Here is a 144,179-nt window from a genome sequence, read left to right as displayed (position 1 = left end):
ACTCATTGATAAGTGGCTATTAGCCCAAATGCTTGAATTACCCTAGATCCCTAGAACAAACGAAACTCAAGACGGATGATCAAAATGTGAATGCTTCACTCCTTCTTTAAATGAGGAAAAAGAATACCCTTGGCAGGGAAGGGAGAGGCAAAGATTAAAACAGAGACTGAAGGAACACCCATTCAGAGCCTGCCCCACATGTGGCCCATACATATACAGCCACCCAATTAGACAGGATGGATGAAGCAAAGAAGTGCAGACTGACAGGAGCCGGATGTAGATCGCTCCTGAGAGACACAGCCAGAATACAGCAAATACAGAGGCGAATGCCAGCAGCAAACCACTGAACTGAGAATAGGTCCCCCGTTGAAGGAATCAGAGAAAGAACTGGAAGAGCTTGAAGGGGCTCGAGACCCCAAAAGTACAACAATGTCAAGCAACCAGAGCTTCCAGGGACTAAGCCACTACCTAAAGACTATACATGGACTGACCCTGGACTCTGACCCCATAGGTAGCAATGAATATCCTAGTAAGAGCAGCAGTGGAAGGGGAAGCCCTGGGTCCTGCTAAGACTGAACCCCCAGTGAACTAGACTATGGGGGGAGGGCGGCAATGGGGGGAGTGTTGGGAGGGGAACACCCATAAGGAAGGGGAGGGGGGAGGGGGATGTTTGCCCGGAAACCGGGAAAGGGAATAACACTTGAAATGTATATAAGAAATACTCAAGTTAATAAAAAAAAATTTTTAAAAAAAAAGAGAGACAATGCCAAGGAAGCAATTATTCGCATTAATAAATAAACCTAGAATACCCAAAATGTATTTTCTGTCATGTACTGAACACAGAAAGTAAAAAGGGACTTGTGGAGGGAATATACTCCACCTATGATGAGTGGAGCAACATGCATGTACATACAAGATAGGAACTGAAGATTGATCATTTTTGGATACTACCAATCCTGCTTCCTCACATGGATTATATTTCACTTTACCAAAGTTAGTTAAATTATATCACTAATAACAATTTAAATGCTGTGTGACATGTTATATCAAGTATATAAAAATGTGGCCATGGTATTAATGAGGGGTTCATATAAGGAACCACCTCTAAGGAGTTATTGGTAGTTGATAGCTGAAGGAAGAGGGAGAGCATCATCCTTATGCATGAGTGTGGCCTCTGGTCCATCGTTTATGTTCCACTGACAGGTCTTGTACCCTTGTACATACAGAAATCACAAATTGGGGTTATAAAAATGTAAAAGACATGAAGTTGGGAAGGGTTGCTTGAGAGGAGTTGAAAACAGAGTACGGAGTGGGTTTGACCAAAATGCAATATATTCTTAAGGAACGAATGAAATATTTTTTGAAGTTTGTTGTCATGCTGTCAGTAATGAGGCAATATAACACTTCTTTGGGAAGGGAACAACTAGAAATTCTTCACAAAGCCAACAACCTGTACTAGTAATCAAACCCTTGAGCTGCTTTAACGGAGGTGCTTATGGCATCTGGGGAACTTTTTCCTACCATGTACAATTCCAAAAGAACTGCCTGCTGCTATTTAAAACATCTATATTAGGCAGAGTCTGTTGATGACCTACAGTAAATAATTCCCAAATGTCAATGTGTTTGTATATTTCTCATTGTATTAGTCACACAGGTTAACAGGTATACTCTGCTCCATACAGTCATTTAGGCACCCAGGATTCTTCTAAAACCCTGGCAGCTGCTTCCACTGGAAGCTCTGCAATAGGTCATTCATCAAGGAAGGGAAAAGAAAACAAAGCAAAATACATATTGAATAGAGACTGTAGAAGAGCCATGCCTATAGATGCTGCATAATCCATTCCCTACCCAACTATAAAGAACCCTGGGAAATGTGGTCAAACTGTTATGACCTTAGAATGAAAGAAAATGGTTAAGTTATCAGTCAGACTTTACCTACTCCTACCATATATAAATATGAAGACATTCTCTTATTAAACAGTTGTTCAGTTGTATTTATTAATTCCTGATGTCAGAAATGGGAGAACAGGATCCATGACACAGTTTTGAAGAAATCACTGAGCAGAAGCTTATGAAGAAAATTAAAGGTCTTAGCATCAGAAAGGTTTGTTATAAACTGAATCTAAATCCTGTTTCCTTTCCCATTGTCAATGAAAATTTAAAATATAATGAGCTAAAAATAGTAAAAAGTCATATTTCTGGTTTCTCCCTTGATTATTGATTTGTTATTTTTTTCAAAATAGCTCCCTCTCCTGGATGATTTGTCTGTGTGTGTGTGTGTGTGTGTGTGTGTGTGTGTGTGTGTGTGTGTGTGTGTAGTTTGCCTGTTTGATAATCAAATGTTGACTAGTAACTTAGAATACATGTCAGAAGATGAAAGAAATAGCCGAATGGAAAATTACACATCTATAATACAAGCACTCTAGAAACTGAAGCAGGAAAGTCACAAATTTAAGGCCAGCCAAGTCTACACATTGAGAACCTGTTGAAGATGAAGAGCAATAAAAGCAAAGAAGAAAGGGGAAAGGATGAGAAAGAAGATAATGTGGTGAATGAAAATGTACATAAGAAAAAAAACAGTATAGAAAACTTATTGAAATGTAAGTTTCCATAGAACCTTCTACTTCCTCCCCACTGGATACACTTCTCAATATTATTCATTACTACTAATTCACAGGCATATTTTAAACATTTCTAAAGATATCATATTCAATAATTCTGCATGACAAATTTCTTCATTTCTGGAATCATGAGTAGTTTAGAAGTGTAGATGTTTTAAGGAGAAAATTTGGGAGTATATTTGTTTACCTGTTTTTTGTTTGTGTCTGAATTAAAGGAGGATAATTAGAATCTTTCTATACCTCACTTACTCTACCAGAACAGATGTTTGGAGATGGGATATTCATATCTTCAATATATTTGTAATTAGTTCATAGAGAAGGTTATATATTTTTACAAGAACATGTAAATAACATTTAGACCACTTGAGATAAGGTATGTTGCTGTAATAAAAAGTTTCAAAGGCTTGAACATTAGTTTACTTCTTAGTTGCATGAAGTCTGATAAAAGTTGGCCAGAGCTCATCTCCATCTGGTGACTTTTGGAATCCAAGTTTCTTCCATCTGGTGCTGCTGCCCTCTCAAGATGTAAATTCCCAGATTGTGATGGTTGGAAAAGAGAGTACTGGAAGAGACACAATAGTTCTTTACTTAGTTGGCCCATAAGTAATTCATGCCATTTTCATGCACAATTGATTTAACGGAACTTACTAGATAGCCTATAGACCACTCTAAAAGCATCTGGGAAGTATAGAGGAACACATTGTAAGTTTGATGAAAACAACCATCTTTGCCTTATAAGGGAAATAAGATTACTTGCAGAAAGGTTCACAAACAATGTTCATATATCATGGATGAATTTAGTAAGTCAGGAAGAGTGTATGCATAAATGAGTGGTGAAAGAATATTGTATATATCCCAAACTATGAGCACAATATTGCTCTGGAAAACCATTGACTAGTAGAGATTATCAGGCACATGAGCACACCATTGATGTGTCTACCCATCTGGCAATGAAACAAATACCTAAATTGATAATGTTATCAGTATTGCAAGGTGCTACACTATTTTTATTTTAAGCCAAAGTATAATTTAGACATGCTACAGAAGGAAAAATGGAGGTGAAATGTAAAATTACTGAAACAAAGATTCCTGTTTTCCAAAATTTTGAGTTGCTATGGCATTATGAAAGAGAAGAATGGAAACTTGGCCTTTTGTACTTCCAGTAAGTATAGTAAGTAATAAACTTATATTACCATTTTAATCATGTATGCTCCTATTGAAACACTAGTCATTGTTTTCAAGCTTGATGACCATCCTACTTACTGTTCTATTGGTCTGAAGAGACACCAAGACTGATGCAACTCTTATAAAAGAAGGAATTTAATTGGGGCTTACTTATAGTTTCAGAGGTTTAGTCTATTATCATCATTGCAGGGATCATGATAGTACTCAGGCGTATAGGATGCTGGGCAGTATCTGAGGGTTATAACCTGATCCACAGGAAAAGAATGAGAACTGGGCCTGGCAAATCCTACCCACAGTGAAATATTTCTTCAAACAAAGCCACATCTTTTGATCTTTTTTAAACAGTGCTACTCTGTAATGACTAAGCATTCAAAATAAGCCTATGGAAGCCATTCTTATTCAAATTACCACAATGACAGATATGCTTCCATTTTTCTAGCATCTATCTCAGAACAGCCATACCCAGTTCAAACTTTTGAAAGACAGAAAAAATATTCTCATCAGTAGATGACCAAAATGGAAATTCAATGTGGTTAATATGTGATTAAAATTTGATGGTATCATAGGAAAAAGGCTTTTAAAATGTACATATGTACACCACATATAATAGGTCTGATACCTACAAAGACCAGAAAAGGGTATCATATCTCCTGGAAATGGAGTTAGGGATGATTGTAAGCATCATGTGCGTGTTGGGAGCCACTGAAACTCTTTTCCATTCTCTATAAAAGGCTATTTCTTAATAAATAGGATGATACTAATTTACCTGAAGATTAGCAAAACATGTATAATAAGAGAAAACATGTTACTGTTTAACCGAGAGAGTAAGAACTGACTCTGGCAAATATGAGCACCATGCTCATTGATATGAGATGAGTCTTATCAAGTTGTATTATCTACTCAAAGTCATCATGAACTTGAGTAACATTTAGGATCATCTATCAGCTGAAATTCTAATTTTCTATCACCTAACCTTCACATTTCTAAGCCAACCTCTCATGTAACTAAAGATCAGGATAAGGGAAGGCTTTTGGGTGAGTGGCACAAGGTCAAAGCTCACACATGTGTTCTGTGTTATTCAGGGATAGAATACAATGAGATGGTTGACTAACACTTTCTGATTTTTCATACCAGATAACTTAAAATTTATGTATTTTATTTGGCTGGATCATAACAGCTGTCTATAGACTATAACTTTATGTGGCATCTTTTCATAAAATTCATTCCCAGTTTGTAAAGATAAACCCAATGATACAGAAACCAGGTGATTTGGAGACACATGAAACAGAATGGTCTCAGAAATATCACCACTCAACTCAAAGTTAAGAATGCTTCCTTACTCTTCTATTTCTCAAATTCTGTATTGTGCCCATTAACAGAAGACAATTAGAAGTTCATCTAGAGAATCTATACATTTTATGTTAAAGTTCTGTACAAGGCCCAACCCTCTAGGATGAGAAGAAGCCACTGTAGGTGTGTATGGGCCTTCCTAGAAAATGGGGGAAATTTCCCCCTCCTTTATCTTGCAGATTTATCCTCAGGATCAAGGAGAAAACCAAAAATCTTTGATTCTTTCACAACTTCTTATGTGATAGTAAGCTCAATATAAATTATGCATTGCTGTGGAATGTTTCAGGTATAAATAACAGAGAGAGAGAGAGAGAGAGAGAGAGAGAGAGAGAGAGAGAGAGAGATCATCAGGATTGCCAGAATATATCAGAGCAAAGACTGACCTTAGAGCAGATCAGTGTTGGAGATAAATATCCAGGGCCTTTAATCGTTCCTTGATCAGGAAACACCTTCAAAAGAGAATGACCTTATATCAAAAGGTGAGACTATTATAGATAAAGAGATGGCTCAGTGATTATGATCAACACTGAATGCTCGCTGAGGATATAGGTTCAGTTTCCAAAATCCATGTGACAATTCATCACTGTCTGTAACTCCATTTCCAGGAGATCTTCTTGCCTCCTCAGGCACCAATCACATGTGTTTTGTACAGACACACATGCAAACCAATATTTATACAAAAAATAATAAAATAAAACTTTCCCCACTGCTCTGAGGCTTCCCATTTGAGTGAAACGTGAGGAACTTTCTCAGTACCCAAGTGCACAGCCCACAGATGTGAGCATGTCAAGCAAATAGGAACATATTTGATGAATACAAGACAGAACCAGAAAAATCAATGCTTCCTCTTATTTGTATCCTGGAACAGAGAAAAATATGCCTAGAAAGCATAAATTCTATAAAATTATCTCAGCGCCAAGCTGCAGTTACCCATGGTGCCAGACAAGTCATCAAGTCACAGATCATTTAGTTCTCTTCAAAGTGTTGCTCCGAAATACACTATCTAGAAATACACCTTTGTCACAGTCTCCAGAATGGGTGAAACTTAACTCTATATCTGATAGCATCATTGCAATTCTTAGATCCAAATATTCCAGTAACAACCTTCCCAGATTACTATTTCCTTGGGATAATAATGTCATATTTTTTTCTGTCTTCTGTATTTTGTGTGTTAAGGCTAGCTTAAGTTGGATGTTTGAGATATGAAACCAAAAAAAAAAAAAAGATTCACTGATGCAACCTCATTTTCATCCCTCCTCCCCTCACATTATTTCTATCTTCCATATGTTTCTGCACTCTCATAGTCATTCCCAATAAAATGAAATGACTTCATTCACTCCTCTTCATCTGTCTCCTTCAAAAGTATGAGGATGCCACGTATCTCCACTTGGCAGTATCTTCTTATCTAAAGTGTATCTCTTGTAGGCAGCACATTGAGTTTTCAATAGTTGCACGACCTTCAACTACATTTAAATAAGAAGTTAATCAAGAAATCTAGGCTAATTTTTCTAGACCAGTATAATCCATTACTACCTACCAACTGAATCTTTAGCTTATGTCCACAAACAAATGTAGCTACTACCCCTGATCATTTTTTTATGGAAAATGGAGACCATCACAAACAAAGAAGCAAAAAAAAAACACACAACAGGAAATAATACAGACATCAAGAGACTTTGAGGAGGCCAGCCACAATATATATACCTACATCATAGTGCTTGCATCTTGGAGTCAAGGGACATGAAGAGAGAGCTGAAGGATTATAAGAGCCAGAATACAGGAAGTCTGCTCATGAAACAGTCTTTCCTAAATCAGACCAACAGTGTTATCCATGGACATGTTAATATAGAAGTGGGAAATTTTCATAAGATCCCACACTAGACAAAGAACTATAGAAATGTGATGGACAGACACTCCTGGGAAACCAGAGGAGACTGCTCTCTGCCCACATTCCTGACTCAAGAGGAAAACACCTTGTGCCATCTGTGTCCCCTGTGCACAGGAACCTAGGAGCAGTAGGGGCAGGGTCCTTCTGATTGTTGCCCTCATGGAGAGCTGAAAGCCAGCTCCAAGGAGCAGCTACAGGTCTGAGACCAGAGGTAAGACCAACTTTTCCGCTCCAAGTGATCTGCCTGGTGGACTAAGGACACAAAGGCAGAATTCCTCTGGGACCAGGCACTTCCAGTTTCTGGCTAGAGCCCAAACCTCAATGATCCCTGCCCACAGCTCCCTGCTCCCAAACCTTGTGGGAGAGAGAGCTGAAAACCCAGAAGTGCAGCCAATCCTAAGACTGCAGGACAGGAGAGACCACCACTTCTGCCCACCTTTTCCCACATACCTGGCCCAAGAGGAAACTGCATAGTGCCTCTGGACAGAGGAATTATAGGAGCAGTCAAGCTGCAGGAGCCCTACATTCCAAACTGCACCCAGATCTGAACTAAAGTGGTCAGACAGCTCTCTCTACTCAAATCCCGTGGGGGGTGGGAAGGCACAGCTAGACCTTCAGAGGGACAGACACTTCTGGGAAACCAGAGGAAGACTACTCTCTGCCCATGCTCCCAACTGAAGAGGAAAACACCTTGTGCTACCTGTGACCCCTGCTCACAGGGACCTAGACGAAGCAGGGGCAGGATCCTTCTTGTTCCTACCCACATGGAGAGCTGAAAGCCAGCAGACAGGAATGACTACATGCCTGAGAGCAGAACACTCTGTTCCCATAACTGGCTGAAAGAAAACAGGAAAACAGGTCTACAGCACTCCTGACACACAGGCATACAGGACAGTCAAGCCACTGTCAGAAACAGCAAGAAAAGCTAACACCAGACACAACCAGATGGCAAGAGGCAAGCAGAGGAACCTAAGCAACAGAAAAAAAGAAAACTTGGCATCATCAGAGCCCAATTCTCCCACCAATGCAAACACTGGATATCCAAACACACCAGAAAAGCAAGATCTAGATTTAAAATAACATTTTATCATGATGATGGAGGACTTTAAGAAGGACTTAAATAATTCGCTTAAAGAAATACAGGACAACACAAGTAAACAACTAGAAGCCCGTAAAGAGGAAACACAAAAATCCCTTAAAGAAATACTGGAAATGAACAACAAAACAGGAGAAGGAAATGAACAAAACAATCCAGGAATTGAAAATGGAAATAGAAACAATAAAGAAAGCACAAAGGGAGACAACCCTGGAGATAGAAAACTTAGGGAAGAGATCGGAGTCATAGATGTGAGCAACACCAACAGAATACAAGAGATAGAAGAGAAAATCTCAGGAGCAGAAGATACCATAGAAAACAGTGAAACAACTGTCAAAGATAACATAAAATAGAAAAAGATCCTAGAGCAAAACATACAGGAAATCTAAAACAGAATAAGAAGATCAAACATGGGGATAATATGTTTAGAAGAGAGTGAAGACTCCCAACTTAAAGGGCCAGTAAATATTTTCAACAAAATCTCAGAAGAAAACTTCCCTAACCTAACAAGAGTGATACCCATAAACATACAAGAAGCCTACAGAACACCAAAGACATTGGACCAGAAAAGAAACTCTTCCTGTCACATAATCGTCAAAATACCAAATGCACAAAGCAAAGAAATATATTAAAAGGAAAAGTAAGGGAAAAAGGAAAAGTAACATAGAAAGGCAGACCTATCAGAATTACACCAGACTTCTCACCAGAGATTAGGAAATCCAGAAGATCCTGGAATGATGTCATACAGACCCTAAGAGAACACAAATGTCAGCCCAGGTTAATGTATCCAGCAAAACTCTCAATTGACATAGATGGAGAAACCAAGATATTCCATGACAAAACCAAATTTACACAATATCTTTCCACAAATCCAGCCCTACAAAGGATAATAAATGGCAAAACCCAACACAAGGAGGAAAGCTATACCCTAGAAGAAGGAAGAAACTAATCTTTTTGCAACAAAAACAAAAGACGAGAAGCACACAAACATAATCTCACCTCCAAATACTAAAATAACAGGACGCAATAATCACCTTTCCTTAATTCTCTCAACATCAATGGAACCAAATGCCCAATAAAAAGATACAAATTAACTAAAGACAGGATGCATAATGAGGATCCAGCATTTTGCTGTCCATAGGAAACACACCTCCGAGACAAACACAGATACTACCTCAGAATAAAAGGCTGGAAAACAACTTTCCAAGCAAATTGTCTGAAGAAGCAAGCTGGTGTAGCAATTCTAATATCGAATAAAATCAACATTCAACCAAAAGTCATCAGTAAGGATAAGGAAGGACACTTCATGTTCATCAAAGGAAAAATCCACCAAGATGAACTCTCAATCCTAAATATCAACGCTTCAAATACAAGGGCACCTACATAAATAAAACAAACCTTACTAAAGCTCAAAGCACACATTGCTCCTCACACAATAATAGTAGGAGATTTCAACACCCCACTCTCATCAATGGACAGATCATGGAAACAGAAAGCAAACAGAGACAGAGACAGACTAAGAAAAGTCATGAATCAAATGGATTTAACAGATATTTATACAACATTCTATCCTAAAACAAAAGGATATACCTTCTTCTAACCACCTCATGGTACTTTCTCCAAAATTGACCATATAATTGGTCATAAAACAGGCCTCAACAGATACAGAAGATAGAAATAATCCATGGGTCCCATCAGACCACCAGGCACTAAAGCTGGTCTTCAATGACAATAAGGGAAGAACGCCCACATATACGTGGAAGGTGAACAATGCTCTACTCAATGATAACCCGGTCAAGGAAGAAATAAAGAAATTAAAGACTTCTTAGAATTTAATGAAAATGAAGGTACAACATACCCAAACTTATGGGACACAATGAAAGCTGTGCTAAGAGGAAAACTCATAGCACTGAGTGCCTGCAGAAAGAAACAGGAGAGAGCATATATCAGCAGCTTGACAGCACACCAAAAATCTCTAGAACAAAAAGAAGCAAATACACGCAGGAGGAGTAGAAGGCAGGAAATAAGCAAACTCAGGGCTGAAATCAACCAAGTAGAAACAAAAAGGACATAGAAAGAATCAACAGAACCAAAAGTTGTTTTTTTGAGAAAGTCAACAAGATAGATAACCCCTTAGCCAGACTAACGAAAGGACACAGAGACTCTCTCCAAATTAACAAAATCAGAATTGAAAAGGGAGACATAACTACAGAATCAGAGGAGATTCAAAAAATCATCAGATTCTACTACAAAAGCCTATATTCAACAAAACTTGAAAATCCTATTTCCTAAACAGATACCAGGTACCGAAGTTAAATCAGGAACATATAAACCATTTAAACAACCCCATAACTCCTAACAAAATAGAAGCAGTCATTAAAGGTCTCCCAACCAAAAAGAGGTCAGGTCCAGACGAGTTCAGTGCAGAATTCTATCAGACCTTCATAGAAGACCTCATACCAATACTATCCAAACTATTCCACAAAAATAAAACAGATGGAGCACTACAGAATTCCTTCTATGAAGCCACAATTACTCTTATACCTAAACCACACAAACACCCAACAAATAAACAGAACTTGAGGCCACATTCCTTTATGAATATCGACGCAAAAATACTCAATAAAATTCTGGCAAACCAAATCCAAGAGCACTTCAAAACAATCATCCACCATGATCAAGTAGGCTTCACCCAGGCATACAGGGATGGTTTAATATACGGAAAACCATGAACGTAATCCATTATATGAACAAACTGAAAGAACAAAACCACGTGATCATTTCATTAGATGCTGAGAAAGCATTTGACAAAATTCAACACCCCTTCATGATAAAAGTCCTGGAAAGAATAGGAATTCAAGGCCCATACCTAAACATAGTAAAAGCTATATACAGCAAACCAGTTGCTAACATTACACTAAATGGAGAGAAACTTGAAGCAATCCCACTAAAATCAGGGACTAAACAAGGATGCCCACTCTCTCCCTACTTATTCAATATAGTTCTTGAAATTCTAGCCAGAGCAATCAGACAACAAAAGCAGATCAAGGGGATACAGATTGGAAAAGAAGAAGGCAAAATATCACTATTTGCAGATGATGTGATAGTATATTTAAGTGATCCCAAAAATTCCACCAGAGAACTACTAAAGGTGATAAACAACTTCAGCAAAGTGGCTGGGTATAAAATTAACTCAAATAAAGCCTTCCTCTACACAAAAAAGAAACAAGCCGAGAAATAAATTAGGAAAACGACCCCCTTCATAATAGTCCCAAATAATATAAAATACCTCAGTGTGATTTAACCAAGCAAGTAAAAGAACTGTATGATAAGCACTTCAAGCCTCTGAAGATAGAAATTGAAGACCACCTCAGAAGATGGAAAGATCTCCCATGCTCATGGATTGGCAGGACTAACATAGTAAAAATGACCATTTTACCAAAAGCGATCTACAGATTCAGTGCAATCCCCATCAAAATACCAATCCAATTCTTCAGAGAGTTAAACAGAACAATTTGCAAATTCATCTGGAATAACAAAAAACCCAGGATAGCTAAAACTATCCTCAACAATGATAGGACTTCTGGGGGAATCACTATCCCTGAACTCAAGCAGTATTACAGAGCAATAGTGATAAAAACTGCATGGATTTGGTACAGAAACAGACAGATAGACCAATGGAATAGAATTGAAGACCCAGAAATGAACCCACACACCTAAGGGCACTTGATTTTTGACAAAAGAGCCAAAACCATCCAATGGAAAAAAGATAGCATTTTCAGCAAATGGTGCTGGTTCAACTGGAGGTCAGCATGTAGAAGAATGCAGATTGATCCATGCTTATCACCCTGTACAAAGCTTAAGTCCAAGTGGATCAAGGACCTCCACATCAAACCAGATACACTCAAACTAATAGAAGAAAAAGTGGGGAAGCATCTCGAACACATGAGCACTTGAGAAAATTTCCTGAACAAAACACCAATGGCTTATGCGCTAAGATCAAGAATCAACAAATGGGATCTCATAAAACTGCAAAGCTTCTGTAAGGCAAAGGACATTGTTTTTGGCACAAAATAGCAACCAACAGATTGGGAAAAGATCTTTACCAATCCTACAACAGATAGAGGGCTTATCTCCAAAATATACAAAGAACTCAAGAAGTTAGTCTGCAAGGGAGACAAATAACCCTATTAAAAAATGAGGTTCACATGGACTGACCCTGGACTCTGACCTCATAGGTAGCAATGAATACCCTAGTAAGAGCACCAGTGGAAGGGGAAGCCCTTGGTCCTGCCAAGACTGAAACGCCAGTGAACATGATTGTTGGGAGGAGGGCGGCAATGGGGGGAGGATGGGGAGGGGAACACCCATAAAGAAGGGGAGGTGGAAGGGTTAGGGGGATGTTGGCCCGGAAACCGGGAAAGGGAATAACACTCGATATGTAAATAAGAAATACTCAAGTTAATAAAAAAAATTAATAAAAAAGAAAACTTTGCCAACCAAGTAGTGCTTTCAGGGACTAAACAACCCCCGAAAGACTGTACATGACTGACTCAGGCCTCCAACTGCAAATGTAGCAGAGAAGAGCCTTATTGGGTCACCAGTGAAAAGGAAGCACTTGGTGCTGCCACGTTAGGACCCACAGTGCAGGGGAATATGGGGTTGACAGGAAGGGGGATGTATAGGGGGAATAACTTTATGGGGGAGAGGGAAGGGGAGAGGAGGCCTGGAGGATTATGGACAGGAAATAGGGAAGGGGAATAACATTTGAAATGTAAGTAAAGAAATATATCTAATAAAAAATTTTTAAAAAATGGGGTTCAGAGCTAAACAAAGAATTCACTGCTGAGGAATGTTGAATGGCTGAGAAACACCTAAAGAAATGTTCAACATCTTTAGTCATAAGGGAAATGCAAGTCAAAACAACCCTGAGAATTCACCTCACACCAGTGAGAATGGCTATGATCAAAAACTCAGGTGACAGCAAATGCTGGCAAGGATGTGGAGAAAGAGGAACACTCCTCCATTGTTGGTGGGATTGCAGACTGGTACAACCATTCTGGAAATCAGTCTGGAGGTTCCTCAGAAAATTGGACATTGAACTACCTGAGGACCCAGCTATACCTCTCTTGGGCATAGACCCAAAAGATGCCCCGACCTATAACAAAGACACATGCTCCACTATGTTCATAGCAGCCTTATGTATAATTGCCAGAAGCTGGAATAACCCAGATGCCCTTCAACGGAAGAATGGATACAGAAAATGTGGTATGTCTACACAATGGAATACTACTCAGCTATCAAAAACAATGACTTTATGAAATTCATAGGCAAATAAATGGAACTGGAAAATATCATCCTGAGTGAGGTAAACCAATCACAGAAAAACACACATGATATGCACTCACTGATAAATGGATATTAGCCCTAATGCTCGAATTACCCTAGATGCACAGAACAACATGAAACTCAAGAAGGATGACCAAAATGCGAATGCTTCACTCCTTCTTTAAAAGGGGAAGAAGACTATCCTTGGGAGGGAATAGGGAGGCAAAGTTTAGAACAGAGGCAGAAGGAACACCCATTCAGAGCCTGCCCCACATGTGGCCCATACATTTACAGCCACCAAACTTGGTAAGATGCATGAAGCAAAGAAGTGAAGACTGACAGGAACCGGATGTAGATCTCTCCTGAGAGACACATCCAGAATACAGCAAATAAATAGGTGAATGCCAGCAGCAAACCACTGAACTGAGAACAGGACCCCCGCTGAAGGAATCAGAGAAAGGCCTGAAAAAGCTGAAGGGGCTTGAGACCCCATATGAACAGCAATGCCAACTAACCAGAGCTTCCAGGGACTAAGCCACTACCCAAGGACTATGGACTCACCCTGGGCTCCAACCTCATAGGTAGCAATGGATAGCCTAGTAAGGGCACCAATGGAAGGGGAAGCCCTTGGTCCTGCGAAGACTGAACCACCAGTGAACGTGATTGTTGGTGGGAGGGTGGTGATGGGGGGATAATGGGGAGGGGAAGCCCATATAGAAGGGGAGGTGGAGAGGTTAGTAGGATGTTGGCCCAGAAACCGGAAGGGGAACAATAGAAATGCAAATAAGAAATACTCAAGTTAGTAAAGATAAAAAATACCCAATTTAATAAAAATGGAAGAAAAAAAAAGAACTATAATCAACTAAAGACTGCTGAGCAAAGTATATTAGCATCTCCCATAGATAAACCCTTTACTAGTTGTCCAGTGCAGAGTAGTCAGCCTGGATATATACACATCAAAAATGAATTCAGCCTGTTGTAAATATATATTTGTCCATGAACATACATACACATATGCATATTTGTGTAACAGCAGTAAAGCAAAAGAAAAGCTATTGATTTGAGGGTGGCGTGCAGGGTAGCTAGGAAAGGCTCAAATGAGAAAAGTGATGGAAGAAGTAATGTAGTTATATTTCAATTAAAAATACTTTTAAAAAAGTTTTAGGGCAAGGCCCAGATAGAGGTTAGGAGAAGATAGTCAATATCAAAACCTGGATTAAGTTACTAAACACTTGTAAAACCAAAGCCACGGCTAGAGCTCAGTAGGTATTTGTGTGGGAGGCAGACAACGATCATTGGTAATTTGCCCAGAGTTTTGTTGCCAAGGCCCACAAAAATATTTAGCCGCCAAATAACAAGGGCCACTCTAATTGAAAAAGTACCCAGGAAGTGAGTAAGTCTGTCCTATGCCCTATAACTTGACCTGCTAACTTCATCAATCTGGGCATTGACAAGAATGTAAGCCTCAGATGCAAGTATGCCACTCTAGCATGGCTAGCCCTATCTCTGAGCATGGAAAGTCTCCTTTGAGAAATTTCTCATCATTGACAATCAGATTCTAAAGGCTGTTGCTGAAAAGGGTAAGAATGTGGCTGTGGAAATTTGAGAACAAAAACAACTTCTGTCCTCTTTCCAGACTTAGATCTCTCTCTTACTATCTTAAGCTTACTAAGTTTCAGTTAAAACCCACCTGTTTTCAGTTGCTTAAAGACTCCATTGCAGAGCAGAAGTCAGGAAAAGTTATTCAGTCCTAAGTTAGTACACAGTTCAGTAACCCAAGGTAATGGCAGGGGTGAGTATGAGCAAAGTACACTGATGAATATGCATGTACAAACATACAAAAGAACAAATAAACAAAAGATAATAAGAAAAATGTCAAAGGATTCTGGAAAGATCCCCTTGGCTTCCCAATCATGCCCAAAAGGAAAAGGGACAAAGGCACACACTTCAAAACCTGCCTCAGAGTGAACAGGCAAGCTGGTATCTGAAGGAGTAGATAGGTAATATCTGGTCATCAAAATAAAACAGGAGGTGACATCTCCTTTTTCAGGAGGTTTTCAATGGCATTTCTAAATTAGAGAGGAGCACTTGCTGGCAGACAGGGGTTCCTACTGTGAGAAAAGACAGTTTTTTGGAGTTTCACTAGGATGACATTTTGTCGTACCCAACATGTGTGGATTGTAAACACCAAATGGCTGTCTTATGCAGTATCCAGTTCTTGACACTAAAAACTTCAAATGTTAGAGTTCACCGTACTGCTTCTAATATTTGTCTCTGAGGATTATAGAGTAAAAGGCAAACTAACTCATTTTTCTTCATTGCCAAAGTACAAGTTTTCCCAAATGAAAAAAAAGTGTGTGTGTGTGTGTGTGTGTGTGTGTGTGTGTGTGTGTGTATCCAAAATAAATAGAATCTGTTCCTTTATACAGTAGTTTTACAGGATTTTGTACTCTGGCAAGATTCTTGACAGTGTACATGAAGGACAGGAATGAAAATTCAACAGAAAATGGGCTAAAGCATTCACTTCACTCCCTGCTTTGAGGTATCTTCTTGGCCTCCCTATGAATTTTCAGAGAAATGATGAGAAATACCTATTTCTGAACCTTGATGTATTAGTTTGAAAAATATCATAGACAGGGGACTGGAGGTATGGCTCAATAGAGGTTGACAGACTATGATCTGTAGGCAAAATAGAACCCACAGCTTGTGGTTTTATAACTTAAAGACACTACTGGAACAGGCTGGCACTGGAGTCTAGATGAAAAATCAGGCCATTGCCCTCCATTCTTTCTTTTTCCTCTACTCCAAGACCCTGCTTCACAGACTAGTGAGTGTTGTTCAACCATGCATACATTGAGGCCATTGATATTGACAACTTTTGGACACCAAGCCATCTAGGATCCTTCTGACTAACTGCCCAAGTTTAATGATAGTGGGTGCTAACAAGGAAGAGTACAACTCATCTAGGTTAGGTCCTCCTAACCCTATTCACCACCTGTCATTCCTTCTTGAGCCAGTGCCCAGCCATATGAGCACATTTCTTTCTGAGTAAGTCTTTATAACTCTATATATAGTGGCAACTGCTCTTATGACCAGCCACCCTAGGGAAATGATGCAGAATGCAGCAAGATTTCTCCCACTCAGTAAATGACACAACCTCCTCTGTGTTGACTTTGGGCAAGAAAAATGCCAAATAATTGTTGTCTGTCATTTCACATTAAAAATTGGGACTAAAATGTCTAAAATACACTATCTAAATAGATTAACCATCATGACTGTGGAACCTGGGGAAAGGGAAATGAGAGTCTGTGCCAAGAAATCAGAGAAGGCTCTGATTTAATCTGCATTCAAAAAAGCGTAGCAAGTCTTAGATCTGTGGACCAGAACACATACACTTCTGAGACACTGTGTCATCTGCACATCAAGATCAGTTGATGGTGGATATTAATGCCACTTAACAGTCTCAGTTATATGGGGAATGTGAATGCCACCTACTGGGCACAAACAGCCTCAACACATTGGACACATTGCAAAACACACTCCAGAACCTGGAAGTAGCAACTACCACCCAGCAGGATTGCTTGCAGTTAGGTCACACTGTTGCCACAGCTGGCTGAAGTCTTACTGATAGGCTTTCTTGAGTGCAATCAAACTTCTCAGGGCAGAACAGTTTTCCAATGTCTTTGCTATGTAGTTGCACTGGGTACAGAAGAATGTTTCTTGTATCTCTGCCCTCTTCTTGAATAGCAATTTGGGAATGATCTCTCAAAAGATCAGTCCAAGTCCCAGTCCCAAAGACCTGTGAGTGTGAGCTTATTAGGAAATAGCATTTGTCAGCAGATGTAATCAAATTAAAGGATCTTGGAATGTGCTTATTCTGTACTGTGTGAGGGTCTTAGGTTCAGTTACAGATGACTTTCTAGAGAGATCATGAGGACATTTGAGATACAAGACAGGAGAAGATATGAGAATTCAGAGTGAGGATTTCCCATGCCACAGAATAAATACCAAAGATTTCTGACAGCTGCCAGAGTTTAAGAGAGGGCTACAAAAAGGATTTGTCTTTAACTCCCTTACAAATTCAGCAATATCAAGAGACCAATGTATCACACATTAAAATGCCAATAGCATCCTCCTCCAGAGTGACAATTGAAACTGTTCCCTGGTACTTACAAATGCCCCTTAAGAATCAAGATGGCCTCGTCTTTTTTTTGTTTGTTTGTTTATGCTGTGTTGCCATTATGTCCTCTAACTGAAAAAGAAGGCACTTCTGATGTCTGTGAAAATTCTCCAGTCATCAGATCACCTAAGCAGCAATGTAAGACCACATCATGGAGGCAAATTCAAAGTAGAACTAAAGTGGGGAAACAGGAACACAGAAAAAAATTACCGTCTTCATCATTGATGAGGTCATTCCTCTGAGTCACTCAATGTAAACAGGAACTTCTTTTAATCCATTTGGATCACTAGAAATTAAATAAGATTTGTTATCTTTGCTTCTTTACAAGGTAACGGTAAATTTCAGGGTCCTGGGACAAGAAAGGAACCTATGGCCATCAGAGAGAGGAGAAGATACATACACACACACACACACACACACACACACACACACACACACACAAAATAAAACACAGAGAGAGAGAGAGAGAGAGAGAGAGAGAGAGAGAGAGAGAAACAGAAGGAGACACCGAGCACAGAGGAACAGAGACAGATAGACTTACAGAGACAAAGACAAACTTACAGAGACAAACAGACTTACATACAGAGAAGCAGACAGACCAACAAACAGACTTGCAGAGAGGCAGACAGAGACAAACTGACTTGCAGTCAGAGGGGCAGATAGTGACCAGAAGACAGACAGACAGACTGTTACATACAGACTTACACAGAAGGACAAACAGTTACAGACAAACTTACAGAGTCAGACAGGCTTACATGCAGAGAAGTAGACAGACAGGCTGGCTGACAAACAGACTTGCAGAGAGGCAGATAGAGTTAGACAAACAGACTTACAGCGAGGGGCAGCTAGTAATCAACAGACATGTAGACAGACAGACACTTACAGAGACAGACAGACGATACAGAAAGATTTACAGAAAAAGACAGTTACAGACAGATTTACAGAGAAAGACAATTAACAGAGACAGACAAACTTACAGAGAAACAGACTTACATAGAAAAAGAGATAAATAGACTTACAGATAGAAAGACAGACAAAACAGATTTGCAGAGAGGCAAACAGCAACAGACAGACAAACAGACTTTTAGCCAGAGGGACAGATAGTGACCAGCAGACAGACAGATATATAGACAGATGGTTAGAGACAGAGTTACAGACAAGACTTACAGAGACAGACAGAGTTACAGACAAGACTTACAGAGATAGACAGTTACAGACAAACTTTAAGAGACAAAGTTATAGGGAGACAGACTAACAGACAGGAAAAGAAATAAAAAGACAGACTTACAGATAGAGAGGCAAACAGAAACAGACAGACTTGCAGCCAGAGGGGCAGATCGTGACCAACAGACAGACATATAGACCAATAGACAGTTACAGACAGACTTACAGAGACAGACAAACTTAGAGATACAAATAAACTTACAGAGAGACAACAGAAAAATACAGAGAGGCAGACAGAAACAAATAGACTTTAAGACAGATGGAAAGACAGAGAATGACAGGCTTGTAGACAGACTTACAGACTGAGACAGACTTACAGACAGAAAGGCAGACAGTGACAGACAGATAAACACGGTGACAGAGACTGAGACAGACACAAAGAAACAGAGACAGAGACAGACAGACTTACTGACAGAGAGATAAACACAGAGAGAAAAGACAGTTACAGATAGAAATAGACTTACAGAGAGAGACACAGATAGTCCTACTTGCAGACAGATAAAGACACAAATATAGAGAGACAGACTTACAGAGAGACAAAGACAGAAATACAGAGATATACAGAGATAGACAGATGTGCAGAGAGATAGACAGACTTACAGACAGGCAGACAGAGGCATAAACAAAGATATATAGAGGCTTACTGACCAAGAGACAAATATTTACAGACAGACAGACAGACAAAGATATATAGAGGTTTACTGACTGAGAGACAAATATTTAAAGACAGACAGACAGACAAAGATATATAGAGGTTTACTGACTGAGAGACAAAGATTTACAAACAAACTTACAAACAGACAGAGTAACTGACTGACTGACTGACTGACTGACTGACTGACTGACTGACTGAATTGCAGAGAAGTAGACTGATGCAGACAGACATACAAACAGGACAGACAGAGGCACGGACAAAGACAGACAGACTGACTTACAGGGAGACAAACAGATGTGCAGACAGATCTAGAGAGAGACAGAGATCAACAGACTTGTAGACAGGCAGACAGAGACAGATAGAGCCAAATACATGAGGTAGACAAAACAGCAGACTTAAAGACAGATACAGACAGACAGATTTACAGCATTACAAAGACAGACAAGACACAGACACAATAAGGGAGAAATGGAGAAACAGAGGTAAAGACAGACAGACTTATAGATAGACACAGTGAAACAGATATAGACACAGACAGACAGACAGACAGACAGACAGACAGACAGACAAACCCTCCTCATCAAAAGCTTGCATCCAAGAGGAAATGCAACAGTTAACACAGGGGTTGATCTTCACTTTATCTCCTGACTCTTGGTGTCCTCAACTGCCAAGTAAAGTCAGATTCTAACTTTAACACTATTTCTGAGAATAAACTTGAGTCATTTTCAAAAAGACCATAGCAATATCATCACTGGTTAGAAGTGTGGCTTGGGAATAATGATTTCTGTTTTGTGCTTTCACAGTAGAGCTCTGAAATGTGACCTTCCATATAATCTCTCCAATTCTCAGATCTTCATCTATAAGAAGTGGGAACTGTGGTGCAATCACCTCCGAGTGATGATTCCCGTTAATGAATTTTAAAAGTGCTTGGTCTAGAGCTTTATTGGCATAGGAAACTAGCCAAGAAATATTTTTCAGAGATAAGGATTCCTGAGTTAGATAGTCAATTTAGTGGGTACATGGATGTTACTGATGGTTAGAAAGCACTTACCAGAGGAGAACAAAAAGTCTTAATATTTACAGTACTACAAAATAAAGTGTCCAAAGAAAGAATTTGAAGGAGAGAGCTGGACCCTCAGAAGTGTGGACAATTCTGAGATCTCAGGGGAGACCATCACTTCTGCTCACATTCCTGAACCAAGAGGAACCTGCCGAGTGCTCTCTGTGCCCTCTAGGCAGAGGAACATAGGAGCAGTCAGGGGCAGGACCCTTCAGGTTTGTGCTTGCACCGAAAGCTGAAAGCCAGTTGCCAGGAAGACCTACAAACCTGAGAGCAGGGGTAAGACCAAATCTTCTATGGCAAGCAACCCTCTTGGAGGCTACAGGTCACACAAACCAAGGGGACACTCTCTGTTCCTAGATCTAGTTGAAAGAAAACAGGTCAAGAGGAGAGCTAACACACAGGCCTACAAGGAAGGTCAAGCAACTCTCAGAGACAGCAAGACAAGCTAACACCAGAGACAACCTGACTGTGAAAGGCAAGCAAAGGAACCTAAGCAACAGAAACAAGACTACTTGGCATCATCAGAGGCCAGTTCCCCCACCAAAACAAATAAAGGATATCCAAACACACCAGAAAAGCAAGATTTGGATTTAAAATCCAAATTATCATGATGATAATAGAGGACTTTAAGAAGGATATAAATAACTCCCTTAAAGAAATACAGGACAGGGTTGGGGATTTAGCTCAGTGGTAGAGCGCTTTCCTAGCAAGCACAAGGCCCTGGGTTCGGTCCCCAGCTCCGGAAAAAAAAAAGAAAAAAAAAAAAAAGAAAAGAAAAGAAATACAGGACAATACAGGTAAACAAGTAGAAGTCCTTAAAGAGGAAAAACAAAAAAAATCCCTCAAAGAATTACAGGAAAACAAAATCGAATAGGTAAAGAAATTGAACAAAATCATCCAGGATTTAAAAATGAAAATAGAAACAAAAAAGAAATTGCAAAGGGTGACAACCCTGGAGATAGAAAGCCTATGAAAGAGGTCAAAAGTCATAGAGACAAGGATAAATAAAAGAAACAAGAGATAGAAGAGAGAATCTCAGGGAAAGAAGATACCAAAGAAAACATCGACACAACTGTCAAGGATAATGTAAAATGCAAAAAGTTCCTAATCCAAAACATCCAGGAAATCCAGGACACACGAAGAACATCAAACATAAAGATAATGGTTATAGAAGAGAGTGAAGATTCCCAACTTAGAGGGCCAGTAAATATCTTCAACAAAATTATAGAAGAAAACTTCCCTACTTAAAGAAATGACCATAAGCATACAAGAGGCCTAAAGAACTCCAAAAAGATTGCACCAGAAAAGAAATTCCTCCCATGACATAATAGTCAAAACACCAAACACACAAAACAAAGAAAGAATATTAAAAGCAGCAAGGGAAAACGGTCAAGTAACATAGAAAGGCAGACCTATCAGAATCACACCAGACTTCTCACCAGAGACTATGAAAGCCAGAAGATTCTGGGTAGATGTCATACAGACACCAGCCCAGGCTACTATATCCAGCAAAACTCTCAAATAACATAGGTGGAGAAACCAAGATACTCCATGACAAAACCAAATTTGCACAATATCTTTCCACAAATCTAGCCCTACAAAGGATAATAGATGGAGAACTCCAACATAAGGAGGGAAACTACAAACTAGAAAAAGCAAGAAATTAATATTCTTTCAACAAAAGCAACAGAAGATAGCCACACAAACATAATCCCACCTCTAACAGCAAAAATAGTAGGAAACAACTATCATTATTCCTTAATATCTATTAACATCAATGGAATCAATTCCCCAATAAAAAGAAGCAGATTAACAGACTGGTTAGGTAAAGAGGACCTAGCATTTTACTGCCTACAGGAAACACACCTCAGAGACAAAGACAGACACTAATTCAGAGTAAAAGCCTGGAAAACAACTGTCCAAGCAAATGGCCTGAAGAAACAAACTGTAGTAGCCATTCTAATATCGAATAAAATTGACTTTCAACCAAAAGATATCAAAAAGATAAGGAAGGACACTTCATATTCATCAAAGGAAAAATCCACCAAGATGAACTCTCAATCTCAAATAATTATGCTCCAAATGCAAAGGCACCTACATTCATAAAAGAAACCTTATTGAACTTCAAATCACACATTGCAAGTCACACAATAATATTAGGAGATTTCAACACTACACTCTCATCAATGGACAGATCATGGAAACAGAAAATAAACACAGACATAGAGAAACGAAAATAAGTTATGAAACAATTAGATTTAACAGATGTTTATAGAACATTTCATCCTAAAACCAAAGAATATACCTTCTTTTCAGTACCTCATGGTACCTTCTCCAAAAATTGATCTGGCACAAAACAGGCCTCAACAGATACAAGGAGATTGAAATAATCCCATGCATCCTGTCAGTCCAACACGGACTAAGGCTGTCCATCAATAACAAAAATAACGACTGAAAGCCCACATGAACATGGAACTTGGATTCAATGATAACTTGGTCAAGGAAGAAATAAAGAAAGAAATTACAGACTTTTTTTTAGAATTTAATGAAAATGAAGGCACAACATATCCAAACTTATGGGATATAATGAAATCAGTGGTAAGAGGAAAACTCATAGCTATGAGTGCCTCCAAAAAGAAACTGGAGAGAGAATATATTAGCAGCTTAACAGCACACCTGAAACCTCTAGAACAAAAGAAAAGCAAACACACCCAAGAAAAGTAGATGGCAAGAAATAATCAACCAAGAAACTTTCTAAACAATACCATACAACCCAAAGTAATAGAAACAGTTATCAAAAATCTCCCAAATAGAAAAGGGCCAGGACCAGATGGGTTTAGTGCAGAATTCTATCAGACCTTCATAGGAGACCTAATACCAATTCTTTCCAAACTATTTCGCAAGATAGAAACAGACAGAGCACTAAGTAATTTCTGCTATGGAGTCACAATTATGTTTGTAACTAAACCACACAAAGACACAACGAAGAAAGAGAACTTGAGACCAATTTCTCTTATGAATACAGATGCAAAAATACTCAGTAAAATTCTCGCAAACCGAATACAAGAACACATAAAAATCATCATCCATCATGATCAAGTAGGCTTCATTCCAGGGATGCAGGGATGGTTCTATACACAAAAATCCATCAACATAAAGCACTATATAAACAAAATCAAAGAAAAAACCCATATGATCATTTCATTAGATGATGAGAAAGCTTTTGACAAAATTCAACACCTCTTCATGATAAAAGTCTTAGAAAGATCAGGAATTCAACGCCCATACATAAACATAATAAATGCAATATATAGCAAACCAGTAGCCAACTTTAAACTAAATGGAGAGAAAATTTAAGCAATCCCACTAAAATCAGGAAAATAGACAAGGCTGCCCATTCTCTCACTACTTATATAATATTGAACTCCAAGTATTAGCCAGAGGAATCAGAAAACAAAAGGGAGGTCAAATGGATACAAATTGGAAAGAAAGAAGTCAAAATATCACTATTTGCAGACGATAGGATAGTATACATAAGTGACCCAAAAAGTTCCACCAAAGAACTGCTAAGCCTAATAAATAACTTCAGCAAAGTGGCTGGGTATAAAATTAACTCAGATGAGTCAGTAGCCTTCCTCTACACAAAAGGGAAACAAGCTGAGAAAAAAATAGGGAATTGACACCCTTCATAATAGTCCCAAAAAATATAAAATATCTCGGTGTGACTTTAACCAAGCAAGTGAAAGATATGTATGACAAGAACTTCAAGTCTCTGAAGAAAGAAATTTAAGAAAATCTCAGAAGATGTAAAGACCTCCCACACTCATGAATTGGCAGAATTAATATAGTAAAACTGGCCATTTTTTCAAAAGCAATGCACAGATTCAATGCAATCCCCATCAAAATTAGTACTCAATTCTTCATAGATTTAGAAAGAATAATTTGCAAATTCATTTGGAATAACAAAACACCCTGGATAGTGAAAACTATACTCAATAATGAAAGAACTTCTGTGGACCCCCAATGTAGGGGATTGTGGTGGGAAGTAAGAGGGAGGGGATGGGGAGGGGAACACTGTTATAGAAGGGGAGAGGGAAGGGATAAGAAACTTATGGACAGGAAACCAGGAAAGGGAATAACACTTTAAATGTAAATAATAAAATACCTGACACTTCCGGTTTTTAGCCAGAGTCCCAATCTCACACTCCCTGCCTCCAGCTCACTGCTCTCAAACCCTGTGGGAGAGAGAGCTCATGCCGAGACAGGTGGGCACTCCTGAGACTGCAGAGCGGAAGAGACCACCAACACTGCCCACTCCTGCCCACATCCCTGGCCCAAGAGGAAACTGTATATGGCCTCTGGGTTCCCTTGGATAAGGGCACAGGAGCAGCAAATCCTCTGCATCTGAGACACCATCGGAAACTGAAGGGACAGACCTGATAAACAGTTCTCTGCACCCAAATCCTGTGGGAGGGAGAGGTAAACCTTCAGAGAGGTAGACACGCCTGGGAAACCAGAAGAAACTACACTCTGCCCACATCTCTAGCGCCAGAGGAAAACACCAAACGCCATCTGGAACCCTGGTGCACGGAAGCTCCCGGAAAGGGCAGCACAGATCTTCCTGGTTGCTGCCCCAGCGGAGAGCTCATAAGCAACACCCCTCGAGCAAACATGAGCCTCAGAACCACAGGTAAGACAAACCATCCTGCTCTAAGCGACCTGCCTGGTGAACTCAAGACACAGGGCCATAGGAACAGCTGAAGACCTGTAGATAGGAAAAACTACATGCCCAAAAGCAGAACAATCTGTCCACATAACTGGCTGAAAGAAAACAGAAAAACACGTCTACAGCACTCCTGACACACAGGCTTAAAGGACAGTCTAGCCACTGTCAGAAATAGCAGAACAAAGTAACACTAGAGATAATTCGATGGCGAGAGGCAAGCTCAGGAACCCAAGCAACAGAAACCAAGACTACATGGCATCATCGGAGCCCAATTCTTCCACCAAAGCAAACACGGAATATCCAAACACACCAGAAAAGCAAGATCTAGTTTCAAAATAATATTTGATCATGAGCTGGAGGACTTCAAGAAAGACATGAAGAACTCCCTTAGAGAATAAATAAACAATAGAAGCCTACAGAGAGGAACCACAAAAATCCCTGAAAGAATTCCAGGAAAACATAAATAAACAAGTAGAAGCCAATAGAGAGGAATCACAAAAATCCCTAAAAGATTTCCAGGAAAACACATTCAAACAATTGAAAAAATTAAAAATGGAAATAGAAGTAATCAAGAAAGAACACATGGAAACAACCCTGGATATAGAAAACCAAAGGAAGCGACAAGGAGCCCTAGATACAAGCATCACCAACAGAATAAAAGAGATAGAAGAGAGAATCGCAGGAGCAAAAGATTCCATAGACATCATCGACTCAACAGTCAAAGATAATGTAAAGCAGGAAAAACTACTGGTCCAAAACATACAGTAAATCCAGGACTCAATGAGAAGATCAAACCTAAGGATAATAGGTATAGAAGAGAGTGAAGACTCCCAGCTCAAAGGACCAGTAAATATCTTCAACAAAATCATAGAAGAAAACTTCCCTAACCTAAAAAAAGAGCATACAGGAAGCCTACAGAACTCCAAATAGATTAGACCAGAAAAGAAACACCTCCTGTCACATAATAGTCAAAACACCAAAGCACAAAATAAAAAAAGAATACTAAAAGCAGTAAGGGAAAAAGGTCAAGTAACATATAAAGGCAGATCTATCAGAATCACACCAGACTTTTCGCCAGAGACTATGAAAGCCAAAAGATCCTGGACAGATGTCATACAGACCCTAAGAGAACACAAATGCCAGCCCAGGTTACTGTATCCTGCAAAACTCTCAATTAACATAGATGGAGAAACCAAGATATTCCATGACAAAACCAAATTTACACAATATCTTTCTACAAATCCAGCACTACAAAGGATAATAAATGGTAAAGCCAAACATATGGAGGCAAGCTACACCCTAGAAAAAGCAAGAAACTAATCATCATGGCAAAAAAACAAAGAGAAGAAAAGCACACAAACATAACCTCACATCCAAATATGAATATAACAGGAAGCAATAATCACTATTCCTTCATATCTCTCAACATCAATGGTCTCAACTCCCCAATAAAAAGACATAGATTAACAAACTGGACATGCAATGAGGACCCTGCATTCTGCTGCCTACAGGAAACACACCTCAGAGACAAAGACAGACACTACCTCAGAGTGAAAGGCTGGAAATCAACTTTCCAAGCAAACGGTCGAAAGAAGCAAGCTGGAGTAGCCATTCTAATATCAAATAAAATCAATTTTCAACTAAAAGTCATCAAAAAAGATAAGGAAGGACACTTCATATTCATCAAAGGAACAATCAACCAAGATGAACTCTCAATCCTAAATATCTATGCCCCAAATACAAAGGCACCTACATGCATAAAAGAAACCTTACTAAAGATCAAAACACACATTGCACCTCACAAAATAATAGTAGAAGATTTCAACGCCCCACTCTCATCAATGGACAGATCATGGAAACAGAAATTAAACAGAGATGTAGACAGACTAAGAGAAGTCATGAATTAAATGGACTTAACAGATATTTATAGAATATTCTATCGTAAAACAAAAGGATATACGAGACAAGCCTGGGAAACCAGAAGAGACTGCTCTCTGCACACACATCTCGGACGCCAGAGGAAAACACCAAAGGCCATCTGGAACCCTGGTGCACTGAAGCTCCCAAAAGGGAAGGCACAGGTCTTCCTGGTTGCTGCCGCAGCAGAGAGCCCGTGGGCAACACCCCGCTAGCAAACTTGAGCCTCGGGACCACAGGTAAGACCAACTTGTATGCTGCAAGTGACCTGCCTGATGAACTCAAGACACAGGCCCACAGACACAGCTGAAGACCTGTACAGAGGAAAAACTACACGCACGAAAGCAGAACACTCTGTCCCCATAACTGGCTGAAAGAAAACAGTAAAACAGGTCTACAACACTCCTGACACACAGGCTTATAGGACAGTCTAGCCACTGTCAGAAATAGCAGAACAAAGTAACACTAGAGATAATCTGATGGCGAGAGGCAAGCACAGGAACCCAAGCAACAGAAACCAAGACTACATGGCATCATCGGAGCCCAATTCTCCCACCAAAACAAACATGGAATGTCCAAACACACCAGAAAAGCAAGATCTAGTTTCAAAATCATATTTGATCATGATGCTGGAGGACTTCAAGAAAGACGTGAAGAACTCCCTTAGAGAAACATAAGAAAACATTAATAAACAAGTAGAAGCCTACAGAGAGGAATCGCAAAAATGCCTGAAAGAATTCCAGGAAAACATAAATAAACAAGTAGAAGCCCATAGAGAGGAGACACAAAAATCCCTGAAAGAATATCAGGAAATCATAAATAAACAAGTAGAAGCCCATAGAGAGGAGTCACAAAAATCCCTGAAAGAATTCCAGGAAAACACAATCAAACAGTTGAAGGAATTAAAAATGGAAATAGAAGCAATCAAGAAAGAACACATGGAAACAACCGTGGATATAGAAAAACAAAAGAAGAGACAAGGAGCTGTAGATACAAGCTTCACCAACAGAATAAAAGAGATAGAAGAGAGAATCTCAGGAGCAGAAGATTCCATAGAAATCATTGACTCAACTGTCAAAGATAATGTAAAGCAGAAAAAGCTACTGGTCCAAAACATACAGGAAATCCAGGACTCAATGAGAAGATCAAACCTAAGGATAATAGGTATAGAAGAGAGTGAAGGCTCCCAGCTCAAAGGACCAGTCAATATCTTCAACAAAATCATAGAAGAAAACTTCCCTAACCTAAAAAAAGAGATACTCATAGGCATACAAGAAGCCTACAGAACTCCAAATAGATTGGACCAGAAAAGAAACACCTCACGTCACATAATAGTCAAAGCACCAAACGCACAAAATAAAGAAGGAATATTAAAAGCAGTAAGGGAAAAAGGTCAAGCAACATATAAAGGCAGACCTATCAGAATCACACCAGACTTCTCGCCAGAAACTATGAAGGCCAGAAGATCCTGGACTGATGTCATACAGACCCTAAGAGAACACAAATGCCAGCCCAGGTTACTGTATCCTGCAAAACTCTCAATTAACATTGATGGAGAGACCAAGATATTCCATGACAAAACCAAATTTACACAATATCTTTCTACAAATCCAGCACTACAAAGGATAATAAATGGTAAAGCCCAACATAAGGAGGCAAGCTATACCCTAGAAGAAGCAAGAAACTAATCGTCTTGGCAACAAAACAAAGAGAATGAAAGCACACAAACATAACCTCACATCCAAATATGAATATAACGGGAAGCAATAATCACTATTTCTTAATATCTCTCAATATCAATGGGCTCAACTCCCCAATAAAAAGACATAGATTAACAAACTGGATACGCAACGAGGACCCTGCATTCTGCTGCCTACAGGAAAAACACCTCAGAGACAAAGACAGACACTACCTCAGAGTGAAAGGCTGGAAAACAACTTTCCAAGCAAATGGTCAGAAGAAGCAAGCTGGAGTAGCCATTCTAATATCAAATAAAATCAATTTTCAATTAAAAGTCATCAAAAAAGATAAGGAAGGACACTTCATATTCATCAAAGGAAAAATCAACCAAGATGAACTCTCAATCCTAAATATCTATGCCCCAAATACAAGGGCACCTACATATGTAAAAAAAACCTTACTAAAGCTCAAAACACACATTGCACCTCACACAATAATAGTGGGAGATTTCAACACCCCACTCTCATCAATGGACAGATCATGAAAACAGAAATTAAACAGTGATGTCGACAGACTAAGAGAAGTCATGAGCCAAATGGACTTAACGGATATTTATAGAACATTCTATCCTAAAGCAAAAGGATATACCTTCTTCTCAGCTCCTCATGGTACTTTCTCCAAAATTGACCATATAATTGGTCAAACAACGGGCCTCAACAGGTACAGAAAGATAGAAATAATCCCATGCGTGCTATCGGACCACCACGGCCTAAAACTGGTCTTCAATAACAATAAGGGAAGAATGCCCACATATACGTGGAAATTGAACAATGCTCTACTCAATGATAACCTGGTCAAGGGAGAAATAAAGAAAGAAATTAAAAACATTTTAGAATTTAATGAAAATGAAGATACAACATACTCAAACTTATGGGACACAATGAAAGCTGTGCTAAGAGGAAAACTCATAGCGCTGAGTGCCTGCAGAAAGAAACAGGAAAGAGCATATGTCAGCAGCTTGACAGCACACCTAAAAGCTCTAGAACAAAAAGAAGCAAATACACCCAGGAGGAGTAGAAGGCAGGAAATAATCAAACTCAGAGCTGAAATCAACCAAGTAGAAACAAAAAGGACCATAGAAAGAATCAACAGAACCAAAAGTTGGTTCGTTGAGAAAATCAACAAGATAGATAAACCCTTAGCCAGACTAACGAGAGGACACGGAGAGTGCGTCCAAATTAACAAAATCAGAAATGAAAAGGGAGACATAACTACAGATTCGGAGGAAATTCAAAAAATCATCAGATCTTACTATAAAAACCTATATTCAACAAAATTTGAAAATCTTCAGGAAATGGACAATTTCCTAGACAGATACCAGGTATCGAAGTTAAATCAGGAACAGATAAACCAGTTAAACAACCCCATAACTCCTAAGGAAATAGAAGCAGTCATTAAAGGTCTCCCAACCAAAAAGAGCCCAGGTCCAGACGGGTTTAGTGCAGAATTATATCAAACCTTCATAGAAGACCTCATACCAATATTATCCAAACTATTCCACAAAATTGAAACAGATGGAGCCCTACCAAATTCCTTCTACGAAGCCACAATTACTCTTATACCTAAACCACACAAAGACACAACAAAGAAAGAGAACTTCAGACCAATTTCCCTTATGAATGTCGACGCAAAAATACTCAATAAAATTCTGGCAAACCGAATTCAAGAGCACATCAAAACAATCATCCACCATGATCAAGTAGGCTTCATCCCAGGCATGCAGGGATGGTTTAATATACGGAAAACCATCAACGTGATCCATTATATAAACAAACTGAAAGAACAGAACCACATGATCATTTCATTAGATGCTGAGAAAGCATTTGACAAAATTCAACACCCCTTCATGATAAAAGTCCTGGAAAGAATAGGAATTCAAGGCCCATACCTAAACATAGTAAAAGCCATATACAGCAAACCAGTTGCTAACATTAAACTAAATGGAGAGAAACTTGAAGCAATCCCACTAAAATCAGGGACTAGACAAGGCTGCCCACTCTCTCCCTACTTATTCAATATAGTTCTTGAAGTTCTAGCCAGAGCAATCAGACAGCAAAAGGAGACCAAAGGGATACAGATCGGAAAAAAAGAGGTCAAAATATCACTATTTGCAGATGACATGATAGTATATTTAAGTCATCCCAAAAGTTCCACCAGAGAACTACTAAAGCTGATAAACAACTTCAGCAAAGTGGCTGGGTATAAAATTAACTCAAATAAATCAGTTGCCTTCCTCTATACAAAAGAGAAACAAGCCAAGAAAGAAATTAGGGAAACGACACCCTTCATAATAGACCCAAATAATATAAAGTACCTCGGTGTGACTTTAACCAAGCAAGTAAAAGATCTGTACAATAAGAACTTCAAGACACTGAGGAAAGAAATTGAAGAAGACCTCAGAAGATGGAAAGATCTCCCATGCTCATGGATTAGCAGGATTAATATAGTAAAAATGGCCATTTTACCAAAAGCAATCTACAAATTCAATGCAATCCCCATCAAAATACCAATCCAATTCTTCAAAGAGTTAGACAGAACAATTTGCAAATTCATCTGGAATAACAAAAAACCCAGGATAGCTAAAACTATCCTCAACAATAAAAGGACGTCAGGGGGAATAACTATCCCTGAACTCAAGCACTATTACCGAGCAATAGTGATAAAAACTGCATGGTATTGGTACAGAGACAGACAGATAGACCAATGGAATAGAATTGAAGACCCAGAAATGAACCCACACACCTATGGTCACTTGATTTTTGACAAAGGAGCCAAAACCATCCAATGGAAAAAAGATAGCATTTTCAGCAAATGGTGCTGGTTCAACTGGAGGCCAACATGTAGAAGAATGCAGATCGATCCATGCTTATCACCCTGTACAAAGCTTAAGTCCAAGTGGATCAAGGACCTCCACATCAAACCAGACACACTCAAACTAATAGAAGAAAAACTAGGGAAGCATCTGTAACACATGGGCACTGGAAAAAATTTCCTGAACAAAACACCAATGGCTTATGCTCTAAGATCAAGAATCGACAAATGGGATCTCATAAAACTGCAAAGCTTCTGTAAGGCAAAGGACACTGTGGTTAGGACAAAACGGCAACCAACAGATTGGGAAACGATCTTTACCAATCCTACAACAGATAGAGGCCTTATATCCAAAATATACAAAGAACTCAAGAAGTTAGACCGCAGGGAAACAAATAACCCTATTAAAAAATGGGGTTCAGAGCTAAACAAAGAATTCACAGCTGAGGAATGCCGAATGGCTGAGAAACACCTAAAGAAATGTTCAACATCTTTAGTCATAAGGGAAATGCAAATCAAAACAACCCTGAGATTTCACCTCAAACCAGTGCGATTGGCTAAGATCAAAAACTCAGGTGACAGCAGATGCTGGCGAGGATGTGGAGAAAGAGGAACACTCCTCCATTGTTGGTGGGATTGCAGACTGGTAAAACCATTCTGGAAATCAGTCTGGAGGTTCCTCAGAAAATTGGACATTGAACTGCCTGAGGATCCAGCTATACCTCTCTTGGGCATATACCCAAAAGATGCCCCAACATATAAAAAAGACACGTGCTCCACTATGTTCATCGCAGCCTTATTCATAATAGCCAGAAGCTGGAAAGAACCCAGATGACCTTCAACAGAGGAATGGATACAGAAAATGTGGTACATCTACACAATGGAATATTACTCAGTTATCAAAAACAATGTCTTTATGAAACTCATAGACAAATGTTTGGAACTGGAAAATATCATCCTGGGTGAGGTAACCCAATCACAGAAAAACACACATTGTATGCACTCATTGATAAGAGGATATTAGCCCAAATGCTCGAATTACCCTAGATGCACAGAACACATGAGACTCAAGAAGGATGACCAAAATGCGAATGCTTCACTCCTTCTTTAAAAGGGACAAGAATACCCTTGGGAGGGAATAAGGAGGCAAAGTTTAGAACAGAGGCAGAAGGAACACCCATTCAGAGCCTGCCCCACATGTGGCCCATACATATACAGTTATCCAATTAGACAAGATGGATGAAGCAAAGAAGTGCAGGCCGACAGGAGCCGGATGTAGATCTCTCCTGAGAGACACAGCCAGAATACAGCAAATACAGAGGCGAATGCCAGCAACAAACCACTGAACTGAGAATAGGTCCCCCGTTGAAGGAATCAGAGAAAGGACTGGAAGAGCTTGAAGGGGCTTGAGACCCCATATGTACAACAATGCCAAGCAACCAGAGCTTCCACGACTAAGCCACTACCTAAAGACTATACATGGACTGACCCTGGACTCTGACCTCATAGGTAGCATTGTATATCCTAGTAAGAGCACCAGTGGAAGGGGAAGCCCTGGGTCCTGCTAAGACTGAACCCCCAGTGAATGTGATTGTTGGGGGGAGGGCGGCAATTGGGGGAGGATGGGGAGGGGAACACCAATTAAGAAGGGTAGGGGGAGGGATTAGGGTGATTTTGGCCCAGAAACCGGGAAAGGGAATGACATTCAAAATGTAAATAAGAAATACTCAAGTTAATAAAAAAAAGAAGGAAAATACCCAATGTTTAAAAATGGGAAAAATAAATAAATAATAAATAAAAAATAAAAAATAAAAAAGAACTTCTGGGGAAATCATCATACCTGACCTTAAACATGTTGTAGCACAATAGTCATAAAAACTGTATGGTATTGGTACAGAGAGAGGCAGATAGATCAGTGGAACAGAACTGAAGACTCAGAAATGAACCCACACACCTATGGTCACTTGATCTTTGACAAAGGTGCTAAAACAATCCAATGGAAGAAATATAGCATTTTCCACATTTACTTTCTTCTCAACTCTCCCTACTCAACTGAGTTACCTTTTAAAATTTGCACACATTGAGATTAAAATTGGGCCTGTACTGTGATGGTTTCTATTTCCTCTTGCATCTTAAGTGCACACTAACCTTTGAGTAATGTTAGCATCGAGTAGTGCAGACCCTGCATCTGCTTGATCCGGTTTGCTGTGACCTTACCGGTTTGAATTGGAATCGCACCACTTCATAGATAAAGGAAACTGAGTGTATTGCTGCACTTTTAAATTTTCAAAACAGTGTTTTAAAATTGCATTGTTTCTATTTTTTTTAAACTCAGTTTAAAAAAAAGACTAAAATGTTCTTTCAAAAGAGGCATCTAAACATGTTCCTAATTTTGTATATGGGCTTAGGTTTTGTAACCAATAAAAAAGCTGCTATCAAATATGATTTTTAAAAAAGGAAGGGGAAGAGGATGGGATATGGGGCTTATGGCTTGAAAACCAGGAAAGGGAATAATATTTGAAATGTAAATAAAAATACCCAATAAAAAAAGAAGAAGAAAGAATTTTAAGCCATCTGGACAAATGATTATCCACAAAAAAAGAGTACAGGGTATCAAAAGCAGCACTTAATCCTGAGACAACGGGACCACAATCAGCAGGTGCCACCAACACTCAATTTCCCTCAAGCAATACGCTACCATGGACCTGGCTACCTGTAAAGTCAGAGTCTGCCCTAAGAAGCCACCAACTGATTAATGAGACCAAGCCTCAGAGAGCAGTCAACCCAGAAGTGACTTTCTTATACATAATCCACAATGATCACTCCTGAAATCAACTGAACAAAGACAAATAAACATTGCAATTACACTGGATCCTCAAAAGGCTGTGTAAGAATGCATAATTTTAAAATACTGGACATGAATGTATTCCATAATGCTGCTGTGACAAATTACTAGAAGTAGAATAGCTTAAAACAACACAAATTTAATTGTTATCATACAGTTTTAGATGTCAGAAGTCAGAATGGGCACAGTAGCATTACACTATAGACAAAAATTCAAACAAAAGCTACATTTAATCTAAGATAGCAATAGTTATATTGCATAAATGATTACCTCTACCAGTTTTATAAACCTCAACACTGTGATTTAATTGTTGTGTATGCATATAGAGAACTACATGTAGGTAATGGTTGGGATGAAATGTAATGAGTCACAATGAAGGGCTTTTATGGGAGCACATGAAAAGTCTTGATCAAGAGGTCAGAATAAAGGAGTCAGCTCACCTTTGACAAAGCTAGAGTCCTGCCAGATCAGAGACTCTCAGTGGCTAGATAATGAAAGCAAAAATACAATTTGGTTGTCTCAGCAGAATATGGAATTTGAGGCTTCTGATGCTATACTAAACAGTGTCTGAAGAGAGCTAATAGGCTAATATGAGTTCTACATTTTTTCTGGTCCCTCTAACTGCCCATAGCAGCAATGTTCTGGGTCTCACTCCACTTCATGGGCTGTTTTCCTCTCCCTGTCTCATTTCTCCCCCACTTTCTCATATTCTGGCATCGCATTACACATGAATCACTTTTACTTGAATGCTTGTCTCAGAGTTTACTGCTGAGAAAGTCTGGATGGGGACATTGCCTTCTAAGTACTAGCTCCAGCCTCTAGCACAGGAGCATAGAAAAATAAGACATTTCCTTGGTGTCTGTCACCAGGTAGTATAATAACTACTTGAAGATGGACAAGTGACAACCAGTAAAAGAGATAAAGAAAATTAGAAAATTGAAATTCTCAAAAAATTTAAGATACAAAAAATAAATCCCCAAAAATGGCAGAAATAAAACGGTTCTCATTTCCTCCTTATCTTATGGTCCATCCAACCTTTGATATAAGCCACCACACATTAACATCTCTTATCTTAGTTCCTTCAACATTTGAACTTGGTTCATAATCCCAAATACTTTTTGGATCACACAAATACATAATGTTCTGTTACAACATTTTCATCTGAGGCAAAGAGGAAAACCATACATACCCTGACAGTGGTATGAATAAACATTTCAATGGGGCAATCCCAAAACCAACAAAGACAAAAAATCCTGATATAGTGTCTACCAATTTTTATGGTATAAATATTCCTGTTGTGGCTCAATGCAACCTAAATTTATGACGTAAGACGGCTCACAGAACTCTTGTATATTTAACTAGCATTTCTGAGCTTGTGGTACAGCTGGTTCCACACTACTGTCCAGCCTTACAAGACTTTGCACTGGCAAGAGCTCCTCATTCTGGGTAGACAATTTTCTCTATTAAACTGACTCCCAAGGAAGAACTGATGCACTACCACAGATTCACATCTCAAAACTGATCAGGCAAACATACACTGGGACATATTTCTATTTAGAGGCCTAAGCTTACAACAAATCTTCTGCCTTCAACACATAGTTTCCAAGATTATCCTAGGTCATCTCCACTGCTGCCCACTGTAAGGGATTGCAACAGTGTGTGAACATCAATTTTTGTTCATGTACCATTGATTAAAATTAGCGTGTATGGAACCTACCTGCAAAAAAGCTAGTAAATGTAGGGAATCTGTGAGCCCAGGAAGATAAGAACATGAATTCAGTATGTACTTTCTGTGCTGCAGTTACATCTGTATAGTACAGTATTCCTGCTGGATTCATTCTAGTATTTTATAGATAAGCAAGCCACAGCTTACAGTATATATATATATATATGATTTGCGCAAGATTGCACATCTAGCAAGTAGGATATGGACTCAAAATGATATTTCTTTTTTTAAAAAAACTTCTTTTTGTTCTTTCTATGTTTAATTTTATTTTTCTTGGTTATTATATGAATTTATATGTCAAATGTTATCCCCTCTCCCCTTCTCCGATACCCCTACCCCCTACCCCTGCTTCTATGAGGATGTTTCCACTGCCACCTAACCACTTCAACCTCAAAGTCCTCACAATCCCCTATACTGGGGAAACGGGTTTCTCAGGACCAAGGGCTTTTCCTCCTATTGATTCCTCTTATTGACCTCCTCTGCTACATATGCAGCTGGGGCCATGGGTCCTTCTATGTGTACCCTTTGGTTGGTTGTTTAGTCCCTGAGAGCTCTGGTGGTATCTGGCTGATGTTGTTCTTCCTATGTGGTTGCAAAAATAAGCTGTAGATATCTCTACCTGCTTTGTAAGCAGTACTGGTTGGCAAGCCTCTACTTACTGTCCTACTCCTCCCACAATTTCCAAAGAGTTAGGCTAAATCCATGCTGCATTTGCAGCCTCCAGTCAAGATTAGTGCCCTTTCATATATACTGTGCATTTTGATGGGATGAAGTCCCTTCTGTGTGTCTTCGTACATGAGATAATGAGAACTTTAAAAAACACCACAAGGAGGTTAAGGGTCCTAAAGTTGAGGTGCCTCCTAAGTTAGGACTGGAACTGCCACTCACACCTCAGTTTCACATCAATGTAATAGCTTGAAACAATGCAGCAGCCCTAGCCAGTGACATTTAGGAATACCTTGGGTTTTCCCTGATGCCTTGTGAAATAATGTTTCAGGAGGACATTTGTGCTAACTCAATTTAGACCATTCATTGTCTACCTATCAGGGGGTTGTTCATGCTGCTCCCAACCTTCTAGAAACTGGTGTTCCTTCTCATCATCTTCCCAGTATTCCCTCCCTCCATCCCTCTCATTCTACACCATCAGAGACTGAGAGTGACATATATATTTTCACATCTGATTGATTTTATTGTCACCATCATACAATCTAGTACGTGGTGAGACGTGGACTTGACACCCTGACTGTGTCTCAGCTTCCAGACCCAGTCACTGATGTTACTTAGGACTTTGGACCCACTTGGGGTGTAGGAATGTCCACAGCTTCAATAGGAACAGAGGCAATATTGGGGCACGGTGGAACTGCCTCCGCTGCAGCCGGGGCTGAGGGGTTGTCATTTTTATTCATTTGCTCACGAACAAGATGTGCCCCAGATGGTCGGCTCTGTTGGCTCGTGCTCGGCTCTTCCTGAATCCTAGTATGGACAGGTCTCTGGGACTTTGTCCTCCTTGATGGATGAAGAGATCGCTCCACCTTCATTGTGATCTGAAAGAACTACATACTAAAGTCACAAGGGCACTGGTTTGGGGGAAAGATAGATTGTGGGTAGGGATTCATGAGAAGGGGCAGAGGTAGATGAGAAGTTTATAGCAGACCTGAGAAAGTCTTAGGGGAAGGGATGGCTGCAGTAGGGAGGGAATGAGCTTAGCTTGGAACTTCTCACCTTGATATTTCCACAAGAAGGGCAAGAGGAATGATATCTCTTGTGAAGCTTCGACCTACGTTTGACCTTCTTTTTAAGCTTTGATCTCTTGGTTGATCCTGCGGCTGCTTCAGCTCTAGGCCGGGTGGCTTTCTTAGCTGCCCCTGCCATACTGGTGGTATTCCAGGGACTGGCCCCAGACCTCTGAGCACCCTGCTTATCTACCTGCTGAACAATGGGTGCCACACCCCTTAGCTTTGATTGGTCAACAAAGTCTGCCCTAGCCAATGGCAGCTAAGGAGTGGCTGGCACCTCACAATGCCCTACCTCTGACCACTTTGAGGTTAAAGGGAGTACAGAACAGGCTGCCTAAGAGTCTCAGATATGCCTTACTCATTGAAAAATATCGCCTTCATACCCTGTCGAAGGGGTCAATATACTAGAACTACAAAAACTGGTTGAAAATAGAAGGCTTTACTTAAACCTCTGCAAGATTAATTTCTTAAGCTTACCCTCTTCTTATACTGAGACTGTGACAAACTTCTGTATAAGTTTGCTACTTCACACTCCTTCACTTAATCCCTACTTTGTTGTGCTTTTTGCTCACACTGACTTTACCTTAGTGTTCTGATAGTATTTTAGATATTATACCTAAACACTTCTCAAAGTAATAGGACCCTATTATGAGTAAATTGATATGAGGATCACCTACACCCAGTAACAGCAAAAGAAAAAAAAAACATGTGTCCTATAAAGACATATCTTGACCCCCCCAAAAAACAGCAAAAAAAGAATATATGTATCCCATATTGACATCACCTTACCTATTACAATTTGGTATCTAAGAATGGCTTATTTTTTAAATTCCTAGTTTAAAATAGAATTTTTTTCTACCAGCATTCTCACTTATTGATAGAAAGTAGAGTGAACTGCCCACTGTTGAAAGTTAAATGCTCATTTGATTGCATTATTGAAATCTGTCACACTACTTTTTATTTTATGAGATTCTGTTCTTCACATTTTATTCTATTTTTTCTTTTCACTAACACTATTTGTCTTCCCATCAGGTGGACTTGGAAATATACCTTGAATTATATCCTTATATTTTTGTTTTTGTATAATATGTGTTCAATTGTAGCACAACCTACTGTGACAGGCTGTGCTCTGCTCTCTCTAGTTTATTGCTTCTAAAGTGCAAGATGTTTCATGGAAACACACACCACCTTTAGCATTCTCTTTTCCTCTACATTTAAGGGAAACCTATGTTTGTTCAATATCCCGTGCCACAAATATCAATTTCTATTCATTGTTATTTATGTCCCATTTGAATTTCTAAATATACACATGTGGCCGGTAGAGGTTGTCTTGATCTCAGATTATTGATAATTATCTCATTCCAGCTGGGTTCCTATAACAGTTCTGTTTTATACATTGCGTTGTTTCTACCATTTTTTAAGGATACAGCTTAGAGTGCCAGCAAGGACCAGTTATGATGAACACCTTCTTCCTAGTTATGCCTTAATCTAGTCTTCTTGGTTGAGCTATTCAAACAGAGACTTCCTGTGAGCTGAACTTCCGCATCCTTCTGCTTCAAGAAGGCATCATGGATTGGAGACAAAATTAGTTTGTAGCTTCACTTTCTTCCTTCATTCTTTGATGCCAGCTCTACTGAACTGGGAGCTGAGCTAACATTCCTACAAAGCAAAATAATCCAGGTGAATCTGCTCTCCACTAACCCCTACCTGGGTTCCTCAAGACGCAGAAGGAAGCTCTTCTACTACAAACAAGGTGGCCCTGTTGGTTTTTGTATCCTCTCATCAAAGAAGCTGAATAGTGCAGCCAGGGCAGTACTGGAGCACACCTTTATTCCCAGCACAAAAGAGGCAGAAGCAAATAGATCTATGCAAGTTCCAGGACAGTCTTCTCTACAAAGCAAGTTCCAAGATAGCCAGGTCTACAAGAGAAGCCTTGTTGCAAAAAATAGAAATCCAAAAAGAAGAAGCTTAGTAGTGACTTAATTTTGCACTCCCTTATTTTAGAGGGTCATTGGATACATACAGAATTATTAGAAGCCAACATGAGATTATTCATAGGCTGATGATAACTGCAAACAGTTTACATCTTATTACACAAGTATTTTCACAGGTAATTAAAAATTTGTCATAAAATTGAAAACAAATACTATTAGTTAGAAATTATAGAACTGCAGAAAGTATAGGTAAAATAGCTTGAGTGGCTTTACACAGGGTAAAAGAAACAAATGATCAATGTATTTGAGGGACGTGGGGTATAATTTATCTAAAGTGAACAGAGAGACTAATTAGAGCAACTTGTGTGTTGATTAAAAAAAGGCTTGACTTTCTAGTTACGAGTGTTAGAATGAAATAAGAATCAGAGTGAGACTAATTTTTTAGTTTGTTGTTGTTGTTGTTGTTGTTGTTGTTGTTGTTACTGTTTCTGTTGCTACAGCCGCTATGGTAAAACTCTGTGGCCAATGAAGCTTATAAAAAAAGACTTTATTTAAAAGAGTTTATTTAAAGTGTAGTGACCTCCAACTCATCATACACCTCTCAATCCTTCTCAAATTCATGGCCTCTTTTTCTTATGATTCCTGCTATATATATTATGTGTATGTTTAAATGTGTATGTATATATGACTATGATCTGATGAATCTATGTGGTGTTGTTTTTTTCTTTTTATATTTTATATGTTTATGCTATTTAATGTCTACAACTTCATATACAATTAATGTCGTTTTATTGATTCATTTGCTATTAACCACAGCAGATCCATATGTTCCATGAGTTTCTAAATGTATACTCTTTTCTACAAAACATCTTTGCTCATCCTGAACATTTTATTCTCAGAGAAAAGCTATTTGAAATTGTTCCAGGTAGAAGCATGAATGAGAAAATAGCAGATTTCTATGTATTTAATAAGTTAAACAACCCTAAAGTATGGAGAATGACATATGATAATGAGACTATTATAAGACAAAATCAGAGCATATACATTTTGCAACCAATTCACATAACAATAAGACGCCATCATATTTAAGAATATTATGCTGCTCAAGAGAATGACTGCATTCAATTTTTTTCTTTTTTTATTAGATATAATTGTTTACTTACATTTCGAATGTAAATTCCTTTCCAGTTTTCCTGTCCATAAGCCCCCATTCCCTCCCTATCCCCCATACAGGTATTCCCCCCATCCATCCCCCTTACTGCCCCCCCCATATTCCCCTGCACTGGGGGGTCCAACCTTGGCAGAACCAAGGGCTTCTCCTTCCACTGATGCCCCAACATGGCTATCCTCTGCTACATATGCAGTTGGAGCCCTGGGTCAATCCATGTATAGTCTTTCAGTGATGGTTTAGTCCTTGGAAGCTCTAGTTGGTTGCCATTGTTGTCCTTATGGGGTTGCAATCTCCTTCAACTCTTTCAATACTTCCTCTAATTCCCCCCAAGAAGGACCTGTTCTCAGTTCAGTGGTTTGCTACTAGCATTGACCTCTGTTCTCTGGATGTGTCTCTCAGGAGAGATCTATATCCGGTCCCTTTCAGCATGCATTGTTTAGCTTCATCAATCTAACCTGGTTTTGGTGGCTGTATATATATATATATATATATATATATATATATATATATATATATATATATATATATATATATATATGCGCCACACGAGGGGCAGGCTCTGAATGTCCATTCCTTCAGTTGCTGCTCTAAACATTGCTTCCACATCCCCTCCTATGGATATTTTCCCCTTTTAAGAAGGAGTGGGAGACCTCACACCAGTGAGAATGGCTAAGATAAAAAACTCAGGTGACAGAAGATGCTAGCAAGGATGTGGGGAAAGAGGAATACTCCTCCATTGTTGGTGGGATTGCAGACTGGTAAAACCATTCTGGAATTCAGTCTGGAGGTTACTCAGAAAATTGGACATTGAACTACCTGAGGACCCACAGCTATACCTCTCTTGGGCATATACCCAAAAGATGCCCCAACATATAAAAAAGACACATGCTCCACTATGTTCATAGCAGCCTTATTTATAATAGCCAGAAGCTGGAAAGAACTCAGATGCCCTTCAACAGAGGAATGGATACAGAAAATGTGGTACATCTACAAAATGGAATATTACTCAGCTATCAAAAACAACGAGTTTATGAAATTCATACGCAAATGGATGGAACTGGAAAATATCATCCTGAGTGAGGTAACCCAATCACAGGAAAACACACCTGGTATGCACTCACTGATAAGTGGATATTAGCCAAAAAGCTCAGGTAGTTCAATGTCCAATTTTCTGAGGAACCTCCAGACTGATCTCCATAGTTGTTGTACCAGTTTTCAATCCCATCAACAACGGAAGATTGTTCCTCTTTCCCCACATCCTCGCCAGCATCACCTGAGTTTTTTATCTTAGCCATTCTGACTTGTGAGTGGTGGAATCTCAGGGTTGTTTCGATTTGCATTTCTCTGATGACTAAGGATGTTGAACATTTCTTTGGGTTCTTTTCGTGCATTTGATATTCCTCAACTGAGAATGTTTTGTTTAGCACTGTACCCCATTTTTAATGGGGTTACTTGGTTCTCTGGAGTCTAACTTTTTTAATTCTTTGTATACGTTGGATATTAGTCTGGTATAATTCTTATAGGTCTGCATTTATATGTTACTTGACCTTTTTCCCTTACTGCTTTTAATATTCTTTCTTGTTTTGTGCATTTGGTGTTTTAACTATTATGTGATGGGAGGAATTTCTCTTCTGGTTCAATCTATTTTGAGTTCTGTAGGCTTCTTGCATGTTTACGGGCATCTCTTTCTTCAGGTTAGGGAAGTTTTCTTCTATAATTTTGTTGAATATATTTACTGGCCTTTTAAGTTGGGAGTCTTCACTTTCTTCTATACCTATTATCCTTAGGTTTGATCTTCTCATTTGTCCTGGATTTCCTGTATGTTTTGGGTAGGGGCATTTTGTGTTTATATTATCTTTGACAATTGTGTCGATGTTTTCTATGGTGACCTCTGCCCCTGAGATTCTCTCTTCTATCTCTTGCATTCTGTTGGTGATGCTTGTATCTACAGCTCCTTATCTCTTCCTTAGGTTTTCTTTTTTTTTCTTTTTTTTTCTGGTTCTTTTTTTCCGAGCTGGGGACTGAACCCAGGGCCTTGTGCTTCCTAGGTAAGCGCTCTACCACCGAGCTAAATCCCCAGCCCCTTCCTTAGGTTTTCTATATCCAGGGTTGTCTCCCTTTGTGTTTTCTTTATTGCTTCTATTTCCATTTTCAATTCCTTCACCTGTTTGGTTGTGATTTCCTGTAATTCTTTCAGGGATTTTTGTGTTTCCTCTCTAACGGCTTCTACTTGTTTATTTGTGTTTTCCTGCATTTCTTTAAGGGAGCTCTTTATGTCTTTCTTAAAGTCCTCCATCATTATCATAAAATGTGATTTCAAATCTAAATATTGCTTTTCCAGTGAGTTTGGATATCCAATATTTTCTTTGTTGGGAGAACTGGGCTGTGATGATGCCAAGTAGTCTTGGTTTCTGTTGCTTAAGTTTCTGCGCTTGCCTCTAGCCATTGGATTGTCTCTGGTGCTTGCTTATCTTGCTGTTTCTGAGAGTGACTTGACCCTGCTATAGGCCTCCGTGTCAGCACTCCTGTAGAACTGTTTTCCTGGGTTTTTTTTTCAGTCTTTTCTAAGAACAGGTGCACTGATTTCAAGTGTGTCAGCGCTCCTGGAGACTATCTTTCAGCTCTAGGCATGGGCAGGTGTCAAATGGTCCTGCCCCTGATTGCTCCTAGGTCCTTGCACCCAGGGGGGAACAGTTGGCACTAGGTGATTTCCTCTTGGGTCTGGACTGTGGGCAGAGGGCAGTCTCCTCTGACTTCTCAGGAGTGTCCACACTTCTGAGGGTCCAGCTCTCTCCCCCACAGGATTTGGGTGCAGGGAGCTGATTGGCCAGTTCAGTTCAGTCCTGGGGATACACCAGAACTGCGGGTACCAGTGGCTGACTGTTCCTATATTTCTGTGTTCAGAGGCACTGTGCAGTTTCCCCTTGGACCAGGGATGTGGGCAGAGGTGTGCAGAGGTGGCAGTCTGTCCTGTGGTCTCAGAATGTCTGCACTCCTGTGTGTTCAGCTCTCTTCCCCATGGTATTTGGGTGCAGGAAACGTATATTAGCATGTATTTAGGAGATTTGACGACGTATCCAGGGATAATCTTGAGGAAGACAAATTTTGCCTTTCTTTGCAGTCATTCATTGCCTGTAGCTCTTCATCTCTGTTTGGGACCTTGTGAGATTTCCTCCATTGATACTGGCATGTCACCTGGTGTTTTCATTATGTGAGTCTCATTTAAGTGACCATATTTTTGAGATTTTTTTTTATTTTTTTGAGATTTTTTTTTGAGTGCTACTTCTTTTTCATGGAAAGAAGACACTTTTTGGAACAGGCATCCTTGTTCTCTTACTCTGAAAATCTTTCTGCCCCCCCGCCTTTGCAATCTTCCCAGAATTTTAGAGGTAAGGGTTGTTTTGTAGGTGTATTATCTGAGTCTAGGCACCCCACAGCCAACTTGTCCTCTGTATTTTATTCAGTCGTAGCTTTCTGTAACTATCTCTGTCTGCTATGAAGAGAAGCTTCTTTAATGAGGAGTAAGGACTATACTTATCTGTGAATGTAACAATAAATATTTAGAATGTAGCTTGGAATTATACTGGCATAGGAAATTGCCAGTAGTAGATTCTATTCTGGGGTCCAAGATCTTACCAAACCCTGGTAATTAGCTAGTGTACAGTATCAATCATGAAGCCCCCTTTACTGCTGGTTTCCTCCAAGATATAGAGTGTCACTATTGAATCTTTGGGTATATTTTGCTATGCTTGCTATTGCTTCCTAGATTTCACAGCTTGCTTTGACTGTTGATTGATTTTCTTTCTTGACAACTTTCCAAGATCCTCCCACCTTAGTATCTTGACAGGAATTTCAGGGGCTGTGACAGCCAGTGCTCAGGGAGGAATGATAGCAGGTCATTTATTATTCATTTTCTGTAACTCCTGTGTTGTATATTCAGCAATCCAATCTTATGTTCACATTCTGGGAGGCAGCCAAGGACAATAACAATAGCTTATATTTATATTATTTTAGGAGACCATTCAACAACCTTGACCTTGAGGGGATGACTTTTTATATACTGGAGAACTTAGTCTATAACTTTCCAAAGGAGCATTATAACCCAAAATGGATTCACCCAAATGGCTTCACCCTGTATGTGTATATCAATGTGTACACACACACACACACACACACACACATATATATATATATATATATGTTTAGTTATATATGTTTAGTTACATATATACATATATGTGTGTGTTTAGTTTTATATATATGTGTAAATAAAATTAAACATAATTAATTTCTCTATGGCTTTTATCAACATAGTTAACATTGTTTAATCTATCTTCCATTCCTTTCTCTCCATATTGCCCTCTTCATTTGCCAGTTAAATTTCACTGCTTTGTTTTTCCATTTTCACATACTATAGCACCTGTATCCTCTCTCTAGAGCTCAGTATTTCTGCACAAGTAAGTCTGTTTTTGTTGCTTGTTACATAGTTTGAAATATAGAATGGTAATCATACCATCAGTGGTCTTTTCTTTCAGGAATGCCTGGTTATCAGTGTCTATTTTTTCTACTTTTGTGAAAGTCTTGGGAATTTTTATGGATGTTGGGTAGATTCTAGTGATTAGTTTGGATATAATGTTCATTATCACAATTTTCTATTGATCCATATGCATGGCATGTCTTTTAATTTTTTATGTCTATCCCAATCTCTTTCTTCAGAGATTAAAATTTTTCATTATAAAGATCACACAAGCTTCAAGTTTCCACTTGAGCCTGGAGCTGACCTGGTCCCACACTTCTCTGTACCCAAATCTCGTGCGGAAGAAAGCTGGACTCTCAGAAGTGCAGACAATTCTGAGAGCTCAGGGGAAACTGCTCACCTTCCTGACCCAAGAGGAACCAACCTAGAGCCCTCTGGATACAGGAACCTAGGAGCAGTCAGGGGCAGGATCCTTCTGGTTTTTGCCTGTGCCCAGAGCTGACCCTGTGACACAGCTCTGTGTACCCAGTTCCTGCTGGGAAAAAGCCGGTCTTCAGGAGTGCTGACACACAGGCTTACAGGAGGGTCAAGATGGATAGACAGATGAACAGACAAATGGACAATCAGAGAGACAAGATTGACAATGACAGAAAGACGGGACAGTCAGATGTACAGATAGATGGACTGATGGACAGGTGGACAGACAGATGAAGAAACAAATAGATAAACAGACAGACAGATGGACAGTCAGAGACAGATAGGATAGTCCAATGGACAGGTAAATGGACTGGGGGACAAGTGGACAGACAAATGGACAGATAGATAGATGAACAGATAGATGAAGAGACAAATGAAAAGAGACAGACAGAAAGACAGGACAGACAGATGGACAGATAGAGTGATGGACAGGTGGACAGAGATAGAGATGGGTGGACAGCCATGCACAAAGACAGATGGACAGACAGATGGACAGAGACAGACAGATGGATGGATAGAAAGGACAGACAGGGACTGACAGATGAACAGGCAGATGGACAGGACAGACAGGCAAACAGAGACCAACAGACATGAGCAAAGACAGATGTACAGTACAGATGGACAGACAGATGGACAGTAGACATATGGAAAGATGCAGACAGAACATTCAGATGGACAGATAGATGTACTGATGGACAGGTGTACAGACAGATGGAGAGGCAGACATATAGGTAGACAGAGAGACAAAAGGACAGACAGATGGAGAGTCAGAGACAGATTGACAGAGACAGACAGACAGATGGAGAGAAAGACATAGGCAGACAGACAGAGATTGACAGAAATATAGGACAGAAGGTGGACAGATAGATGGACTGATAGGTGGACAGACAAAGGGGGAGACAGATAAAGACAGACAAATGGGCATAGACAGACAGATGGACACACAGATGGACTGATGGACAGGACAGATGGAAAGACTGATGAACAGATGGACAAATGAGCAGAAACAGACAGAAAGACAGGACAGACAGATGGACTGATGGACATGTGAACAGACACATGGACAGATTGACAGACAGAAAGATGGGACAGACAAGTGGACAGACAGATGGACAGGAGGGCAGACATATGACAGATAGATGGAGATGAACAGACAGACAGATGGAGAGAGACAGATAGAAAGACAGGACAGACAGATGGACAGATAGATATACTGATGGACAGGTATACAGATAAAGAAACAGATAAAGAGAGAGAAAAATGAACAGACAGATGGACAGTCAGAAACAGGGAGATTGACAGAGATAGACAGACAGACAGATAGATGCAGAGAGACTGATGGAATGACAGGACAGACAGATGGAGAAATAGACAGGTGGACAGACAAGAGACAGACAAACAGAGGAACAGCTGGACAGGCAAATGGACAGAGACAGACAGAAATACAGGACAGAGAGATGGACAGACAGATGGACTGATTGACAGGCGGACACACAAATGGACAGGCAGGTGGGCAGACATATGGACAGACAGACAGATGGACAGATGGACAGATGGAGAGAGACAGATGGAGAGAGACAGATGGACAGGCAGATGGACGGAGACAGGAAAGACAGATGGACAGATTGATGGACTGATGGACAGGTAGAAAGATGGACTTAGGGGCAGACAGATGGACTTATAGACAGACAGATGGATAAAGACAGACAAATAGGTACAGATGGACAGACAAAAATGAACAAAGACAGATGGACATGACAAATGGACAGACAGATGGGCAGATGGACAGAGACAGAAAGACAGGACAGACAAGTGGACAGATGGACAGAAGCAGACAGATATACAGACAGGACTGACAGATGGACAGACAAACAGGTGGACAGATGTAGAGAGACAGAAGGATAGACAGATGTACAGAAACAAAGACAGACAGACTGATATAAACAGGCACACATGCAACACACAAAGCAAAAACAAAAACATAAACAAACAAAAAGCCACTAAAAGTTAAAGTTATGAATTCAACTTTGAAAGAAGAAAAATAAAGTAATAAGAAAGTCAGGTGGGAAGGAATGGGAGGATTGGTAAGGTGGTAAGGAAAGGAGTTGAGAAAAGGTGTCTAAGTGAAAAAAACATTGCATAAATTCTAAAGAAATTAATAAAACGTTTTATTTATTTTAGTTTAGCTTATTGAATTTTATATTTACATTTCAAATGTTATCCCCTTTCCTGTTTTCCTGTCCATAAACCTCATATTCCATCCTTCATCCCCCTTCTTCTATGAGGGTGTTCCCCCACCCAACCACCCAACCCTTCATGCCTCCCCGCCCTGACATTAATTAAATAAATTATTTAATAAATAATATAAAAACAAAGCTGTGCTGACTATAGAAGTGTGGTCTGGCTTCTACAGCCCCTTTGAGTCTGTAGCACATCTCTCCAGGCTCTTGTGGCTTTTAGAGTCTCCACTGAGAATTCGGGTGTAGTTCTAGTAGGTCTGCCTTTATATGCTACTTGATTTTTTTCCTATTGCAACATTTAAGGTTCTTTCTTTTCTACATGGTTAGTGTTTACTATGTGGCAGAAGAACATACTATTTGGGGTTCTGTATGGTTCCTGTACCTTCATATGCATCTCCTTTATTTTATATATTTTAATTTTATTTTTCTTGGATACTTTATGGATTTACATTTCAAATGTTATCCCCTTTCTCCTCTCTCCCATACCACCTCCACCTCCTCTGCTACTATGAGGATGCTCGCATTCCTACCCACCGACTCCAACCTCAACTCCCTGGAATTACCCTGCATTAGGGAGACAAGCCTACACAGGACCAAGGGCTTTTCTTCCTATTGATGCTGGAAAATACCATCCTCTGCTACATACGTGACTGGAGTCATGGGTCCCTCCATGTGTACTCATTGGTTGGTGGTTTAGTCCCTGGGAGCTGTGGTAGGATCTGGTGGGTTGATATTGTTGTTCTTCCTATGGGTTGCAAACCCCTTCAGCTCCTTCAATCTTTACTATAACTCATCCATTGGAGTCCCCCTATATAGTCCAATGGTTAGCTGTGCCATCATCATCTGTATCAGTAGGAATCTGGCAGAGCTTCTTAGGAGACTCGGACTCCTCTCAGCAAGCACTTCTTGGCATCAACAATAGTGACTGTATTGGGTGGTGCATATGAGATGAATCCTCAGGTGGGGAACTCTCTGGATTAACTTTTCTTCACATCCTGCTTCATTCTTTGTTTCTGTATTTCCTCCTGTGAGTACTTTGTTTTCCGTTCTAAGAAGCAATGAAGCTTCCACATTTTGGTCTTCCTTTTTCTTGGGCTTCATGTGGCCTGTGAATTGTAGCTTGAGTATTCTGAGATTTTGGGCTAATATTCAGTTATCAGTGAGTGCATACCATGTGTGTTTTTGTGATTAGGTTACCTCACTCAGGATATTTTCTAGTTCCATCCATTTGCCTATGAATTTCATGAAGTCATTGTCTTTAATAGCTGAGTAGTACTCCTTTTTTTTAAATGTACCACATTTTCTGTATCCATTCCTCTGTTGAAGGACATCTGGGTTCTTTCCAGCTTATGGCTATTATAAATAAAGCTGCTATGAACATAGTGGAGCATGTGTCTTTTTATATGTTGGGGCATCTTTTGGGTATGTGCCTAGGAGTGATATAGCTTGGTCCTCAGGTAGTATAATGTCACAAAATAACACACACATTATGCACTAACTGATAAGTGGAGATTAGCTTAAAAGCTCGAATTACCCAAGATACAATCCACAGACTACATGAAGCTCAGCAAGAAGCACTACCAAAGTGTGGATGCTTCAGTCCACACTTAAAAGGGGGAACAGAAATATTCATAGGAGGAGATATGGAGACAACATGTGGAGCAGAGACTGAAAGAATGGCCATTCGGAGCCTTCCTCACCTGGGGATCCACCCCATATACATACAACCAACAAACCCAGACAATATTGCTGATGCCAAGAAGTGTATGCTGACAGAAGCCTGATACAGCTGTCTCCTGAGGGACTGTGCCAGAGCATCGCAAATACAGAGTTGAATGCTAGAGGCCAACCATTGAATTGAGAATAGGGTTCCCATTGGAGGAGTTAGAGAAATGATCGAAGGAGCTGAAGGGGCTTGCAACCCCATAAGATCAACAATACCAACCAACCAGAGCTCCAAGGGACTAAACCACTACTCAAATACTACACATGAACAGACCCATGGCTCCAGCTGCGTGTGTAGCAGTGGATGACCTTGTTGGATACCAATGGGAAGAGAAGCCCTTGGTCCTGCCAAGGCTAGACCCCCCCAGTGTAGGGGAATGTCAGTGTGGGGAGGTGGGAAGAGGGGGTGGTTGGGGAGGGAGAACACCCTTGTAGAAGAAGGGAGAGGGGGATGGGAGAGGTAGTCGGGAACCCAGAAAAGGGAATAATATTTGAAATGTAAATAAAAAATATCCAATAAGAAAAAATTACTCACATGTTAAATATTTCCCCACTCTTTAGTTCTCAGCTTTGCTTAACACTATCCAACGTCCCATTGAAAAGAGAGTTTTAAAATAGACTTCACAATTCTTCTACCATCATCAGACCTGGTGATCCTGAATCATATAAGTTAGCTTCCCTCCCTCACCAATCTTTCCTTCCCAATGAGTGTTCTGGAGTACACCAAGCTGCTTTAAGCAGCCTGCTATCCCCTCTGGACAAACATATTCCTGCTACATCCCTCCTACCTTTATCAGACATGTGGATCCTGAAACATACAGATTACCTTCCCTTCCCCTATCAATCTTCCCTGCTTGCTGAATCCTCTGGGGTGAGCCATGGTGCCCTGGGCAGCGAGATATCACAAGGAAACCTGAATTTTTCCACCACCTCTCCACCCTCCTTCATCATGAGCCTGAAGCATACAAGTTAGCTTCCCTTCCTCTACCCATCTTCCTTAGCCACTGAGTCTTCTGGGGCATGCCAAGATGCTCTGAACAGCCGGTTCACCCATGCAGTCCTCCATTCTCCCACCAATTCTCTGCATACCTTCATGAGACGTGAAGTTCCTGGAAGATACAGACCTGGGGATCCTGAATTCTACAAACCTGCACATCCAGAACCATACAGCACAAGGATACCCATAAAAGACCTGCCACACAAGAATATTGAAGTTACCCTTCCTCCCTACCCATTACTACTATAGGAACATCCAGGAACCAATGCCATCCAGATGGCTCATGGCACTTAAAAGAAAAAAAAAAAAAAACAAAAATAAATCCTTTAAAGAAATACAAGAAAATACAATTAAAAAGGTAGAGGTCTTTAAAGAAGAAATAAATAAATCCCACAAAATATGCATGGAAATACAATTAAACAGGTGAAGGAAATAAATAAATAAAGCTGTGCAAGAACTGAATGTAGAAATAGAAACAATAAAGAAAAAAACTGAGGAAATCCTGAAGAGGGAAAACACAGAAGGGCAAGAATTCCAACTTAAAGACCCAAAAAATATTTTCAACAAAATGATAGAAAATTCCCCCAAACTAAAGCAGGAAATGCAAAGGGAGACTTTCAGTTTCCATCTGCACCTAGAGCTGGGGTGGTCCTATAAACCTCTGACAAGAACCTACCTGCAAAGAGCTGGATGGTCAGGAGCAGTTTTGCTCCTAAACCCATAGCCCAAAGGTAGGACCCCACTTTTGCTCCATTGATTGTCCAAAGAGAGACCAGACAGGAGTGCACAGGGCTCAGGAGCTGCAGGGCGACCTGTAATGAGACGTTTTAGGTCTTCATCTGCCCCCAGACCTGGAGCTCTTCCACAGCACTCAGACCCAAAAGCAGCTGGCAGAGAGCTAGAATGCCAGGAGAGATCTCACTCCAAAGATCATAAGCTCACAGGCTTACAGGCCAACAAGAGGCACAAGCTCCAGTCAGAAACAGCAATACAAACTAACATCAGAGATAAAGAGATGGCAAGAGGTAAGTGAAAGAACCTAAGGAACAGAAACCAAGACTACTTGCTATCATCAGAACCCAGTTCTCCCAACAGCAAATACTGGATATCCCAAAACTCCAGAAAAGTAAGATTTGAAACTCACAACTCATGATGATGATAGAGTACTTTAAGAAGGACTTAAATAACTCCTTTAAAGAAATACAGGACAACACAGGTAAACAAGTAGAAGCCCTTAAAGAGGAAACACAAAAATCGCATGAAGAATTACAGAAAAAATTAAATAGGTGAAGGAATTAAACAAAACTATCCAGGACCTAAAAATGGAAATAGAAACAAAAAAGAAACCACAAAGGATGACAACCCTGGAGATAGAAAGCCTAGGAAAGAGATCAACAGTCATAGACACAAGAATCAACCAAAGAATACAGGTGATAGAAGCGAGAATCTCAGGGGCAGAAGATAGCATAGAAAACATTGGCACAACTCTCAAAGATAATGTAAAATGCAAAAAGCTCCTAATCCAAAACATCCAGGAAATCTAGGACACAATGAGAAGACCAAACCTAAGAGTAATAGGTATAGAAGAGATGGAGGATTCCCAAATTAAAGGGCCAGTAAATAGCTTCAACAAAATTATAGAAGAAAAAAACTTCCCTGACCTAAAGATAAAGATCCATGAACATGCAGAAAGCCTAAAGAACTCCAAAAAGATTGGACCAGAAAAGAAATTCCTCCCTTCACATAATAGTCAAAACACCAATGCTCAAAACAAAGAAAAAATATTGAAAGCAGTAAGGGAAAAAGGTCAAGTAACATATAAAGTTAGACCTATCAGAATTACACCAGACTTCTCACCAGAGACTATGGCATCCTGGACAGATGTCATATAAACCCTAAGACCAATGCCAGCCCAGGCTACTACTATACCCATCAAAACTCTCAATTAGCATAGATGGAGAAAACAAGATATTGCATGACAAAACCAAATTAACACAGTATCTTTCCTGTACAAAAGATACTAGTTAGAAAACTCAACACAGGAGGGAAACTACATCTTAGAAAAAGCAAGAAAGTAATCATCTTTCAACAAACCCAAAAGAAGAGAGCCACACAAAGAAAATGGGAAAATCTGGATGAAATGGACAATTTTCTAGACAGATACCGGGTACCAAAGTTAAATCAGGATCAGATAAATGATCTAAACAGTCTCATAACTCCTAAAGAAAGAGAAGCAGTTATTAAAAGTCTCCCAAACAAAAAAGCACAGGACAGGATGGGTTTAGTGAAAATTCTATCAGACTTTCATAGAAGACTGAATACTAATGCTATACAAATTATTTCACAAAACAGAAACATAAGGAACACTACCCAATTCTTTCTATGAAGCCATAAGTATGCTTATACCTAAACCACACAAAGACCCAACAAAGAAAGAGAACTTCAGACCAATTTCCCTTATGACTATTGACACAAAAATACTCAATAAAATTCTTGCAAACTGAATCCAGGAACATATCAAAATGATCATTCACCATGATCAACTAGGCTTCATCCCAAGGGTGGAAGAATAGACCAATATATGGAATCCATCAATGTAAGCCACTATATAAACAAACTCAAGGAAAAAACACATGATTATTTCATTAGATGCTGAGAAGGCATTTGACAAAATTCAACACACCTTCATGATAAAAACTTAGAAGGATCAATAATTAAAGACCCATACCTAAGCATAGTAAAAGCAATATACAGCAAACCAGTAGCCAATATCAAACTAAATGGAGAGAAACTTGAAGCAATCCCACTAAAATCAGGGACTAGACAATGTTGCCCACTCTCTCCCTACCTATCCAATATAGTAGTTGAAGTCCTAGCCAGAGCAACTAAAATAGGTCAAAGGGATACAAATTGGAAAGGACAAAGTAAAAATATCACTGTTTACAGATATGATAGTATACTTAAGTGACCCCAAAAATCCACCAGAGAACTCCTGCAGCTGATAAACAACTTCAGAAAAGTGGCTAGATATAAAATTAACTCAAATAAATCAATAGCCTTCCTCTAGTCAAAGGATAAACAGGCTGAGGAAAAAATTAGGGAAACAACACCATTCACAATAGTCACAAATAGTATAAAATACCTTGGTATGGCTCTAACCAAACAAGTGAAAGATCTGTATGACAAGAACTTCAAGTCTCTGAAGAAAGAAATTGAAGAAGATCTCACAAGATGGAAAGATCTCCCATGCTCATAGATTGGTAGGATTAATATTATAAAAATGGCCATCTTGCCAAAGGCAATCTACAGATTCAATGAAATCACAATCAAAATTACAACTCTATTCTGCATAGAATTAGAAAGAGCAATTTGCAAATTCATTTGGAAAAGCACAAAAAAAAGGATAAGGAAAAAAATAACTATTCTCAGGGGGAATCACCATCCTCACCATCCCTGACCTTGCCGGGGCCAGCCTCGACACAAAATTGGAGTTCTCAACTGGAAGCAAAATATCTGGAAGGCGCATAATAAATATACACAGACTACTCTTTGGGTACAAACTGACAGGAAATTTCAAGACTTAAACTTTCTCTCTCTCTCTCTCTCTCTCTCTCTCTCTCTCTCTCTCTCTCTCTCTCTCACACACACACACACACACACACACACACACACACACAACACACCTTGAGGCCGCACACACTCTGCATTCTCTTTCACACTCTGCTTTTTTATTGTGGTTTTCTTTTCTCGAACTACCACACTCATGCACACCTCTGTTCATTATCCTTTCATTCTCACACACACTCTTCGTACACACCTCACACATACCTCACATACACCGCATGCACTCTCTTTTTTTGTTTGTTTTTTTGTTTTTGTTTTTTTTTTGTTTTTTTTTATTAACTTGAGTATTTCTTATATACATTTCGAGTGTTATTCCCTTTCCCGGTTTCCGGGCAAACATCCCCCTCCCCCCTCCCCTTCCTTATGGGTGTTCCCCTCCCCACCATTCCCCCATTGCCGCCCTCCCCCCAACAGTCTAGTTCACTGGGGGTTCAGTCTTAGCAGGACCCAGGGCTTCCCCTTCCACTGGTGCTCTTACTAGGATATTCATTGCTACCTATGAGGTCAGAGTCCAGGGTCAGTCCATGTATAGTCTTTAGGTAGTGGCTTAGTCCCTGGAAGCTCTGGTTGCTTGGCATTGTTGTACATATAGGGTCTCTAGCCCCTTCAAGCTCTTCCAGTTCTTTCTCTGATTCCTTCAACGGGGGTCCTATTCTCAGTACAGTGGTTTGCTGCTGGCATTCGCCTCTGTATTTGCTGTATTCTGGCTGTGTCTCTCAGGAGCGATCTACATCCGGCTCCTGTCGGTCTGCACTTCTTTGCTTCATCCATCTTGTCTAATTGGGTGGCTGTATATGTGTGGGCCACATGTGGGGCAGGCTCTGAATGGGTGTTCCTTCTGTGTCTGTTTTAATCTTTGCCTCTCTATTCCCTGCCAAGGGTATTCTTGTTCCCCTTTTAAAGAAGGAGTGAAGCATTCACATTTTGATCATCCGTCTTGAGTTTCATTTATTCTAGGCATCTAGGGTAATTCAAGCATTTGGGCTAATAGCCACTTATCAATGAGTGCATAACATGTATGTCATTCTGTGATTGGGTTAGCTCACTCAGGATGATATTTTCCAGTTCCAACCAATTGCCTACGAAATTCATAAAGTCATTGTTTTTGATACCTGAGTAATATTCCATTGTGTAGATGTACCACATTTTCTGTATTCATTCCTCTGTTGAAGGGCATCTGGGTTCTTTCCAGCTTCTGGCTATTATAAATAAGGCTGCGATGAACATAGTGGAGCACGTGTTTTTTTATATGTTGGGGCATCTTTTGGGTATATGCCCAAGAAAGGTATAGCTGGATCCTCAGGCAGTTCAATGTCCAATTTTCTGAGGAACCTCCAGACTGATTTCCAGAATGGTTGTACCAGTCTACAACCCCACCAACAATGGAGGAGTGTTCCTCTTTCTCCGCATCCTCGCCAGCATCTGCTGTCACCTGAGTTTTTGATCTTAGCCATTCTCACTGGTGTGAGTTGAAATCTCAGGGTTGTTTTGATTTGCATTTCCCTTATGACTAAAGATGTTGAACATTTCTTTAGGTGTTTCTCAGCCATTCGGCATTCCTCAGCTGTGAATTCATTGTTTAGCTCTGAACCCCATTTTTTAATAGGATTGTTTGTCTCCCTGTGGTCTAATTTCTTGAGTTCTTTGTATATTTTGGATATAAGGCCTCTATCTGTTGTAGGATTGGTGAAGATCTTTTCCCAATCTGTTGGTTGCCGTTTTGTCCTAACCACAGTGTCCTTTGCCTTACAGAAGCTTTGCAGTTTTATGAGATCCCATTTGTCGATTCTTGATCTTAGAGCATAAGCCATTGGTGTTTTGTTCAGGAATTTTTTCCAGTGCCCATGTGTTCCAGATGCTTCCCTAGTTTTTCTTCTATTAGTTTGAGTGTGTCTGGTTTGATGTGGAGGTCCTTGATCCACTTGGACTTAAGCTTTGTACAGGGTGATAAGCATGGATCGATCTGCATTCTTCTATATGTTGACCTCCAGTTGAACCAGCACCATTTGCTGAAAATGCTATCTTTTTTCCATTGGATGGTTTTGGCTCCTTTGTCAAAAATCAAGTGACCATAGGTGTGTGGGTTCATTTCTGGGTCTTCAATTCTATTCCATTGGTCTATCTCTCTGTCTCTGTACCAATACCATGCAGTTTTTATCACTATTGCTCTGTAGCACTGCTTGAGTTCAGGGATAGTGATTCCCCCTGAAGTCCTTTTATTGTTGAGGATAGTTTTAGCTATCCTGGGTTTTTTGTTATTCCAGATGAATTTGCAAATTGTTCTGTCTAACTCTTTGAAGAATTGGATTGGTATTTTGATGGGGATTGCATTGAATCTGTAGATCGCTTTTGGGAAAATGGCCATTTTTACTATATTAATCCTGCCAGTTTTGCAATTCCTCTCTCTAGGCTTCTACTTGTTTATTAATGTTTTCCTGTGTTTCTCTAAGGGAGTTCTTCACGTCTTTCTTGAAGTCCTCCAGCATCATGATCAAATATGATTTTGAAACTAGATCTTGCTTTTCTGGTATGTTTGGATATTCCATGTTTGTTTTGATGGGAGAATTGGGCTCCGATGGTGCCATGTAGTCTTGGTTTCTGTTGCTTGGCTTCCTGCGCTTGCCTCTCGCCACCAGATTATCTCTAGTGTTACTTTGTTCTGCTATTCCTGACAGTGGCTAGACTGTCCTATCAGCCTGTGTGTCAGGAGTGCTGTAGACCTGTTTTCCTGTTTTCTTTCAGCCTGTTATGTGGACAGAGCGTTCTGCTTTTGGGCGTGTAGCCTTTCCTCTGTACAGGTCTTCAGCTGTGTCTGTGGGCCTGTGTCTTGAGTTCACCAGGCAGGTCACTTGCAGCATACAAGTTGGTCTTACCTGTAGTCCCGAGGCTCAAGTTCGCTCTCGGGGTGCTGCCCACAAGCTCTCTGCGGTGGCAGCAACCAGGAAGATCTGCGCTGCCGTTTCCGGGAGCTTCAGTCCACCAGGGTTCCAGATGGCGTTTTGTGTTTTCCTCTGGAATCAGTAATGTGTGCAGAGTGCAGTCTCTTCTGATTTCCCAGGCGTGTCTGCCTCTCTGAAGGTTTAGCTCTCCCTCCCACGGGATTTGGATGCAGAGAACTGTTTATCCGGTCTGTTCCTTCAGGGTCCGGCGGTGTCTCAGGCGCAGGGGTTCTGCTGCTCCTGGGCCCTCCCCCACGGGAACCCAGAGGCCTTATACAGTTTCCTCTTGGGCCAGGGATGTGGGCAGGGGTGGGCAGTGTTGGTGGTCTCTTCTGCTCTGCAGCCTCAGGAGTGCCCACCTGACTAGGCGGTGGGGTCTCTCTCCTACTGTGTCTGGGAGCAGAGAGCTGCTGCGGGCCGGGATCCGTGGGTGTGGGACTCCCAGTAAACACAGGAAGTGCCCGGTCCTATAGGAATTCTGCCTCTGTGTGTCCCGAGTTCACCAGGCAGGTCTCTTGCAGCAGAAAAGTTGGTCTTACCTGTGGTCCCGAGGCTCAAGTTTGCTCGCGGGGTGCTGCCCACAAGCTCTCTGTGGTGGCAGCCCCACATGCACTCTCTTTTCATTCACACACACACTCTTCATACAAGTCTCACATGCTCTCTTCACTCACTCTTCCCATGCTCTCTTCAGTCATTCTTTACATGCTCTTCTCATGCTCTCTCACTCACTCTCCCATTTGCTCCCTCATGTGCTTTCTCATTCACTCTTCACATGCTCTTCTCATGCTCTCCAGACTTTCTCTTGCCCTAGTCCTTTATTGATAATCCAAAAGGAGGTAGAAAAAAGATATTGTATAATCATTGCCAAATCAAATTTAAAAAAAAATAACAACCATATCCCACAAAGAATTAAGAATTACAATTGTTCCCCAAAGTTTCAAGTTTCCCCTATTACAAGGCCTGTGGCCAAAATAATAATAATTGTAAACTTATCATTATTTAAACTTTAACTTTTAACTTATTATAATTCAGAGCTCAAAGCTCCGAGATCAGCTACTTGCATTTTCCTGTGAAGCTTTAATTATGAATGACATAGGCAAAGCTGCCAGGCAGTGGCCAGAAAGAATCAAGTTAACCCTTAACTCAGTGGTTCCTCTAGCTTTCTGTTCGTTGCACACAATGACTCTCGTAAGAGTCCCAGTATTTTGACTTAGTTTTACTAGTATATCATTTTATATATTCTATACTTCCTTATCCAGGAACCACTCTCAAATGTTATGTAAAACTTATTTCTTAACTTCAATAACTTTTTCTTTTCTTAAGATCCCAATGTTGACTCAAATTCATTTTCTAATAATTTCTTTAAAGTTTCTTTGCAAGTCAAGCATTAATCTAGAACTACCATTGTGCAGTTATTACATTGTTTCCAAGATGAGGACACACAGCATTCACCTGGGCCATTAGGGCTGTGCTGTGCTGTGCCCCTATGCCTCAATTTCCAATTGTTTAAGAATCATAACATCGGGCACTCCTGAGGCTGCAGAGTGAAAGAGACCACCAACACTGCCCACCCCTGCCCACATCCCTGGCCCAAGAGGAAACTGTATAAGGCCTCTGGGCTCCCGTGGGGGAGGGCCCAGGAGCGGCAGGACCCCTGCCTGAGACACTGCTGGAACCTGAAGGAAACAGACCGGATAAACAGTTCTCTGCACCCAAATCCCGTGGGAGGGAGAGCTAAACCTTCAGAGAGGCAGACAAGCCTGGGAAACCAGAAGAGACTGCTCTCTGTACATACATCTCGGACGCCAGAGGAAAACACCAAAGGCCATCTGGAACCCTGGTACACTAAAGCTCCCGGAAGGGGCGACACAGGTCTTCCTGGTTGCTGCCGCCGCAGAGAGCCCGTGGGCAGCACCTCGCGAGCAAACTTGAGCCTCGGGACCACAGGTAAGACCAACTTGTCTGTTGCAAGAAAGCTGCCTGATGAAATCGGGACACACAGAGGCAGAACTCCTCTAGGACGGGGCACGTCCTGTGTTTACCGGAAGTCCCACACCCGCGGATCCCGGCCTGCAGCAGCTCTCTACTCCCACACCCCGAGGGAAAGAGAAGTCACCGCCTGGTCAGGTGGGCACTCCTGAGGTTACATAAGCTCCCGGAAGGGGCGGCACAGGTCTTCCTGGTTGCTGCCGCCGCAAAGAGCCCGTGGGCACCACCCCGCGAGCGAACTTGAGCCTCAGGACCACAGGTAAGACCAACTTTTCTGCTGCAAGAAAGCTGCGTGGTGAACTCAAGACACAGGCCCACAGGAACAGCTGAAGACCTGTAGAGAGGAAAAACTACATGCCCGAAAGCAGAACACTCTGTCCCCATAACTGACTGAAAGAGAGGAAAACAGGTCTACAGCACTCCTGACACACAGGCTTATAGGACAGTCAAGCCACTGTCAGAAATAGCAGAACAAAGTAACACTAGAGATAATCTGATGGCGAGAGGCAAGCGCAGGAACACAAGCAACAGAAACCAAGACTACATGGCATCATCGGAGCCCAATTCTCCCAACAAAACAAACATGGAATATCCAAACACACCAGAAAAGCAAGATCTAGTTTCAAAATCATATTTGATCATGATGCTGGAGGACTTCAAGAAAGACGTGAAGAACTCCCTTAGGGAAACACAGGAAAACATTAATAAACAAGTAGAAGCCTACAGAGAGGAATCGCAAAAATCCCTGAAAGAATCGCAAAACTCCCTGAAAGAATTCCAGGAAAACACAATCAAACAGTTGAAGGAATTAAAAATGGAAATAGAAGCAATCAAGAAAGAACACATGGAAACAACCCTGGATATAGAAAACCAAAAGAAGAGACAAGGAGCTGTAGATACAAGCTTCACCAACAGAATACAAGAGATGGAAGAGAGAATCTCAGGAGCAGAAGATTCCATAGAAATCATTGACTCAACTGTCAAAGATAATGTAAAGCGGAAAAAGCTACTGGTCCAAAAAATACAGGAAATCCAGGACTCAATGAGAAGATCAAACCTAAGGATAATAGGTATAGAAGAGAGTGAAGACTCCCAGCTCAAAGGACCAGTAAATATCTTCAAAAAAATCATAGAAGAAAACTTCCCTAACCTAAAAAGGAGATACCCATAGGCATACAAGAAGCCTACAGAACTCCAAATAGATTGGACCAGAAAAGAAACACTTCCCGTCACATAATTGTCAAAACACCAAACGCACAAAATAAAGAAAGAATATTAAAAGCAGTAAGGGAAAAAGGTCAAGTAACATATAAAGGCAGACCTATCAGAATCACACCAGACTTCTTGCCAGAAACTATGAAGGCCAGAAGATCCTGGACTGATGTCATACAGACCCTCAGAGAACACAAATGCCAGCCCAGGTTACTGTATCCAGCAAAACTCTCAATTAACGTAGATGGAGAAACCAAGATATTCCATGACAAAACCAAATTTACACAATATCTTTCTACAAATCCAGCACTACAAAGGATAATAAATGGTAAAGCCCAACATAAGGAGGCAAGCTATACCCTAGAAGAAGCAAGAAACTAATCGTCTTGGCAACAAAACAAAGAGAGTGAAAGCACACAAACATAACCTCACATCCAAATATGAATATAACGGGAAGCAATAATCACTATTCCTTAATATCTCTCAATATCAATGGCCTCAACTCCCCAATAAAAAGACATAGATTAACAAACTGGATACGCAATGAGGACCCTGCATTCTGCTGCCTACAGGACACACACCTCAGAGACAAAGACAGACACTCCTCAGAGTGAAAGGCTGGAAAACAACTTTCCAAGCAAATGGTGGGAAGAAGTAAGCTGGAGTAGCCATTCTAATATCAAATAAAATCAATTTTCAACTAAAAGTCATCAAAAAAGATAAGGAAGGACACTTCATATTCATCAAAGGAAAAATCCACCAAGATGAACTCTCAATCCTAAATGTCTATGCCCCAAATACAAGGGCACCTACATACGTAAAAGTAACCTTACTAAAGCTCAAAACACACATTGCACCTCACACAATAATAGTGGGAGATTTCAACACCCCACTCTCATCAATGGATAGATCATGGAAACAGAAATTAAACAGTGATGTCAACAGACTAAGAGAAGTCATGAGCCAAATGGACTTAACAGATAATTATAGAACATTCTATCCTAAAGCAAAAGGATATACCTTCTTCTCAGCTCCTCATGGTACTTTCTCCAAAATTGACCATATAATTGGTCAAAAAACGAGCCTCAACAGGTACAGAAAGGTAGAAATAATCCCATGCGTGCTATCCGACCACCACGGCCTAAAACTGGTCTTCAATAACAATAAGGGAAGATTGCCCACATATACGTGGAAATTGAACAATGCTCTACTCAATGATAACCTGGTCAAGGAAGAAATAAAGAAAGAAATTAAAAAACTTTTTAGAATTTAATGAAAATGAAGGTACAACATACCCAAACTTATGGGACACAATGAAAGCTGTGCTAAGAGGAAAATTCATAGCGCTGAGTGCCTGCAAAAAGAAACAGGAAAGAGCATATGTCAGCAGCTTGACAGCACACCTAAAAGCTCTAGAACAAAAAGAAGCAAATACACCCAGGAGGAGTAGAAGGCAGGAAATAATCAAACTCAGAGCTGAAATCAACCAAGTAGAAACAAAAAGGACCATAGAAATTATCAACAGAACCAAAAGTTGGTTCTTTGAGAAAATCAACAAGATAGATAAACCCTTAGCCAGACTAACGAGAGGACACAGAGAGTGCATCCAAATTAACAAAATCAGAAATGAAAAGGGAGACATAACTACAGATTCAGAGGAAATTCAAAAAATCATCAGATCTTACTATAAAAACCTATATTCAACAAAACTTGAAAATCTTCAGGAAATGGACAATTTCCTAGACAGATACCAGGTATCGAAGTTAAATCAGGAACAGATAAACCAGTTAAACAACCCCATAACTCCTAAGGAAATAGAAGCAGTCATTAAAGGTCTCCCAACCAAAAAGAGCCCAGGTCCAGACGGGTTTAGTGCAGAATTCTATCAAACCTTCATAGAAGACCTCATACCGATATTATCCAAACTATTCCACAAAATTGAAACAGATGGATCACTACCGAATACCTTCTACGAAGCCACAATTACTCTTATAACTAAACCACACAAAGACACAACAAAGAAAGAGAACTTCAGACCAATTTCCCTTATGAATATCAACGCAAAAATACTCAACAAAATTCTGGCAAACCGAATTCGAGAGCACATCAAAACAATCATCCACCATGATCAAGTAGGCTTCATCCCAGGCATGCAGGGATGGTTTAATATACGGAAAACCATCAACGTGATCCATTATATAAACAAACTGAAAGAACAGAACCACATGATCATTTCATTAGATGCTGAGAAAGCATTTGACAAAATTCAACACCCCTTCATGATAAAAGTCCTGGAAAGAATAGGAATTCAAGGCCCATACCTAAACATAGTAAAAGCCATATACAGCAAACCAGTTGCTAACATTAAACTAAATGGAGAGAAACTTGAAGCAATCCCACTAAAATCAGGGACTAGACAAGGCTGCCCACTCTCTCCCTACTTATTCAATATAGTTCTTGAAGTTCTAGCCAGAGCAATCAGACAACAAAAGGAGGTCAAGGGAATACAGATCGGAAAAGAAGAGGTCAAAATATCACTATTTGCAGATGATATGATAGTATATTTAAGTGATCCCAAAAGTTCCACCAGAGAACTACTAAAGCTGATAAACAACTTCAGCAAAGTGGCTGGGTATAAAATTAACTCAAATAAATCAGTTGCTTTCCTCTATACAAAAGAGAAACAAGCCGAGAAAGAAATTAGGGAAACGACACCCTTCATAATAGACCCAAATAATATAAAGTACCTCGGTGTGACTTTAACCAAGCAAGTAAAAGATCTGTACAATAAGAACTTCAAGACACTGAGGAAAGAAATTGAAGAAGACCTCAGAAGATGGAAAGATCTCCCATGCTCATGGATTGGCAGGATTAATATAGTAAAAATGGCCATTTTACCAAAAGCAATCTACAGATTCAATGCAATCCCCATCAAACTACCAATCCAATTCTTCAAAGAGTTAGACAGAACAATTTGCAAATTCATCTGGAATAACAAAAAACCCAGGATAGCTAAAACTATCCTCAACAATAAAAGGACTTCAAGGGGAATCACTATCCCTGAACTCAAGCAGTATTACAGAGTAATAGTGATAAAAACTGCATGGTATTGGTACAGAGACAGACAGATAGACCAACGGAATAGAATTGAAGACCCAGAAATGAACCCACACACCTATGGTCACTTGATTTTTGACAAAGGAGCCAAAACCATCCAATGGAAAAAAGATAGCATTTTCAGCAAATGGTGCTGGTTCAACTGGAGGCCAACATGTAGAAGAATGCAGATCGATCCATGCTTATCACCCTGTACAAAGCTTAAGTCCAAGTGGATCAAGGACCTCCACATCAAACCAGACACACTCAAACTAATAGAAGAAAAACTAGGGAAGAATCTGGAACACATGGGCACTGGAAAAAATTTCCTAAACAAAACACCAATGGCTTATGCTCTAAGATCAAGAATCGACAAATGGGATCTCATAAAACTGCAAAGCTTCTGTAAGGCAAAGGACACTGTGGTTAGGACAAAACGGCAACCAACAGATTGGGAAAAGATCTTCACCAATCCTTCAACAGATAGAGGCCTTATATCCAAAATATACAAAGAACTCAAGAAGTTAGACCGCAGGGAAACAAATAACCCTATTAAAAAATGGGGTTCAGAGCTAAACAAAGAATTCACAGCTGAGGAATGCCAAATGGCTGAGAAACACCTAAAGAAATGTTCAACATCTTTAGTCATAAGGGAAATGCAAATCAAAGCAACCCTGAGATTTCACCTCACACCAGTGAGAATGGCTAAGATCAAAAACTCAGGTGACAGCAGATGCTGGCGAGGATGTGGAGAAAGAGGAACACTCCTCCATTGTTGGTGGGATTGCAGACTGGTACAACCATTCTGGAAATCAGTCTGGAGGTTCCTCAGAAAATTGGACATTGAACTGCTTGAGGATCCAGCTATACCTCTCTTGGGCATATACCCAAAAGATGCCTCAACATATAAAAGAGACACATGCTCCACTATGTTCATTGCAGCCTTATTTATAATAGCCAGAAACTGGAAACAACCCAGATGCCCTTCAACAGAGGAATGGATACAGAAAATGTGGTACATCTACGCAATGGAATATTACTCAGCTATCCAAAACAACGACTTTATGAAATTCGTAGGCAAATGGTTGGAACTGGAAAATATCATCCTGAGTGAGCTAACCCAATCACAGAAAGACATACATGGTATGCACTCATTGATAAGTGGCTATTAGCCCAAATGCTTGAATTACCCTAGATCCCTAGAACAAACGAAACTCAAGACGGATGATCAAAATGTGAATGCTTCACTCCTTCTTTAAATGAGGAAAAAGAATACCCTTGGCAGGGAAGGGAGAGGCAAAGATTAAAACAGAGACTGAAGGAACACCCATTCAGAGCCTGCCCCACATGTGGCCCATACATATACAGCCACCCAATTAGACAAGATGGATGAAGCAAAGAAGTGCAGACCGACAGGAGCCGGATGTAGATCGCTCCTGAGAGACACAGCCAGAATACAGCAAATACAGAGGCGAATGCCAGCAGCAAACCACTGAACTGAGAATAGGTCCCCCGTTGAAGGAATCAGAGAAAGAACTGGAAGAGCTTGAAGGGGCTCGAGACCCCATATGTACAACAATGTCAAGCAACCAGAGCTTCCAGGGACTAAGCCACTACCTAAAGACTATCCATGGACTGACCCTGGACTCTGACCTCATAGGTAGCAATGAATATCCTAGTAAGAGCACCAGTGGAAGGGAGAAGCCCTGGGTCCTGCTAAGACTGAACCCCCAGTGAGCTAGACTATGGGGGGAGGGCGGCAATGGGGGGAGGGTTGGGAGGGGAACACCCATTAGGAAGGGGAGGGGGGGAGGGGGATGTTTGCCCGGAAACCGGGAAAGGGAATAACACTCGAAATGTATATAAGAAATACTCAAGTTAATAAAAAAAATTAAAAATTAAAAAAAAAAGAATCATAACATCAAGGAACATCTAGTTTCACAGAATTCACCAGAGCAGTAGGAGAAAGAAGAAGGAAAGTCAGATATAATAGAATAATTATGCACAACAAGGCCAACTGAAAGGCAGTCACATTCAAATGAAATCTATACAGCCATTGTCCAGGGCTAAGGTTAGGAGAAATGGGAGCAACCAGTTTTTACAAAGAGCTGCTGTGGGCTACTGAGATGTCTCCATCTCGGCTTACTCCAGGCAGACTCTTATTTCAGATGGCAGGTACCCTGGAGAGATGTGCCTCCTGCTTCTCAGGGTCCCAGACACCACCCTACTTTACAAGGAACTGCAGGCTTCTGAGATGTCTCCATCCCGACCTACTCCTGGCAGTCCCTGTCATCGTATGTTGTCACCAGCATGACCTCAAACTGTATTACAGAGCAATAGTGATAAAACTGCATGGTATTGGTACAATAACCGGTATGTAGATCAATGAACATAGTACCTGGGCTGGCATTTGTGTTCTCTTAGGGTCTGTAAGACATCTGTCCAGCATCTTCTAGCTATCATGGTCTCTGATGAGAAGTCTGGTGTACTTCTGATAAATCTGCCTTTGTATGTTACTTGTCCATTTTCTCTTGCACTTTTTAATATTCTTTCTTTGTTCTGTGCATTTAGTGTTTCGACTATTATGTGATGGGAGGAATTTCTTTTCTGGTTCAATCTATTCAGAGTTCTTTAGGCTTCTTGTATGCTCATGGGTGTCTCTTTCTTTAGGTTAAGGAAATTTTCTGCTATAATTTTATTGAAGATATTTACTGGCCCTTTAATTTGGGAACCTTCACTCTTTTCTATACCCATTATCCTTAGGTTTGGTCTTCTCATTGAATCCTAGATTTCCTGGATGTTTTGGGTTAGGATCTTTTTGCTTTTTGCATTTTCTTTGAAGGTTGTGTCAATGTTTCTGTGTCTCTTCTGCCTCTGAGATTCACTCTTTAATCTCTTGTATTCTGTTGGTGATACTTGTGTCTATGACTCCTAATCTCTTTCCTAGGTTTTCTATCTCAAGGGTTGTCTCTCTTTATGATTTCCTCATTGTTTCTATTTCCATTTTTAGGTCCTGGATGGTTTTGTTCAATTCCTTCACTTCTTTGGTTGTGGTGTTTTCCTGTAACATTTTAAGGAATTTTTGTGTTTCCTCTTTAAGGGCTTCTACTTGTTTACCTGTGTTGTCCTGTATTTCTTTAAGGGAGTTATTTATCTTTCTTGAAGTCCTCTATCATCATCATGAGATGTGATTTTAAATCCAAATCTTGCTTTTCTGGAGTGTTTGGATATCCAGTATTTACTGTGGTGGGAGAACTGGGTTCTGATGATAGCAAGTAGTCTTGGTTTCTGTTGCTTAGGTTCTTGCACTTACCTTTCACATCTCTTTATCTCTGATGTTAGTTGGTATTGCTGTCTCTGGAGCTTGTGCCTCCTGTTTACCTGTAAGTCTGTGAGCCTGTGATCTTAAGAGTGAGAGTGCTCCTGGAAGGTTTTGTGTCTGGAAAGTTGTGGGACAGCCTTAGTTCTGAGTGCAAATGGAGATTGAATGTGTCCTGTTCTAGGCCTCTGTGAGGCTCCCATGCCCCATGTGTTCTTAGCAGGTCTTTCTTTGAATAGTCAGGGGAGGAAAGTGGGGTTCCCCCCTGTGGGCAGTGGGTTTAGGAGGGAGAGCACTCCTTGGAGACCAGCTCTCTCAGGGCAGGTTTTGGGTCCAAGGACTGTGGGAGGGCCCTAGTTCTGAGCACAGATATCTGTCCTATGACAAAGTTAAAGTTCATTGATATGTTTCATGTGGCTTTGCCTTTATAAAGATGGGTGCCAAAGACAGTGTAGTCCTAAGTCACATCTTTGATGAAATCATTCTTCTTTGGTCAGACTAAGTCCCATCTCTTCATACCTTTAATCTCAGAAGCATCAGTGGGCTGATTGGTTTTGCAAATGAATCTGCTAACCCTAGTTGTCAAAAGTGATGTGTTTTAGTGAATAGAAATTGTTTAGCCTGTGCTCACATACTTCCAAATCCCATGAGAATCCAAGGCCTCTACAGAGTATATTTGTTGGCACAAGCTGAAAAGAAATGGCACTTTTTAGCTCAAGAATATGGAATGTGGAAGCATGACCCTGGAAGGAAGAAAGAGAAACAAGATCAACCAACAGATCTTAGTGTTAATGTTCTTATAAAATACTGTCACCTTGGATCCACCATGCCTTGAGGTTCTGATTGAGCCATGTTAGGTGAAGGAAGATAAGTTGACCTCTTGGCTCAGGGCAACTAAAGGAAACCCAAATAAGGAGTTTGGCATCTTAAAATTGGAAGTGTTAATGAAGGAACTTCCAAGCACAGGATGGGGCTGCCAAGGGCATCATGGTCATTACACAGTGCAAGAGGAGAAGTTGGTTAAGGTAGCTGTGTATGATTGACTATAAAGTGGGCTCTTACGGACATTTATACTAACATGAAATATTTGAGTGTACATACTATTCCCAGTATGGAAAGGAATAAATAGGGCATCTTTTAAATCTTTTACTATCCTTTAAATATCTTTTAAATACCATCTCCCAGTTTTAAGAAATACAACATACTTCAGAGTGACTTTCTGAGGTCAATATCTCAGAGTAGTTTAGAATGACAGCTATTTTTTTCTAAGTAATTTTTTTTACATGCCAATTGCACTGTGCCCTCTCTACCCTCTGCCCAGTCCCTCCCTCTCACCTCCTCCCATCTTACCATTTTCTTGTTCTCTTTAGAAAAGGGAAGGCCTTCCATAGATATCAACTAACCTTGTCATATTAGGTTGCAATAGGACTAGGTGCATCTCCTATTTGGCTAAGCAAAACAGCCAGTTAGGGGAACGCATCCAAGAGCAGGTAACAGAGTCAGATAGAGCTCCTGCTCTGACTGTTAGAGGACTCCCACCTGAAGACCGAACTATTACAGCTGTTACATATGTGCCAAGGGCCTAGGTCTGTTTCTTGTCATTTCCTAACCCCTTCAGAGTTACATCACAAACAGCGTCCTGGATTAATTTATAAATCTAGAGTTTATCTTTGAAACATCTGCATTGATAACCTAAAACTAGCTTGGATGCTGTAGTTAAAAATAAAGTTTTGAGGGGTTGGGGATTTAGCTCAGTGGTAGAGCGCTTGCCTAGCAAGTGCAAGGCCCTGGGTTAGGTCCCCAGCTCTGAAAAAAAAGAAAGAAAAAAAAGAATGTTTTGAGTATGACCTGGAGTCCCAGGTTGAGTGGGCCTATTTGGGCTATAGAGCAGCATGAGAGAATACATGGAGTGAAAAAAATGGGCCCTGGGCACTGGGTGATCTGAGCAGATTAAGACTCCTGGAGCTCTGCTCCTATGGTGACCTATGGAGATGGTTCACTACTCTTAAACCAGAAAACCTTACAAAGTCATACAAATGAAGAGGTTCAAATCCCCATTTTACCTTTAAGAACACCTGTGAAATCATCCAGGCCATCAAGAGTATGTATATACAAAAAGTCACCAAGTATCTGAAAGCTATCACTTTAAATGTGTGCAGTTTGATAGTATGATAGTAGTCTCAGTAGGTTGTTGTTATAAAAATATAAATATAAAAAAAGTAGTAGTCTTTTACCCGCTAAGTCTACACCTCGGGTGTCCCAAGATATCTGCTAGCTATCTTGGCGGAAACACAGCCCAGCCGCACACTTTCCTACACTCAAACCCTCGTATGAAGGAACACACAACACAATAATCTTAGATCCAATTGGAAAGATATAATTGCCCACTTAAACATACAAAGCCCGGTACTATCCATCCCTTGAATAACAACCTGTAAATACACAGAGCAGAATCTTAACATCACCTGCCATCTTGTCCTGCCACGGCTTCTCCGCCCCTCTCTCCCTTCTGTCTCCTCCTCTCTCCCCTAGTCTCCTCCTCTTCCTTCAAACTTCTCTCCCACCTATCCTTCCTTCTCCTCCAATGATAGGCCTCTTTCTATCCTGTACCTGCCTCACCTGTGACATCATCCTACAGTACGTATACTCAAGTCAAACAGTGTGGCTGGTCACAGGATCAGTGGCCCAAAAGAAGAGTGCCGAGTTTTTGCTGAACATGATTAACAATACAGATAGTAATACTGAACTTAAGGCTGAACTTAAGGGTTTAGATGTAGATTCTCCAGTCATTGAACATAGCCTGTGAACAAAGCACTTAAGGTACACTTAAGTATTTTCAGAGTTCATGGCCAGATTAATCCATACATGAGCTCTCCCTGCCACACTGAGATGATCCTCACTGAAAAGGAACAGATTGTTCCAAACCCAGAAAAGGATGCTGCACTAAAGTAAAAGATTCTCCAGAAGAAACTAGAAAAATAAAAACTTAAGTCATGGGAATAAATTCAGCATAAGATAAATGCAGATAAAAGTAAAAAATAATAATGTTTTGTGTGACTGCTCTGAAGTTGATGATTGAGTCTTTGAAAGCACAACTATTTTTTATCTCCTTCAGCCTTGGTTATTAGATGTACTTTTGACTAGTCTTCTAGTAAAACAGAATCAAATCTCTTACAGTTCTTATAGAGAGGGAGCATCAAGTAACCTAATCCAGAAATACTGAAATTTAATCTTGTTTTTATTCTTCCTTAACATTGAACAGCAGAAAAGCTTTCTAGGGGGGGGGGGGGGGGGCTTTTTTTATTTTTGCCTCTGATGTGACATGTTCAGTAAAGTCACTGGCATGGATTCCTGAATACTTAATCTCTGTGGCATTTAGAACCTGCCACACTTCTTCTGCAGGTTGAATTTGATCAAATATATCCTCAGGCTCCACTGGCAGAGTTCTCCTTTGGAAGTCCAGGGTCTCAACTAAGGAATTACACTCAGATCATGCAATACTAAGGCCATCTCAGTTTCTTTTGGAATTTAGCACTTTATGGGATATTTTACATGAAGGCAGATGAACTCTTTGGGGAAAGTGGTCCACATCTCCAGAAAACTCTGCCAAGATGATTCCCTGATTTATTGCAAAAGGTCACAGCTAAAGAACAAGATTTCAATATTTTATCCATTCTTTAAAACCAAGCACTGATAATCAGCCATATATAAAATGTTAAAACTGACACTGATAGCATAGTTCCTTGCCCTTGAGAAACTCTTCAATTTGATGAAGAAAGCTGATCCCAGTTCTGTACCCTCGGAACTCGCACATTAGGAATCAATATTCTGTATTAGCTTCAGGCTGAAGAAAGCAAATAGAAGTGCAAGTTGCCCCATCTGCTTTCAGGGACCGTGCTTTGGAGCATAAAATGAAGCTTCTATTTAAAGCAGGGTCTGCTCTTGTTAGCTCTTGGAGCCCAACAGGAACGCCAAAGTGCAGACTTGAAATCGTCAGGAGCTCACATGGTCCTGCCCATTCTGGAAACAGCATGTGCTTTGCAGTTGCATTCTCTAGGTCTGGTAATTACACATCCAAAACCCGAATCAGATGATGTGATTTTACCCAACAACAGCCCTTTTGCGGAGCCTATAATCATTGTTTATACTTTCCCATGTCAGTCTGCGGGAGTCCCGCCTCTGCTTTTTTTTTTTTTTTTCTCCCATTGGCAGCTGCTGCTGTGAACGTTTGCTTGAAACAAACATTCTTTCCTGGGCACAGGCGGCTGTCCCTCACACTCTGGGCCACGGATGTACAGCCTTGCATTATGTATGTCCCAGTGGGGATTTCATCAGCAGTGGCAATGCACTGGACCAGGAGGTTAGAGGAGGCCTGAGGATGAGGTTGCATTCTTTCACCTCCATGTCAGGCCGTGGTACCCTTTCCCCCTCCCCCATCCCCTTGATGAGTCCTGACTGACGATTCTTGTCTGGGCTCCCTCTCAGGGACAATTTGGAGCTCGTATTTCAATATGACTTCTGGGGCCTTTGAAGTCCCAGCTGCAGGGGGAAAGGCACTGTAGTGATTAGGGGCCAGCCCTCTCAGAGAAGGGGATGGCTACACAGTTGAATATGAAATGCAATTAAAACGGAGCACCTGGGATCAAATTGAAACAAAGAATGTGACTTTGGCTATAAATAGATGGGGGTTCATCTAATCACATAAGAATGTTCATCTTTACAAAGTGCATAATTCTCTTTTTTTTTCCTTTTTTTTTTTCCTTTTTTTTTTTTTCTGGAGCTGGGGACCGAACCCAGGGCCTTGGGCTTGCTAGGCAAGCACTCTACCACTGAGCTAAATCCCCAACCCCCCAAAGTGCATGATTCTCAAAACCACCAAACATTGAAAATTAAAAAAAAAAATGAAACAAACAAGTAACAACAAAACCTTCAACTTGAAATAGAGCAGTGGATGCATGAATTCTTGCTGACACCTTCAGTGTGGCCCATGGACAGTTAAACCTACAGATGTTCATTCTTGCACACAGGTGAATTCTGTTCTCTTTTTGTGCTGCTCTGGTTCATCCCTCTCCGGACCCTTCTGGACTCTTGCTTTCCACAAACCTCACAACTATGCTGCCCTTTTATATCCAGAGTTGATCTCCCAGTGGCAGGGTATGTTTAAGCTAGGCAGGTATAACTGTCCACATGTATCTTCATGTTCATGTATTGTGTGTGTGGGTGTGTGTGTGTGTGTGTGGGTGTGTGTGTGTGTGTGTGTGTGTGTGTGTGTGTGTGTGTTTTAGCACCATTACCATTACCCCAACAGAACTCATTTATCCCCTTTCTTATTCCCTTAGACCAATGCATGGCAAGCTATGGCAGCCTCAGAACTAAAAGGCAGTATTCAGAACATAGCCCGGGAAATCTTCCTGCCTCATTTCCCTGTCCCACCACAGATTACTGAGAGTTTTGATAATTTTGAGAGCCAACACAACTTATTAAAACTTCTACGAATATTAAATAAGGACTATTATTTCACCAGGCATCATAGCATACATCTGTAATTCCAGAACTTGGGAAGCCGTGGAAGTAGAACTACTGAGGGTTCAAGACCAGCCTGGGATACATAGTGAGTTATATGCTAGCTTGGGCTACAGAGTGAGACTTCTGTCTCAACAAAACAAAAGATGGATGTTTCTTGTACAAATTAAATTGCTGGAAAAAGAGGAGAGCAACATTTTAAGAAGTTTATCTTATTCCATCAGTATACATTGTCTCTCCTAGCATCTGTTTTTAAATCATTTATTCATATTTTTCATCTAGAAATTCTCTTTGGTGTCTAATAGGGTTTTTTTACTCTAATTTATTCTAAGTCAGAGCCAGCAACACTTTTGGCTTGAAGGTCAGTTTTCTCATGCAATTAATTTAGCTCTACCACTGTGGCACAAAAACAGCCATAGACAAAACTATACAGACAAGCTAGGCAATGCATAAATTAATGGCCCTAGCTGTGTACCAATAAGCCTTACATAACCAAACAGGTGAAGGCTGAATATGACCATGGGCTGTCTTTCACCACCCACTCCTCTATGCTTCCAATTAAGAAAGAAAAATATTCAACATCAACTCAAGGAATAGCTGAGATTCTAGATAGCTACAAGGAAAGAGTATTTATATCCATGCTTCTGAATATGGTTACAATTATAGGCTGGAAAGGACCAAGCAAGGAAGATAGAGTGGTCATATGGATAGACAAAAGTGGTCAAACATCTCAAAATCATAGATGGGAGATGGCGATAATTTTCAGGGCTTACTATAGGGTCTTAGCAAAAAGTAAACCTAGCCCTGCCCTACTACCTTTGCTTCAAGGTGAGGAAACTTTTCTCCATAGCCGTGCAACCAACCAAGGTAGACAGCAAATCTCCATAGACCTTTGATTAAATCTAGAGATTTTCACTCAGTCTAAGAAAAAAAACACCAAAGTAGCATAAAAGAGGGGACCTTTCTCATGCTGTGTAAATCAAAGCACCCTCTTGAGTACCACTTTAGGGGGTAAGGGGACTTAGAACCCCTTCTCAGAGATTCCTTAGTAACATCTAGAAACTTTCTTTGGTTATCACAACTGGGACAGGGTATGTTTGGTACCTGGTAGGCAGAGGTTTCTATCACAGAGATTCTACCAATCTAAAGGTTGAGTTTCCAGAGAAAGTATCAGCTAATGAGGCAATTGGAGGTAAAGTCTTACCAGATGAGTCCTCCTCTGAAGCTAAATATCTAGGTATGTGGCCCAACAGAAAATCAGTTACTTAAAATATGAGATATTGGAGATATTTTTATTTGTAGCTTAACTGTATAGTTCTCAAACATGAGCTGTGTAGATGACAAAAGTCACTTGATGAATGCTGAGAAAGAGGACTTTGAGCTCTCCTGCCAAACTTCACTCCATCTACTTTCTTGGGCCAGGCTTCTTCCATGGTTTGGTAACTGTGGCTATTAACTCCTTCCTTGGGGAGAAAATCGTGGAGAATGTATACCTCAGAACTAAAAGTACAATCTCACCTGGATAGCTTTTCAAATTTTATTCCCCACACCAGTCAGCTGAGTGGATAAACAGAAGATTCAGCACTGCAGGCCAAGAAACAGGTAGATTGTGCATTATGGCCTCAAACGGTCTCTGGTACTAGTGACCAAGTGGGGGCATCGTCTAAACTGGCAGAATGTAAGGAACAGTCCTTATTATATACATGGTAAAATGGTTGTCCACTCAAGTGAATTCCCTTCTCTCAGGGAATGCAGATAGAACTTCTAAAAAGGAACTTGAAAAAGAAGACTTTCCGGGCTTCCATGTTCCTACCACCAATTAGTGAACTATAGAATCCACTTGTCATTTGACATATCAAATCATCCTAGAGAATCATGTTTACCTGCAGGAGCTGTGAGGAACTCATCTGCACCTCACACATCCTTGCTCTTTCCTGTACCCTTTTAATAACCTGTGAAAATATTTGCCCTGGGAAACAACTGAGCTTGGCAACTCTCTGGAGAAAGTTCCTTGCTGATCCTGTAAACCACCCAGCAGCCATTCCTTTAAAAAAATCTTTCTGGAAACAGGATGAAGTTTGAGACATGGCAGGAAAGGAAAACTGTTCCTCAAAAGGAAGTGAGCTGCAATTTGCACTTGCATTGGTTAGAAACAGGTGGATGTCCTGAGAATGTGAGCTTTTTAAATGAACATGGAGCCCCATGGAAGGAAGGAATGGTCTATCAGCAAGCGTCGTCTGAACCCAACTGATGAGGCAGCCTGTGTGCTGAGAATTTATGGATGTGTTTTCAATTTCTCTGACAGAATCTGTTTGGATTGAGGATGGTTGTTTAATCTTTGAAATAATGTGTTCCATAACAAATGCTGGAATCACATATAAATTGCTCCCTTCATTCTGTGAGCCAAATCCTGACTAAAGGGGTTTGGAAATCCCCACAAGGTGCTCTTTGCTTATTGCTCAGTCAGAAAGAAAAAAAAAAACCATTTCTTTAATGAAATGAAATGTTGAGGAACTGCCAAAAATAGAAGCTCTCTATCTGCCTTCACATAGCTTCTTTCTAGCCAATTAACTACCAATGAACTGAGAAGAGCCAAAGGCATAGGCATAGGCATGCCAGCACTGTGCACATGGCCACAGGCAGGGATGAAGTTTCTGGTCCTGACTCAATCTACAAAAATCCAGGAAGCCCAGGCATGACCCAGACTTTTATTTGTGAGGCCACTTTGGCTGAGTTCCCAGAAGTAATACTGAGAGGTTGTCACCTTTGGGACAAATCCTGTTTGTTCATTATCACTCTTTAGTTTTTAACTACATCGTGTTAAAGGGAAATACCCAAAGCCTTCAAGGGCTGTTCTTTCATGAATTCTACTAACAGACTTATTTCTACATTAACACTTTGAGGGAGAATTTCTTCTTTGTCTAGTGAGTGTTAGGTTTTTACATTCTCTGAAAATAAGCAATATATACACATTCTTGTGTATTATGAGACCGTGTTCCAAATTTCAAATTAATCAGTGTATGATCCTTTCATACTCAGGATTTTTCTAACAAAGCTAATATAAAGCTACAGAGAAGTGAAATTTTATTTCAAGTGTTTTCTATAACTTCACTCCCGTGAACTTGGAATTGAGAAAAAATTTTGAAAACTCTCAAGAGGTCTTTTGCTGTTTTGTGGGGAGGTATTTCTTTTGTTTTGTTGCAAAACTAATAACGGGAGCTAAAAATAGACATATTAGTATCAAAGTGATGTGTGTGTGTCCTTTGCAAACAATAAATGAATTTCCAATTAAAGATTATTAGAAGGCTTCATTATAGAAGAAAACAATAGCTACATTTGCCTATTAATGTTCTATACCAAGATTTTACAGTAGTTCTTACATTTAATTCTCACAAGTATGGTAATGAGTGAAAGATAATATCTCAATCTAAGGAGATGGGGAAAACCAGGCTCTAAGATAATGGCTCTCAGCCTTCCTAATGCTGTGACCCTTTAATACAGTTCTTCATGTTAAGTGGTAAGTTCCAACCATAAAATTATTTTCATTACTTCGTAACAATTTGCTGTTTGTAATTTTGCTAATGTTATGATGTAAATATCTGATATGCAGGATATCTGATATGCTACTCCTGTGAAAGTGACCTTTGACCCCCAAAGGGGTCAAGACCCAGAGGTTGAGAACTGCTGCTCTAAGACATTTGATAAGGTTGAAAATGTAATTTAACCAGATCTTGATGGAGCTGAGATTCAAATTTAGTCCTGTGGGCATCTCACATTTGCATAACTCCCTGAACTCCTAATACTGAAATGTTGTTAGGTGTAACTAGATTTAAGATGTTCCCAGGCATGGCTTTATGTGTCACTGATACACCAATGGCCTGATTTCTATCTCTAACCCGGTGGATTCCTGTGAACTCTGTACTTGAAAGCTTACAGATGGTTCTTCATTAACATTTCCATCTGGAACTCCTTGTGTTATCTAACCCATCTTATTCAATATAGCCAGTCTACCAGGAGGCTTCTCTTCTTGGCTCTTCCATAGCAATCAATCCTTTATTCATGAACTTGACTGGAGCAAGCTTCACTCCCATCTTTGTTCATCCACCCAGACTCCTGACTTCCAGGTCCAATGGCCAGAATAGTTTGTGAACAGCACAAGTCAAATTATGCCACTCCTTTAAACCCTGAGTCTTTGCCTAGCCCTTCAAGATCCTGAGCTATCTACTAATGTGCACATTCTCTCTCCAAAAAGAGATTTGGAACATTTCTGTTGCTATCCCAGCTCCTACAATATCTGTATCGATTTGTCCTGGGTGGGGCCGCAGCAGGCTAGGCCCCTTCCGTCTTAGGACATTTGCATCTGATGTCTCTTCTGTTAAGGATGTCCTTCCCCAAACTGTTTTTCTCCCTAGACAAAAGATACTCCTCTCATTACACATACTAATTAGCAACTCTTCTGGGTTTTCTTTGCTCCTTCCTTCTCTGTCTCAAATTTCTTTCAAGCTTTAAAAAAACAAACAAACAAAACAAAAAAAAACAAAAAAAAAATCCTGGTAGAGAGGAACATAGTGCAAACCCTTCTGATTTCCACTTGCATTAAAGCCATAAGCCAAGCTGTACTCCTTAGCCTCCAACACAAAGCAAACACAGATGGCCTCAGGGAGAGTGATCCTTCCCTATCCTTGGAAATTTAGAGGCCACCGTGCCAAGAACAAGGAATTTTAAATCCAACCACAGTGACATCATACTCTGTACAACAATTTTACAAAGCAGGTCTTTCCTGTGACTGGGTGTGTCAGCAACCATCACAAGGAAGTTTCAGAGGTGCCTATTGGGAATAAATGTGCAGTGAAATCACCTCTCTTCAACTTGCAACATGCTTGTTGAAAATTGTTTGTTTTTTTTTTTAATAGAGTTCAAACATTTCATTTTTAATAAAGTACCAGTGTTAACACAGTGTTACAGTTTTTTAAAAAACCAACACATTACTATGATCTTGTGGCAAAAGCAAATGTGAATATATCCCACAAAAATCACACATAGACTCATTATTCTCAGCACACACGTAATATAGCAAATAAATGGTTATTACCATGCCGGCAAACTGAGATTCGGGTAGTGCTTCAAAAGTCAGATACACTAGCTCTGTACTCATATAAATCATTTCAAAGTTTACAAATTGAGTCTGATAATGCACTGCCCAATTTAAAATGTGGACTATTGCAATTACGTAAGGATTCCATTATTCTCTGTTGTAAGTTTCTCATTCTCCAGCACAGCATCTGATAATACTGAGCAGAATATGCACCTATTGATAACATGAAGTAAGCCATTCTCACCTAAATGTAACAGTTTCTGTGACTTATTAAGTTCAAAATATATGTTTACATATCTTCTTGGTAAGGCCTTTGGGAAGTGCTGTGTAGAGAACTGTTCTTGGGAACAGTGAGGACTGAATAGTTGAAGATTTCCTTCTGGCTCATTTGCTTGTCCTGAAAAGCCACAGGTACATCTGCATTCCCAGGAGTTGAACTGAACAATCCCGAGAACAAATCGACACGTCTTCTGGAAAGGTATAGCCATTTTCTGGTGTTCTATAATTCATTTTCTTAGCAACAGAGGTGGATTGCAAGAAATAGGTAGTGTACCTCAGTAGAAAACCGCCTCCATTGTACATTTCTGTTGTGCTTGGTTTTAGTATTAAGAATAGATTCAGAAAAACTCCAGAAAGTTTATAGATGACTGAAGATTTTGGTCCTGGAAAGAGGAAGGAATATATTTGGAAAGATATTTATTCACCTTTTTGTCCCAGTTCTTAACAGACCACCAAATGAATGGGAACTCTATATTGGGATACAAAGTTCCTAACTAAGTGGTTTCATAAAGATGAGAAAAGGCAGGGCAGTGTGTTCCTGGTGGGCAGATGATTCAATGGCAAATGAATCCTTGAGAGGATTCAGGATCCCTGGGAAGAAGGCAATCTCCACAGCACACTCCCAATCCTTGACCTTAACCTTCTGGTCTGACCACAGCTTTGATCCTCAACCCCACATTAGAGGATCGACTTGCAAATGAAAAGAAGCCTGACTTATTTCAATCCAGTCACACTTTCAATTATTTCCTTCAGTTCTGAGCATCTCCATGTGAGCACTAGGAGAAAGACACCATACTTTCAATTTCCCCCTCCTTGGTAACTTTGGCCCAGAGTAAACTTAGCCCCTTGTTTTCCTCCATGGACTCTGTTGTATTAGAGGGGGATTATCTGACTCTTTCTGGTTTTGCTGTCCTTTGGCTATTCTTCTAATGCCATCCATTGATTTGAAAGCTATTTCACACACACACACACACACACACACACACACACACACACACACACACAAACCTGTGAGATTTAGGGTCTTGTGGATTATAGAAGGCCAGGCTATGACTAATACTCTCCTTCCATTACAGAGCAACTCTGAGGGGAGCCACCTGGACCAAAGAGGGGGACCACATGAAGTAATTTTTCACACTTTGAATTTATAGTCCAGGAGAACCCAGCTTCATTTACAAATGTTCCATGCAAAACCTACTAACAACCCTAAAATTAAGATCTACTACATAATAGTTCCATGCTCAAATGAGACAATGAACTTTATTCTTGAACAAAGGCTTAAAATTTCCTCTATTAACCTGGATATTTTCACACTGATATGTCTATTTAGTGCTATTTCAGAAGGAGTCAATTAGTTACAGAAACAAATACTTGAAACTATAATTTTCCACAGTTGTCAGCAGGGTCTGACTTAAAATATTTGCTCTCTAGAATATATAATTATTGAAACAATGAGAAAATTCACAGACACCCATTTGTAACTAGGACTGTAATCAAAATTAAGATTCCTATTAGACCTAAGAAGTAGACTCAGTTTAGGAATGAGTTTTCTCTCAAATGTGACAGAATGGGTAAGATGCAAAACAGTTATAAGGATGTTTGGAGAGATATTCAGAAGGGTTATCAGATGAGAGTAAAAAAGACACCAAAGACAATGGTAGGGACATGATGTTGGAATTTAATATGATAGATATCAATCCCCCTTCCCTATTAACAGAATTTAAATTTCATCCAGAAAGTAATATGTTTAGCTAAAATTTATCCTCCCTGTACAGATAGGAGGATGGGACAGATAATAGAATTCCAGCCAATGGTTTTATGCTGAGCATCTCTGGGAAAGGTATATGCATCATTTCATCTTTATACTTGCCTCTTCTTCCTTCTTCCCACACAGAAAGTAGATATCACACCTAGCATCTGGGTAACATTTTTACAACTATGAGGCAGTAAGCCAAAGGACAAAGAATAAGAAAAGTGAAAATGAAATACCAGAAGAATTTGGAACCCTGGCAATGTGTAGAGACAATCCTGGAATGGCTATGTCCCAGGTTTCTTACTTAGTGCACATGTCCCTGATGCAACAATACCTACAATAAGATTGAAAAGAAGGATGATGACTCAGTGAAAAGTGAGGGGCAAAGATGAAGTGAAATAGGAAATGACGCAAATCTTACACAAAACATGCAATGGCCCTGAAACACTAATCCCTTCCTTCAGAAAAGACAGATGTGTAGAATGTAGAGAATAAAAGTGACATTAAGTTCAAATAAAGAGACCTAGTGCCTCAATTGGCTGTATAAAATGGAACTCTGTCCTGTGCCATGATTGCTAGTTTGAAAGTACATGCTTAGGCATTAAAACTGGACATTTTATAGCCTACAGAAAAGAGAGTGGAACAGATTTAGAATCAATCTACTATTTCTCTTGCAGTCCACTTGGAGATGTTCCCACTGAGAATTCATACACCTCACTCTTATCATGGCTCTATCTGGAAGACATGAGAAGAAAGTTAAGTAGAAACACTGAGTAGCTGGTTTTGAGTATTGCACATGCTACCTGAAAACCAAAACACACTATAGCAATCTAGGAGCACACAGGCAATAATCCATGGAAGTGCTGGACTGATCAATACATCAAATGCACAAGTAACCATATAATAAGTAAAGTTGATGCTTTGGGGTTGCAAATCAGTGATGAGGCAGGTGTCCCCTCAAAGTAAAACTGTGTCCCCTTTTATAGAAGAAATGTCTGCATAGCACTACATGGTTCACAGTCCAGTAGTTTAGTCCAGTCTTGAGGTTTTCTGTAGAGAAGTCTTTCACTTCATATTCATTATGGTGGGCACCACTGATACTGGTTCAGACTGATAAAGAAACAAAACAATGGGTCTGAGAACAGAGGCAAGAAATGAGATAGTCACTAGTAGACCATCCATCAGGGCCTGCTTGTAGCTTTCACTGTATCCAACTTGAATTTTCTTTTCTCTTTCAACAAAGTAAGTGCAATATTTTCAGTATGATTCCATAACATAATAGCAAATGTTTAGGAACCAATATATAACAGCAGCATGCTAATACCCCTTTGTCTTTTGGACTCAAAGCATCATGTATACTTCCAAATTATGAATATCCACCTTGAGTGAGGTGCCAAAGGTTCTTGTGTTCCGTGTCTTCGTATAATTCATGGCATTCACACCCTCCCACATGCCCCCAAAGCAGTTAGTAAATTTATTAAGAAACGCAGCTTCTAACTCATAAGAGGTTAAAACTAGAAAATGCCTATTAATTTATGGTTTGTCTTTAAAAAATGTTTCATCCTTCTCCCCTTCCTTTCAAACAAGGCTTTCTGCTACTCTCAGTTGCCTGTTTTTTCATTAGGATCATAATGTATCATTTGGTTATTTCTTCAAAAATGACATAATTATCGGTCTTCTCAAAATAATTTCCATCTTATTGCTAATTAAACATGATGGATTCAGGGTCCTGGTTTGCCATCTGCGCCATGTGTCTCAGAACGTCTTTTTTTGTGATGATCCCAAGAAGCCTCCTGGAGTGAAAAAAAAAACAGAAAAAATAAGTTAGCCTAACAGAAGGGACAGGCAAAGTATCCTAGCTTCCCATATAGTTGAGCAATATAGAGTAAGCTTTAGCCAATGACCTGTGTGACAAGTAAGTACCTCTCTCAGGTCTTCTGTGCAATTCTCCTATGTTCCACTTTTCTCACCTGGTACCCTGAGACAAGAGAACCAGGGAAGGACTTTGATGTAGAGAAGACTGATTCATAACCCACTACATTCAAAGACACTGATCCCTGAATGACTGGGGAAGAGCCTGTACTTGCATAGGATGTAATAGGTGAGAAAAAAATAACTCCTTTCTTTCTGTTTCTTTGTTTCTTTGTTCTTTCTTTTTTCTTTGATTGTATGTATGTTTTGAGACAAAAATACAGCCTATATTTGAAACTCGTAGTTCAGGTTAGACTCAAACTTTTGGTCTTTCTGCCTCAATAGCCCAAGTACTAGGATTCCACTAAGATTGCAAACTTTTTTGTTACATATGTTATGAAACTACAATGACTGACACAATGGTTTCAATTTTAAGATTGTAATCAATTTATAATTTATAAAGCTATTGTCACAATGTGACCACACTGTAAAAAGTCCAAGTATAAGGATTTTTCTTAGTATAAGAAATGAAGCCAGACATGGTAGTATACTCCCATTAATACTAGCACAAAGTAAGTAGAGGCAAGAGGAGTGCCATGTGTTTAGGGTTAGCCTGGCCTACGTAGGGAACAACAGGCAAGTCTGAGATACAAAGTAAGACTGCATAAAAACGCCAAAACACTCTACTTTTAATTTTATGTTACTGGATGGATAAAGTACAACATAAACTTCTGACCCAATATACACACCATCCCCTCTTCCAATTTTCCATCATTTTCAACTTATACAGAGTGTCAGTTTCTAGGGTCTGTGTCTGTATATCTGCTTGTCATCTGATTCATATTCTCTCTCTCTCTCTCTCTCTCTCTCTCTCTCTCTCTCTTTCTCTCTCTCTGTGTGTGTGTGTGTACACGCACATGCACACACAAATGTATATGTGTGGTGTATATACTTGTCTGTGTACATGTATGTGTCAAGGTCAGAGGTCATCTTATGAGTCTGTCTGCATTGTTAACCAACTTAATATTTTACACAGCCTTTCATTGAGTCTAGAGCCCATTGATAGACTGGAGGCAGAGAGCTTCAGAAATCCTGTTTTCTGATCCATGTACCTGCTAATACTGGGTTGCAGATATGCAATACCACAGAGCTTTTATGACAGTGTTGGAGAAACAAACTCATAATTGCACAGAAAGCACTTTACCTACTGCATCATGGACACAGTTCCCAGAGTTGTTTTTATAGGGTTATCTGAACTGTACAAACCAAGAGAGCATTGTTTAAAAGACTGGAATGTAAATATGGCTCCTTTGATGATACTGTACCCATATGAACATTCACACCAACTTAGTCCTTAATTCTTTTATTGGACATTTAATAACAATCTGTGGCACCAAATTGTGTTCCCTTGTTGAAGTGAATTTTTCTACAATCAGGATGTGAAAATTTCTTTGAAAAAAATCCATCATCAGGCAAGCGTAAAAATAATTGTTCACTCCTTCTCCATGACTTCGGAAAAAGGCAGCAGGGGAGGGTGTTCAGGAAGCAAGCCACAGCAGCCTCTCCTCAGAAATATGGAGCAATAAAAATGACAGGGCCTGTGTAAAGTGATAACATATAAAAAGTAGGAAAGCAAATTGCCATTTAGCTGAAGCTTAATTAAGTCAACTCATGTTGTACTACCTAGTACTTAGTATGAAGAATGTGAATGGGACCAAGGGTAGCCATGTTGACTACATATAGTGAACAAATTAAGCTATTTCTGACCACATCGAGCCTTAAGCAATATAGGAAATATGGTAACTTTCTGGTGTTAGTTTCTTCATCTGTAACATTAAGTGAGTAAACACTGTTCCCTCCCATTTGTGTCACAGGAACATCTTCAAGAGGAAGGAAAACAGACAGAGGGCCCTATAAAAGCATGCTGGATAATAACTGGAGAATGGTTGCTTGAATAGGGATAGAGTCAGGAACTGTGACTATAAGTCAAGCTGCTTGGGGCTCCTTGATTTTGGACACACACACAAACACCCACATGCTCATGCATGTGCCTGGTGCTGTGTGTGTGTATGTGTGCGTGTATGTGTCCATGCATGTGTGAGTGTGTGTGTGTGTGTGTGTGTGTGTGTGTGTGTGTGTGTGTGTACATGAATGCTCATAATCCTCCTGATCCTCCTGTCTCAGGTTCCTGCATATTGGGATTACCAAGCATAGGCCACCACACTCATCAAAATATATGTTTACAATGACTCACAATACAGTTAAATTGAACTGAAGCTGTTTCATGGAACAAAAATGGCGCTCTACCCAATCTGCCAAGCTTAGTTGCTGTCTTGGCATCACTCAGTCTGTACTGCTGTTACAAAATGCCACAGATGTGGTGGTTGAATGAAAGTGTAAGATCAAGGTGTCAGCAAGGCCAGTTTCCCTAAGTCTTATTTCCTAGGATGGCAGATAGGCACTACTATGCTCCTGCTGTGTCTTCATATGGCCTCCTCTCTGTATAGATACTTTTTGGGTTCTTCCTCTTTTTTAAGCCCTGCTGGGTTAAGGATATACCCAAATAATCTCATTTAACTTTATGGTTCAGTGCATCCCCCAGCCCTAACAGCCATATATTAGGGTTGGAGCTTCACCATACGAATTTAGAGTAAGTCAATTCAGTCTTTACCAGGATTCCACCTGTCTGTGTTGGGCAGCTGTGATAAAGCAATTTCCTCTGAATGTTTCCCTTTCTACATCATGTGAAATTCTAGCTTGTACAATGTATAGACCTGAATTAAGTGAACTTAGTGTTTTCCCCATATATTTGTCCAATTTTCAAACAACCGGAAGGAACTAAACATTGCCAGTGTTCTTGAAATGAAACGCTAGCTTCTTTCAAGAAAACATCCTTAAGTGTGACCACTGACAAGGGAAATGAGGCACTCTAGGCTTCTCACATAGGAATGGGCCTGAGTTCAATTAGTAACTCCTGAAAATACTCTTTTCCAATTGGATTTGTCTTAGCTGCTTGGGGATCAACTGCCACAATAAGAGACCCTGTATTCATCCAATGAGGGGTCATGATTTTCTCAGTGGCACTATTACCCAATATTTGGTGAATCACTATGCTTCAGTAGAAATAGTTCTCTGCTTGGGATTAGGTATAGTTTGTTCTCATTCTTCTGATACTAACTTCAAGGGTACAGACATAGCAAAGGGATTTGATTCCAGGAGAGGTCACCATCTAAAGCCAAAGGGGAGTATTCAATGAGCATCCCTCCTACAGCTATTTTTCTGTACCACGTAAAGGCTTTACTCATGACTTCTTCACTTTGATACTAGTAGTAGTTGGGCCGTTCTTTGTTGGGAGTGCCCTGTCCTGGACATTACCCAGATTCTAACTGCTATTTGTCCCAACCTGTCCCATCCCCAACCATGACAAACAAAACTTCCTCAGATACTACAAAATGTTATCCCTCTTGAGAACCATTGCCCAGACTGAAAGGGAGGAAGAGAAGGGCTAAATTAATTAAATGAGTGACCACATGATTAAGCAACCCCACTCCGAGTTACCTAGCCAAGAAAACTAAAAACATGTCTGCTTCCCAACTATGACCAAGAACTAAATCTGAGCAGATCAGTTCACAGGGACAGAGTATTCATAGGTGATCTCAATGGTGCCAAGGGTCCCATAGCTGACCATCCTCAATATGTAAACAGTACTTCAGCTTAACCAACTCACTCATCTTCTGCACTGCATGTTTTACTTGAAAACACAGATCATGATGACTGCTTCTTAGACTACCTGTCTTGGATGATGCCACTTAAATTGGATTCTATCCATATTCTTGTTTGTGTTGATTAAGACTGAATGCCTCGATTCTTGATCTTAGAGCATAAGCCATTGGTGTTTTGTTCAGGAAATTTTCTCCAGTTCCCATGTGTTCGAGATGCTTCCCCACTTTTTCTTCTATTATTTTGAGTGTATCTGATTTGATCCACTTAGCCCTGCCAAGACTGAACACCCAGTGAACGTGATTGTTGGGGGGAAGGTGGTAATATGGAGAGGATAGGAAGGGGAAGCCCATATAGAAGGGGAGGGGGAGGGGTTAGGGGGATGTTGGCCCGGAAACTGGGAAGGGGAATAACAATTGAAATGTAAATAAGAAATACTCAATCTAATAAAGATAAAAAAACTGAATGCCTCACACATGATGCAAGGTAAGCCCTCTACAAGAGTCATGTCCCCAACCCTCTAAAGTTTATTATTTTTTTGAGATAGGGTATCAGTAAATTACCCAAGCTGATCTTGAACTTACTCTGCAGACGAGGTAGCCTTGAACTTGCCATCTTCCTGCTTTAGCCTTCTGGGTACATTCAATTTCAGGCTGGAGCCACTTGGCCCAGAAGGCTTTTTACTTTTAACACTTTATATTTTGGTGTTGGAGCTGGGCATGGAACCCAGGGCCTTGTGTACATAATAAGTGATGTACCACAGGCTTCTATTTTAAAACCCTTTTTGGGCCTTCTCCAGGGCTCAACTGAAATGGATGTTCAGTAAGAACACTGACTGGTGGGGTTGAGGATTTAGCTCAGTGGTAGAGTGCTTGCCTAGCAAGCGCAAGGCCCTGGGTTTGGTCCTCAGCTCCGAAAAAAAAGAAAAAAAAGAAAAAAGAAAAGAACACTGACTGGTCCAGGACTCTTTGCTGAAAATAAGGCCACTATTATTTGCAAAGTGATAAAAATACACACACACACACACACACACACACACACACACACACACACCTTTCATGTATCTATATAGTCTGGGCCATATTTTATTATTTTTAACCTAGTGATAGAATTTAATATACTCAAGATTGGTAACATGAGCCCATAGTCTCAGTTCTTGGGAGGCTGAGGCATTTAGATTACTTGAGAAACTCGGGGTCTGCCTGAGCAGTTTAGTGACATCAGTCGCTTTGCCAGCATTATCAACAACAGCAAAAACAACTAAAATAAAGTATTTATAGTCCTGGAAACCTCTTCATAAAGTTCTGTAACTATAAAATCTGCAAGTTAGATTGGTTCCAGCAGCACTGAGGAAATATAAGTTCTAGATCTGCCTTGGGTTTGAGCATAAATCATGCACTGATCTACAACAACAAAACATCAACCCAGAAGGAGGCAAAACTAAACACAGCAGGCTTCATTAGTGGCAGTAAATGTCCTATTTGATTTAAATGGAGTGTTTGAACTCCCAGCATCTTTAGGTAGCACTCCATGAAAATCCGGTGAATTACAAATGGCCAGATGTATGACAGAGGACCTAAAATGTAGACCAAAGCATCTGGGATCTTCTGAGACAGCTATGCTGCTCAGACCCCTATGGGGCACCTAACAAGGATAAGGGGACTCTGATACAATTACCCATATTTGTTTTCCCTTTCTAGAATGTTTGGTGGAAAATTTATCCGAATTTGACATTAGTACCTGAAGGCTTCTTAGATTCCAGCATTCTGGGTACAAAGCATCTCTGATCCTAATCTGTTTTTTATGAATATTCTGAACCCCAGGCCTAGAGATACCCTGCAGACAATCAGGTCAAGGGACAAGCTCAGACTCTCATCCACTAGAGCAGGGAAGGCACATGGCAATGGAATGTATCAAAACCATGAGCTGGCTTGAGCTGGGCCTGCCCTGGCTGAAAGCCCAAGGAGAAGATGAAAGGCCCCACAAACAAGAATCCTTTGCCAGCACTAACGTATCAGCATCTGTATTTGTTTAAAACATGTAGAGCCAGAGAATGAGGGAGAGTTGTTTTCTCTTAGAACATTCGGAGCCAATTTCAGCACCCAGATCTTCACAGGAAAACCTCATGGGGCTCCATGAGGTGTAAGTGGGCACTGGGGGCAGAATTTCCTGACTGAACTGGAAATTCCAATGATAACTGACATCAGACTATTTTAGCAGAAAGGAGAAACTGCTATACACTTGAGATGGCCTGGGCAATCATTGTGGTATTTACTCCATGCTGAAAACCCAAGTGCAGATAGATATTCATTTCAGTGGCTCTCAGAGTGTGATCCCCAGGAGCTTGTTAAAAACTCACTTTCTCAGACCTTACCCAAGACCTCAGGAACCAGAAATTCTGGAGTGGGAAACAAAAAATGGGTTTCACCTGGGGGTTCATCCTCTAGTGAGGGCATTCTGATGTATCTTCAAGTGTGAGAAAGCAGAGAGTACCACTAAATCTCATGGGCAGTTATGAATGAGAAACCTGTCCCACTAATTAGGTGTCCTGAAGGTTAAATCTACATGCTGAAAGCTTTCATTCTGTAACCCATGATTAACTCACCAGGAAGGACGCCAAATGAGCAAGATTCCTCACTTAGAAACAATAGTTAACCCTGGGTTCTTCTACTATGACACTAGTGTGATATTTTTTAAGCCAAACTTGTGGTTTTGTTGCAGAAAATGTGTTATGCAGTGTAGAATTTTTAGCAGCAGCATCATCCCCTATGCACTATGCAACCAATTCCTCAGGTTGTGACATCCAAAATTGTCCCCAGATCCAACAGAATAAAAACACCATTGGTTAGGACTACTGGATACTATGATGTGTTGACTCTAGAATAGTAGACTGTGTTAAGATAGTTCAGCCTCTGGATTCTACAGAGGCCTGAACTATGTCGGATATCAAAGGCTATATAACATCTCTTATCTCCAACCTCTAACCTAGGGAGTACAGCAGATAGATGACCATGGCTTCTAGCATGTTTCTTTATCCAGTTTTTTGAGAATATGGAACTTGAGCCATACATCTGAACCTGAAGAATAGCATCATCACAGCAACACAGGCATTATCCTAGCAATTTGATATTTGTTTTGTTGATTTCCTGGGCTGTAACAACAAAAAGCAAAGTTTCAGAGATGATGCCATTAGGCTACCAAATTCCTCAGTATACTGTTTGTGTAATAAGGTATCATTTAAAAAAATGTACACTGATATTTTAGGCAACTGTCTGAGAATAACATAGATGTGGTATTTACTTTAGATAATAACATCCATGATAGAGTAGGTAAACAAAGAAAAGTTGTCCCCAGCTAAACCCAACATACACACACACACACACACACACACACACACTGATCATCACCCACATGCTGTCCTCATGTGAGAATTAGGAGCCACACCTATCCAGCTTGTTGTGATGAATTCCCATTCTCCCCCTTTACTGTTTCACACTATCTCTAGAATGACAGCTCTTCAGATGACCACCTTACAGTCAGTTCTTTTCCAAGAGAAAATAAACTATTCATTTCCATATTTGTGTATTTCCCAATGATTCATCCAGTATAAAATATACAAACTTACTGTGTGTTTTAAGTTCCCATCCTTTTAAAATGATAAATCACTGATAAAGATTTGGAGTATTGTGCACCCAGTTCTATTTTCCCCATAACTTCTTCTGGATGCTTCTTTTGGCATACTACTATGATTTTGAGTGGCATTTATGTCACAGAATAGTAGAACTAACTGCACTTTCTCCCTAAGCCAAGTATCATATGGCAGAAGAAACAAGTTATTCTTTTATTCCCTTTGAATTAACCTTCAAACTGAACCCAGGCTAGCCTAGAAGTTTCTCCCTCTTCCCAGGCTCTGCTTAAAGTTCCCAAGCTTCTTATACTTTTCTTTCTCAATACATTCAGCTCAGTTAAGTGGTAACATCTGTCCAGGACTAGTCCATCCCAAGTGACCATGACCTTCCTTAAGGGCAGACACATTAGAGCTGGCCACACTGTGCATTCTATCTTCCCTTGACTGGATACTCACCCACTCCGTGTCACCAGGCATTGTCGGAGCCCCAGTTTCCGGAAAATGTCCACCACTGTCTCCATGGGGGTGTGGTCTGTGACAGTAAAAGGGCTCAGGTTCAGAATGCGCCTCAGCTTCAGTGGATGTGGGCTGTTGGCAGGCAGCTCAGGGGGCTCCTCTGTGAAGTACATGATGGAATTGCTCACGATGCCCTCTTGCCTCTGTCTGGCATTTTCTAGAAGAAGAGAATAATAAGCCACACACAAAAACCTTGTACTTCCCTACCCCCACCTGCCTGCATACAGCATCTCAGAATCTCAAAAAGGAGTTGAGAGGGCAAAAGGCACAGTCATAACAAGTATATTAGCCAAACATCTGTGGATCTGGCATCCCTCTCACATGCTCTGAGAGACCCTGCTGTGACCAGAAAGTTCACTGCCAACATTTTGCAAGATGGACCCCCACCAGCATGGCTCTATACAGATGTCCCCTGTTTTTCTCTAGACTCCAGAGCACCCCAAATGACCAAAGGTCCTCCATCCTCACTTTTATACCATCTCACCATGGGCTGAACTTTGCGAGAACAAGAAATCTCATTTCACTGCCCAGTAACCTTAGCACAACGGTTTGGGGTTTTTTTTAATTTTTTAATTTTTTATTTTTTATTTTTTTTACAAATGAGCTTACAAATGGCGTAAATGGCATTGTGAATCCTAAAGGAATGAGAATCCAATAAGACTTGCCTAGGCTCACAGCCCAGAAATGCAGCTCAATTCCAAATATGACCCTTGGGACTGAAGAAACAACCCTAGAAAAGCTGCATCCCCTCTACCTCTTGATTCTCCTCTCTTTAAAATGTGCCATTTCATAGATTTCACAAAGAAAGATAGTAAAACTGTTATGGTAGCAATTACTTCATTTCTGTCTGTAGGCAAGGTCATATGATGCTGAAGAAAAGTAGGGTAACCGGAATTCATTAGAGCTACAGCTTAATGTAGTGCTAGAAACCCAAGCTATTTTAAGTCACACATGAAATAAATCCATCGGTCTCAAGATATTTCTCCAAGGCCATTTTCCTGCTGTTGGAATTTTAATCTTCCTTTTAGTTCATGGGAAAAGGTTAGGGAAAATGTACATCAGGGCCTGCCTTAAAAAAGGAATGCCAGTTCCTATAGTACAGTTCTTAACCTTCTCAAAGACTACTATTCACCTACATTGTTCCTTCAAAAATAAAATTCTTACTGCTTCCTCTAAGACCATTTAGTGTAATAGAGTACTCTAATGGAATACTGGCATCATCTGGGTCAGGCTGAGTCTGAAAGCGAGGCTCTGTTGTAAAGAGGAAAGGCAGGCCTGCTGGGCAAGCGCCTGCACATTATAAGGGTCAGGTTGAATCTAGCTATGTCAAACTGGATGTGTTTCAGCCACAAGTACCTGGCATATGGCATGTTTTCAAGTGCAAATCCTGTACAATCCACACTACAGGCTACACACTGTGCTCTTGTCTCTTAATCCAAAGGTTTCTGTCTTAAAGCTCTCGGGCACAGAGGCCATATTCAGTACATACTTATTTGCTCATTTTCACAAGCCAAAGTAGTCTCTTAAAGTCCCATACAACAGGATTTCCATCCACTTCAACAATCAGATTGAACATCAGGATTGGATCAAACCATAACCATTAATCAAGAACTGATCACATGAGTGTGTCAAGCCTATCATAAAACCACCCAGCCCAGTTGGTGAAATAAACAGAAAATGCATGTTTCCTCACAATCTCCTGATACTGTTTGAAACCTACCAACTCAATGAAGTCTTGCTCGCCAGTGTATCCCTTGTATCCCTTGTGCCAAGACCATGTCAAAGCATGCAAGAGGCACATGACATTTTGTTAAAGATTTTCTTTCATTTGGATTTTGTGTGTGTGTGTGTGTGCGTGCGCGTGCGTGCACTTGTGAGGGCCAGAAGGGGCATTAGATATCCTAAAACTGGAGTTACAGGATGCTGCAAACCACCTGGCATGGGTGATGGGAATGGAACTTGAATCCTCTGGAAGAGCAGCAAATGCTCTTAGTTGCTAAATCATTTCTTCAGCCCCAACACAAAACGTTGTTGCCATATGCATGCGTGTATGCATGAATGGATAAGATCTACTAAATGACAGTGTATCTAGCTGTTTGTCATGTAGGATAGAGCCTATTTCATGGAGGAGGCATTAGAAAAGAATGCTCAAGAGCTATCTACCACCAAGCAAGGATTGTAAAAAGTAGCTGGGATCAGATGTTTCTTGCTATGCTCTGTAACAGTGGCTGATACTTTCAGAATGGCTCTCCTAAGTTACTTTGGAACTAAATTATAAAGATTTATATAAAGGTTTCAAACTCTGGAGAAGGAGATGCTATATCTGTTTTTCTGAGCCATATCTTGAACCACCAAACATATAGTTTTAAGACCTAAAAGACAGGAAGAGAATTCACTGAATGCTATGATGGCTGTTGTTCAACAATGGTGAGGAGGGTATCTTTTAATTTTTTTCCAATTTTTTCAATAACTTAGGAACATGTATTATTTTACTTTTAAAAAGTAATAAAAATAACTTCATTTTTAAATGCTTGAGTGTTCAAGCACTTAAATGTATCTTTCAATGTTTTAATGTAGACGGCTTCATCATAATATTGTAATAGACCTAGTCCTGGTAGACACAGCTCCTTTGAAAATGATGTATATTTTATGAGCACCTGCTAAGACTGTTCAACCTCATATTCCAGTTTCTAGTAGTAATAATGTCAGATGCAAGAGAGTAATTAATATGGTGTTGGTGACATGCATTTCACATATGTGATAGATGAAGAAAATTTTGAATTAGAAATAATCAAACATCTAATATGCCTGCGAGTGGCTTCAGAACAATCATTCTTAACTGGAAACAGTTTTGGCCCCATTCTCAGGGGAATTTAGTAATTTCTAGAAGCCCTTTTCATTGTTCCAAAATAGAAAAGGGGAGTGCCACTAGATTCTAATGGGGAGAGAACAAGGATGCTGTTCAACACCCTACAGTGTGCAGGACATCTCCAACCAGATCCAAATGTCAGCGGTATTAAGGTTACGAGCCTTTACTTTAGAGTAATTGTTTCCAGGGAAGCTATGGTCTATTATTCAGTTGGTTAAGAATGCTTCCATAAAACAAACACAATTAACAAGAAAGGTTAAAATGGAAAATTGGAAGCAACCACTCTCGGGCTAAGTAGCAGTATGACATGACTTAAACACTGCATAGAAGGAAAAGATTATTGTATAAGATACTACCTACCAAAGCATGGACAAATCTCACGCACACCATATATTTTAACACTTAGCAGAAAGTAATTAACCGTACTATTCCACATGATCCACTCCAATAATTAAGAGTGCTTTCAGACAGAAACCGCTACACTTACAGAGCCTATCTAGCAGATCTGATACCTATCTTCTCATTCTGTCCTGAATGTGGATCCTTTTATGCAAGCAAGCATTTTCCATATGCTGGAGAATCATTATTAAGTCACCCACTAAATGAAAAAAAAAATGAGTTCCCTTAATTCTTCTCCATAGCTCTTTAACTTTCCATTCCTTTAATCATCTCTGTGGTTTCCCACTGAGTCCTCTTGGAACCTGTACTTGCTTAATTGCAGAATCCAGGACTTGAAGAGCATGAGCCCTGCTGAGTACAGAAGAATCTTCATATTTGTAAAGAATAATGAGAGGGAAAAGACCCCTTACTAAACAAGGGCCGCAGTCATAAATGACTAATACCTCTGATTCCCGCAAGGTGGCGCTAACCATCACCCTCTAATATAAAGACCAGGGCTGCTCTCTGGAATTCCAGAGATGAATTAGGAATGACAAAACATAATAACACATATGTGTGAAAACATTATTATGAAATCCATTGCTTTGCTAACTTAACAAAGTTGGGTTTTGTTTTGTTTTTTTTTTTTTTTTAGTTTTAGAAAAAAAGAAGAGAAACTAAAGTGTAAGCAAATCCTTATTTTTCTCAGTTTTCATTGTGTCTTCATGACAATTTTCTTGAATGTTCCTTGCAGTAGCCCTTAAAAGTGAACTGGCATGGGAAAGTTTCAGCAAACTGTTTAATGCCCTATCTCAATATTCACGCAAGAGCATATAATTCCTCAAATACAGGTCTTACATCCTACTACCAGAAAGTGGTGATCTTGCCATTTTCATAGCTTAGGAAAACAAGTTGTATGATTCCTTGGAGTAAAATACCCCTCACCTTTTCTGCAAGCCATGTAAATAGCAGCTTCTGCACTATTATGGGCCTAACTGAAAGCACAGAAATATGATTTACACTGCATGGTGCCTCTTCAGATATTCCAAACATAGCTTCTGAGAGGGCGCACACTTGCAGAGCTTCAATTTCTTCTCCAAAACGTTGAAGCCAATTACGACTTCCCACTTGATTACAGTAATAGAGTTAAGCAAAATTAATAAGCTGTCTCTTAGCAGGTGTGCCTTGAGCAGCACAATAGGTAATGGGCTCTGTGACATTTATTAGTTCAATTTCTAAACTAAACCTTTGCATAAAAGATTTAGGGGGATTGAATGCATTTTAAAGGCTGCTGATTCCATTATTATAAAACAAACCCAACCCTACTTAAACAACTTTTAAATGATCTCATTATTTCTAAGGCAACATTTATCCCTCAAGGCACCTCCCTATTCTAAGACAGGACCTATATAAAGAGAAACATTTCTGAGTGCTCACACAAGAATTTGCCATGGAACCTAAAATGTAAGCTGAAACTTTATTTTCAGGATGAGGTAACCATTAAAGTTAGAAAGCAGAGCTTATCTACACTAACATTTGGAAAGCTTTAGAGGAAGATATCTTAAATGTATTTTAAGATATTTAATATGGGAAAGGAGTTTAAAAATAGAAAAGGAAGTGCCTGGGGAACAAGAACAAAGGGCTAGAGGATAAACAGCAGTCTGGTGAAGATGTGTTAACAGTGAGGTAATCAGCAGTCATACAGGTGGAAGAAGGTCTCGTTGTTATACTGTAGGAATATTCTGGAAGATGTAGTGGAACATAACACTGTCCTATGGGAATAAAAGTTGTGTCAGAGGCTTGTCTCCCATATGATGTAGGAGTATTTCACAGATCATGGAGCAGGACTGCTGATGGGCATGGCCTGCTATTTGCCATGCATGGGAAGATGGGCTACAATGGTACTTGTACCTGCTCTATATTGAGATCAACAGGCTTTTGGTCCTCTGAAGCACAATATTTCTCCTTTCCTGGAGCTCTAACTACAACTAACCCAAGTCTAACTCTTGCTTTCCTTCCACTGCTGCCATCCCTTGCAAGACTGGCTTCCTTAGATAGCCTGTCTTTGGGACACCCTACATGTATATCATTCCCTTCTCTGCTGTCCAAAGAAAACTATGACAGCAGCAGCAAAAACAGCATTAGCATATACCCTAGCAAGAATAGAGCCCCAGTAGCTTACTGTACCGTACCCATAGCCACTGACTTCAAACCAGGAATTGAGTTTAAATCTTAACTCCTGACAATGTGAGTTGGAAGCAGAAAAACTGGCATGACTGGGAAGCTCAGAAGGAATATAGAGTCTCAAAACCCAGTGGGACAGTTAAATCAGAATTCGTATCTTGACCTGGTCCTAGATGACAAATCTGCTGAAACCAAAGCTTGGAAACCCCTTGTTTTTACATTTTTTATCATGAATTTTGTTTTTAAAGATCGAATACATAAATGCACTCTATTCATATCATCCTTGCACCTCCTTCTCCCCTTCCAACTTTTCCTATGTTTCCTCCCACATCCTCTAAACTTCATGTTCTCTTCTTCTGTAGTTATTATACATATGCACATACACACTAAGCGCATACAACCTATTGAATCCAAATTAATGTTGCTCATATGTGCACAAGTTGAGGACTGACCACTTAGACTTGACATGTCAAGGAAGTCCTCGACTTAAGGAACTCACATGCTGATCCTAGGGCTACAAAATCTACCATTAGTCTCTGAGGAAAATGTGAAAGCCTCCCTGTCCTTACTCACTTATAGCCAAGATTAGCTCCCGCCTCTGGGCAAAGCCTATGAGGCGCTCCGAATCTCTCGAGACCACCACAGGAAAGCCATTGTAGTCTGTCTCTTTTATGAGAGTCTCCACATCCTCCACAGTCATGCTGTCCTGGGTTAGTACTGACAAAGGTGGTTCTCCCCTGCGGGGCCGCATCACATCAGTGGCTAGGGTACGGTGAGTGAACTCATCCTTCACATCAAGAAATGGGTACCCATTCAGATGGATGTGGGCTTCATAAATCCCTTCTTTCCCAAAGGCATCAGCCACCCACTTGCTGGTAACAGCAGCTGCCATCAGGGGTACAATATATTCCAGACCTCCAGTCAGTTCAAACATGATGACTACCAGAGACACTGTCATCCTAGTCACTCCACCTGTAATAAAAAAAGACAGATTTAAAAGCCCAGCCTCAGTCCCCATGAATGTGTGGTTTACGCAAACAAGCTTACAGATCATAATTTTATCCCAAGCAGGTTCTCTAATGAGAACTTTTGGTCCTTCTCATACTTGTTCCGAAGAGTCAGTTCCACAAAATGACTGGGCTCAGGCTCTGTTAAACCCAGCTTTGCCATCAGGACCTGTATATTGCCTGACAGGGAGCTCCACTCCCATGAGGAACATGGGTTATATATTCACGCAGATACTGTGTCTGGCTCATTGATGAGTGAATTCTACCAGACTATCCAGACTTCTCACAATGCAAACATCTCAGAAGCCAAAGAATTTTAGAAATTTTAAAGAATATTAGATTGGACAGGGATCTAGCTTTTCCTAGGCATTCAAAGGCAATTCCAAAAAAATTCTACTCTAATAAACTTAAACCAGGATTTCTTAACCTTAATATGCAAGATATAAGATATCCACTATTAAGAAGGTCATATGCTTATAAGCTAAGCAGCCTCTGTGCCCTCTACCCACTACACCCAAGTGGCCCTTGTAGTTATGGTAAAGGAAAGTATCTCCAATATCATTTGTTGCAAAGCCATATTCTAGATCAGTGGTTCTAGACCTTCCTAATGCTATCACCCTTTAATGCACTTCCTCATGGTCTAGTGATCTCCAACCAGAAAATTATTTTATTGCTACTTCATAACTGTAATTTTGCTACTGTTATGAATTGTGGTATAAATATCTGTGTTTGCCCATGTTCTTACACAACCCTTGGGGTTTCAATCCACAGACTGAGGATCAGTGTTCTAGATGGTACATCTGTAAGATCAGCCTGGGTTTTTGAATGACTGGACAGAGGAGAACCTTCTCAAACGTGTGTGTGTGTGTGTGTGTGTGTGTGTGTGTGTGTGTTTGTGTGTGTGTGTGTGTGTGTGTGTGTGTGTGTGTTGAACAAGTCATGAGCTATCAAAACAGGAATTTACTTGTTACCAGAGTACAGTCTATACCTAGCCCAAGCAAAGCCAATGACCAAATCCCTCTTTCTTCTTATCTGATCTCTGCCCTCCTCCTTCCCCACCTATGGCTGTACCTAGACAGGCTGCAGCTCCCACCATCGCATAAAGCCCTGGTGTGACACAGTCCGCTCCAGGCCTGCACCAGTTCCTGAAGATGATCCAGTCATGATGATGGTAGGCCAGCTGCTCCACACCAATTCCCACCATCCGGCCTGCCATGGCTCCTACAGCCATACTGGGGATGAAGAGACCTGAGGGAATCTCGAAGAAGCATACAGAGAAAAGGCAGCCTGAGAAAAAAAGGCCCAGTTCACCCAGTCCCAGGAAGAGTAAGAGTCTCCCACCCCCACAACATTTGCATTTGGCTTAGTTCCTCACAGGAAACACAGCTCTTCAAAACAAGGAAGCTGGGGAAGGTGAGACAAATGATTTGACCCACACAGTCACTTAGGTGGTGGAGTCCACTGCAACTCAAAAAGAACAGTTTGACACTTTCATTTCCTCTTTTTCAAAGGCCAGCCCCTTCGCCTGCTGTGCATTAAATAATAAACTTGACTGGCGATAACATTCCAAGCCAGCATCTGCCACCTGAGCCTCTCACCACTTTCTTACCCCCCTAGCTGTGTCATTCTCACTGGCTTTGAAAATTAAATGTCAAAGCCACAGCATGAGAACGGATGAGAAGGGCCTTCATTTGCTCCCAGGTAAAATAAACTGAGTGCACTGCAACACATTGCTGTCTTAGATCCTCCAAAAGCTTTTCAAAGACTTAGTGCTCTCATCAAAGGCTGATGGCTGGACACCTATCAGGGGAGGAGAAAAATACCCCTTTCATGACGCAACTCATTTTCCAAGTAGCTTTCAGAATATTTTCCAAACATTTCAGGGGCAGCAAGAAAGCTGACTAATAGGTGTTGGTAGTGGTGAGTTTTCTACGTTTCTGAGTGAAAACGTATTTTGGTTTAGCTGGTGATCATATGTCTGCCTCAGAACTCTCTGACTCCCGAATTCACTGAGAATCCACAAGCTTGTCGATCTCACAGCAGCTGCTCTTCTCACCACCCCAGTAGCCATCAATCTGAGGATGAAAGCAGATCTTTAACTTCACTGAAGTGAAGAAGGCATCCTCTTGTGTAATTTCTAGAGTTCGGAATGATCTTGGAGAAACTCTTTCTGAATTTCCCTTGCTTCACAATTATTGAGTTTCCCTTAACTTCAAAGTAGGCCTTCCTTAGTAAACACTAAAGGGTACCGGTAGGGTAGCATCTTCCTGGAACACAAAGACAAACTCCTTTGATAAGTACTGAAGGATAAGAGTGAGTCATCTATTTAACGAGTTCTACCCATCTTGTGCCTCACAAAGTCGCCATTTCTGAGACTCTGTAAACAGATTTTGAATGTGCATGTTTTATGAAAATTCATTAAGCTGTGGTCAACTCTGTATGAATGGTATATTCTGATGTTTTTAAATAGAAATAACGGTACCATTCACAACAACTACGAGGCAAAACCAACCAAGCTGTCCATCGAAAGTTGACAGGATAAAGAAAATGTGGGGTCGGGGGCTGGAGAGATGGCCCAGCGGTTAAGAGCACTGACTGCTCTTCCAGACGTCCTGAGTTCAAATCCCAGCAACCACATGGTGTTTCACGACCACCTGTAATAGGATCCAATGCCCTCTTCTGGCATGTCTGAGGACAGCAACAGTGTACTCATATACATAAAATAAATAAATAAATCTTTAAAATATGTGGGATTTACATAGAATAAGATACTACTTAGCCAATAAAAGGAACAAAGTATTGGAACACGGTACACCATGGATGAATCTTGAAACCATGATGCTAAGTGAAAGATGCCAGGCACAAAAGGTCACATATCCCATTCCATGTATATGAAATGTCCAAAATAGGTAAATCCTCAGTGTCAGAAAACACATGAATGGCTGCAAAGTGTAGAGGATGGGAGGGTGAAGAATAACTATTAATACAGGGTCTTTGGGGGAATGAAAATATTCTGAATCTAAATAAGAAATTGCTACCCTATATACATAGATGTACATAAAGGGAATGAACTTTATACTTTAAAATGATAAACTTGGCTTGGCTAGGCATGGCACTAACATCTATAATCCCAGCATTTGAGAGGAGGTGGCTGGTGAATAACAAGTTCAGAGACAGCCTGATCTAAACAGTGAGATTGCTCTCAAGGAGAAAAATAAAGCAATAATAATTCCTCCATAACCTGGGAGATATGTATATCAGAGTTGGATTAAAACAGTACTTCAAACCAGAATGAAAGAACCTGTCTTCTCTCCAAAAATGGAAGCATGCATTATTATCCACAGCTCTCAAAAACATCAAAATAAAACATGTATGCAAATAGCCCATGCCATGAACCTAATTGAATTCAGACAGGGGAGCAATAACTCTGTATCCTCATGATGCTGATATAATATTCATGTTGCCTGGTAGATTCTCTGAATGCTGGCAGCTTTGCCTCTGTCTCCCCAGAGCCATGTGCCCTTCAAGGACAGCATTTTGCATTGAGCTCTGTGAGACTTCATATCTTTTCTTAGGATACAGATGATTCTCAAGGCCTCTCTACCTGCTATCACCTGCTCAGCAGCTAAACCTATATTTGTCTAAGACAATGGAATGACTTGATGCCCAGTCCTGTATCTCATAAATATCCCACAAATTTGGATGGACCAACTCATATGCAGATTCATTTGGATGGTCCAAGACATATACAGATTCTTCAACTAGAAAGTAGAAATAGCCAGGTATAATACCATGTGCATTTAATTACAGTTCTTAGGAGTCAAGAAATCTCTATGAGTTCAAGGCTAGTACGGTCTATATAGCAAGTTCTGCTTACATTGAGTTACACTGTGAGAGCCAGTATTTAAAAAAAAACACAATAATATAAAAAGAAAATGAAAATACAATCTCTACTTCATATGCTTGCTATCTAGAGAACTGTTTCCATTCAATTAAAAGAAAACAAAGCTCATGAGAACATTCAAGAAAGATCAGAATTTCTCTTCTTTGAATCATAATTTTATTTGGAAAATAATTTGCTGCACCCCAAAAAACATACACACTTCCCCTTCTTTCTGCTTCACTTACCTTCATGCCAAAGGTAAATATAGTAATGACTATTTTGAAGATCAGTGCCAAGGCCAGCTGCCACATGGCTGTGTAAACTCCAACCCCAGCTGGCCGGTCCGGAATGTCATCCACAGGCCGAGTCATGTTGGGGTCATTGATGTAGTCACAGAGCTGAGAAGACTCAAGAGCCCCACAATCATTGAATAGCTCAGATATGAGCTCACTGGTGCTCTGGCGAGTGTAGGGATTGGGATAAGCAATGATGGCAGTGATGGCTGTCACCACAATGACCTCCAACACTGGATACTTCCCCAGCCTGGTGGTTTTACGCCTCCTGCACCAGGCAATGTTGCAGCGTGTGAAGACGGTTCCCCACAAACCCCCAAAGACTCCAAGCAGGATGAAAGGGAAGAGTTCAGCCATGTACCAAGGTGTATGATACTCCACATAAAAGAGAACCAGGCGGCTATTTCCAAAGGGGTTGATGGAGCGCAGTGTGAAGGCAGCCACCAGGGCTGCAAAAAATGACCTCCACAAGGTTTTCAAGGGAAAGTAGTAACTGACCTGGGACAAAGAGAAAAATCACAGAATGAGCAGAGAAAGGACTGCTCAGATCCTTTCTCTTGGGTTAGAAGCTAACTGCAGGCACTTGGAATAAAAGACACAGTTTAATACCAAAAGTATATTCCACTCATGCTATCAGTATAGGTTTAGTTGTGATCAAAAAGACACATAAGTAAATTAATATCTAAACATAAACTCATAAACTGAGAGTACAACTTGGTAGTACAGTATTAATTTAGCAGTCATAAGATCCTGGGCTCATTCTCTAGTACTATAAAATTTAATATAACAAAAGTTGGACAGCTTTAATCAAAATAGGTTTCTGCTATGTTTTGAAGAAAATAAAAGGCTTGGGTATAGCTCAGAGATATAGCAAATGTTTAGTATGCTCCAGGTCCTGAGCATAAATGAGAAAACTTGGTATATGTACTCATAATACTATTCATGTCACAAAAGTCCTCCCAAACTCAATGATTCTTATTGTTTGAACCACAGAATTGATCAAGGACTAGAAAATTCTGGCTTACAAGTCAACTCTGACCCAGAAAATTTATATGGAAACAGAGTATTTATAATTATGAATAGTTAGGGTAATAAAAGTAACTACTTATAACCTGAAATATTCATTCAAAAATAGCATTCTTGTGACACATAAGAACTAAATAAAGGGGACATTTCAAAGCCCATAAAGGAAGTTTTCAGCCACATAGCCATGCCTACTCATGGATATTGCTGCAAGTACAGTCAAAGGGCACAATGCGCAGCTGATGACACCTACATAGTTACCTAACTTGATCTTTTCAGACAAAAAAGATTTCCTCACCCTTAGAATGATCCCTTAAGCTTCAAAACTGAGTTGGAAGCTCAGTTGATTGTGTTTCCACCCTAGAAATCTCTCCAAAGTCTTTAAATTGGCAATTTAGAAAACAGTATGTGAGAGCACATTTAACAGCAGAAACCATGTCCCTTAATTAACTGAGTTATGCTTATTCAATACTTCTATGCTCTATCAGCCACCCACATATTTCTGGCTACTCCAAACCAGGAAAGCCCATTCTGGCCCCTCTCACCTCCTCTAGACTGAAGAGTACACCTCCTATGGGAGCACCAAAGGCCACAGAGACACCAGCAGCAGCTGCAGCGGAAAGCACCTGCAAATCAAGATGTTGAAAGTGAGCTCTGTGGACTTTAGCATGAGTAGGATGAGGTAGAGACTCCAAGAAGCTATGTCCCCTGCCAGTGGAAGTGGTAGAGAACTGGCTCACCTCACGCCTCTTGCCTTCATTCTTGCTATACTTGGAGAAAAGGCTGCTAAAGAAGTTGCCACAGCAACATGCCACATGCACCAGTGGCCCCTCTTTCCCAAGACTCAGGCCAGAGGATACAACCAGCACGAGAGTGACAGTCTTGATTAGAAGAGTCCATTTCCCCAAGTAGCCCCTGATGATAAAGCCACTCAAAATAGTCTTTATCTGCAACAGAAGATGGAGAGTGAGGAAGAATGAATTATATTGGTCCAGGACTGGAAAAGAAATTGCAATGGCTAGATCATAGGGATGGAAGGCTATTTCACTTCCTGATTCGACTAGAATTTTGTACCAGCAGAAGTTTGTGTTTTATTACAGCAGCCCTATTCTCTATCCATGGAGACACAGACCTCCAGTGGATACCTGAAACCCAGATTATGTCAAACTGTACATATATATATAATATATATAAGTTTAATTTATAAATTAAACCCAGTAAAATATTAACACCAGTAATTAACAAAATAAAACATTTTTTAAAAAATAAAACAATTTTAACAACCAAGATATATTTTCTGCTTGTTTATCCAACTAATATTAATGCCTTTTGCATTTTAATTATACACATAAAATTTTTGCAATTTGGAGTACACATTGATTGGAATTACCAAAACAAAATCTTTTTGAGGTAGAGGTCTCATCCTTACCGGCCTGGAACTCAGTCTCACTACATAGCCCAGGCTAGCCTTGAACTTATGAGAAGGTGTGTACCACCATGCCCAGTCATAGACTTATTTCTTTAAAAGTAGATATTTTTAGAATACAGAATCCTGGATTTCACTATGATGTTTCCATGTGTATAGGTCATACACTTTATTCCTATTGTCTCATATTGGAAAGGAGTTTGAGAGCAAAGAGAACTACTATCTTGCTCCTTTGCAGACTTGCTTAATTTTGTCAATGCCAAAAACCATTTTATTCCTACAAGTGCATTTAAGTCTTAGCCTAGAGTTAAACCAGATGCAAATATCCAAGATGGACTTTGCATACTGAAGTCCACTTTCCCAAGTAGTTCAGTATTTGTCTACCTCTAACCTCTGCCACAATGGGCTAAGAAGACTGAATGTTTACCATAGAGCTAGCAACTTTCAAGCCCCTGGTTGGATTCATGAGATACTAGGTCAATTAATCAAATTCCTACCTAGTTTTCCCAATTGTATGCTATATTATGGAATAATGTTTTCCCTCGTCAGTGTCATTTACGTAACATAAAAATGTCTTCTTGTGGACTCTGCCAAGTAATACAACTTCTCAAACAGCAAACATAATGTTTCTCAACATCATCAGAATCACTTAGAGAACTAGAAAATATCAAGGAGCAGTTCTCTCTGCAGAGGTCTAATCAAGAACTAGCTTTCCCAACAGAGATCTAATGTAATTGCCCTGAGATGTAGCCAAGGCAAAGGGAATTTTACAGCCAGATGATTCTAAAATGCTCGGTTCCTGGAAAGAGTAACAAAACCTCTAACTTCTCAATCTTTAAGGGTCATGTTTTTACAATGTCTGCTTATACTGCTTATCAAGTCAATGTTGTTGATTTGGGGAGATTATGAATGGGCTAATCCTCAAATTTTAAAGGGCTGTGTACAGAACTTTTTCATCTCAGGATAATGATAGAGACCTCTTGTGTTTTAATGAGATAGGGTTAAAGGAGTGTCACACTATTTAGGCCAAACTGAACTGATTCTCCTGCCTCCACCTCACAAATGCTGAGATTACAGGTTGGCACCAATGTCACTCAGAAAATAGTCTGTCATTTCTCAATTTGAGGAGGAGAGGAAAAAGATGAGGAGAATAGAAAGGGAGAGGGAGATGGGGAGAGGGAAGGAGATACACACATACACATACACACACACACACACACACAGAGAGAGAGAGAGAGAGAGAGAGAGAGAGAGAGAGAGAGAGAGAGAGCTACCAGAAATATCTATGAGTTCTTTCTCACAGAACATATGAGGGCTGCAGTCAAACAGTAATTCTTGAACTAATATTTAACGAGTGGTGATTAAACTGTTTTAGTGGTAGTTGCCCTAATTGAGCCTGTGTTCTGGGACTCTCAGACCCCTGTATTGAAGGGATGTCTGATTATGCCTGCCCTAATCTAGCCCTTTTGTGTTGCCTCAAATAAGAATATCTATATTCTTTGTCACTTAGTTAATATGGATTTGTACCCCAGGGTACATTATAAAAGCATAATACCACTTAGAAAATCACAAGCATCTAAATTACCTGAGCCTTTGCCAGCAATGACATGTGGTGAATTGAACATTATAATAGGTATTTTGTAATCCTCTAAAATGATTTTATAAAATTGTCATGATCAAATTAGGAACCAGAAAAGGCAAATTAATTCCCAGGAGATGACCAAATCTAATTACTTCAATTTGAATTGATCGAGACTGAAGCAAACAGAACTTTAGAGAGACGTATTGCAGAAACTCTTAGAAGGTGGTGTTACCCTTAAGAACGAAGCTCTTTCTGATCGATCAGTAAATGTTTGTATGAATGCTCATATTTTGTAAAGAACAGAAATCAGTGATGGACAAGTTTTGAGAGGATGCAATTTCTTGTCCAGTTGGTAGTGAACAGTTGTGGCTTTTGGAATTGAGAACTTCAAGAGGAATTTAGGTCTCTCCAAACTCTGACATCCAAGAAAATGGGAGTGTTCATTTTTATGTTATTTGTGTGGATATGTGGTGTGTGGGTGCATTCACACAGTTGAACGCATCCACATATGCACATACAGAGACTAAAAGACGATGCTAGGTGTCTTCTGTATCATTCTCTACTTAGTCCTTGAGACAGGCTTTCTCACTAAACATGGCATTTAGTGCTTCAGGTAGGCTAGCTGGTCATTGAGTTCCTAGGATCTGCCCATCTCCATTCCATAATACTGGGGCTATAAAAACATGCAGCCATGCTTAACTTTTACTTGGGTGCTGAATATTCAAATTCAAGCCTTCATGCTTGCACAGTAAGCACTCTTACTTACCGAGACACTTCCTTTGCTGAAGTGTTCATTTTCAAATGTGCTCTACACAACTTATATAGTGCATTTATTATGCAGAAAAAAATCCAAATTAGCATCTTAAAATTTTAATAGTGGGTATGGTGATGCACATCTCAATCTCAGGCAGGACTCAGGAGGCACAGATACAATGATTGAGAAAGTTCAAGGTCAGCCTTGCTGGATTATAATTCCACACAGAGCTATATAGTGAGAACCTGACTTAAAGTGTTTCTAAAGTGAATTTTACCTAAAATAATCAGAATATTATGGAAGAAAATTCTTAGAAGGATGAGCAATTTTGAAAACCTGTTTTGATGGAGTTTGTAGCTCAACAGCAGAAAACATATTCACATTGTTTTATGATGCTGAGGATGAGACTGGCTCTGCTGTTGAGGTACAAACACAACATACTCTACTAGACCATATGACTCCAGTAAGACATAGTAGCTTTTCTAAGCAGCTCAGCCTATACCTTTGCTAACGTGAAGTAGCATGGCTCCAACTCCTGCTTTAAGTCAATCTCCACTGTGGTCTAGCTTTTGACAGAAACACCCAGGCCCAGATTCAGGACTTTAAGTTGGCCCACACTAACATCTACCCCATCTATGAACTGCTTGAGCATGTGAAGGGGCCAGTCCGGCACATTCAAAGATACAGTATCCCCAAGGCATAGGGCAACAAAAGAATAGCCTACAGGAGTCCCAGTGAGAAAAGAGTATTAATAGTGTAGCACCAAAGGCCTTGAACCAAAGCAATGATTCATTATTTATAAGTTGCCTTATAAATAAAACCATACTTAAGGTATCAGTCTGCTTTTTACATTCCACACTTGACATCACTATTATGAGTATCATCTTCATCACATGCCATTTTGTCACATAAGTAACTTGTATGTGAAACTACCACCAATAATGATGTCTACCTTATACTCAGTAACATCCAACTCTTGGCAAGTAAAAGAACTTGTAACTCAAGCCTAATGACCTTAGGCCTAAGCACCCACAGGAAGATCAAAGTAGAGAACTGAGTTCAAATAGTTGTCCTCTGACCTCCAAGCATGAAAAGTGGCATGTGTAGATCCCCCTACCCCCATGTACATAGTATGTACATACACAAAATAACAAATAAAAACTACTTTTAAAAGATATTCACATTGGAGAAGAAACAAAGTTTACATCTTTCTACACTACAAGATCACCAGCAGAATTATTCATCTCTGGTTCTTAGAAAAGGGAAAAGGATTGATCCAGTGTGCAATTTATTGCTGTTTTAGTATCAATATTGGCCATCTTCCTGTTTGGGGAAAAGCTTGAGTAAAAACATGCTTACTAGGAGGGCAGTGAAATCATAAACTCAGACAGCAATTGTCTAGCCTTTTTATTTTCAGAGTCCCTTAGACTTTGACCATCAAATAAAAAAGCCAGATCTGCAATAACACTTGCTTTGAAGATGCATAATTGCCACCCATGCTATTCATTCATCAGAGATGAATTTAAGCATAATGCAAACCTTTTGACCGCTTATGGACAATTTCCCCCAGAAGAAATACAAGGTGAATTCAGAAAAGTGCCTTTAGTTGAACAGAGTTGCATGGGAAAACACAAAATGTACATTTTCATATGTCTGAAATGCCTACCATCTCACACCTCTGCTAGGGTGCCATGGCTGCCTATACCTGCTGTGACCACTCTCTGTTGATTTTGAATTGTACCCTACTTTAGTCCTTTCAGGCTGCAATTCCTTTAAGCCTCAATCCTCCACAAGCAAGCATCAAGGTTTTTCAACAAGTGAAATATTTATTTGTTGCAGCATTTATGTAGGTAGAGGATATTTAAGATGTGTGATACTGTGAAACTGTTCTTAGCAATTTTCTCTCTTCCTGCATCAGGTTTTGAGTGTTGTGACCCCACTCTGAACCATTTTTCTCATAAGCCTATAGTTTTTAGTGTGCCATTTTGCATAATGCCATATGCTTTCATAGTGTAAATAGTGCATTAGAGTAGAATTGGCTATACAGAGGAAATAGGGTGGTGTGGTGTTTTGATAAAGAATGCTGCTCTCTATGGGCTCACTGGTTGGAATGCTTAGTCATCAGGGAGTGACACTACTTGGAAGGGATTAGCAGATGTGGCCTTGTTGGAGGAATTATGTCACTGGGGATGGACTTTGAAGTTTCAGAAGCTTATCCCAGGCCTAGTGGCTCACTCTCTCTTCTGGATGTAGAACTCTCAGCTACTTCTACAACATTACCTCTGCCTGCACATCACCATGCTTCCTGCCATGATGACAATGGACTAAACCTCCAAAAATATGAAAAAGCTTCCAATTACGTAATATGTCAAAATAAACTGCCAAAATTTCAGTATGACATAACAATATATGTTTTACCCACTTTCCTGAAACAAGCCTATATTGAACTTTTCAGTACATCTTCCTAATAATCTTCTACCCCTTTGTGTGAACTGCTTAGACCAGCATCAGTGTGGGAAGGCACAACACAGGGGAAACTGGACTGGGAATGTAGTTAAGTTTGTAAACTGTTCCCCAGCATGTGCAAAGCCCTGGGTTCAATCCTCAGCAACACATAAACCAGGCCTGGTAGTACACAGCTGCAATCCCAGTACCTGAGAAATTGAAGCAGGAGGATAAGTAATTGAATGTCGTCCTTGGATACACAGTAAGTTTAAGGACAGCCTGGAATACATTAAACACTGAATCATGGAACACTGTATCCAAAAATAAATGAGTACAACTTTAAAAAGAAAGAGGCAAGACAACCCTCCTTTGAGCATACAACACTATTTTCAAACTTAAACTTTCCATTTCCATTCAAGGGACAATGAAAATGTAATGTCTATAGTGAGTACAAGGCATTTTACGATTTTTCTGATTACCATTTTGCCTGAGATTTTTTAGGACTCAGATCTATTACCATCAATCTACCCAGAAGATTCTCCCAGGCTTCTAGGTTGGTTTCAGTGAAGGATGGGGTAATTTTCTTGATACATTTGTTATATAAAATTACTTTTAAAAAACTATTTATAAGAACCATACTGTCACATAGTCATTTTCCCGGTGTTTGCTCTAAAAGAAGAATTCTGGTTTTTAAAGAGTCTTATTACCTTGTCACCATAAAAGCAAAATGGGGCAGAAGCTTCTGAACGCCAGTGAACTTTCCCAGTGATTCTCCTCCACTATTCTCTGGTTTTTCACATTACATCATAGAGTTACTACAGTAGCACATTTATGTGGATGCTTCATGAACTCAGTTTCTTTGGGCTTTAAGAGTTTATCTTGGCTGACAAGGAAGAGGTCTAATCATTTGAGAAGCTACAGATCAAATCTGCTGAATACAGTACTCATTGTGAAGCTACACTGCTGGGTTCAACTCACAGCTTGCCAGCTTAGTCTTTAGTGAGGTCACTTAACTGGTTTATATTTTAGTTTCCTTAACTACTAAGTCAATCTACAGGGTTTATATATTAGGCTTATAGTGGGGATTAGTGTTGGTACACAGTCCTTCATCCACAGCTTACCTCAGGTATGCCAGAGCCACAGGCATATGGTGCAAACACACGTACCAGGGAGACAGCCAGAAATGCAAACAGCAATGCCCATAGAATGTACATTAAGTAATTCAGAATGTAAGCGCTAGCACCCTAAAGATCAGACACAAAACAAGGAAGAAGTGATGAGACAGAGCAAACCTGAACAGTGTACCCAGCCCCACCATCTCCATCAGAGAAAGCGAAGCTATGATAGGCTCAAAGAGGTTCATCCCAGACCTGCAAAAACAAAAGAATCAGTTGTTGCTATTGCTACAGCTACTACACTACACAAAACATCATCAGGTGTTTTTCCAGGAGCTATTTACACAAACCTTCCAGTGGATGAAATCTCAGCAGTAATGGAAAGCAAGCATGATGCTGGTTTGTAATCACCACTTGCATGGTAGTTAATAAAAGGTGTGGTACAGAAAACTCTGCCTGTGAGACTCTGGATGATTTGTTTTGTCTTGTCTGTGGTGGGATGGCCTTTCTTAGCTTTCATTACAGCCACACCCAGACCACAGTGAATAAGTATCAGTACTGTGTTTAAGAAGGCTGCTTCTCTAAGTGTGGTCCATGGACCAACAACATCAGCATCACCTGGGAGCTTGGCAGAAACATAACCGGTGGGCCCCACCCTAGGGCTGCCAAATCAGATACTTCACACAGGCACACAGCCCAGTGCATTTTAACAAGTCTCCCAGAGATTCCAGCAAGTGCAAACATTTGACAGGTACTCATAGAAGAGAGCTGTTCATGCATCCTTTACAGAAGAATGTATTGGACTATTTGCTCCAAAGTAGCTGGTGGCAGGGTATTTTCCTTTCTGATACAAACAGTCTGGGTCCTTTTTCCTTTCTCAAGGTTTCAGCTTCTTTTCACCATCTGGATTATTCAAGTGTGAGGAAAGGAAATAGATATCACCTACCTGGCAGGCCATGACCATGGCCACATGTGTGCCTATTAAATGTAAGGACACGTTCCTGGAGACTGCAATGCAAGCATATATTTCACACACTATGTGGTGAGAAATCAGCCTAAGGAATACCTTTCATCCACTTAAATAAGTACTTTTTGGAGGCTAAAAATAACTTCTCACTCTTCTAAAGAGTAATTCTTTGAAACAAAGAATAAATCTTACAACCAGTTGAAGATAGGCACCTCTATTTCCCCTGGAACACATACTGCAAGTAGGAGAAAAGATGGCAGCCAGCCAGTCCCATCTGCCAACACCCATCTACCCAAGTAGAGAATTTCTTTTTGGACATAATGGAGAGCATTGAGAATGTGTGAGATTTCAAGATCTCTCTCTATTTCTGAGATGTGAAAGAGGAGGATTTAGTAAAATGGCAAAATGTGTTCCAAATGTCTTCCATTTCAGCTGTGAAAGTCAGTCGAAAGAAACAGGAAATGAAGAAGTTCAAATAGATTACAAATATCCTCCCAGAATACTCTAGCTCTAACTGTCGTCCCATTACCCGTAATGTGAAGCTTGATACCTAGCTCCCCTCAGCTCGCTTTCTGATACATCAGTGACCCTCCTCCTCCCTATTTTGAGTCAGAGCCTCAATATATAGACCAGGATGACCTCAAACTCATACTGACCCACCTGCCTTTGCCCCTTTCTCTGCCTCCTAAGTACTGGGAATTAAAGGGTTGTATCACCACACCTGGCTCATTGTGGTACCTTGTGAATTCACTTAGATGATCAACTTTTCCTGAGCTAAAATACTGCAGGTAAGTACTAGATTTGTGGCTCATTCATATATCCCTGTGCCTGAGACATGCTTTTCACAGAAGGATCCTCTAATTAGATCAGAAAAATAATCAATGGAATATTGTCATGGAAACCACAGTGAGAAGCCTTACTTTACAATCACTAGGATAATTATGATGAAAACAGATGCTAGCAAGTGCTAGAAAGAAAGTAGGCAAATCAGAGTCCTCATATACTGCTCATAGGAGCGCACAACAGTGCATCCAATTTGAAAGCATCCTACCAGATTTTCAATGGTTAAATATAGAGGTCACTTCTCACCCAGAGGTTACACCTATACCCAAGAGAAATGGAATATATGTCACCACCTTGAATGCAGATGTTCATGGTGACATCTTTCAGGTTAGATGAAAGGAAAGCAGCACATGTTCATCAAATACTATCTAGCTTATCCATACAAGAGAGTATCACACAGCAATGAAAAGATGCTGCAACATGAAAAGACTTAGAAAATAATGTTAAGTGCTACAAAATCCACATGGTTCATGGGCTAATTTAACTGAACCATCTAGAAGGGAAATCTATAGAGAGAGAGACAGAAAGGACATTAGTTGTTGCTTGTAGCAATCAATGAACTTGAATCAGTTCAGACAGGTTTTGTTTGTTTGGTTGTTTTGTTTTTGTTGTTATTGTTGTTTTTGTGGAGGAGGATTATGGATAAAAATATTCTAAAATCATGTGATCATTACACAGTTCTATGACTATGACAAAAGCCACTGAGTTGTACTTTCTGTGGGAGAATCTGATGAACTATAAATTGGTTCCCTAAAAGCATTACTTCAAAACAGATAATATTTTTTCTTCTATCTTAAAACATGAAAATCAATTTCATTTCTTCAGCACAAAGAAGAAACGACTTTAGGTAAGAAAAAGGCAAATGCACAAACTGATGGATCTATGCCTAAAATCCCAGAACTTGGGAAGCTGAAGCAAAATTACTGTAAGTTTCAGGCCAGGGTGGGCTATAGGGTGAGACCATATCTAAAAAAATAGTAGAAAAGAGAGAGGGGAAGAAGAAAAAAGAGGACAATCAGATATAGTGAGGGAGAAAGTGGTGAAGGGAGGAAAAGGGCTTCATAGAACATACATATAACATTCACAAAAGTGAGCAAAAGTTTTCCAAATGAATTCTGAGCAGTGGCAGAGCTCAATGAAAGCAAATGGCAGCTCTGTTAAGTGAGAGATTGTTATCTGAAGGTGAAATTATGAGTGTTCAGAGATTGGGGATTACTATGGTCCTCAGGCAGGATCCTGCACAGATAATAGCATACCTCTGACTGGCTCAGAAGAAGCTCTGACCACTTCTGCCACAGGGGACACTTGTCCCTGTCCTCAAAAGTGGTCTCATTGGAGGTCCAGCAGCATTGCTCATGGCTGTACCAGAATGCAGACAGACAGACGCCCTCCTTGAGGTCTGTCATCCAGTCAACAGCGAGATCGATAACTCCAGCCAGGGTACCTAGGAAAAGAATGAATCATGGAGAAGAATTGCCACATGGAGAGAAGACAGAGTATTCTCAAAGCTGAGGAGATACCCATGACATGATACTGCCACTGAATCTGACAGCTGCTTTCACTTGCCTGGACGTTACCTGAGCACTTGGTATAACGCAAGCAGTGGACAGCCCAAAGAACCACAAAGTTCTTGGGGGTGGGTGGCTCACATCAGGTAAGAAAGCTATTCGAGGGCAGACAGAAGTTCAGGATTTACTCATCCCTTTCTGAGTTTTTAAGTTGCCAATATACATCTCGGAAAAATACCTTCAGGTTAGGAAGATAGCTCAGCAATGGGATTCCTTTCTATACAAGCATGAGGAACTCAGTTCAAATCCCAGCACCTACATAAAACTTGTGTATGACCATGTGTGCTTAAACCTCCAATGTTGAGGGTTCTAAGCAATGAGCAGATACTAGAAGCACACTGGACACCCAAAAACCAAAACCAACCAACCAACAAAACAAACAAACAAACAAAAACAAGCTTCAGGTGCTGTGAGAGACCCTGTCTGGAGGGAATATGGTAGATCTTTGTCTGACTGCCAAATATGTGAGTACAAGTGAACACACCCACACACACATACACAGAACACACAGTTAAGACACATCATGCACTAAATACACAAGCAATTAAACAACTCTTCCCTCTCTGATGGCTCCTTTTCATCAATATTTAAGTCACACCTACTCCACATTCCCCTCCAGACACTGTCCTGTATCTTCCCTTCTCTCCTCTTCCCCTCAGTCCAGTGCATTCCTTCCACTGGGAATGCAATAGCCTGTATCAAGTCCTGTACTTTCATTTTTTCCAGAACAGGTCATGCAACATGCCACCAAGAGGTCGAATGTACCCCCACTACCTTTGTGTTAGGAAAGCTTTATCTCAGCATACCCAGACTTTCACTGCATGCTGACTGTGGCTATTCTTCCTGCTACAACGGCAGAGTTAAATTGCAGAAACAAAAACTACACAGCTCACAAAGCTGAAAATTCTTATTTTCTAGCCTTCAATAGAAAGAAGGTTGCCAATCCTAGATTCAAGCTTCTTGACAGCACTTGAAACTGCTGAGCACTCTTCTTCCAGAAACATGTTGTCTATGGCTTCGACAATATTTAATCTCTCCTGCTTTCCTCCTCACTATCAGATTTTCTGTCTCTCTTGATCTTTCCTATTCCTCCACCCAGCTTCATAAAGAGGATATTTGCTCAAAGCTTGTTCCTAAATCCTTTGCTTCTTTTATACCATGTTTTCTTTCCTGGCAGTCTTATTTGTATCCATCTTCCTACTGGTACTGGTACCTTGTTACCGTTACTGCCACTGTTCCTTTCTCTAAAGATACACTCAGATCCACAGAATCATATCTTCAATAACAGATTGTGTGTGTGTGTGTGTGTGTGTGTGTGTGTGTGTGTGTGTGTGTACTTCCACTCATTTATGTAGTAGGGAAAAGGGCTTTGTCATCTAGTTTTTGAACCACAATTAGTGTCAATCCAGGCATCTTTAAAAGTCACACAGAATGCACAACTTCATTTATATGGAATATTTAGAGCAGACAACAGTGAAAGGAAATAGGCTGGCAAAGGTTCAGGTTTTTCCATACCTAAACACACAGATAATATTAAGGTGGGGATGATAGAATTGTCCTAAAATTGATCATAATGATTTATAGAGTTTGCACAACTCTATAAATGTAATAAAACCCACTTAGTTGTACACTTTAAATGGGTTAATCGTGTAATATTTGTAGTATAATTCAGCACTGCTGTTTTACAGAGAGAGAGAGAGAGAGAGAGAGAGAGAGAGAGAGAGAGGAAGAGAGAGAGAGAGAGAGAGAGAGAGAGAGAGAGAGAGAACTGGTTGAGGAAGAGGTTCAAGGAGAAATGTGTATTTAAACAAGATCTGATGATCACCCTCAAAAGCTATCATTTTTCAACTGTTCAGTCACATTAGGCTTCCTCCTTTGCCTATGCCCTTTGTTTGTGAGTTTTGGTTTGTGGTGCAACAGTGCCCCCTTCTGGTAATTTCTGGTAAATTAGTTATTCAGAGGCTATTTGTGATTCCTCTACCAAGGAACCAAGGGAGTTAGGCAACTGAGTCCTTCCCACCATCGGAGCCACAGGGAAATCATACTACTTTCTAGATCTCCCTCCAATATTCATCTAAATCCAAAGAACACTGGAGGGACCTATCTCCAAAACCTCTTTATTCCTTCCTACATTTCTACTATGTCCATAGAACCAGCTTTCTACATGTTTGTTGCCTCCTGCTGCACACTGGAATCATGAAGGGAAAAGAGAAAGTCTTTACCCAGCATCAGGGTGTTTTATCCAGAGAGGCTATTTAACATAAATCTGTTCATAACCTCCTAAAAAGAAATTAAGTTCAGCAAACAAGTGCCATGAAGAGCCAAGTATCTATCATCCACAAAGTAGCACCGAGATTATGACAGCATAAAACAAAACGTCTCTAAGAGCCAGAATAGTGTGTATTCTAGGTGCAACTATCCTGGTTTCACCTTACATTCTGTGGGTGGACAGCATTACTTTGAAAGTCTTAGCATGTTTAATCATGCATTTCAAGGCTTTCTAGTGATAGGAAAAGCCCATCACATGTGGTGTTTGATGCTTGCAGATTATAACACTTCTGTATTTGTAACCCCACACATAGCCAGGTATAACAGAATATAAAATGTGTGCTTTGAGTAAAAGCTCAGGGTGGTCATAAACCTATGCAGCGTGTGGATGACAGGGTCAAGCAGCACTGTTAATTACAACATCAAAATCCCGTAGTTGTTTTGTGAGCCATCTTTGCTTTGGCCTTTGGTGCCACAGTTAAGATCAGGCTCTTGCCTTAGTCTCAGTGGTTCAAGCAGTAAATACTTGGCATTCAAATGGAAGATGAATATTCCACAGCTTCATTGTCTCCCAAACATATGGAGTTTGGGGAGGGGGTGCTAGGAGCACAACACACATACCTGCTAGCAGACCAATAAGTAGCATCACCACCCATCCTGACCATGCGTCCAGCAGACTCTTGATGAACTCCCAAATAGACTCTTTACTTTTGCTGGTTATCTGGCAATGAAGGACAGACAGCAACTGATCAGAACACACTTTCTAGTTCATGCTTCTGAAGTAGAAGATTCCTCAGGAAACAAAGAGACTGAGAAGATGAATATAATGAAGCCGTTAAATTCCCAGTCACGTTATTCATGCAGCAATTCAGCACAATGTTTAAATGGCCTTTCTAGTTCATAGGGCTATAAGGATGCAACACACAATCAGTGTTCCCCTTCACAGTGGATTTTACATCACCAAAGAGCAAATCAGATTGAGCACAGGTTTTTATTTAAGGGTCTAAACTCTTAGAGAACATTATGGCATCTTTATATCATGCCTTTTCCCCTCCCCATTCTGGGGGAGCCCTACACTCCTCTGACATCATCGCCCCATCCTTTTTTGGTTCCCTATTTCATCTCTGTCTGACTCTGACTCTCACCTGCCTCCCTCTGTATACAGAATATGTACCCTGACTTTTCTAGGGCCCTGCTTCCATCCCTACTCTAAGTGCCTAAGTCACCTTGTCAGTGTCTCAAGCTTCAGTAGATATTTGCATGCTAGGAGTTTGTCACTCTCTAAGGTGAGCCCTGCCTGCATACTGAGCTGTGCAGCATGGTGTATCCCATCACCTGCTGCAAGATAGTCCCCACTCCCCTCCTCTACTCATCAGCAAAAGTATCCCATTGACAAGAGCCCGCTGCTGTATGACTCTATTCCCTCCTGTAAAGTTCCCCATGGCTTGACCCTGATCCCATCTCCATCCCTTTTACAGCCTTCAGTAACGCCTTCCTCCCCTTGACCATGCTTCCAAGGTTCCTATGTTTTCTCTTTCCAGCAAATACTTACATTGCTCTGTGGCCATCACCAAGTATTCCCCCAGGGCCCACTTAATCATTCCTAACACAGTCCCATAGCCCATTCTTCTAGGATTATCTCTATTCATCTTCTCCTGAGAAGCCTTCAACAAACCCAGAGCTCTCTGGGGTTATTTCATGCCTCTGTGACTTAACAAAAGCCCACTCCTGATATTGAAGGAACTTCTTCCCATCTCTGACATCCAAACTCTTGGTCATACCCTTTCTGAAAAAGCCTTCCTTAGTCATTCTTTCTAAATGAGCCTACAGCCTTTGTATATAGCTGCATTTTGTCCCATTCCAGGATACTGAATGCCAGCTAGATGTATAGCAGCATAGTGATGCTCTCACTCTCCCTCCCCCAGCCTCTCTCCTCCAGTGTTCAAAGTAATCACCTCTATTCTTAAGGATATGAAAATGAACACACACACACAAACACACACACACACACACACACACACACACACCTAACAGCTTCAAATTCAAGTCCCATGAAGGTGTCAAGGACAAAATGTAGTCTAAACATTTCTGGCTCAGGGTCCTATTGTTGCTTGTACTGGTCATATTTCCACCCAAGGTATCTGCTATTGTAACTCTCAGTCTTTGTCTCTGCTTCCCTACTAGCACTTTTCCGCTGTGGACCAATATGCAATACATAGCCTCAGGCTCAGATCCTAACCTAAAGATGGAAGCCTTGTGGAACTATTGGTAACGACCCCTTTAGCATAGTACCGCCTACCTTTCTATGTCTGTCAGTGTCCCGGGACTTTTCCCTCAGCCAGTCTATGGTGTGGAAGTCTTCATAGGTCCCCACATCAGGGAAGGGCTCATCAAGGAAGTCCATTAGGTTCCCAGAGGCACTCATGGCTCCTGCACTGACCGTGCTAGTTACTCCTGGAAGAGAATTCCACCTGTTAAAAATGCAAACAGGGCTCGTGTGTAGCTCAGGACAGTGTGTCTGCATAGCATGCATAGCAGGACCACAACACGGATATAGCAACATAATCCAGGAACCTCTACTTTAATCTCCCTCCCTCCTTCTCTCTCTTTCCACCTATCCCTCCCACCATGTGCGTGTGAGTGTGAGTGTGTCTGTGTGCGCGCGCATGCATGTATGAATAGTTCATGTTAAGCAAGTGTTCTACAACTGATTCCTTTGTTGTGTTTGTTGTTTTGAGACAGAGGCCCATGAAGCGAAGACTGGCCTTGAACTCATTATGTCACAAAGAATGACTGGAACTCCTGATCCTCTTACTTCTGCCTCTTGGGCATTAGGATAACAAGAATATGCCATGATTCCCTGCTTCTACTTTTTTTTTTACATAACCAAAAACATTATTTCCACATCAGTATCTTTGCTGTAATGTAATATGTACTCAGTTTACCCTCATTATTCTCTAGTTATCTGTTGCAAAGTCATCTTGAACAAGAACAAGGAAATACCAAACAAGTGCCCCAAAGGAATCCTGCAGGCATTTTTTTCACAAATTCTTTTTCAACTTATCAACATGCCATCTTTTAAAGACGTCTTATTTGATATACACTACTCACTCAGTACACTTGAACACAGCCAGATGCACCACTGCTGATGCCTGATTGAAATTTCTCTATCAGACATATTTTCTCCACAAAACACATCACAAACACTGCTCTTACACTTGGGAACATGGCTAGCACAACAATACAGTAGTTCAAGAACACCTTAAACCACAAATTACCAAAAAAAAAAAAGGAGCATGGGTTTGTTTTGAATGGGAAACATAATAAAACAGAAAAAGGCCACTTGTTCTCAATATGACTATGGAAACACGGAAATAAGTTATTGTCTGTGACCACAGTTGGCAAATGTGCTTCTGGTGACTTGAACTTTTCACCATTCTACACAATTGCCAAGACAGTGAACAACCATTAAAGCACCACTATTGATTTGGTTCTTAAATGTCCTTTAAAAGTCCTTGTATTGCATACTTTATCCCCAAGCTGGCGCTATTGGAAGGTATTGAAATCCTGAAGCAGTGGCGCTGAGAGGAGGGATGGGGAATGGGGTAATGTGTGTGGCCCAAAAAAGGAGTTTGGGGACCCCAGCTCCTTCCCCTCACTCCCCTCTCACACCCAGATTCAACAGAGGAATGACTACAGAAAATGTGGTCCATCTACACAGTGGAATACTACTCCACTATCAAAAACAATGACTTCATGAAATTCATAGGCAAATGGATGGAACTAGAAAATATCATCCTGAGTGAGGTAACCCAATCACAAAAGAACACACATGGTATGCACTCACTGATAAATGGATATTAGCCCAAAAGCCTGGAATATCTAAGATACAATCCACAGACCACAAGAAGCTCAAGAAGATCAACCAAAGAGCAGATGCTTCAGTCCTCCTTAAAAGGTGGAACAAAAATATCCATAGGAGGGGATATGGAGACAAAGTTTGGAGCAGAGACTGAAGGAATGGCCATTCATAGCCTGCCCCAACTGGGGATGCAGCCCATATATATATACAGCCACCAAAACTAGACAATATTGATGAAGCCAAGAAGTGCATGCTGACAAGAGTCTGATATAACTATACCCTGAGCGGCTCAGCCAGAGCATAACAAATACAAAGGCGAATGCTAGCAGCCAACCATTGCTGAGAATGGGTTCCCCTTTGGAGGAATTAGAGAAAGAATTGAAGGAGCTGAAGGTGTTTGCAACCCCATAAGAATGACAATATCAACCAACCAGAGCGACCAGGAAATAAACCACTACCCAAAGACTACACATGGACAGACCCGTGGCTTTAGCTGCATATGTAGCAGAGGATGGCCTTGTTGTGCACCAATGGTCCTGACAAGGCTGGACTCCCAGGGTAGGGGAATGTCAGGGTGAGGAGGCCGGAAGGGGGGATGGTTGGGGAGGGGGAACACCCTTATAGAAGAAGGGGAGAAGGATGGGATAGGGTTCTTATGGATGGGAAACTGAAAAAGGGAATAACATTTGAAATGTAAATAAACAATATCCCATTTTATAAAAAAGAAAAGAAACAGAAAACATGAAATATTTGTAATTGGGAGTTTGGGTTACCTCATCCTCAATGATTGTTTCTAGATCCATTAATTTACCTGCAAATTTCACTTTTCTTAACAGCTTAATAAAATCTCATTGTGCAAAACCAACAGCCCTGAGATTTCACCTCACACCAGTGAGAATGTCTAAGATAAAAAACTCAGGTGACAGCAAATGCTGGCGAGGATGCGGAGAAAGAGGAACATTCCTCCATTGTTGGTGGGATTGCAGACTGGTACAACCATTCTGGAAATCAGTCTGGAGGTTCCTCAGAAAATTGGACATTGAACTACCTGAGGGCCCAGCTATACCTCTCTTTGGCATATACCCAAAAGATGCTCCAACATATAAAAAAGACACATGCTCCACTATGTTCATAGCAGCCTTATTTATAATAGCCAGAAGCTGGAAAGAACCCAGATGCCCTTCAACAGAGGAATGGATACAGAAAATGTGCTACATCTACACAATGGAATATTACTCAGCTATCAAAAACAATGACTTTATGAAATTCATAGGCAAATGGATGGAACTGGAAAATATCATCCTGAGTGAGGTAACCCAATCACAGAAAAACACACATGGTATGCACTCACTGATAAGTGGATATTAGCCCAAATACTCGAATTACCCTAGATGCACAGAACAACATGAAACTCAAGAAGGATGACCAAAATGTGAATGCTTCACTCCTTCTTTAAAAGGGGAAGAAGAATATCCTTGGGAGGGAATAAGGAGGCAAAGTTTAGAACAGAGGCAGAAGGAACACCCATTCAGAGCCTGCCCCACATGTGGCCCATACATATACAGCCACCCAATTAGACAAGATGGATGAAGCAAAGAAGTGCAGGCTGACAGGAACTGGATGTAGATCGCTCCTGAGAGACACAGCCAGAATACAGCAAACACAGATGTGAATGCCAGCAGCAAACCACTGAACTGAGAATAGGACCCCCGTTGAAGGAATCAGAGAAAGGACTGAAAGAGCTTGAAGGGGCTCGAGACCCCATATGTACAACAATGCCAAGCAACCAGAGCTTCCAGGGACTAAGCCACTACCTAAAGACTATACATGGACTGACCCTGGGCTCCAACCTCATAGGTAGCAATGAATATCCTAGTAAGAGCACCAGTGGAAGGGGAAGCCCTTGGTCCTGCCAAGACTGAACCCCCAGTGAATGTGATTGTTGGGGGGAGGGCGGTAATGAGGGGAGGATGGTGAGGGGAAGCCCATACAGAAGAGGAGGTGGAGGGGTTAGGGGGATGTTGGCCCGGAAACCGGGAAAGGGAATAACAATCGAAATGTAAATAAGAAATACCCAAGTTAATAAAGATGAAAAAAATAAAATAAAATCTCATTGTAAAATGTGAAAAAGTCCATGTATTTCCTATTTTATCCTCAAGGTGGCGCTATTGGAAGGTATTGAAATCCTGAAGCAGTGGCGCTGAGAGGAGGGATGGGGAATGGGGTTCTTAGGTGATAATGTGTATGCCCCCAAAGAGGAGTTTGGGGACCCCAGCTCCTTCCCCTCACTCCCCTTTCATGTACTGGCCACAAAGAGTTTGTTCCACCACAAAATTGTGCCATGACATATACTCATACACTGTCAGCAGAAACCCAAAGCAAGGTGGCTAATAAATCAGATTCAAAATCTTGAAAACCATCAACTCAATGAGCCTTTCTTCCTTTTAGGTTGACTACATCAGATATTTTGTTAATATGGTCAAACTGAAGTGGACATTTGATGGCAAATTTCAGTGAATAGGCAAATTTGCAGATAAAGTTCACATTTAAGTGTGAGTTAGTTTCTTCCCATGTGCTACAAAAGGACAGAATCAGACTGGCAAATAATAGTAACCAAAATCACTGGTTCTCCCCATAGACAGAAGAAGTAATCAGTCTCTGTGATTGTCATCAGAGGCAATCAAATGTATAACAGAGCAGACCTTTATTCACTTCACACATGACAAGGCAATCAGTAGGTGGCAGCAGTCCTCTTCAACAGGAGGACCACCCTAGAAATCAACAATACTGTAGGACAGACCACTATAAGCCAAGAACTATACACAGTTCCCTGGGCAACGATCTCTAAGAACTATACACAGTTCCCTGGGCAACGATCTCTGGGACCAGATACCCACTTTAAGTCCTTCTTAAAACACAGTTAAAACAGGTCTTGCTGCCAGGACAGTAAAAGGCTTGAATGTCTTAGGTAACAATTCCATTCTAACTGTTCAGGCTCCCCTGGCCTGGAATCCAGTCAATCATAAACCTCCCATGTTCTGCCACCCTCAGAGCCTCATTTGCAGATCACATCAGAACCAATTTGAGGCACAGAAAATTTTTGTGGCAGGACATGTACAAAGATAAGAGCCTGGAATATGCACCAAATAAAAATTGCTTTGGCAAAAGGTATGGAAATTTGAATTATAGGATGAAGGCCACAAAGTTTTGGAATCAATATTGAAGGTGGCTATAAAAATATTTGCTGCAGTTCTCTCTCATTGCTTTATATATGAACATATCTAAAGGACTCAACCATGTCCTGATGAAACTGTACTTTAATCAACCAGAAAAGCCACTATGAACAAAATGGGGTAATCACCTTACAAGCAATAAAATGGCCACAGTGATTAATTTATTGACCATCTGTGCAACTCAGCTGCTTTAAAGCTTTCTCAGAGTTTGAGTACTGAGCTGTGCCAAGTTGAAAACTACACCCGCTGATGAGTACCGAGGGAAGAATCATATTGCATAAGTCAGTAGCAACCAATAACATAACCAATAATATAAGGAAAGGAATAAAATTAGAAAACAGGGGTAGCCTTCTAAGTTTTACAAAAACAAGATGATCAAAATCTCTTATTATATCTCTGACGATGAAAAATAAGATGAGAGTCTGTAAACACACAATGCAGATGTCTCATCAGGAAACAAAAACAAAACAAAAAACCTCAGTGGGTAAAAGAATTGCAGAAATTTGACCTACTATGAAAGAAAAGTCAGTGCTGGACAGAGTGGCTAGTGTTTATAATCCCAGTACTTGGAACATGAGGCACAAAGACTGCCCTGAGTTCAAGATCAGACTCAGTCATAGACTAAGACATATCTCAAAGTACGTGTGGAGTGACTGCCTGAAATTTAGCCAAGTATCTACTGTAGTAGCTACTCCAGATTACAGTGCTTAAATGAAAAAAAAAGCCACTCCAAAGAATAAATCCATCAGCAATTACTCATTTGAGGGACAGATGGGAATGTGTGAATGCATACAGTCACATGTCAGGGTTTTTTTTTCTTTACCTTACACTTGTTTGAGACACGATCTATTATTTACCACTTTGTATACCTGGCTAGCTGACCCACCAGCTTCCAAGGATTCCCATCTCAGTCTTATCTCATCATAGGATTTCTGGAATTTACATAAATGTGTTACTACATACAGCTTTGCATGGGTTCTGAGGATCTGAATTCAAGTCATATGACCATATGGCAAGAGCTTTACTCACTGAGCCATCGTCACAGCCCACCCATCTGTAGACATTACTGGAGCTTGACCGGTATGCGCACTAGACCCAGAATTCGTACAGGAAAGTAAACATGATCTAATCAACTGAGTTCAGATTGCCTCTCACGGACCCCTAAAAGAGTTGCTCATGTCTCTCCTGAGATTGTAGTTAAAAGAGGAAAAGAGAGGGTCAGGAAGAGTGTAAACAAAGACAATATGGATAAGAAAAATGAAAGGAACTCTTTGGAATGCAGTGGGATAGCACAAATGGAGGAATAACGACTCCAGAAAGATAGGAGAGCAGCAAGAAGGACATATGTATGTGACTTGGATCAGCCTCCTGAGAAATGAACTGATCATCTCTGTCAGCTCAGTATGGTGAATTTCAAAGGAACACATGGTCATTTGTACCCGAGAAGGGCTCATTGTGTTTTTCACTTATTTTTATTCCTTCTCCCCAGCAGGTACATTTTTTGCTGGCAGACGATAGCTCTGCTTATGACCTTGAGGACATTGTTTCAAAGGACAGCCTCCTACAGGCTGAATCCAAGACTCCTTGCTGACCTGAGTCACGTAGATCAAGTCTCTGCAAACCGCCTTACAGAACAATTCAGGCCATCTAGTTTTGTAAATAAACCTTTATCAGTTTAGAGTCATGCCCACTTGGAGTCTGGAAAATGAAGACCAGTGAAGCTCTGGAGATAGGAAAAGCAATTCCAGTGGTGAAGGGGATTGAAGCAGCAATGGATGACAATGCTCAGCAGAGTTGGGATGGCATAGAATTTTCCCTAACTCATCCTGGCTATATTCTGCCTGAGAAGATAACATCTCTCCTGTAGAACCACTATTTACCTACAAAGGGACTTTGGAAAATATGCAGGACACCTAGTTCTTTTATCTAATCCTTAAAGCAAGAAAATATGTGTAAGACAGTCTCAGCATGAAGCTCCCAAGAGGCCAGGATCAAAGTCTTCAACAGCAGCCGATAACAGACCCCCTTCCCATAAACGCAATTCACCAGAGCCCAACAAAGACAAACATGTGTTAGCAGCGATAGCATCAATGATACCATTTAGGACTTTGATGTTGAAAGCTACTCTGAATGGGTCGGCTCACCCTCAGAACAGGGATCTGTATCATTTAAAGGAAACCTAGCCAGTGCATAGCTGGGTGTTGGTAAAGATGTAATGAGTTTGAGAGATGAAAGAAAGCAGGAAATCACTTGGATAAAGATCAACAAAGATAATCAAGGCTCCTACTAAGTATAAAAGAATATACCACCCTGAACTAAATGGTGGCTCTGAGCGTATCTACCCCCAAATGCCATCCCTTTGAATGTGCTGCTCCTCTCCTTTGAATAGCTTATCCTCTGCCTGGAAAGTTTCTGGTTTAGTCTGTAGAGGTTTTTTTTTTTTTCCTGCATCTTCTCATCTATAGAGATTGCATTAGTTTCCCCAGAGAGAGAGCTGGGGCACCCTGCTTACTCATTTCAAAGACTTCCTTATCAGAACTCACAAGTATACCAAAGCTATCACTAACTTCTCATTTTACTGTGATCTTCTGTAGTGAAAGACTTACTCATTTTCACCTCTCTGTGGCTGGGCCTGGCGTGCAGTCAGTGTTCAATACCCTCCCTGAATTAACTCAACTGTATGTATTATTTCTGGACCATGGGGGCAACAAAACCCATTGGACTTTTTGCAGCCACCATAAATAGCGAAGAAGTTTTAATGTTATCTTAAATGAAAAAGAGGGCAAAAGGGAGAGGGGAGAGGAGAAAAAAGTGTGAGTGGAAGATACATAGACAAAAGATGTGCAAGCAAATAAGCAAGTTTTCCACTAGTTACAGTGTGGTCCAGGGAAATCTAGACCAATATCCTTAGAGACATGCTCAGCATGTGTTTGAGGGCATGGGTCGTTCAGACCAAAATGTCAGAAGCCACCGGTATCACTCCAAAGAAACCTTTCACTGTGCCTACTGCCAACAGGAGCAGTCCCGGTTATATAAATTTTAGACAAGAATTAACCTCCAAAACTCTAGCTCAGCCCTTATTTGACTAAATACAGCAGCATTTGCATATACAACAAAGCTCCTCAGCCCTTTTCAGTTGCGCACTCTCCTTTTGGCTGATTGTCTCAATGTCTCTGCAAAAATTAAATTTAGAGGCAGGGGAAATGAAGTTTGATCCCCAGCATGCACTCTCCCATAAGGTTCTGCCCAGGCTTTCAGCTCTGTGCCAGTTTCTTCACATCCCTCAGGTAGAGAAAGAAGACTTCCCCTTATGTACATGGAGAATAAAGTAAGGCATTCTTAATAAATCCATCAAAACCAGCACGGCGGACTACATTTTTAAAATTCTAAAACCTGGTATGATGTACTTCTTTTGAGAAGTACTTGTAGGAGATGAAATAGACTACTGATTTCTTCACTCTGAAGGGTAGAATTTGGAAAAATGCAAACAATGTACCAAGTCTTCAAGTCCCTGGCTGATTTTGCTTGCACCCTGCTGTGAGATTATGAAAAAAGGTCCTCCTGATTTCCATGGGCATTAGTTTTCTCATCCATTAAAAATGTGTGGTGTGAGATTCTTTTCAGATCTGGAATTCAGTGGCTCTGTGGTTTTAAAACAGCTCAATGGCTTGAACACATGTTATTGGTCAGAAGGGGCTTAAAAGTCACACTTTCTTTGACTACTGCATCAGTCGTTAGGACACTGTAGTCTATATTCATTTTTTTTCCAGGAGAAAGCAGAATTTCTCTGTACTTAAGGGCCCAGACTGCCCAGGGTTCACCACTAGAAGCATCATGAAAGCTCAAAGTCAAGGAAGTGGTGATACTAGAAGAGGTAATAGGGCCAGACCAGACAGGTAAGCAGCCCCATGTGCTTTGCACAATTCTTTCCAACATGTTCATTTCCAGAAGCCAGAAAGTGAATATTGCACAAGATTCACTAAATCATACCCCTAATATTTCTGGACATATCTGTGTCCTTGGGGATCTGAGGCCACCATAAGAGCACTGTGAGCAAGAAAACATGCCACTACCTTGGCTCAGAGAATGCAAGAAAACTAGGGGTGGTAACCTGGTCTACTGTATGGTCTAACATGAATGGTAGGGAGGTGGGGAAGGGGGAAGGGAGGCTTGGAGCAGCTGGACTCCAACTAGACTGCGTGAGGGAAGTAGAAAGAACCTTTGACCTCTGACTAAGAGCCCAGGAAAGTAGGTCAAGGAGCACAGCTTCAGGTGGAGTGGGCAATGTTCTTCAGCCTCAAATAGCTAGACTCAGTATAATATCTTCTCTGACCCTTTTTCTTCTGATACTACTAGAAGAGACAACAAAGAAAACTCAGTGAAGTGATTGCCATGCAAGTATGAGGACCTGAGTTACATCTTCAGAAGCCATTTAAAAACAAGATGGGTAACATATCTGTGAACTCAGTGCTGGGGGGGGGGGGGTGCAGGGACTAGTTGGGTCACTGTCATCATAAACAAAAAAGGTAATATGACCTCTATAGGTTACTTACAGTTCATTTCAAAGCATGTTGACTTACACAGAAACAAGTACCTCATTTTATCACTGTTAGCACTGGGATTTGACTAAGCATAAACAATTCTCACTAGAGAATGCTCAAGAAAATACAGTCATCAGGGCCTGGAGTCATTTGAAGGCTTGCTCACTCCTATTTCTGCCTGGCTTGGAAGTCCTCAACGAATGAGGATGAGAATTACTGAGGCTCCACATGACACTACCATGTGGCCTCTCCAAGGTAACTGTGTCCTGAGAGAGACCAGGCAGAAGATGTGTCATTTCACCTCACCTAGCCTCAGAAGTCAGGCAGTGGCCCTCTTGTTACATACTGTGGCTGTTGCAAAAGCACATCAAGGTCAAATGGAAAGAAAATAGATCACAATCTTGCTGGGGGAATGTGGCGTCTCTAGAAACCACCTAGAATCCAGAAATAGTGTTGTGGACTTTTTTTTTTAAATGGAACTGATTATTCCAAGTTACAAAACAATCTTCACAAATGCAGAAAGATATCTAGGAGAAAATAAGGGTTATTTGTAATCATCTTAGGTTGTAAATCACTATTATATGTTGCTATATTTTTCATAAGTAAATTTTTAAACATATGGATGGCTGGTAGGATAGCTCAGTGGTAGAGCACTTGCTAACATGCTTGAAGTCTTAAATTCAAACATCAAGTACTACTTCGATCTTGTGACAGGATCTCATATAACCTAAGCCAGCCTCCAAATTATATAGCTGAAGATGCCACTGGACATTTGATGGCCCTGCCTCCACCTCTCCAGCGCTGGGATGGCATGTGTGCACTACCACTACCAGTTTACATGGTGCTAGGGACAGAACTTAGGGTTTGATGCATGTTAAACAAGCATTCTACCAACTGATTTCGCGTCCCCAGCCCAAGCTAAATTTTAATACACACTTCTCTCATACTTCAAGATTTCTTCCTGAAAGGTAGCACTATTAGGACCCTAGAACAGTGCTGCCTGAGTCCAACTCAATTGGGACACTTCCCAGTGGTATAATTGTAGATAATTTTCTGAGCCATACCTGGCCTCAGTCTTCTCATCTATGAAACAGAGATTGTAGCAGCATTTGCCTCAAGGTATTGTTATGACTACATGAAGTCTATGGCTGACAGATAGCACCACTAAATCCAAGACTTCATTTCAGATTGAAGAAACTGGGGTGATTCAATGGTGCTTTTCAAGGGGCCTCCTAGGTTACCTTTACGAAGGATCAGTGAGGTCACTAAAATAGGAATCTATGCCAGACAGTTCAAATCTCTTTTTCCTAAAAATACCATTAAAGTATTTGCATTTATTAGAGACTGGTTTCCCTCCAATCTGAATTTCCCCTATTCAAAGTGGACAAACCACTGAGAGATTTATGTGAATTCCCGGAGCCAGCTATGTGACCTCCAGTGACCTGCCCAAACATGTGACGCAGAGATTGAAAGTTAATACCTACTCCTTTCACCCTCTCATGGACAAGCAAACATTTATTCATTAATCAGAATGGTTCGTCTGTACCACAGCTAATGTTTAGGCCTTTGGGAATTTCCAGAAATTTCAGAGCTATCTTCACTGCCATTTGGATTTAGTTAGTTGTACAGAGATGTAAATCCTAAAATACATACTCTTTGACGGCAGCAAAATTCAAATGGAGATAATCTGTGTGATTGTCTCAAATCCTCAAAAGTATCCATCATTGTCTTTATCACCTAGATGTGAGGACTGAGCAGTATAACACAAAAGAGACTGATAACCATTTATAAAAAGATACCTACGATGGGCGTCGGTGGTGCATGCTTTTAATCCCAGCACTTAGAAGGCAGAGGCAGATAGATGGATCTCAGAGTTCAAAGTCAGCCTGATCTACACAGGGAGATCCAGGACAGCCAGGAATACACAGAGAAACCCTGTCTTGAAAAACCAAAACCAAACAAACAAGCAAACCAAAAGATATCTACAATTGGTATATCTATAATGGTATATGTCTGTAATCTTAGCATTGAGAGGCTAAAGAAAGACTGTTGCAAGTTCAAGGTCATCCTGGTCTACATAGCAAGTTCCAGAATAACTAGCACTATTTAGAGCAATACTGCCTCAAAAGAGAAGAGAGGGGGGTTGGGGATTTACCTCAGTGGTAGAGCGCTTGCCTAGGAAGTGCAAGGCCCTGGGTTCGGTCCCCAGCTCCAAAAAAAAAAAAAAAAAAAAAAAAGATAAGAGAGGGAGGGAGGAAAAGAGGTAGGGTGGGAGGAGAGAAGAAAGGAAATTTAAAAGAAAAGGAAAAGAATATATACAAGTAAGTAATGGAGCCTTGGAGTAACCTGCAAGAACTGTAGCCAAGTGTAAGGGTCTCACTGCTTTCCCTTCAGACTAAAGAAAATCAGAGGTCAAGGAAGTAGAAACCAATCACAGGAAAAGTCCAAGGAAGCTAGTTAGTTTGCTATGACATTTTAATTTGCCTTATTTTTCTGAGAACAAGAATTTGAGTGGGCCCTTTTACTCAAATTCTAGAATCTGTTTTGTAGTACTCTATCAGCCTGGACCAAAGGGATGTATCTCAATAACCTGGCGGAAGAGTCAGTCACTTTAGCTATCTGTGTTGATGAGTTAGGTGGCTGTCACTTTAAAACTTCTGTATTCTGACCTATATAAACTCACAAGAGGCTATGGAACAGTAATCTGTTTTAAACATAGTTTATACATAATTGAAATACCATAAAGTTCGAATCTATACTTGAGTACATTCCCAGACTTGTACAATTACCATTACTATCCTGTCTCCTCTAAATGTAACCTCACAGCTATTAGCAGTCCCTCTTTAGTCCCCTACTTTCTGTCTATGAATCTCTGTATTTCACCTAAATGGGATCATCTGATATGTGACCTTTTGTGGCTAGTTCGTTTCACCTAGCACAAGGTCCAGCTACAAAAGATCATGCATTAGCATTTAATTCCTTTTTATTTCTTAATGACATTCCCCTGTGGCACAGTACCATATTTGGGTTCTTTATATCTCCTGACAAAATATTTGAATTGTTTCTACTTTGGAACTGTTATGGATAATGCTATTATAAGTATGGCATAAAGTCTTTGTGTGCATATTTTCATGTCTCTTGCATATATGCTTAAGAGTGAAGTTGCTAGGACAAAGAAAACTTTATATCTAACATTGTGAGGAGTTGCCATACTAACGCCTCTCTCTCCCCCACTCCCACCACCTTTCTTTTTCTTTTCTTTTCAGTGCTGGTAGATTGATCTGGGGTCTCATGCATACTAAGCATGTGCTCTACCACCAAACTACACCCCAAGCCTTAAAATCACTTCCTGTTAAAGTAAATTATCTAGTAACAAAAATAGAAAAATCAGGGTTGTGAAGATGACTTAGTGAAGTGCCTGTTGTGCACAAAGAACCTGAATTTAATCCCCAGCACCCACCCAAAGAAAGGAAAAAGCAGATCACAACAATATACTTGTAACCCCAGCACTGAGGAGGCAGACAAGGGAGGATTTCTGGGGCTCACTGTGTAGCCTCCCCACCTGAATTTGTGAGTTCAAAGTTCAATGAGAAACCCTGTCTCAAAAACCAATGTGGATAGCAACTGAGGAAACCCAACATCAATCTCTGGTCGCCACATGTGTAAACACAAATAAATACATAAAATAAAAAAATACTAAAGTACAACTTTAAAACGCAGCTCACCTGCCCTCTCACAAAGGGAACCAGTACTGAAGGCAAGAAACAGCATGTGCCTAGTTCCTAAAAGCCTCCCATTGTACCCTTAGTCCTTAACTCCTGCTAAGGCTAAGTCTACACCATATGCTACTGCTGCTTATCTGTGGGCTTTTTACTAATTTCCAGTTTCTTATATTCTAAATTGTGCTATAATGTCTATTGAATTGTTGGACATAATTACTATCCGATCAACCTGCCTTATAACCAGGAGGGCCAATGTTTCTTGTTCAGGGCCAGAGTTTAAATGGTTGAAACTTTGTGAGCCATGTGGTTGATGTTAGGTTTATTTGACTCTTGTTATCATTCAAAAGTAGCCAAAGACCAGACACATGTTCAAGCTATAGCTCTGGTTCAATAAAACCGTATTTATGGTCACTGAAATTCAAATTTCATATAATCTTCATGTGCTACAAAATATTGGGGGGGATCACCAATATAAAAATGTAAAAATCATTTGCGTTCAAATATAGTAAAATAAAGAAGCCATATAAAAGGTGGCAAGCTGAGTTTACCCCATGAGACAGTCCTCCTTTGCCAGCCCCTCTCTGATATTTGACTGTAGAACTAAGTTCCAATGCATTGCCCATTCGACCATGGGCAGTATTTGTTGTGATCCACTAGAACTAATTCAAATTTGAGCAGCCTCAGTTGTGCCTCATCGAGTCATTTAAGGGAATGAGGTCCCAGAAATACCAATAAAAGGCATCACTAACATTTCAACCTTGACACTGTGAGATGATAAAGGGCAGTTCTTAATGTGTGTGCACACACACACACACACACACACACACACACACACACACACACACACACTCTAAGGTTTCTATGAGATTCTCCAACCAGAAGGATTTTCTCCAACTAATTAATTCTTTCAGTTTCTAGTTGCCCTGGCTCATGAATAAAATATCATGGCTGTATTTCTCTAATAAAATATTTAAGGTCAGAGATAAAGGTAACCTCTAATGAACATCATAGAACTCAATAGGAATTCTAGAAGCATACAGCTGGAAGAGAGGAACTAAGAATATTATGCTCAGAGACAGGCCTAGGTCAGGTGACATCTAAAAATAAGCATCCCTCCTCCGCAGGAAAAAACCTTTCATTTCTTACAGATGTTCTAGCCAATCTCAATGACTAATCCACAAGCAGCATTTTAAAAGATCTTGTAACCTACTGGGTTACATAAGGCATCTAACTCAGGAACTGGTACAGCCTCTGGGCTCAAACATGGTGTCATCACATATGGCCACCAGAGGGAGCCTCTCCAGGTTTGCTGATTCAGCACCTACTGGTCTGGCAACCAAAGCCCCTTTGTGAAAAAGGTTTCCATCTTCTTTAACTTATAACTCGGCCCAGACTTATTGCACCTTCTCTGCTGAGCTTGTAGTTCATCAGAAGTCCCCAATTTAAGAGCCCATAATACGAACTGAGGCCTAAGGAACAGGCACCAGTGTAATTGCCTCTCCTCCTCATGGCAGTTTCTCTGTCCCCTTCTGTAGCTTCTCTTCAAATCTGCTCTGACTCAAACACATCCCTAAACATGCTTGCAATAGGTAACTGTTGAACACAGAATAGTGAGCCAAACAATTCAGACACATCAGATACACACTATGTGACTCTAGTCAGAAACACAGAAGTAAGCTATGATTCGCCAGAACAAACAATTCACTAGCAATTCTGCAGAGAAAAGCAAAGACATACCAAAATAGGTCACTAGACTGGTTTAGGAGATGATGGTCAACATTTAGTCATGATAGTCAATATGTTCTGTCCTGATCAGTGTGACTGGGGTGTTTTGGAACTGTCTTAAATTGGGCAGTCAGATGTGGGAGCATCACCAACCCACTAAGTTTTAAGCAGGAAGGCCAATTTCTCATTTTCTGCTTTGCTGGTTTCTGAAAGGAGTATTGGGAGCTCAGTGAATGAGAATGGCCCAGGTTGCCTTTACTCAAAGCTGAAGTTCACTCAATATAACAAAAATCTTAAACACTGCCAACCGCTATAAAATAATTTCTAGCTTCGGATTGCCCAACAGAGCACTATACTTCTTTTGTTTGTTTGGGTGGTTGCTTTGTTTTCTGTTATTCCATACCTTAGGCTGCCTAAAACTCACAGCAATCCTACTGCTCCAGCCTCTTGAGTGCAGATAGTATGGGCATGTACCACCATTAAGCACTTACTGTTCTTAACCTGTTTGAGTGGATAAAGGCAAAAATTAATTTTCCACATATGGTTTTAAGACAGTAGCTGATATTGCTCTAGCTTTCTTCTCACAGTGCTTAGATTTGAAAGATTTGAAAAAATGGAAACTTAAAAACATTGAAGGGACCAGGTTGTGGGTGGATCACTCCCAGCAGTTGGGAGACAAAGGCAGGTGGATCTCTTTGTAGCCATCTTGTTCTAAAGAGCCTAGTTTGGTGGTACAAATATATAATCCTAGTAGTCTGCAATACTAGGACCCAAGTGGGGCACTCATTTGCTTTCTTGTGCTGATAAAAAGCAAATTATTTCATTTGACATTTTACATCAGCAGAGAAGGCCAAGGCAGAAAGCTAAATAGGACAAAAACCTGAAGGCATGATCTGAAGCAGAAGCCATGGAGGAGTGCTGCTTACCAGTTTGCTTCCCATGATTTGCTCAGCCTGCTTTCTTATAACACCCAAAGAAGCTGCTCAAAGACGGTACTGCCTAATGTGGGCTGTGCCCTCCCACATCAATCACTAATCAAGAAAATGACCCCATAGACTTGCCTACAGCCCAATCCATTGGAAGCAATTCCTCAATTAAAATTCCCTCTTCCCACACGACTCTGGCTTGTGTCAAGTTGACAAAGAAATCAACCAGAACAGGGTGACAGAGTAAAGTCAAGATTTCAAGGTTATCGTCCTCTCTCCACCAGGTTTTAGCTTAGTCTAGGATGTGTGAGACTGAGTCTCAAATAAAAGGAAAAAAGAAAAGAGAAAAAGAGAAACATAATAAAGGGACCAGGAAATTATTTTCTGTCCACACTGCATTCTCTCTTTCTCTCCCTCTCCTCCCTCTCTCTGTCTCTGTCTGTGCCCCCCGTCTGTGTCTTCTGTGTTTTTCTTTGTCTCTTTGTCTCTAACACACACACACACACACACACACACACACACACACACACACACACACACACACACACGACAGATACAGAGCGAGGTACATGACACTTTCCCCAATTCCTCCACCCTCAACCTTCACCAGGCATTCCTGCAGCATTCCAAAGAAAGTATAAACAAGTCTGCACCTTGACCAGTGATTATAATGGCTGTAATACAGCTATGTGACCACATACATGCGAACATGTGACTCAGTTGTCCGTCTGATGTATCCCACTCATACCACTCAAAACCTTGTAATAGCTCCAGCTGATTTCAAGTAGCATCTCTATATCTGACATCAGTGTTTTGGATGCCAGATACAATAGTTCTCTTCATGTGACATGCCTGAAATGCATGGTTGGGAGCCAGTGTGAGCAATGACTCTCAGAACTGGTGTAGATATTCTTCTACTCCCTTGCTCCATGCCCCAAACGGATAATTTAAATAGCACCCACAATCTGGCAACTCCTTAAACCAATCATGAGGCAAATCCCTGAAGTTCTCATGCAAATGGTGGAAGAATGTTAGAATTCAACCGGGAATCTGGTTTTAAAATTTATTCAAGGGGCTAGAGAGTAGCTCAGGATGTTTGGGACCCTAGGTTCTACCCACTGCACTGTGCAATTATTATGTACAGTATTTCAGGAAGTTTATCTGAAGTACATTTTGATACACTAACTAGAGCATTCAACTTCCAAAATCCTGTTCTGAATGAAACAAGAACCTCAACTAATCTCAAAACAAAAAGAACAGCCCAGGCGTGTCATATCAAATTGTCAACATTAGTGAAAATCAGAGTATTTTTTACTTATTTACTTTTATTTTATGCGTATGAGTGTCCAGCCTGACTGTTTACAACATACATGCATGCCTGTGGAGACCAGAAGCTGTCAGATGCTTGAGACTGGAGTTATAAGCAATTATGAGCTGTCATGTGGTTGCTGGAATTCTAACCCAGACCCCTCTGGAAGAGCAGCCAGTACTCTTAACTACCGAGCTATCTCTCCAGCCCTAAACCAGGGTTTCTGAAGATCGATTAGGGAGAAAAAAATTACAGACAATAAACAGTCACTGGGGCAGCTAAGTGAGTACACAAATACTTTAAAGTTAAGCAACAGAGAAACCTCTATGTAAGATGGGAGGATCCATCTTAGAAGGTGACTTCTCCAGTAACGGACACTTCTCTCCTCACCTCGCTGCCTTGTGTAACATCCCACCATTTCAAATTCATTTGAGCTTATGCCATCTTACTTTTAAAAGTAGTGAGATGGGCTAGTGAGATGGATCAATGGATAAAACATTTACCACCAAGCCTGATAACTTGGATTTTGATCCTCAGGAGCCAAATGGTAGAAGGGAAGAACCAATTCTCAACCAAATGTCCTCTCATAATACATGTCATACATGCATAGGCATACACACACACATGCACATGGAAATATATATAAATTGCTGACAGGCCCTGGGGGTGTAGCTCAATCCAGAGAGTATTTGCTTAGTGTGCAAGAGGAGGTTCAGGGTTTGATCCCCACAAGGTCCATTCCTTTCATGCCATCATGTGGGAGGTAGAGGCAGAAAGATCATAAGTTCAAGGTCATTCTCAGCAAAGTGAGTATGACACCATTCTGAGATACATGAGACTCTATCTGAAAATCAATAAATTAATAAGCTAATTAAAATATTTTAATATTAGGTTTTTAAAAAATTACTGTCAAATGTACCCTATGGACAAAACTGCATTACTTAATCAATGATTTGATATCTGGTGGAACTAGAGATAAGGTTATTAGAGGTGTGGGAATCCACAGAGATAGAGAAAGGAGGAAAATAGCTGTTTCTTTGGTTATGCTGCTGACTTAAATAGTCAGAAATAAATAACAATTCTTTAGAAAACCTTACCCAGTTATTGGCTGGGCTTCAGTTGAGATCAGGGCTTTCCTTAGAGAAAGATGAGTTTAACATGACTTGAAGCTACAGAAGATGGATTTAAAGAAGTCTTGGGGCCAAGGATCATACAATGACAAGAGAAAGGGTTGCAGAGAGAACCCTGTGGGGTAGGCACTCCCTTCCTAGGGTTAAACTGGGACATGAAAAGGCTATGACCTAGCATAGTTAGGAAACCTGCACATATATCTCAGGGTGGCCACTGAGACCTATAGTTATGCTGGTCTAGAAGTTTTCCTGGGATTCTATGGCCAGGTTGTGTTTACTTACTTCTCAGGTCTTAGTTCCTGGGTTGATTTGGTTAAATGTTAGACTTACTATTCCTCCTACAGAGGAAGCCTGGGAGGTTCTTACTTGTCAGTCTAGAAAGACTTTGTGGTCACGATACAGAAGAGCCCACCACAATGAGCTATTTTTCCTCATAGCTTAGTCATACCTTTCACCAACCCTGCTTCCCCAAAAACATGCAGAAGGACTGTAACTTCAGCTACCATCTCAGCCACATCATCCTTGCTCTCTTTGCTGTGGCCGAACTGAGGACACAGGAGGAATACATCAAAGCTGTGTTTGATGACTCCTTGCCTGAAGTCTTGACAAAGTCACTTGTCATTAGTATCTAACTTTCATTAATCTATGAGTAAGAATATTACAAGGAAGCAGAAAATAGATTGTGGAGAAAAACTTGCCAGAAAAAATAGTGGTCAGTCAGCAGAAGGCCAATGTGGAGAATACCAGGACAGGGAGGCTAGAGACTTCCAGGACACAAGGTGCAACTTCCCTGCAATACTGTTTGGCACTGTTATGGTTGAATTATATCCACATAAAAATTCATGTGTCAAAGTCACAGCCATCAGTATTTTAGAGTGGACTATATTTGAGGACAAGGTCTTTATAAAATAAAAGTAATTAAGTTGAAATAAAGACATGAGGATGGACTCCTAATCACATAAGATCAGTGTCCATATAAGACACAATTTGGGTGCAGAAACACACACAACATAGGAGGACAAGCTATGGACAGACCTATAAAAGACTCTTTCCTCACAGCCATCAGAAGGAAACAACCCCACCCACAACTTGATCTCAAAGTATGAGAGAAGTTGCTATTATCCAAACAGTATATAATCCTACATTACAGCAGCCCAAGCAATGAATAGAGCATAGCCAGGTTTTGGGAGGATGTGTCTGCCTTTGCCCACTTGCAAGATGAAAGGATAACCTACGGTAAACTGCTTCCACTCAATTTAGGAGAAACATGGCTCCCAATGCCCACTCAATATAACCAGGAAGCATCCAGGTCCGAAAATGATTGTGACCTGTTAGGAGTGGCAAAAGACCTTGGGGCCCGGGATTTATGCAATCCATTTCTTTTGGTATATGAGAGATATGTTCTTGTCTGCCTCAGTTAATTTATCTAAACAAAGGCTTAGGGTAACAGTTCTTGACTCAGAATGCTGGAGAACCCTGTGAGTTTAATGTGTATGAAGTGCTTATGGTCATTATTATTGTTATTGTTATTATTTTGAGCCCCTTCGTTTTGCTGTTGTTGGAAGGTGTCTGTGGGGAAATGCTAAACTCCTGACTCTTGGCAACAGCAACACAGGGACATCATAGCCCCATCCCCCCCTTGGGTGAGGGTGGAGAACACTGAGTTGATTGTGTCATCAGAGGCCATATGAGGTTGGCCTGGTCTCCTTTCCAACACACAGGCTAGGTTTCAAAATGGGACAAATAGCTGTGTGGGCCTCAGGCTGCAGGAAGCCTGCCATGCCACACACCAGCCTGCTCAGTCCTATGTCAGGCAGACAAGGGGTAACAGGGTACAGAGAGTCCTGGCGGGTGGGGAAGAAGGGAAAGGAGGTAATAGGAAGTGATCATCCCAGACCTTTGTGTATTACAGGTTTGCAATGTACTAACATTTTGAAACAGTCTCAGTTTAATTCTCCTATGCATCTGTATATTCCTTTGTTCTCAGCCTCCATTTGAGACTGTCTTCTCTTTGATCCTATGGCTCTCATCACCTCACTAAGTAGCTAATGGGGAGCTCTTGTCACTGTCACCAGCCTGTTGTTTGGAGGGCTAGCTGCAGAGATAAATGCATCACAGCCCCCTCACCATCCTAAAGTTGTCTACCATGTTGCCACCCAGGGGACACCTGGTTATGACTGGAACATTTTCAAATGTCATATCAAGAGTGGTTGCTATGTAAATTTATGTGAGGGGAACTGTTAAACATTCTATACTACCCCAACCAGAAAGAAGCTTGCCGCCCCAACAAGGTGTGATGGTGCATGACTGTAATAACAATATTTTGTAAGACGGAGGTAGGAACAGTAAATTTGAGACCATCCTGGGCTACACATCTGAGATCCTGTCTCTAAAACAACAAAACCAAAACAACCACAACCTAAAATCAACACACCATTATAGTATCAAGTTGAGAAACTCTGGCCTAGACACACAGAAGAAATGCAAGGAATAGTTGCTGAATTAAAATGCTATTGAAGAGGGATGGCTTGGTGATTAAAAGCACTTGCTGTGTTAATATGAGGACCTGGGTTGGAATTGCTAAAGACACATAAAAGCAGCATGAACATCTGGAATGCAAGTATCTATAATTCCAGCACTCGTATAAGAAGATTTGAGATGGAAGCAAAAGGATCAACAGCTTGAGGACCAGCTAGCCTGGTGTGTGCAGTAGAAAAACAAAAAAGGCCCTGTCTCAAACAGGATGGTAGGTGAGGTTACAGTAAAACTTGTCCTCTGACCTTTATACATACACCCACACCGACACGTTAATATACTCTTGTGCATGCATGCAACACACACACACACACACACACACAACTAAAAATAAACTACAATGTTGTTAAGGTGTTGAGTAGAGGAATAAATGAATATTGAGGTTCATGTCACAGGGAAATGCTTTTGCAGTAATCATATTGATGACTTTTTCTTAGGACATTAATGCATTTAGTTCTTTTCTGGGTCAGAAATTTTAACTAATTTTTTTAATTAAAATATAATCTCATCATTTCATTCATTCCTCTCACTGCCTTCAACCTCAGCCATGTATGCTTCCCAGACATTTCTCTCTCTCTCTCGTGTTTGAAATTATTATTTTTTAATTTTATTGTTTCTAATGATTTATTTTCTTTTTTAAAAACAGTACGTATGAGTATGTGTCCATGTGGGGGTACCTGAACAAGAGTGCAGGTACTCCCAGAGGCCAAAGAGGGGCACTGGATCTCTTAGATACGGAGTTACTGATGTCCAGCACACCCACTGGATCTCTTAGATATGGAGTTACTGATGTCTGGCACACCCACTGGTTGAACAGAGAGGGGCAGAGCTACAAGATGCTGAAAGTAATGCAGTTAGGACAATAATTCTTTTGTCTTCTACTTAAACACATATTAAACAGATCTCAAAAAAAGCACTAAAAACCAAAACCAAAAAGATTGAATTGTTTTATCCTGGCATTTTACCTCTAAGTACTTTATTAAGCATCTCCAAAATATAAGACCTCATCCATAAACATATGTATGGGCTATCTGTTGCTGTATAACAAATTACCCAAAACACAGCAACAGGAAATAACCTTATCTTATCTCACTGTATGTCCTAGTTTCCTTTCCTGACAAAGTGATACAACACCTTAACAAATTCGACTTTAAGGGACAAGGGGTTTAATCTGCCTTACAAGTCCAGATTACAGTCTATCATGACAAAGAAGTCAAAGAAGCAGGGAACTGAAGTATCTAGTTCTATCCACAGTCAAGGGCAGGGAGAAAATACATGCATGAATCTTTATTGCTCAGCTCATTTTTTTCTACTTTTATACAATTTAGAAAACAACCCCTGAGAATGATGCTGCCCACAGTGGGTAGATCTTCACACATCAATTGATGCAATCAAGAACATCTCCCCACATGCCTCCTGATCGGCCCGATCTGACAATTCTTCACTAAGACTCTCTTTCCAGGTGATACTGATTGTGTCATGTTAACAATGTAAAACTATTACAGTATTTGGCACTTGAATCTGGGTGCACCTGAGCCAAGTGTCTAGACCCCAGGTCTCTCATAAGATTTCCACCATCTCAAGACACAGCTGGTCCTGAGAAATTTGCTGTCAAGAGAACACATACCCAAGACAAAAGCCCCAGTTCTTTATATCCTAATTTCAGAAGTGTCATGAGGTTGTCCCAGCTAAGTGAGTCACAGGGCGTGGCCCAACTGCCAAGGGAGGGGATTATGCAAGATTGTGCCCAGTAAGAGCAGAAGTCTCAAATTAATTTTACCAAATCACCATCTGATAGTCATGCACATAACTCTTCAAGCATCCCCCAAATGTCTACTGCATGTTTGTTCAGACTGGAATCCAATCAAGGGCCACAAATTTTATTAGGCTCTTTGTTTTCTTAGGTATCATTTGCTAAAGAACACCCTCATGCACTCATTCTAATTTACTTTTATGATTCTGAATTATGAAGGGCAAGGCCAGATAGCTCAGGGTGAGGGACAAGCCTTCTGGGGTAACAAGAGTTGAGAGAGCCTACTCTGGATCCAAGAGGAGCTACCTGGACTCAGGGGAAAGACACCTGAGCAGAAAAGTGGCCTGGAGAGTAGATACAGCCAGCTGCTCTCATCCTAGATTTCAGCAGCTGCCTCTTTCACTAAAGGCAAACTATTTCTTGAGGATGAGACCAGGAGAGGAGAGACAGATAGGCATGAGCTAGCTGATGACAAAAGAAAGGAAGAAGGTACATCCCCAAACTCCAGGCCCAGGAGACAAGGAAATAGTTTCAGATTCTTCTAACCTTCAGTAAAGATGTTTCTCACCTTGCAACAGCACTGGAACTCACAGTTCCATGTCTCTTGGGATGTTCCTATTTTACATTTCTTCTTCCATCAAGCTGGCCCTTTTTAAACATGAGGAAGTAGGGCCACCAAGTAATAGTTGTCAGCATCCCACATACATTGCATCTATTCTGAGATAAAAAGTTATGTGGCCAGTTGTTCACCCTCATATGTGCCAAAGTCAGACCTTCAAGAAACATATTTCTATTCCAAAGCTTAAATAAAGCCTGCATGCATTGCTGTCCTGAGATACCTGCCAGCTCCATGGTTCAACAGACAGTCATGTTGGCCTCCTTGTAGCTGTGGGCACACCACTTCTACCCTTGCTTCACCATATGTGGCCTCAGAACAAAGCGTCTCACTCTGTCATCCTTCAGATACCTTCAATATAACCTGTCATTCTCTCCTTGCAGAAGAGAAGGATGGTGTTTTCACTAGATATACTTTGCCCCAGAATGAAATGCACTATGTACACAGGTTCACTGGGCAGATAAGTCTCTACAAATTTCAGCCCATGATTGGTTAATGCCTATTTTTTTTTCTCCAACATTCACTTTTGTGTCATCCCAGCCCTACACTACAAACACCATGCAAGCTTTCCTCTCATCTTACCCCAGAAACTGTGAATGTAAACCTTCACGATAAGAAGGCCTTCACGTTGTAATTCATATATACCCAACATGATGGTTTCAGAACAAGGGCTACACGTTGAACAAATCATAAGAAAACAAATTCTGGAATGTTAGAGCTAGAATAACATTTAAAGAGCATCTATGGGCTGAGACAATGACTCAGTGGTAAAGTGCTTATCTTACATACAATACATATTCCTGGATTCCAACCCCAGTAGCAGGGGTGGGAAAAAAGAATACAGCTATCATTTAAATCAGTAGCTCCTAACCAGGGTCAATGGAATCTGTAAGCAGGTAGCAATTTGCCTGGTACATTTGGATTGTCACAATCAGAAGGAACACCATCACAGTAGCATCTGCATGTGGAGGCCACATACTAAGATAAACATCCTACAATGCATCAGAAGCCCCTCATGGGAAAATTAAGAAACTCAAAACTAATTACATTCAGAATGAGAACATAAAGGTATGAAAAGATAATAGTGTCTACTTCAAGATTATATAGCTGCAAAGCCTAAAGTGTATCCAAGTGTCTATTCTACCTGCCTCCATTACCTGCTCTGCTCTGTCAAGAGTTAGGGAGAAGAAAATGTGAGGACCTGAGGATGTTTTTGTTTTGTGCTGTTAAAGATGGTATTCAGGGATCTCTCAAATATGAAGCACATGACCCAACACTGAACAACAATTCTGCTAAAAAAAAAAAAAAAAAAAAAACAACAAAAAAAAAACACCTAACTTACTGCATGTAGCCCAACCTAAAACAAATGAAGAAATCCACGATAAAAGAATCACTGAACGAAGAACACAGCAACTCATCAGGATAGCCAAAGTGTGAACAAAAAACCTCATCTTCAATTATCAATTTGAATAGCACTGCCTCACCAAAGTTACTGGGGGATGAAAGTCTTCAGAGGATATAAGTTCTAGTGCTAATGCCCTAGCTCCTAAAGACATAAGGTTTTCAGTAGAGAATATTACATTCTCCTCTCTAGGATACCCACACAAGTACTGACCACAGACCAGAAGAAAGGAATATAAACAGGGTTGGTTGAAAAGAGGGCATTAACTTCCCTCCCTCCCCACCCCACACACACATGCATACACTGGCTGTCATGCTGGGACTGAAGTCACCTGACCCTCCATCTGCCGCTGAGTCATCAAGCCCCTTCCTTCAGTGAGCTAATTATGCAGCAAAGCAATTAAGAAGAATGCTGGAAATTCTAAAGGTCTGGGTTATCTCCAACCCCCAGGTCTCATTAAGGGCCACTTTGTTCTTAGATATATTGCCACATTTTACCATGACCTGTTATCTTTGAAAACTAAATTTTACTGTATTTCATTGAATGCTGTTATTTTTAAATCTACTGAAAACACATTTGAGGGGGGAGGCACATTTAAGTGCTGGACTCTTGCATAATAATGCAAAACTGACTTAGATTGCAGCTCAGAAGTTGCCATTCCCTAGCAAGTTTTTGCTTTGAATGGAATTAGACTCACTGCTGAGAAGCAACCTCTGTGAGAAGAATTAATAAAGATTCCTTTATTCAGCCAGCACAATGGCAGAAGGAAAATGGTTTATGGCTATCTTTTCAAAGCAGCTCCTTCACTTGGTCTCTGGCCTTAGAATATATGTGTTGTAGTCAGTACAAAATTTTCTGCCCCTTCCTAGCAAGAGGCTGCTATTATTTTTCTGTCTGGCCCTTGCCCACTTTCTGCCCGTGAGCATGCCAAAACCCAACTCACTAAGAGACCTGCACCAGGCCACTCCCCATCTGATGCTTGCAACAGCAAAAGCAGCAGGAGGAAACAGCTGTGGGTAGCAGGCATTGTAGCAGCCAAAGGCCCGACTTTCGGTTTTAGGGGATGCTGCCAGGGCAGCAGACCACCCGGGTTCCACCTGCAGCGTCTGTACTGCTGGGAGCTCCAGGAAGAGCATCCGGGCACCGTGCACCCCTTACCTGCAGTGCCGCATCTTGCAGCGTGGCCGTCCACCTGGACAGCATCCTAGAGCATCCTTTCTTCAGCGCGTCTGCTGCGAGTTCTGTGACGTCATCAGGAGGCGTGCTCCACGCTGCCACGTGATATCTTTGAAGTCCTGCGGCTGGGAGCAAGACCAGAGGTCTGAGGGTGGGGTGGGAAGACCCTAGATGTTCCAGAAGTGGCAGGTAACACTCAGTCTGACCTTCTTTCAGGGCGTTTGTTTTGATGCATGTCTATTGCTTGGCCTTATTGGGACAGTTATGGGAAACGGCACACAGGGACAATCAACATTATTACAGGCTCCAAGCATGTAATAGGATTTGACAAAAGGTAGCAATAAGGAGATTATTGTAGGAAGAAACACAATCTGGTGTTCTACTTTATCAGATGCAATAGAGAAATATATTTTATGAAAATCAAAATGATACCCGAAATAGACCATGCATGCACTAGACACTGCACTAGAAAATTGGTGTTCCAAATAATATGTGAAATATTACACGCAGGCAATTCTTGATGGAATATTCTAGCAATTGCACTGATGACTAATACTTTAAGTTACTCTCAGTGACTGCATTACATTGGTTTTATTTGCTAAGAAAAAATCAGTGGCACCACACATTAATACTATTTACTGTAATATTTGAATATTTAAAATAAAAGACTGTTGACAGAACATAACTGTATGTGTCTGTGTTTATTTTTCTTAACTCCTGGGGTAAGACATTTCATCTCTCAAGCATGAGTTTATTGAAAACAACTCATTATTTCAGGTTGTCTAATTTTTCTGACATTCTGAAGAAGTGAGTCACTTTAATATTAAAATGTACATTGTCAACATTTTTCATTCACACTAAAACAGTCTTTTCTTAAAAGCTTTTGAAAAATCTGTGAACAGTTCATAAATTGGAATTTGCACATTTGGAATTAAAGCAGCTCTTGTATAAAATGTTTGTTTGCCAAACTACATGAATGTTGTGGGAATGTAAAAGGGCAATAATAGAAGCTCTTTTCCTTCATATCCCATTTGTTTTAACTTTAAATCACAATTTATAACATTCCTTTTGATCACTCCCCTGAAATGCACATTAAATAGATTGTTTTACAAACAGGCATGGATTAAATTGACCAGCCACTTATATCAACAGCTTTTATTTCCTTCTATATTTAACCTTGTCCCTTTTGCCACCATTGCCTCTGGATTAACCACATTTCTGCTCAAAGGTCAAACTCTAATTTAGATTAAATACAGCCCTCACCTTTCTCAGCAATCTATTATTTTCAAGATCATACTTTTTTAAACTGACAGTGGTGTGGATTTCTAGGTCACTCCTCTCAGGTTTGTTTCTCAGAGTGACAAATAACTTACCTTTATAGCTCTGGGATACAAAGGCAAATTGCTACTGCAATTCCTGGCTCCTTTGGGTCGAGAGTCTGAAGCACACAGAAACTGACAAGTTCATTTTCCTGCCAGAGGCAAATGTCGGTTTCAGCCTCAGGCTCACAGAGGGCCCGGGAGGCAGTCTGGCAGTATCACGTGTTCAGTCAGCCACTCAGTCCAGCTCTGCCCTACTGGTCAGCTCTTGGCTCTGGAAGATAGCCTTTGCAATGTGGTTGGCCTTTTACTCCCGGTAGAAAGGTGTCTGGAGAAGGTGCCCTATTTCTGCAATAAAGGACACCCCACCTCCAGCAGCTAGTGCTCCCTGGTCATAGTTTCCCCAGGGTTGGGGTGGAGGACATAATCAACCCTGCTGCCAGCAGCATGTAACTGACCCTACTGCCCACAGTTTTCTTCTGTGTTCAGCTTGGCTGACGTGACTGAAAACCTTCCTCATCCAAGGACAGTTTTTTGTTTGTTTAAGGCTAGTTTCACCCTCTCTTTTTCCAAGTGATTTCTCAATTGAAAGCACACACACACACACAC

General features: G+C 40.5%; 1 protein-coding gene across 2 annotated transcripts; it reads right to left on the bottom strand.

Annotated features, from left to right (window-relative positions):
• Positions 1–77,694: 77,694 nt before the first annotated feature.
• Positions 77,695–143,893, bottom strand: Clcn4 (chloride voltage-gated channel 4). 2 transcript variants are annotated; one of them, XM_006256828.5, is made up of 13 exons: positions 143,625–143,893; positions 142,234–142,376; positions 116,621–116,792; positions 114,943–115,042; positions 111,742–111,929; positions 108,682–108,804; positions 102,094–102,300; positions 101,899–101,979; positions 100,283–100,828; positions 97,226–97,412; positions 95,721–96,119; positions 89,657–89,873; positions 77,695–81,734 (listed from the first exon to the last, which is right to left on the bottom strand). In XM_006256828.5, the coding sequence occupies exons 2-13, from the start codon at positions 142,245–142,247 to the stop codon at positions 81,644–81,646; spliced, it is 2,325 nt and encodes a 774-aa protein (XP_006256890.1). In that variant the 5' UTR covers positions 142,248–142,376; positions 143,625–143,893; the 3' UTR covers positions 77,695–81,643. The 2 variants fall into 2 exon arrangements, with proteins under 2 accessions (XP_006256890.1, NP_071534.2); NM_022198.2 differs by having other exon boundaries at positions 79,847–81,734; positions 116,621–116,775; positions 143,625–143,723.
• Between the last annotated feature and the right edge of the window lie 286 nt (positions 143,894–144,179).

Source organism: Rattus norvegicus, chromosome X (assembly GCF_036323735.1).
Source record: "Rattus norvegicus strain BN/NHsdMcwi chromosome X, GRCr8, whole genome shotgun sequence".
NCBI classification, from domain to species: Eukaryota; Metazoa; Chordata; class Mammalia; order Rodentia; family Muridae; genus Rattus; species Rattus norvegicus.
This window is presented reverse-complemented; position numbering and strand designations above follow the sequence as displayed.

What these genes read in the sequence shown, in the direction of transcription:
- Clcn4 (XM_006256828.5), bottom strand. An exon ending in GTGGCTCTGGCATACCTGAG is followed by an intron (nt 102,301 to 108,681) that starts GTAAGCTGTGGA and finishes CTTCTGTTGCAG; the next exon opens with ATAAAGACTATTTTGAGTGG. An exon ending in GGGAGCTGCAGCCTGTCTAG is followed by an intron (nt 96,120 to 97,225) that starts GTACAGCCATAG and finishes TTTTTATTACAG; the next exon opens with GTGGAGTGACTAGGATGACA.